Below are 144,179 nucleotides of genomic sequence, written 5' to 3'. Positions count from 1 at the left end.
GTAAAATCCAGGTCCCACTGAGACACATTCAGTTACATTGAGAAGGAAAAACAACAGCCTGCCAGAAAGCAGTTCCATCCTAAAGTGCTGGCTCTTTCTGAAAGCACATGACCAGCCAAAATGACCTGAGATGCACCTACACACCAATATTACAACTAAAAAAAATACACTTGCTGGTTCAGGAATTAAAATTTATATTGTAGAGTGAATTATTTTCAGTGTAAACAGTGTAATTTAGAAATAACAAAAAAAATCATAAAAATCACGACAGAATCCCTTTAAGATTTTCAAAAAAAAATAAAAAATCCTTGAGATAGTTTGAATTTTCATAAATCTCCCCTAAGATTTTAGTTTGGGTTTCAATTGGACTCCCATGATTCGGTCAATCCAAAACCTGCAGAAACATAACTTAGGACCGATTTATTGATCTTTTATACCAAAATAAAGTAAAAAAGTAAAAAAGATCTTTACTTGAAATTCAGCATTGTCAGACATCACAAAACTACACTATAATTTAATAAAAAGTATGGCTGTCATACCAAATAATACAATATAGAAAAATGTATTGAAATTGTATTTTTCACACCTTGATTAAGAAAAAAGTAACATTATTAAGAAGATAAATTAAGTAAGAGATTAAATGCACCTTTGTATCTCGCTGAAATGCTTCATTATCACGATCTCTACCACTAATGAATATTTTTGTTTATGTGCTATGGATAAACCGGTATAAACATCAATGCGTGTGCGTATAATGAGGAGCGAGATGCCATTTTTAGACTGACAGTTCAAAGCCTGCTGTATAATGATAGCTCCAAGCTATCTAGTTAAAGGGATACTGTCATGGGAAAAAAAATTTTTTTCTATATTAATCAGTTAACAGTGCTGCTCCAGCAGAATTCTGCACTGAAATCCATTTCTCAAAAGAGCAAACAGATTTTTTTATATTCAATTTTGAAATCTGACATGGGGCTAGACATTTTGTCAATTTCCCAGCTGCCCCATGTCATGTGACTTGGGCCTGCACTTCAGGAGAGAAATGCTTTCTGGCAGGCTGCTGTTTTTCCTTCTCAATGTAACTGAATGTGTCCCAGTGGGACATGGGTTTTTACTATTGAGTGTTGTTCTTAGATCTACCAGGCAGCTGTTATCTTGTGTTAGGGAGCTGTTATCTGGTTACCTTCCCATTGTTCCTTTGTTTGGCTGCTGGGGGGAAAGTGATATCACTCCAACTTGCAGTACAGCAGTAAAGAGTGATTGAAGTTTAGCAGAGCACAGGTCACATGACTTGGGGCAGCTGAGGAATTGACAAAATGTCTAGCCCCATGTCAGATTTCAAAATTGAATATAAAAAAATCTGTTTGCTCTTTTGAGAAATGGATTTCAGTGCAGAATTCTGCTGGAGCAGCACTATTAACTGATTCATTTTGAAAATTTTTTTTTTTCCCATGACAGTATCCCTTTAATCTCTCCTCTAAATGCTGGATCTATTAACAAGGAAGGAAAAAATATCATTCTGCCATCTGGGGAAAAAACTGAAAAAAAAAACCAACTTGGGGTGAAATGTCTTCCAACAGTTACCTGTAACTGACGTAGAGTTTTCATAAATCACAACCAGCAACGTAGTCATTAATTCCTGAATTGACTGCCAGAATTCAGTTCTTATTTATGGTTCCCAAAATAGTTTTCACATGAAGTAGAGGTTAATCTATCTACATCTACACTCCCCTTAAATGAAGCTTAGTTGTTCCACAGAGTTTAAGGTTGGGGTGGCTGATTATTCGCAGACATTACCCATTGAGTTAAACAGGTAATTTCTACACAGACATCTGAAAGGCTGCATTAAATTACAACTCACTTTGCATTACTCGTGAATGTCTGGTCGAGCAGATGCAAATATGTCAACTCTACTTACCACAGGCTCCAAAGTCTCCAAAGAGAGGAGCTTGATGGTTAAAAGTGCAGATGATAAGACACCGACACCTGTAAAGACAAGATAGATATGATAACCCATAATGGAGTCTTAGACTGGAACGTCGCCCGAGGCAAAGGTTTGTCCTGTTGACCTCTGATCTTTTTCTTGTGACCTATTCAATTTAGAAGATTAACTCCAAAGCGCTGGAGACCTGGAATACATTGGGTCTCTGAGGTCAGATATCAAAAAGTTGTTAACTTATCGTGCTTGGAATGGCAATAAACACTGGCAAACCAGTATTTTTTTCTTTTGTGAAAGCTGATTAGATGAGGATCCAATAAATCCTTGTTGGTACAATGGTACATTCCTCAGAAAAGATCTTGATTGATTGGATCAGGCAATGCAAAGGCCGCAGGTTATACAGCCCTCTACAGGGAGACGGAACTGGGGCTGGTGGCTGAACAAGTAGATCTGAGTTGTGTCTTTTGTGTCTACTCACATTTCAGTCCTCTGCTAATGCCCTGTACGCCTGCCATTAAATGTAACCATTGTTAAATGTGTATAAAAAAATTTATAACCACCACAAGAATCTAGGTATTGTCCCTCAACACTTCTATTTGGACCCTAGCACAGTAATACCCAACCAGTAGCTCATGAGCAACATGTTGCTCTCCAATCCCTTGAATGTTGCTCTCAGTGTCCTCAAAGCAGGTGATTATTATTGAATTCCAGGTTTGGAAGCAAGTTTTGGTTGCATAAAAACTAAGTATGATGCCAAGTAGAGTCTCCTGTAGACTTCCAGTTAACATAGGGGCTACCAAATAGCCAATCACAGCCCTTATTTGGCACCCCAAGGGACTAGTTCATGCTTGTGTTGCTCTCCAATTCTTTTTACATTTGTGGCTCATGGGTGAAAAAGGTTGGGGACCCCTGGCCTAGCAATTATAGATGGCCAAAGAAGTCTAAATTTCTGTAAGCCTAAAAATGCCAAGACACCCTATTTATTTCCCAATACCATCGGTCCCAATACCATTGGTCTACAAAATGCAAATGCTAATATAGGTATAAAGGAAGAGGCTATCTTTGATTTGGCATTGTGTGAAGAAGGCTTTCGACATTATTTTCTGCCACCTTGAGAATAAGACACAAAGGGGGTTATTTAATAAAAGGCACTAAGTTTGCCCAGGAGTCTGAGGTTTTAGCATAAGCATAGAGAAAATATACTGTCCCTCACGTCCCAAGGGTGTTGACATACAGGTATCACATGTTGGGAAAAGCTTGTTTGTTAGACATGTCACCTCCAGTTCCCTGGAGCAGTTCTTCTCACGCTTTTTTTATTTTCTCACCAAGGCCTGACAGTCAACACCCAGGCCAATCATAACTGATACATAAATATATCTGTATCCAGCGCTACTGAAATGCAAATGCCTATCTTTGAAATGCAAAAGAAAATTTTTGAATATTTTCTTTTCATTTAAAATCTTGAGTGGGGCTCTATTTTAAGAGGAGAACAGTATGTTAAAGATGGCCATACATGGGGAGATGTTTCTTCGTTCCCTTATCTGGCCAACCAAGAGGTGACTATTGACACTCTTGTGCAGATCAATCATCGATTGGTTGGGGGGCATTGTTTGGTTGTAAACTTGATCAAGAGTGGTTTGGTCACCACCTAACAATTGGCCACATACAGATAGAGTGACAGAAATGACTAGGTCACTATGTGATATAGTTAGCACCATTAAGGACATACATCAGCAACTGCTGCTGGGGGCGTGTAAGTGAGAGGAGCCTCACAATCCTCTTGCTGACAATATGGGAATGGCTGCAAGACAGAGAGGCAGATTCACTAACCGGCAAATTTTCGCCAGCGTCCGTTTCGTACCCAATACAACACTTTGCCAGGCGCAATTGCGATCAGACTACGCCAATTAACTAATATGCGGAGTTTCGTCCTTGGCTGGCGACTTTTCGCTAGCATTACTTTGACAGTGCGAGCATTTCAAAGGGAAGATGTTCGAGCATTCATTTCCGCCTAGCGAAAAGTCACTAGTGATCTTGCGCCCAGGTCAATTTACATAGGGCGGGAAATTTAAAGTTGGATGGACATCTTTATGTTAAATGTTGGTACAAATTCCACTTTTTAAAACACATGTCCAGGGAACCTTAATAAAGACTAGAGAGCTATTATAATGCCCTACACATGAGCCTACTGTAAAATGAATGTTCCATATGGACTTTTGCAGTCAATCACGCTGAAACAAGGAAAAGACGCCAGCATTTTTTGAACTTTGAGGCATTTTCGGCTCACAGGATATGATGTAAGTGACAGAAGATTGAGGAAGATCTAGCTGCTTTATAGAGCTTTGCCTGGTCTGAGGTGGTGAAGGCAACTCTTGCGAAAGAGGTAACGTTCAGTAAAATCTGCAGAGTAACGTCCGTTTGCCAGACCAAAAAGTTGGCTGGCAATAGAGTGCGAATGACCGATAGCGATGGTCTGTTTCACTAGAGAATTGGTGCCTGTTAGTAAATTGGCAATGTCCCTGTGCAGGTCTGGACTGAGAATTAAAATAGGCCCTGGCATTTCAGGGACACAGAGGCCCAATCAGCCCCTATCAGCCCACTTAATACTGACTTTCTATGGCACCTTATAGCAGCCCCTCTGGAATTTGCCAGAACCCACAGATTGCCAGTCTGGGCCTGGGCATGTGAGTGGCAACACTGGCAAAAAGTCACTAGCGTTAGCCAGTTCGCTCTTTAGTAAATCTGCCCCATAGACCTATGGTGCATCAGCATGGATTCAATGCATTAGTACTAGGGCTTGCTAGACAGATAGAAGAATAAAAAGTAGGATAAAAAACACACAGAAATTGCACAACGTTGTTGTATAGAGCTTAAAAGAGCTTTCAGTAAAGTCGGAGGAGAAGTCATTGTCAACGTAGCCTTGGAAACTTAGTTGATTAAAATGTTAATAAAATCCCCATCATTTCAACATTCTAAATACAAATATGAAAGTGGACAAACGGAATGGTTTTCTTTACACATCAAGGTGACCTCTACAAGTGGTGTTGTTTAAACAAGAAAGACGGCTTTTGCAGGAAAGTTGATCTCCAAGCGACCTTCTCAAAAATTCGAGATCGTTCCAAAAATGATTCCATTGCTAACCTGCTCCCATACCTGAATACCAAAAGGACTGGGCTTTACAAGGGCACACCCGTATTATACGTTACACAGATAGGGACCGATCCCATTTATTGTTGTACGGCATGCATCACAGATCGGGTCGTAAACCCCTAACGATGGACATGTGATGTGCTAAATGTCTTCACAGACTGTAACTGGCAACTTCTTTATGGAGATGATTAATGTTCCAGTGTCTGACTCTGAAGGCAAGGCTGAATAGCAGACATTCTGCTGACCCCTTGTTCAATTATCCTCTGGAGTAATTTGCCTAAAGATGTCCATCACTGAGTCCTGACACGGTTCACCTTTGTAGAAAGACAATGCTTTTTGCTTTGTTGTCACAAGTAGTCTTAGCTGAGACAGGTATCATCAGATTAATCCCATAAAAGAACATTGCTATATTGGTATGTAAATGACAGGAGAACCCGAGAAAAAAAGAAAACCAAATTAACATATAAAAAGCGTTTTTTTTTCTGTTGTTTTAAAAATAAGACCCCGGTGCAGTAAAACTTGCTTTTTTTTTGTAGTATTGTTGGCCAAAACTGGGCTTTCAAGATTTCCTGGACTATTTTGGAAACTTCCAGAGGAATAACAATGACAAAGCTTATTTGTGGTATCTGGCCTAATTTATAAACAGATTTATTTAACCTTTTGGCTAAATTCTTCAATTTTTAAAAAATAGTTTTTATCTTGAACGTATTTTTTTTTTTTTTTAGCAAGAATTGTGATTATATTCATGGGAAGCTGAAAAGCTGGAGCATTTGAAAGTTTGAATTTTATTACATTTGCTAATCTTTTTCCTTTTACTGAAATGTTGGAACAGTGTGTAGGTTTATCATCTACAAGCTTTTATTATCATTTTTCCAGCTTTCAGTGGTCCAATTCTATTATTTCCTGCACCTGAAATTTTGCAAATCTGACCAAAAATCTGTAAGGGCAGAGACACTCGCTCAGATTCGGGTGGAGATTAGTCGTCCAGTGACAAATCTCCTCTTCTTCTGGGCGACTAACCTCCCCGAACTGCCTCCCACTGGCTAGACTGTAAATCATCGGTGGGATGGCAATTGGTGCTCTTCGTTTTCCGAAGTTGCCTCACGAGGAAACTTTGGGCGACTTAGGAAAACAAAGCGCTCCGAATGCCATCCCCCCGGGAAGGCGGGAGGGAGTTCAGAGAGATTAGTCGCCCTGAAGAAGAGTCGAATTATCGCCGGGCGAATAAATCTCCCCGAATCTGAGCGTGTGTCTATGCCTTTTAGCGAACTGATTTGCAAAGTAATGGAAAAAAGAAAGAGCACTGCTTAAATTCTAAGGAAGTTCAAATCCTTCAGGTTTATATGAAAAACTGATTGACAATTTGACTTGCCAATCAAAGAACACTGGTAAGGAAGAGGTGACCACAATCGGTGCTCTTCATTTTCCGAAGTCGCCCGAAGTTGCCTCACGAGGAAACTTCGGGCGCCTTCAGAAAACGAAGCGCTCCGAGTGCCATCCCGTCGGCGATTTAGATTCTAGTAGGCGGGAGGCAGTTCAGGTAGATTAGACGTCCCCACGAAAAGGCGATTTATTGTCGGGCGACTAAATCTCCCCGAATCTGAGTGTGTGTCTCTGCCCTTAGGGAACCGATTTGCAAAGTAATGGAAAAAAGAAGGAGCACTGCTTAAATTCGAAGGAAATTCAAATCCTTCAGGTTTATATGACAATTTGACTTGCCAATGAAAGAAAGTAAGGCAGAGGTGACCACATCAAGTGGTTAATTTTTTTAATAATGTCATATGATGATGTCATATAAAAATTCATTAAAGCTTTTAAGCCAAATCCAGTCGACACCAGTCCAGCTGGACAACACTAGTATAAAGGTAATGGCATGTCACCAACATTCTACTACTTCCAGATACATTTCTTTTTGATATTCCAGTTTCCATTCCAAGTAATGCTTTCTAAACAGACAATTCTGTTTTTCTCAGGAAATTGTAAATACATTAAAATCTCAAACATCTCAAAAATATCAATCGAACATCACAAACATCCCAAAAACATCTATTAACAAAAATGGTCTCATTTGTAGAGTACGGTTTCTTTGACCATATCCCTCGGTTGTAATTTGAATGAATTTTTTAAATGTATATATTTTTTTTAAATATTTTTTAAATATATATATATATAAAAAAAGACTATTTTTGAAAGGGATTATTTGAAAGTGTAGAATCAAAGAGATAATTTTGCATTTAATTGGTCAAACAGACAGGACAATTAAATCAATTATGCACTACATCTAAAAAAAAAATGTTTTGGGCAAAAAAAAAAGGATTTTCTTAAATTTGCAGATTTCCATTTCCCATATATATGAATTTTGCTTCAGATCTGGAGCACATAACTAACTTTTAAAGGCATTTGTCAAGCTAATTTATAATCCTTCTATTAAGAACTCTATGGTGTAGATTTACTAAAGAGCGAAGTGGCTAACGCTAGCGACTTTTCATCAGCGTTGCCACCCGCAGGGACTTCGCCAATTTACTAAGAGGCGCAGACGCCAATTCAATAGCAAACGGGACCATCGCTAGCGGTCATTCACAGTCGGCTTTTCGTTACGTTACTCCATAAATTCGCTAAAATAAAAGTCTGACTTGAACTTTTTTTGGCTGACAAACTTTTTTTGGGTAATCGGTTTTCTCCAGACATTTCATAACATATGAAACATTAATTTTACAGTGGGCTCATCTGTAGGCACGGGACAAAACTTCACATTTCAGTGAATTCGCGTATTCGTAGAGCATTTGCGTCTGCCGGAGTGTTGCGATGTCTGTGAAGCAGTCACTGGCGACAATTCGCCCTTTAGTAAATCTGCCCCTATATTTTAGTATGCAGGGTATAGATATTATCTGTTTACAAATAAAATATTTTCATGTAAAAAATAGTTTGAGTGTTGTATAAACCTTTCTCTTACAGTTGAACCAAACGATTCATCATTGACGCTAGCGAGTAGAAATCTCGTGATGGAAGGCATGCTCAATAAAAAATAAAAAAAATAAGGAAGAGCAAAACATTTGTTTGGAAGTTGAAAGGCAACGCTTCTGTTTATTTACGGTTTGAAGACATGAATAATTTAAAATTCCACTGTCCGTTGTTCATTTGGTTGAAGTCACAAGAGAGTTGTTTTTTTCTACTTTGGTGGAACAATAGAGAATATAGCCATTCACAGATGGCTTTGTTTATTTTGAATTGCTCGGGGGACAGTTGAATGGTAAATCTTGCATACGTATTTCAAACAGAGGTCAGGAGTGGATGGGGCTATTATCTAGTCAAATTCCAAGTTATCACAAACATGTCATAGTCCTGACAAACAGACTGTATAATGGAGGTCCACTGGACAACTTATTAATAAAACTATCTTTAACAAAGAACAATTTGAATTGTTTTGAATTTGAGAAGACACAATAAGGACCACATGACCAGAACCACATGCACAGTTGTTGCCCCCAAGCACATGCACAGAAGATGAGTGGGCCATTAAATGTCTTTCTTTTTGTAAGAGGGGCCACCGTTTATAGAGTTTCGCCCCTAATCTCTGATTAAGATACAAGGAAACAGCCAGGTCCTAGATAATTAAGGTGAAGCCGTGGCATAACACAAAGAGGGTTATTTATTAAACTCCGAATGCAAAAATCACAAATTTTTTTTAATTTTTTTTATTTAAAATCTGACTTTTAAAAAATCACAATTTTTTTGGAATTTATTAAATCCCGAGGATGGAAAAGTCAGAATCAGAAAATCCGGCATCTCAGACCTGTCGAGGTTGCATATAAGTCAATGGGAGAAGTCCCAATGATTTTTTGATGTGCGCTGGGTTTCCTGCAATACCTCAACGTTTTTGGAGTTTTCGGGTGAAAAATCTGAAAAAATCGTGAAAATCGGATAATAAATTTTCTGAAAAATGTAATAATATATAAGTGTAAAAACCCAAGCGGATTTGATTGGAGTTTGTAGCAGAAAATATTGAGATAAATTCCGACTTTGATAAATAACCCCCATGATGTCATGGGTGAAAAGCCAAAATTTTATTTGGCTCTATTTAAAGGGAACTATCAGGAAAATGAGAATATAATATAAGTTTCATCATACTGAAATAAGAATCTTTCTAAATACAATCAATTCAAAATTCTGTACTGTTTCTGAAATAATCAAGTATATGTTCACTATTCCTCTCTCAGCATCTGTTTCTCTTCATTCTGTCTTCAGTTGAGTGTCAGATGAATGATCCAATATATCTTATAGGGGGGCTTCCTTTCCTTGCAGATGTATTAGAGCTCACTCAAATAACTTGATGACAAGACAAACAAAATCTAACAAAATAACTGCCTTTTGCACAAATTCTGCATATAGAGAGACATGATGTCTGGTGATTTTAATAGAGTGAACTCTAATACATCTTCTAGACAAAAGGAGCCCCTCTATAAGATATATTGGATCATTCATCTGACACCCAACTCCCGAACGAAGAAAGAATGAGGAGAAACAAATGCCGAGAGAGGAATAGTGAAGATAAACTTGATTATTTTAATTGATTACATTTTGAAAGTTTCTTATTTCAGTGTGCTGAAGCTTATATTACATTTTCATTTTCGCAATAGTTACCCTTTAAACCAGTAATAACCAACTCTGTCAAGTCTTATTCTGATCTATTTACATATGGCTATGTATCATAAGGAACAGAATTTTCAAAAATGGAGTTTCCAAATTTTCACGATTCAAGGAAAAACATGTTGAAAAAAACAAATGCAAATACTTACGCAAGTATTTTCCGAAATCTTGTAGTCTTGATTTATTTGAACATTCACCAAAAAGCGAGTAAAGTAAAAAGTGAGTAAAAGCTTGTGAGGATCTATAGAAATTAATGGGAATAGTCTCTAGACTATTTGGTTTGGGTTTGTAAGCTTGTGTTCAAGGAGAAAAAAATGAAAAACTAAATTTTTTTTCTTGTAAATCTGCCTCTAACTGTATGATGGCAAAATCTGAAAATCAATCATGTGTGTAAGCTTGTTATATTTCACTAAGTATTTCTAAATATTTGGTTTTTTTTTAATATATGTTTTATTTTTGTTTTTTTTGTTTTTTTAGGTTAAAAAAAGCAACTTTTTAATTAGTCTTCCTAATTGATTTTTTTCTTGTTGATATTGAACCATGGCAACCAGAAAACGCTTTGCGGCAGATTAATTACGATTCAAGTTTTTTTTTAGTATTCAATACTTTAAAATCTCCAATGGGAAATAATTAAAGATAGAATTTTAAATTGGAAGACTTGATTACATAAAAATAAACCATTTAGTGAAATCCTATTCATTTTCATTCAATCTTCATTTCAAATTAAACTCGAAAGCTCAAATTGAAAAAAAATCCTTGAAATCGGAAAAGAACTAATAGTGAGAATTTTTTTTCACTTATTATGGATTCACGGCAGCAACTGATTTATTTTTCAAATCTACGCTAGAATTTTATCATGTGTTTTGTTTGACTGGAAAAACCCAACTTTTATGGATTAGGCAAAAAAGCCGGAACAAATAACCATGGACTCCAATGCATTTGCGACAGAAGAAATTTGGGAAAAAATTCCCAATGGCTCTAATGCGTTTGGTGTCAGAAATAACGCTGCATTGTCTCCAACGCATTCTTGCAAAATTTCACCATTTCATGAATTTATTTACTATTTCCTTATTAAACTGTAAAAACGCAAATTTGAATATTGATTTATCTGCCCAGTAGCCCGGGAAGATTACATTTCATTACTCCCTTTTCTTTTCAAACCCTTTACTATTAATCTTCCTTTCTGATTTCTCAACTACTCTGTGGTTGCTACGGTGATTAAGACCTTGCAACCAAGTAGCAGTTGAAATACCAAAAAAAAACCTAGATATTTTTAAAACAAAGCAAAAAAAATATAAGATCAGTTACAAATTGTCTTAGAATACTGCTGTCTTTTTCATATTCAGGTTTTTTTTATTAAAGTCTGAATACTAAAAACTCAAAAATCATTTTTTTTGATAGAAAACATGATTTTTTAATGGAAAATACACTTGAATTTTTCGAGATTTATTATACCCCGAGGCTGAAACTTAAATCCGAATCTGAATATCCACCATGTCAGATCTGCTGAGGTTGAGTATAAGTCAATGGGAGAGGTCCTTATCCTATTTGGAAGTTTCTGTGGTCTGCGCTGAAATTAGCCTGAAATCTAGGATTTAGGATTTTAGGATTTTCAGGGGAAAATCTGACTATTTTAGGCTTTTCAGGGAAAAATCTGACTATTTTAGGCTTTTCAGGGAAAAATCTGACTATTGTAGGCTTTTCAGGGAAAAATATGACTATTTTAGGCTTTTTGGGAAAAAATCTGAGTATTTCAGACTTTTCAGGGAAAAATCAGACTATTTCCGGCTTTTCGTGGAAAATCTGAAAAAATCTGTCTTTTCAGGAAAAAGCCTCCAAAAATCTAGCGATTCGGAAAATAAAATCGAAAGAATCGTACGATTAGAGTTTTTGCTCGATTCTAGTTTGGTGGGACTTTTTTATGTTAAAAAAAAATCTGATCAATTCGGATTTGGATAAATAACCCCCTTAAAGTCAACAAAAAAAAGCAAATGACAAAAAAGTGACCCGGTTGAAGATGAATTAATCACTAGAATATAAAGATAAACATCCAAACAGAAGGGAAAGAACATGATCTCAAATTAATCTCAACTAATTCTTTAACTGGTCTCACATTGGTCTTACAGTAATAAAATATTTCATACAAATGAATGACCGATGATAAACAAGAAAAATATAAAAAGAATGATTTTTACTCTCCATAAAAAGGATGGGATTTCTGTTAAATAGAGATACGAGGGTTGTTCAATGCACTGTGTGTAACCCAAGCCAAGCTGCCAGATAACAATCAGGGATTTGTTGGTTACATTATCACCGGCTTCTCCTTAACAGCTCCGAGCAATTTGTAACTAAAACTCTCCCATTGTTGCACTGAGCATGGTGCAGAACTTTAATTTCATTACAAACCATTTATCCTGCATTTGCACACTATTAAAGGGAAGCCACAAGCTGAAGTATAAATTGTGCTTACAGGACAGATTATTTATTACAGCTTTTGTTTAGTAGTACAACTGATTTAACTGGGACACATTCAGCCCGGCCAGAAAGCCCAATCTGTGGCCAACAAGTCTACAACCAGGCCCAACTTGTAAATATTTGATCATTTAGCGGTTGGGGAGAAAGTGCAAAGTATGAAGCTGAAAAAGACATACACAAATACAGGTAATCTTCATACAAACCTTTGGTCAAAATATCCCAAGGAAATCTGACGATTTCTGGACTTTTCCAACCACTGTCCCCCAACCCTACATGCAACCCAACATCCCAGCATTTTTTGTCAGTAATGTCCTTATAATTAACAGTAGGGGGTAAAATATCTTTTATAGTACACAAGTGATATTTAGAGTTCCCTGTATAACTCAGCCTGCAGCCTTGTGCCTTTATATGGTCACAGAACCCCTGAGTGACTTCTAATATCCTTATCATTTACAGTAGGGGGTACATTATCCCCTATAATACATGAGTGATACTCAGAGTTCCCTGTATAACTCAGCCTGCAGCCTTGTGCTTTTATATGGTCACAGAACTCCTTAGTGACTTCTGATATCCTTATTATTTACAGTAGGGGGTACATTATCCCTTATAATACATGAGTGATACTCCGAGTTCCCTGTATAACTCAGCCTGCAGCCTTGTGCCTTTATAAGGTCACAGAATCCCTCAGTGACTTCTAATATCCTTATCATTTACAGTAGGGGGTACATTATCCCTTATAATACACAAGTGAAACCCAGGGTTCCCTGTAGCATTGTGGCTTAATATAGCCACAGAACCCTTCAATGATTCTAATATCCTTATAATTTACAGTAGGGGTTACATTATCCCTTAGAATACATGAGTGATACTCAGAGTTCCCTGTATAACTCAGCCTGTAGCCTTGTGCCTTTATATGGTCACAGAACAACCCCTCAGTGACTTCTAATATCCTTATAATTTACAGTAGGGGGTACATTATCCCTTATAATACACAAGTGATACTCATTGTTCTCTTTATAACTCAGTGACATCTAATATCCTTTTGTACCAGAGGGGTGCATTATTTCATATACACTTATTAACAAGAACCAAAAACAACTTTATAGTACAGTATTTCCACGTTCTCACTGTGCAAAATCGAGGGTTTCTTGATCCCTAGTGTCAAAGTTTCATGAATGTCTATGGAGAATATTTTATTTTTTCCCTGATAAAGGAATGTGTGTTGCGGTTCCTGCTCAATATCAATAAATAGAACTAATCTACCCATTACAACACAAGTCTAATAAATCCACGTGGACGAATTCCATAATCCACAGAATGATTCATCAGAAGATTTTGGTTTGGTTGTAGAAAAGAACAATGCGCTGGGGAGGGAATAGCTGGGGGGTGTCAGTAAGTCTGTAATTAGGGAGGATTGCTCTGAGTGCAGGAAACAATGGCAGGATGAGATGAAGGTGCTACAAATGATGTGCAGGAAAGTAACGTTCCATCACCAGAGTAACTGTATATAAACTTCAGCCAATGGATGAGTGGCTTGGTCCTCACTATTGTGCTGCCGATATATCACATTCCTGACTCTACGGGGAGACGTAAAACAGTTTTGCTGACCTTTAAAGTGAATATCCATATTTAAAGATCCTCAGGTTCCACCACCCAAAAAGTTTCTTTTTTTTGTGACAATGGGCAATGGGCCGGGGATAGTGAAGGCCTTCATAGGTCTTGGTGATACCATCTTTATCCATGCTCAGACCCTCAGCTGAGGAGAAAGTTATCCCTATAATAAAGATAGACGGACATATCATTGGGAAACTCCTGCTTTGCTCGGGGCAGTTCCTCTGATGTAATATAACCATATCCTTCCACCCATTATGGAAAAGCCAATGACAGAATGGAAGAGGATATTCTCAACTTGACTTGCTACTTTTCCACTCCCAATTCTCTACTCCATACTGTGTGACTTTCTAATAGAGAGGTCTCCAAAGGGTCTTCTAAGTTCACTGCTCTCTCTGCCCTATTTGGAGCATAAGAATCTAATGGTAATACAACATGCACTAAAGTGATGGAAGGTGGTCTCTTTGATTTTCAGATGGACCAAGTTGGCAGCTTTTATCCACCCGAGTATGATCACTTTTATAGGGAAATGTTACTGTACAGCAGGAGCACTGGGAATGTAGGAATCTGCAGAGAGACTAATGGAGTGAAATGTAGAGCAGGGATACTGGGGAGATGTAATATGTACGGCAGGGATACTGGGGAGATGTGGTATGTACAGCAGGGATACTGGGGAGATGTAATATGTACAGCAGGGATACTGGGGAGATGTAATATGTACAGCAGGGATACTGGGGGGATGTGGTATGTACAGCAGGGATACTGGGGAGATGTAATATGTATGGCAGGGATACTGGGGAGATGTAATATGTACGGCAGGGATACTGGGGGGATGTGGTATGTACAGCAGGGATACTGGGGAGATGTGATATTTACGGCAGGGATACTGGGGAGATGGAATATGTACAGCAGGGATACTGGGGAGATGTAATATGTACAGCAGGGATACTGGGGGATGTGGTATGTACAGCAGGGATACTGGGGAGATGTAATATGTATGGCAGGGATACTGGGGAGATGTAATATGTACGGCAGGGATACTGGGGGGATGTGGTATGTACAGCAGGGATACTGGGGAGATGTGATATTTACGGCAGGGATACTGGGGAGATGGAATATGTACAGCAAGGATACTGGGGAGATGTAATATTTACGGCAGGGATACTGGGGAGATGTGATATGTACAGCAGGGATACTGGGGAGATGTAATATGTATGGCAGGGATACTGGGGAGATGTGATATTTACGGCAGGGATACTGGGGAGATGTGGTATGTACAGCAGGGATACTGGGAAGATGTGATATTTACGGCAGGGATACTGGGGAGATGGAATATGTACAGCAGGGATACTGGGGAGATGTGATATTTACAGCAGGGATACTGGGATGAAGTGATATGTACAGCAGGGATACTGGGGAGATATAATATGTACAGCAGGGATACTGGGAAGATATAATATGTAAAAATGTACTGTAAGGAAACTTGGGACATGTGAATGTACAACAGAAGACAAAGGCAAATGGTCCTGTGCATTATCAATATATAATACACAAAAGCCATGAATATCTTGTAAATTATATGCTTATAAACAGTGAGTTCTGATGTCATTTCTGTCACATGACTCACTGAAACTTGTGTATTATAATAAATAAAGTACCCCCAGTTGCAAAATATGAGGATATTAGAAGTTACCTCGGAGTTCCATGACCTCTATAAAAACACTCGGCCTTCGGCCACGTTTATAACTGATGACATCAGAACTCACCGTTTATAAGGGTATAATTTACAGGATATTCATGGCTTTTGTGTATTATATCCTGATATTTCACAATAGGGGGTACTTTATTCACTATATTAAGGACATTGAAACATCCGTTAAGCTACTAAAAAATACCTTGCCCTTTAGGGTCAGGGCACACGCTCAGATTCGGGGAGATTAGTTGCCTGGCAACACATCTCCTCTTCTTTTTGGCGACTTAACCCCCCGAACTGACTCCCGCCGGCTAGAATGTAAATCACTGATGGGATGGCACTTTGTTTTCCGAAGTCGCCCGAAGTTGCCTCATGAGGAAACTTCGGGCGACTTTGGAAAACAAAGCCATCTGAGTGCCATCCCGCCAGCGATTTACATTCTAGACGGCGGGAGGCAGTTCGGGGAGATTAGTCTCCCCGATGAAGAGGAGATTCAATGTCCCTGAATCTGAGCGTGTGCCCTGACCCTTAAATAAATCAGGGATTGTTTGTTCATCTATTACAATATATTTAAGATGGCCAACTAAGTCAAAGTCATCCCTGGTCTGGTCAGTCCTACACTCACTTTAATCTGTACACGTAGAGATGATAAACAGCATGGGAATGGGATATACACGGGAATGGAGTGTAGTGCAGATATAATGGGAGAGCTGTAACCATTATTGATACAGATACATATGGAAAATTTGCCATCCTCAATATGACTAATAAAGGAACGTAAAAAGTCACTTATAACTAGAGAAAATGTTTCTCTTAAATGATAATAGACTCCAAATCCATTTATTACTTTTATACTTTAGCCCTTTCATTGAGTTCCCATTAAATACATCAGCTGTAGGCCTCACCTTTCCAGAGAGGGCCAATATAATATAACTAAAGGATCTATAAAAATACAGAGTATGTCTTATTTACAGGCTGCACTTATGAAATTATCACTGCTCACTAACAAAATTGCTCTCCCTTTTTTTATGATCCTCTTAATTTATACTCGGAAACTTTTTATTTCATACATTTTATATGACTCGTTCCATGGGAGCCTGGGAATATATCAGCATTCCTCTAATTTTATACAATGTTACATATAAACTTCCCTACTCACATTCTCATTGTAACTTGGCAACTTTTATAGACATATTTATTCTCTCTCGGCCCTTGCATCTTATGTCCCTGGGTTTAGATGTATAGGGATATATCCGGAAACCCGTTATCCATAAAACGTCTTATTACAGAAAGACTCCCGTAGCGTTTATTTTAAGTAGATAATCTTTCACAACAATTTTCTTTTTCTCTATAATAATAAAATACTACAGGTATGGTATCTGTTATCCAGAAACTCATCATCCAGAAAGCTCCATATTACGGAAAAAACGTCTCACATAATAGACTTTATTTTATCCAAATAATCCAAATTTTTAAAAATAATTTATTTTTCTCTGTAATAATAAAACAATACCTTTTACTTGATCCCAAATAAGATTTAATTAATCCTTATTAGAAGCAAAACCAGCCCATTGGGTTTATTTAATGTTTACATGATTTTCTAGTAGCCTTACGGTATAAAAATCCAAATTACTGTTATAAATATCTGTTATCCGGAAAAACCCCAGGTCCCGAGCATTCTGGATAACAGGTCCCATACCTGTGCCTTGTACTTGGTGGTGGCTAAGCTATATGGATCCATATTGGTGGAAAACAATCCTATATTTAATGTTTCAATTATTTCTAGTGTATGAAGTCACTCTCCAACTCTGCTGCAGCTAAATAATCCTCCAAATAGAATCCCAGTTTATCTGTTTAAATCTGGCTCTGTGATCTTTGTCCCTGCAGCTGGAGTTGGAAACAGTAAAGGGGATGTAAAGGCAAAAGTAAAATCCAATACAAATCTCTACACAGTTGGCGACTGCTCTACAGGGAAACAAACAAAGCTGCTTGAGTTCTGCATGGTTGGGAAGTAAGGTGAAGGCTCCCCCTGCTGTTCATAAGTATGATTGTTTCCCTGCAGAGCAGTTAGGGACCATCTGACAATTCCTACCACAGCAGTAAACATACAATCAGGTTTCTTAGAAAAACGGTACACATTTTTTAATCAAAGTATATTGGAGATAGGTTTCTTTTTCATTAAAGAAACTAAAAATGGGATTTTATTTTTTTGCCTTTACATGCCCTTTAAGTTAACTTTTAGTATGTTATAGAATGGTCAGTCCTAAGAAGCTTTTCAATTGGTCTTCAGTATTTATTATTATTATTATTATTATTATTTATAGTTTTTCCCTTCTTCTTCTGACTTTTTCCAGCTTTCAAATGGGGATCACTGGCTCCATCTTAAAAACAAATGCTCTGTAATGCTGTGAATGTATTGCTATTGCTACTTTTTATTACTCCTCTTTGTATTCAAGCCTCTCCTATTCATATTTCAGTCTCTTATTCAAATCAGTGCATGGTTGCTAGGGTAATGTGGAACCTAGCAACCAGATAGTTGAAACTGTAGAGCTGCTGAATAAAAAGCGAAATAACTCAAAAACCACAAATAATTAAAAATGAAAACCAATAAGAAGTTACACACGACGAGTTGAAATGTTGTTGCAAAGACAAACAGGTCTGTTTACAATGGATCATCGAGGAAAGCCTGGGGCCATAGGAGGATACAATTTATCTTTCTGGAGAAGGAGGCGGGTGCCGGGGTTAAAATGAATTTTGGAACACGGATAGCGTGAGCGGCTTCTAAACAATGGGAAGAATCAACATGAGACGTTAATATATTAGGAGCAAAACCGCACAGCTTCAACATGCCATAGTGACGCAGCGCCAAGCAGATGGCAGCCACGGGAAAAAGAAGAAGAATTCCTTTTGTTTGGAGCAGATTTATGTCTGCAATTATGAAACAAATAATGAAGGGAAAACACACGATATATAAATATATATATATATTTACTTATTTAACTGAGTAGTAAATGCTGCCTTATAATTAGCTGGTATGAATCACTGATGGGGGAAAGTGTAGAAGGCAATTTAAATTGTGACATCGCTTCATCTTGTGACATCAAATCTCCAACTATGGAAATGGAAACATGACAAGCGTCACCCTGGGGTAGCACAGCCAACAACCACCTCTGTACTCACAGCAAAGCTGCATATTTTTCAAACTGGCCATGCACACAGCACTTCAGAAAGGCACCCCTTATTAGAAATGGTGTCCTTCAGTTCTAGTGTTAATAAAAATTAATATTGTATTCTTTATAGGTCCACACAAGTCACTGTGCTCCCCACCACCCCTGTACTGTACTGTCTAAGGGAAACAATATGGAACCTCCTTCCCATATATATAAATACAAATATACAGAGAAGGAATGTTCTGGGCACACAATAAGCTATACCCTCATACTGTACTGTCTAAGGGAAACAATATGGCACCTCCTTCCCATATGTATAAATACAAATATACAGAGAGGGAATGTTCTGGGCACACAATAAGCTATACCCTCATACTGTACTGTCTAAGGGAAACAATATGGCACCTCCTTCCCATATGTATAAATACAAATATACAGAGAAGGAATGTTCTGGGCACACAATAAGCTATACCCTCATACTGTACTGTCTAAGGGAAACAATATGGCACCTCCTTCCCATATGTATAAATACAAATATAAAGAGAAGGAATGTTCTGGGAATGAGCTATACCCTCATACAATGAGCTATACCCTCATACTGTACTGTCTAAGAGAAACAATATGGCATCTCCTTCCCATATGTATAAATACAAATATACAGAGAAGGAATGTTCTGGGCACACAATAAGCTATACCCTCATACTGTACTGTCTAAGGGAAACAATATGGCACCTCCTTCCCATATGTATAAATACAAATATACAGAGAAGGAATGTTCTGGGCACACAATAAGCTATACCCTCATACTGTACTGTCTAAGGGAAACAATATGGCACCTCCTTCCCATATGTATAAATACAAATATACAGAGAAGGAATGTTCTGGGCACACAATGAGCTATACCTTCACACTGTATATATATATATATATATATATATATATATATATATATATATATATATATATATATATATATAAATATTGCTCTGTATTAGGATGGAAGGTGGTTAAGCCTCATGGAGTAACATTATATTATAATCAGAAAGTAAAGGGCACAGTATCCTGAAATAATAAATAAACCCACAGAAATATTCACCCATATGAGACTCCTTCCACCTCTGCTTCCCTCCCACAAGACTCTCACAAGTGGCATGCAACAGGTGAGGAAAGCGAAAATTAACACCAGCTTCTGAACCCTTGAGGCTTCTCATGGGCCCATTTAAAAGACATTATAATACAGGGGGGGAATTGTGAAACTGACAATAAAGTTAACAAGGGATAATGAGATTTTTCACGGTATAAAAAACAGAAAATCAGAAAGAACGCTGATGAGAAGCCTCTGTAGTTAGAGGCACAACTGCACCCTATGTAATTCAATGCACAACACAGATAGGTGACGGCTCAGTACTGGAAACACCACATATACTTTTAACTCCTGGCTTTAAGGGGGTCACAAGTTTCTGTTTCCCCTTTCCCCTTAGGAACTAACTGTGCAGGTTTGTTAGAATATGCAAAGCATCTGCCTGGGAATGTGTGCTCCTCACTAATGAATCTGTTCCTTATCCAGGTTCTGCTGCTTCACTACAAGTACAGGATGGAGCCAACGCTAAACAATCCAAGGGAGATCCGGGTTCTGGGTAACTCAGCTGATGGGAAAGTAATCAATATAGGGAGGAAGTATAGTTCTTAGTGTCTCCTTTGCCTGCTAATACTATATGTACTACTATCTAATTGTGCTTAGTACAGGGGAATACCTATGATGCCATAGTTTTATGGGATCTCTCTGTACAGACTATGAGTAAACTTAGGGGGCTGTTCCTGCTGAATTGTGCTTAATACAGGGGAATACCTATGCTGCCATAGTTTTATGGGATCTCTCGTTACAGACTATGAGCAAACTTAGGGGACTGTTCCTGCTGAATTGTGCTTAGTACAGGGAATACCTATGCTGCCATAGTTGTATGGTATCTCTCTGTACAGACTATGAGCAAACTTAGGGGACTGTTCCTGCTGAATTGTGCTTAGTACAGGGGAATACCTATGCTGCCATAGTTTTATGGGATCTCTCTGTACAGACTATGAGCAAACTTAGGGGACTGTTCCTGCTGAATTGTGCTTAGTACTGCTGAATTGTGCTTAGTACTGGGGAATACCTATGCTGCCATAGTTTTATGGTATCTCTTTTTACAGTCTATGAGCAAACTTAGGGGGCTGTTCCTTCTGAATTGCTCTTAGTACAGTGGTATACCTATGCTGCCATAGTGTTATGATACCGCTGGGGACTGTTCCTGCTGAATTTTGCTTGGTACAGGGGAATACCTATTCTGCCATAGATTTATGGGATCTCTCTGTACAGACTATGAGAAAATTTAGGGGGCTGTCCCTGCTGGATTGTGCTTAGTACAGGTGAAAACCTATGCTGCAATAGTTTTATGCTATGTCTATGTACAGGCTATGAGCTACATGTACCAATAACATTTTTTTTTCTATTTGACAGGATACAGGGACAAGTAAAAAGAAAGGGATCATTTAAGTCACACGTATGGACACTCATAAACAAAAGTTTAATTAGAATTTTTTTTTTAATAAAAGCTTCATAAACCTGGATTTGTCGAACAGTGAACAAGCAAAAGTGATCATTTGCTGCCACCTAGAGGGTATTTAATAGTTGTCTCTGAGCAATTGCTTTGTAGGGTTAGTAGGATCTAGACATTTGTTCTGGTCTTGTTTTTTTATTCCTTATTTTTCTATTCAGTCTCTCTCTCTTGTTCATCTCTTGTTCATCTTCCATCAATCTGCATCACACTGAAAGGTAAATGAAAGGGGAACACCTTTAAATGAAAAATTGACCCTATGAGAAAAAAACATGAAGGAAAAAACACATATTTATCCAAACTCTGACATTGCATCTGCCACAACTGGTGGTGGTGCCTCTTCTCTTTCCTGGGCTGAGCCCTGGGGCATTATAGATAGAATTATTGATTGATTGTATGTTGGAGACTTTCCCCATTTGGAATATCCTCTGTTGAAGTGAAGTGACCTCTAGTGGCCAAATTGCAAAATCACTGATAATAATCTACTGACTGTAAATGATCTAATATTAATGGCTGTTTAAAAACAATTGCATTATAATTTATTTATTTAAAAATCTATTGTTGATCCCTATACTGTGCTGTCTTGTATTTAGTTGCTATTGCTTGATGTTACAAATGGGGCACTGCTTGTGTAATAATGTACCCTAATCAACATTCTATATGTGTACACCAAGTCCTGTCACCTGAATAAATGCTACGTTATACAGGGAACTGATTATCACTCATGTATTATAAGGGATAATGTACCCCCTACTGTAAATGATAAGGATATTAGAAGTCACTGAGGGGTTGTTCTGTGACCATATAAAGGCACAAGGCTGCAGGCTGAGTTATACAGGGAACTCTGAGTATCACTCATGTATTATAAGGGATAATGTACCCCCTACTGTAAATGATAAGGATATTAGTAGTCACCGAGGGGTTCTGTGACCATATACAGGCACAAGGCTGCAGGCTGAGTTATACACGGAACTCTGAGTATCACTCATGTATTATTAGGGATAATGTACCTCCTACTGTAAATGATAAGGATATTAGAAGTCACTGAGGGGTTCTGTGACCATATTAAGGCACAAGGCTGCAGGCTGAGTTATACACGGAACTCTGAGTATCACTCATGTATTATAAGGGATAATGTTCCCCCTACTGTAAATGATAAGGATATTAGAAGTCACTGAGGGGTTGTTCTGTGACCATATAAAGGCACAAGGCTGCAGGCTGAGTTATACAGGGAACTCTGAGTATCACTCATGTATTATAAGGGATAATGTACCCCCTACTGTAAATGATAAGGATATTAGTAGTCACCGAGGGGTTCTGTGACCATATACAGGCACAAGGCTGCAGGCTGAGTTATACACGGAACTCTGAGTATCACTCATGTATTATTAGGGATAATGTACCTCCTACTGTAAATGATAAGGATATTAGAAGTCACTGAGGGGTTCTGTGACCATATTAAGGCACAAGGCTGCAGGCTGAGTTATACACGGAACTCTGAGTATCACTCATGTATTATAAGGGATAATGTTCCCCCTACTGTAAATGATAAGGATATTAGAAGTCACTGAGGGGTTGTTCTGTGACCATATAAAGGCACAAGGCTGCAGGCTGAGTTATACAGGGAACTCTGAGTATCACTCATGTATTATAAGGGATAATGTACCCCCTACTGTAAATGATAAGGATATTAGTAGTCACCGAGGGGTTCTGTGACCATATACAGGCACAAGGCTGCAGGCTGAGTTATACACGGAACTCTGAGTATCACTCATGTATTATTAGGGATAATGTACCTCCTACTGTAAATGATAAGGATATTAGAAGTCACTGAGGGGTTCTGTGACCATATTAAGGCACAAGGCTGCAGGCTGAGTTATACACGGAACTCTGAGTATCACTCATGTATTATAAGGGATAATGTTCCCCCTACTGTAAATGATAAGGATATTAGAAGTCACTGAGGGGTTGTTCTGTGACCATATAAAGGCACAAGGCTGCAGGCTGAGTTATACAGGGAACTCTGAGTATAACTCATGTATTATAAGGGATAATGTACCCCCTACTGTAAGTGATAAGGATATTAGAAGTCACTGAGGGGTTCTGTGACCATATAAAGGCACAAGGCTGCAGGCTGAGTTATACAGGGAACTCTTGAGTATCACTCATGTATTATAAGGGATAATGTTCCCCCTACTGTAAATGATAAGGATATTAGAAGTCACTGAGGGGTTGTTCTGTGACCATATAAAGGCACAAGGCTGCAGGCTGAGTTATACAGGGAACTCTGAGTATAACTCATGTATTATAAGGGATAATGTACCCCATACTGTAAATGATAAGGATATTAGAAGTCACTGAGGGGTTCTGTGACCATATAAAGACACAAGGCTGCAGGCTGAGTTATAAAGAGAACAGTGAGTATCACTCATGTATTATAAGGGATAATGTACCTCCTACTGTAAATGATAAGGATATTAGAAGTCACTGAGGGGTTGTTCTGTGACCATATAAAGGCACAAGGCTGCAGGCTGAGTTATACAGGGAACTCTGAGTATAACTCATGTATTATAAGGGATAATGTACCCCATACTGTAAATGATAAGGATATTAGAAGTCACTGAGGGGTTGTTCTGTGACCATATAAAGACACAAGGCTGCAGGCTGAGTTATAAAGAGAACAATGAGTATCACTCATGTATTATCAGGGATAATGTACCCCCTACTGTAAATTATGAGGATATTACAAGTCACTGAGGGGTTCTGTGACCATATAAAGGCACAAGGCATACGGGAGTTAATTGAAATTGAAATGTATTAACCCATTGCATGTACTTCAACAGTCAGATTCAGAATAAAATTATAAATATTTTTAAAAAAGTAATTCTGTGCATTTACACTCCACAAACTGCCAAAGTGACTTCTTATTAGCCATTTTATTAAGAGAAAAATGTATGGCCAGGATATTCTCCACTACAATAGAATACAAACATGTGGAAATAACAGTTGACATGGGGGGGCTCTTTAAAAATATCTAAATTCAAAACATCTGACGAAGCACCCAAAATCCTTACATTTAGATAAAATACAACTTCCTTTTTATAGTTACATAGTTAAATCAGGTTGAAAAAAGGCAAAGTCCATCAAGTTCAACCCCTCAAAATGAAACCTAGCATCCATACACACACCCCTCCCTACTTTCACATACATTCTATATACCCATATCTATACTAACTATAGAGTTTAGTATCACAATAGCCTTTGATATTATGTCTGTCTAAGAAATCATCCAAGCCTTTCTTATAGTCATTAACTGAATCAGCATCACAACATCACCCGGCAGTGCATTCCCCAACCTCACTGTCCTGACTGTGAAGAACCCCCTGCGTTGCTTCAAATGAAAGTTCTTTTCTTCTAGTCTGAAGGGGAGGCCTCTGGTACGGTGATCCACTTTATGGGTAAAAAGGTCCCCTGCCATTTGTCTATAATGTCCTCTAATGTACTTGTAAAGTGTAATCATGTCCCCTCGAAAGCGCCTTTTTTCCAGAGAAAACAACCCCAACCTTGACAGTCTACCCTCATAATTTAAGTCTTCCATCCCTCTAACCAGTTGCACTTAGTCTCCGCACTCTCTCCAGCTCATTTATATCCCTCTTAAGGACTGGAGTCCAAAACTGCACTGCATACTCCAGATGAGGCCTCACCAGGGACCTATAAAGAGGCAGAATTATGTTTTCATCCCTCGAGTTAATGCCCTTTTTAATACAAGACAGAACTTTATTTGCTTTAGTAGCCACAGAATGACACTGCCCAGAATTAGACAACTTGTTATCTACAAAAACCCCTAGATCCTTCTCATTTAAGGAAACTCCCAACACTCTGCCATTTAGTGTATAACTTGCATTTATATTATTTTTGCCAAAGTGCATAACCTGCATTTATCAACATTGAACCTCATTTTCCAGTTTGCTGCCCAGTTTTCCAATTTAGACAAATCACTTTGCAAAGTAGCAGCATCCTGCATGGAACCTATAGTTCTGCACAATTTAGTATCATCTGCAAAAATAGAAATAGTACTTTCAATGGCCAACTCCAGGTCATTAATAAACAAGCTGAAAAGCAAGGGACCTAGTACAGAGCCCTGCGACACTCCACTAACAACACTGGTCCAAATTAGAAAATGTTCCATTTACCACCACTCTTTGTAGTCTATCTTTTAGCCAGTTCTCTATCCAGGTACAAATACTATGTTCCAGGCCAACATTCCTTAATTCAACCAGTTACCTTCTGTGTGGCACTGTAGCAAATGCTTTAGCAAAGTCTAAGTAAATCACATCCACTGCCATCCCAGAATCAAGGTCTCTACTTACCTTCTCATAAAAAGAAATTAAGTTAGTCTGGCAACATCTATTACACATAAAACCATGCTGGCATAAACTCATAGTATTATGATTTGATATGAAGCCCAGTATCTTATCCTTTATTAACTTTTTGAAAAGCTTTCCTACCACTGATGTCAGACTAACTGGCCTATAGTTTTGAGAGAATGGGATCCTTTTTTGAATAGAGGCACCACATTAGCAATTCACCAGTCTCTCTGCACTATTCCAGACCTCAAAGAATCCTGAAAAATTGAGTAAAGAGGTTTGGCAATCACAGAGCTAAACTCGCTAAGGACCCTGGGATGAATACCATCTGGCCCCGGACCTTTGTTTATCTTAACATGTTCTAGTCTCTTTTGAATTTCATGTGTGAACAATGCATCATTAGATGTATTACTAGAATTGGGACTATCACTAAGGAAACCTTCATTAACTGGTTCCTCATTTGTGTAGACAGATGAAAAATATGAGTTCAGAATCTGAGCTTTTTCTTATTTTTCATCAACCAGCTGACCCCTCTGATATTAAAGATCCCACCCTTCCTGCTTAATTTCTTTACTATTTACATATTTAAAAAACAATTTGGATTCTTGTGCAATATCCTTTTCCATATCAATTTTAGTTTGCCTAATAGCTTTTTTGCATGATTTATTGGCCTCCTTGTACCTTATAAATGATTCGGCTGTCCCAGCTAACATGTAAACGAATTTCTGGATTACTAGAATATCCCTGTCCCTTTACTTTATATTAAGAAATATATTACCAGTACAAAAGTACTTACCTTCTCCTTGATCAGACCTCGAAACAGACTCAACTGCTATGGATTTTTTTTGCTTTCTAAAGAATTAAAAAATAAATAAAAAACAAAAATAAAACTCCTGGTCCCCAGTGAATTCCTCTACCCTTATAATTTACAGAATAGGGTATATTATGCCTTATAATACATGAGTGATACTCAGAGTTCCCTGTATAACTCAGCCTGCAGCCTTGTGCCTTTATATGGTCTCATAACCCCTCAGTGACTTCTAATATCCTTATCATTTACAGTAGGGGGTACATTACCCCTTAAAATACATGAGTGATACTCAGAGTTCCCTGTATAACTCAGCCTGCAGCCTTGTGCCTTTATATGGTCACAGAATACCTCAGTGACTTCTAACATCCTTATCATTTACAGTAGAGGGTACATTATCCCTTATTATACATGAGTGATACTCAGAGTCCCCTGTATAACTCAGCCTGCAGCCTTGTGCCTTTATATGGTCACAGAACAACCCCTCAGTGACTTCTAATATCCTTATCTTTTACAGTAGGGGGTACATTATCCCTTATAATACATGAGTGATACTCAGAGTTCCCTGTATAACTCAGCCTGCAGCCTTGTGCCTTTATATGGTCACAGAATCCCTCAGTGACTTCTAACATCCTTATCACTTACAGAGGGGGGGGGGGGGTACATTATTCCCTATAATACACGAGGGATACTTAAAGTTCACAGTAACTCAGTGTGCGCAATGATAACACTAATGATGAAATTCTACATATGGGAAAACTGAGATCAGACCTTTTAATATAAGGGCAGGGGCTCACAAAGCTACTGGGGGAGATTAGTCGCCCAGCGACAAATCGTTTCTTCTTCAGGCGATTAATCTCCCCAAACTGGCTCCCCGCCGACTACAATCTAATTCGATGGCGGGATGGCGGGGTGTTTCATTTACCGAAGTTGCCTTTAGTTGCTTCACAAGGAAACTTCGGGCGACTTTGGAAAACAAAGCGTTCCAAGTGCCATCCCACTGGGCGCCTAATCTCATCCAGTAGCTTTGTGTGCCCCTGCCCTTATGTGTACATCACTGACATATACTAAAGCATATTACATAGATATTATACATCATTCCCATCAGTTGCTTAGAGACAGGGCATAACAAAAAAGACATGGGAGACTGTTAAGATAACACACTGTCAGTCAACTCCCAATCATCTGCATCACTTTCTATAGCAGATTTCATCAGGCAGTCACAGCAGTTCAGCTCTCTGAGTCACATTCAGGAGTCTCCCATAAGGACATATGATCCCATGAGTCTGGAGACAGGGAGAGATTTGCTTGGAAATCAGCAGAGCCGGTTAATCTATAACTAGGTGCATGAGACGATGAAATCAGCCTGTTCTGCAGAGATGTGGGAAACGACATGTGCCACGATACTGTCTTCGGTTGTGCTAAATATAAAGGTAAGTGGAAATCACATACAGCCGGGATATAAGTTACAACAAATGCAGAGCAGCTTGTGGATTCACAGAATGTCATAGCATTTGTAAGAGGCAAATTTCACTTTAACGACAAAGCTAAATTGAAGAGAATAATAACTGTATTACATTTGTACAGCTTATGGTGTACCCAGAGCATTCCTTCTCTGTAAATTTGTATTTATACATATAGGAAGGAGGTGCCATATTGTTTCCCTTAGACAGTACAGTATGAGGGTATAGCTTATTGTGTGCCCAGAACATTCCTTCTCTGTATATTTTATTTATACATATGGGAAGGAGGTGCCATATTGTTTCCCTTAGACAGTACAGTATGAGGGTATAGCTTATTGTGTGCCCAGAACATTCCTTCTCTGTATATTTGTATTTATACATATGGGAAGGAGGTGCCATATTGATTCCCTTAGACAGTACAGTATGAGGGTATAGCTTATGGTGTGCCCAGAACATTCCTTCTCTGTATATTTGTATTTATACATATTGGTGGAAAAAGGCAAAGCTGACTCTAACATAATATTTAGCAATCCTGTACCTACTGTTTTTACAAATTTGGGTAGAAATAAAAAACAAAAAAAATCTTTTAACCCATTGCTGCTCTTTGGAACACTGCACTATAAACAACCCTGCAAAACAGCCGTGTTTGTTTTCTCCTATCAATAATTGGGCACCCTGGGACTCATTAAATGCATGAACCTGGAAAGCTGAAGTTGTGAAAGACAGAAGTGTCCGGCTCCATATTGATTTACTTGGTGTTTTCCAGTTGGTGGCACAGCAATTACCCACAAATGTTTAACTCTCTCCAGCCTGTCACCCGCAGGCCGGCCCCTACACAGCAACTCAACTAACAGCCTCAATCTAATTCGGGCACAGTGAGCAAATGGTTTTATATTGTTACTGCTGAGAGCTGCATGCAAGAGACATAATGCCATTATCTGTTCTCATGCTGGGGATTGTTATCCTGTCTTCAACATAGATGAAATTGTGCAGGAAAATAAAAGGGAGAGAGGAGTATAATGTATGCCGCTGGATCATTACTTAGCCGGGCCAAAGTTACACAATATTGCATGCAATTTCACATAACTTCTCCACTTTACTAGAATTACTGGATTAAGTTATTGGTCTGATCTTCTCTGCCCTGCTGGTTCCGAGTTTTAAAGAAGAAGGAAAGATTAAAATTAAGTAAGCTTTATCAGAAAGTTCTATATAAATACACTAGTAAACCCTCAAATTAATGCTGCTCAGAGTCCTCTGTCAAAAGAAACACCACATTTCTTTCCTTCTATTGTGTACACATGGGCCTTTGCATCAGACTTCCTGTTTTCAGCTCAAACCTCCATGGTTTTTGGCTTGAGCATGCTCAGTTTGCTCCTCCCTCCTCCCCTTCCTGCTGTAATCTGAGCTCAGAGCGATCAGGGAGAGACTCAGGCAGGAAGTGATGTCACACCAAGCTAATATGGCAGATGCTATCCTAATCAAACAGAAACAGTGTCTAGAGCTGTTTACTCAGGTATTGAAAAACATTCTAAAGAATATAAATGGCGTTCCAGCTTGCATTCTTGTGGCTAATCTATTGGCAATGAACTGCCTTGGTAGCTTTCCTTCTCCTTTAAAACAAGGCCTCTGAGAAACAGCGCAAGACTGTCTTTTTGGGTATGCATGAATGAAAAAATGTTCCATTATCTAAAAAAAATCATGTGACTTTGAGGCTTTGGATTCATACTTGACTCTGTTCAAATCCTGTAACATTTCCAAGATTGTGCTGACTTTGGAACCAAATAATGGGTTAGCTATCTCCGAACAGATACTTCTCCCACCTAATCCTATTTTTCTTCCCACTTTCCAGCTCAGACCAAGATGATGATGTGCAGGAAGAGTTTCCCACGGAGAAGAAAATGAGCAGGTGTTGCCTTTCCAGGTCGGGCTTTCTCCTATGCACATGTGTGTGTGTTTTCATCTTCCTTCTCCAAAATCTCTACAGTTCCGACTTCCGGGAAGGTTTCAGCCCTGAGATAAAGGAGTGTGGGTATTATCCAGGGGAGCTCTGCACTGCTCTTTTTAAAAGCAAACCTGCCGCACTGGGGATAGGAAACTTATGTCAAGTGGCCCTTCTTCCGTCTCGAGATCTAGGGTCCATGCGTTTCCGAACTCCCACCAACTGTTCTGCAATGATAAAAGAGTTACACTTTATAACAAGGCCGCTATCGGAAGAAGAGGCTGCCTTCCCATTGGCTTATATCCTGACAATTCACCACAAGCTGGACATGTTTGTGAAGCTCCTTTCGGCCATCTACGTGCCACAGAATATTTACTATATTCATATCGATCAAAAGTCACCGGAGGACTTCATCCGAGCAGTGCAGGAACTGGCCGGCTGCTTTGACAATATCTTTTTACCCTCAAGGCAAGAGAATGTGGTGTACGCTGGATTCTCCCGCCTGCAGGCCGATATTAACTGCATGAAAGACTTGATCCGTTCGGAGAATAAATGGAGGTACGTGATTAACCTCTGTGGACAGGATTTTCCCATTAAAACAAACAGGGAAATTATAAAGTACCTTAAAACTAGCTGGAGAGGCAGAAATCTGACACCTGGGGTGGTTCAGCCCCCGCATATGAAATACAGGACGAACGTAATTTATAAAGTGTTTCAGGATCAGGAGAAGTCTTACATTTATCCAACAGCGACTCTGAAATCCAGGCCGCCACATAACCTCACCTTGTACTTTGGGAGCGCTTACTACGCTCTGACGAGGAACTTTGTGCAATTTGTACTGTCCGATCACCGTGCAAAAGATCTTCTCGAATGGTCAAGAGATGCCTACAGCCCAGATGAGCACTACTGGGTCACTCTTAACCGGCTCAAAGGTAGGTGTCTCAGTGGGTCCCCATACAGACATTGGCCATGATACTCTTCGGCATTCAATTGATCACCGTACAAGCGGAAATATTTCAAATAAAGGAATGGGTGCGGCTCACCAAAAGTCTTTGTTGGTTTAATTCCACGGGTTATCCTGTGTTTGATATCCCAAATCAATGTATCAATAATGCAGTTGGTTGTGGAACAAACCCAAGGCAGCAAGTTGACTGCAATACTCTTTATTGGGAGGTAGAGTTACACTGTAACTCTACCTCCCAATAAAGAGTATTGCAGTCAACTTGCTGCCTTGGGTATGTTCCACAACCAACTGCATTATTGATACAAGCGGAAATACACAGTGGGCCACTTATCTTGCAGTAGAAGCCCTATTATATGTCTTTTCAGGGGACCAGAAAAAATTGTGTAAAATCCGGAAAACTTTAAAGGGCAGAGACGCACGCTCAGATTTGGGGAGATCAATTGCCCAGCTACAAATCTCCTCTTCTTTGGGGTGACTAATCTCCCCGAACTGCCTCCCGTCTGCGATTTAGATTGTAGCCGCCGGGAGGCAGTTCGGGGAGATTAGTCTCCCCGAAGAAGAAGCGATTTATCACCAGGCGACTAATCTTCCCGAATCTGAGCGTGTGTCTCTGACCTTATACATAATAAATAGGTGGGACCACAAAAACCTATAATCAGGGGATATAAAAATTGAGGTTTCACTGTATTCCATTATTTCAGGCAACGATAATAACAGCTGGAAATGAAGTGGATCTTCTCTTCCTCATCTTCCAATTAAAATTGGCAGATGAGAGTTTTAAACATGTCCCATAGACAAACCAGCAGAAATTCATAACACAGTGATATAAGTGGGGATGGCCAATCTCAACATAAACATATATGTGCGATGCGCTTCAGGCTCTTAAGAAGTCTACTGCCTATTGGTGCCATATGTGGAACCAATGTAAAGGCCCTCCTTGGTCCAGGTATTGGAATGGTAGCATAGAATTAAGTAATTAAAATAAACCCCGAATGAAACTGGTATACAACCAGTTGTAAAACCGCCACTCAGAATTAGCACCCATCTCTTCCCTCTTGCAAAGGACCTTTGCACAATTGCACCCAATTATCATGCACAACAAATGTATATGCACAATCTGACTTTTTGATAGCTTCACAACGAGCACCAAAGCTAGCAGTGCATTTTATTACACAGTGTTTTGCTGTGGAAGAAGAACCAGAGCTATACAACAGTATGAAAGGGCTAACTGGAGTGGTTGTACGGACACCTGGTAAACAATGAGAGGACTACACCAGCTTAATGCAGAAAGTGCTTTACAGGTGTTAGCAGTTTAAAGGGATACTGTCATGGGAAAACATGTTTTTTTCTAAATGCATCAGTTAATAGTGCTGCTCCAGTAAACTTCTGCACTGAAATCCGTTTTTCAAAAGAGCAAACAAATGTATTTATATTTAATTTTGAAATCCGGCAGGTGCCCCCAGTCATGTGACTCTGATAAACTTCAGTCATTCTTTACTACTACTGCACTGCAGCCCATTAATGGGAAGGTAACCAGATAACAGCTGACTGGTAGATATAAGAACAAAACTCAATAGTAAAATCCAGGTCCCAGATGCAACTACACACCAATATTACAACTAAAATGAAACACTTGTTGGTTCAGAAATGAAATGTTATATTGTAGAGTGAATTATTTGCATTGTACATGTAATTTAGAATTTGAATCAAAACTATACCATAAAAATCATGACAGAATCCCTTTAAAGTGTTTTGCCACCCCACCCCAAAACTTTGGTTTGGAAGTGTCCCATATGCAACTGCCCTAACCTGAGTTTTAATCTTCCAGATGCTCCAGGATCTACACCGGAGGCACAATGGGAAGGAAACATCCGGGCAGTAAAATGGAAGGATCAAGAAGGAAGTGTTCATTCTGGCTGCAATGGTACATTTGTATTCCCATAAAGGGTGGTGTTTGTTTTAGGGCTTATCTATTTTCAACTGGTACCAATCTCTTTCACTCCCAAGGTCACATGGGCTGCAAATGCTTATTCTTTTAGTGTGAAGGTGACAGAGATTAGCACGAGGAGTTCAGGCTGAACTGTAATGCATGGCATACTCTACGGTCAAGTCATAATTTCCTTTTTGGCAAATGGGCTCATTCATTGACTATGAAGATTTTCATTCATCCAGGTCATGGTATATCTAGTATAGGTAAATCTAAAAACAACTGGACTTGCTGAGTAATCAATGAAGACATTTCACTACTCATCTGAGCAACTTCTTCAGTTGAAGAACTGAAGAAGCTGCTAGGATGAGTAGTGAAACGTCTTCATTGATTACTCAGCAAGTCCAGTTGATTTTAGATTTACCGATACTAGATATAGGGGCATTCATTGCTTCCTTTATGACAAGGATTCTAGAAATACCTTTTGGAATCAGTGTCCCAAAAGAACAATGTAGGATTAATTACTATTAATTAACTGAAAAGCTTGCATACTGGTGACTCAAGATGCTTGTAGCTGTTGGTAATGAGAACAAACTAAAGCTGGCCACAGACGCAAAAAAACGTGCGAATCCTCAATTCGTACGATCAGATCTTTGCGTGTATGGCCAGCTTTAGAGGGGTGTTAAACATTTCTCCAATGGTTAAAAATGGGAGAATAGGAAGAAATATGTAGAGAAAGAAGGAATAGATACCCTTGATTACCTATAATAATTTTACCTACTTAATTACAGCAGAGGTCTGACCAACGTCGGTATGGATTGATTTAAAAAATAATTCTATAGAGAGGAAAAGTACCCCGCTTAACAAATTAGCAACTATGACTGATCACATAAAACCTAATTTCTCACCACTATTAAAAAACAACCAAACAGGTCTAGAAATTGGTAGATTATTTAACTGTGCAACACAATTTATGTTGAACCTAAATGGTAATATTTCTTGAGACTAGAGTATGTCTAAAGTGCAATGCAATAATTCCAGTTCATTCATTTAAATACATAACTAAATAGCTATTCTAATTAGAAAATCAATGAATTAAGAGAATTAATTATTCCAAGCATAAAGTGCATATATCAATTCATTCAAAATTTATCAACTGGCTTAATAAAGATCAATTAATCTAAAGTGCAGTGCAATAAATAGTAGTTAGATTCCAATCCCAAATTAATTGTAATTAATGAAATGAAATGATGTGCTTTGTGGTTTTTATTGGCTCATATCAATTAGACAAAAATGGCAACGTTTCGGGCCTCCGAGGGCCCTCTATCAAGCCTGTAATCATAACTCAGTGTTAAATAACAGTAAGTGAGGGAGGGGAAAGGTCAGAGGAAGTGCTGGTGGGAACATCAATCTCAACAAAGTTACATACATATAATATAAAGATTATCCAATTGTTACAAATCATCCCGTTCAAAACAAGTGTCCAATATTGTGTCCAAAAACAAAGAAAATAAAGAAAGAAAGCTTGTTAATTCCTCGTTGTAATGCTTAATCAGATAAAATCAGGTTGAGCAACCAAATTATTTGAATTAAAGATCGGGAAATTTAGGAAGATCTGAGATGCTTGTATTACCTTTCTTGCAACTTCTATTCCTATTTATTCCATGTTTCGCCAGCATTTGCTGAAGGGAATGTCAGCACTCAGAATTATCCGATTCCCAGACCTTTCTCAATACCCGGGAGTATAATCCCAATAATAATTTGATTGCTCAACCTGATTTCATCTGATTAAGCATTACAAAGAGGAATTAACAAACTTTCTTTCCTTATTTTTTTTTTTATGTCACTGAAACCAGTTAGATTGTATATAATGATCAATAGGGATGCACCGAATCCACTATTTTGGATTTGGACGAACCCCCGAATCCTTCTCGAAAGATTCCCACGAATACCGAACCAAATCCTAATTTGCATATTCAAATTAGGGGAGGGAAGGGGAAAACATTTTTTACTTTCTTGTTTTGTGACAAAAAGTCACGTGATTTCCCTCCCTGCCCCCAATTTGCATATGCAAATTAGGATTCGGATTCGGTTCCTGCTGAAAAAGGCTGAATCCTGGCCGAATAATGATCAATAACAATTTATACACATAATATCTTTGTGGACTCTTTTATCGAATTGATGGACTATGGAAACGCACAATATTGGACACTTGTTTGAAACGGGATGATTTGTTAACAATTGGATAATCTTTATATTATATGTATGATGATTGTAACTTTATTGAGATTGATGTTCCCGCCCAGCACTTCCTCTGACCTCGCTTACTGCTATTTAACACTGAGCGATGTATATGATTACAGGCTTGATAAAGGGCCCTTTGGGGCCCGAAACATTGCCATTTTTGTCTACTTGATATGAGCCAATAAAAATCACAAAGCACAGCATTTACAGTGTGCAGCGGTCTTATGGATATTGGATATTGCATTTACTAACCCATGGCAGATTGGGTAATTGACTGCTAAGCATCTGATCCCAAGGGATAAGGCACAGAGGTTGAGCACTTCACTATTGTGTGTAATATTTTCTATCCCTGAAAATTTTGGAGAAGGCATAGGAATTAATATCATGTGATTTTTACCCCCCTGGCAGGGCACTACGTGCGAGATATCTGTATTTATGGGCTCGGAGACTTACAGTGGCTGGCAAACTCACCACAGTTATTTGCCAACAAGTTTGACCCAGACACATACCCACTCGTCACCGACTGCTTGGAGAGGAGCTACAGGTCAAAGGTCCTCGAGGCAGCGGAAGTGCCCACAGAGCCTCACTGGTACTTCCAGGATGACTACGTTGCTACGTAAAGGCAGGATATCACATCATCACTGGGGAAACCTATCTACAGGTAGATCCAATATATCTTATAGGGGGGGCTTCCTATCCTAGCAGATGAATTAGAGCTCACTCAAATAACTGATTCCAGTACAAACAAAATCTAACAAAATAACTGCCTTTTGCAAAAATCCTGCATGTAGAGAGACGTGATGTCTGGTGATTTTAATAGTGAGCTCTAATACATCTTCTAGGCAAAATGAGCCCCCCTATAAGATATATAGGATCTAACTCTCAATAAATATGTGACACCCAACTGCTGCATGAAGAGAGAATGAAGAAACACAGTTGCCGAGACAGGGATAGTGAAGATGAGCTTAATTATTTCAGAAACATTACACAATTTTTAATTGATTGTATTTAGAAAGTTTTTTTTTTATTTCAGTATGCTGAAGCTGATATTAAATTATCATTTTCACGATAGTTCCCCTTCAACTAGGGTTGCCACCTGGCCGGTATTTTAATGATGGTTGATCCCGATGTTATTAAATAAGGGAAAAAGCTAAATATATAGGCAGGCCGGTATTTTTTTCCAGAAAAGGTGGCAACCCTACCTTCAACAAGCATAGAGTTCTACTATACAAGCCATGGAACGTACACAACTTTCAGTGGTTGTGCTTCAGATTAGCTGATGTTTATTTGATGCATGAAGTTAATAATAGGGTTATGAGTATAGCTGTGACAGTGGATAGAAGCAGCATTTAAGCACAGTGTTTAGAAGGGGAGGTAGGTTGTTGCATCTTATCCATATTGTGTCTGGCAAAGGTTTAGAGACACGGGTCCCTTGAGAAGCCCTAATGATCCGGAGAATATAAATACGAGCAACAGTCGGGAGAATCCTAGCAACAGTTCTTCTGGGTACAGCAAGTACTTAATGACTAAGCTGCTTCGCTAGTCCTGTAACATAATGAGGCTGAAGCACTGAGATAAGGACACGCTAGCAGAACATAAACAGGGCACCTGGGACTAATCTTCTGATTAGAAACGTAACTAAAGACTCTGGGTATTCATCATAAGCATTATTTCATTGCTGCACTACTAATATACACAACTACAGCAACTGCCATGTCCTTACTGTGTAATATGTTATGCACATACAGCCTAAGGGCTAGAGATGTGTGACTGCTCTGAATGTCACAACACTTATTTAATTGTGTATTGTGGGATGATAACCTTTACTGAATGGCATCAAAGTTACAGACATATGCTGCAATAGTCTTATGGTATCTGTACAGGCTATGAGTAAACTCAGGGGGCTGGTCCTGCTGAATTGTGCATAGTACAAGGGACTACCTATGCTGCAATAGTCTTATGGTATCTGCACAGGCTATGAGCAAACTTAGGGGGCTGTTCCTGCTGAATTATGCTAGTACAGGGGAATACCTGTGCTGCCATAGCTTTACTGTATCTCTCTGTACAGGCTATGAGCAAATTTAGGGGGCTGTTCCTGATGATTTGTGCTTAGTACAGGGGAATACGTATACTGTCATAGTTTCATGGTATCTCTCTGTACAGGCTATGAGAAAACTTAGGGGGCTGTTCCTGCTGAATTGTGCTTAGTACAAGGGAATACCTATGCTGCTATAGTTTTATGGGATCTATCTGTACAGACTATGAGCAAACTTAGGGGTCTGTTCCTGCTGTTCCCTATTATGATAAAGTCAGCAGTGGAGGTGAGACAGACTGTAAGAAGCACTGGCTTACTCATGTGAGCTGCTGGTGATGGACCATGGAGCTTCAAATTCAACCCAAATTCAAGCACTGGTTCTGTCTGGCACATATATTTGAACAAAAGTGTCCAATGCACATATTCTCAGGGTGCCAGGAGCCCACCAGAAAGCCCTGGACTACAAGTCTACTATTCATATTATCACTCTTCAGTCACCTTCTTTAATAACATTACATACATGTATCTGTCTTTCCCTCTGTATTACCCCCTTTCATACATGATCTCTTTCAGCGCCCGCTCGGAGTACACACAGCCTCAGTTTCACAGCATACAAAACCTGATCAAAAACTAAAGGTCAGCAGATTAGTAAAATACAATCAGTCCAAATAAAATAGGTCCAATAGTAGTCAATAGTGTTGACTTAATGCAAATAATGATGCTAGAACAACATATTAGATATTTCCAGTTTTACTGTTACTTAAATGTATCCAGTTTTAATTAAATTATGTATTTAAACATTATGTGTTTTGGTTTTCTCTTCTTCTACTTAGATTTCTTATCCAACCAACTATGTATGAGCTACATCAGATTGAGGGTGTGTGTGTGTGTGGGGATAACTCCACTGAATGGCATCAAAGTTACAGCCAATCTAAAATATGGAAGCTCCACTAGGGAAGAGACAAATGTAAAAAAAATAGTGTATAATATCTGTAAAGCATTGTGGAATATGACAGCACTATATAAACAATGGATAATAAAACTAACATTTTATCCATGCCTCAAGTCACAAGGTAAAAGCATGGGAAATGGTGGTACCAGGTGGAAGGACCAGGTCTGTACTAAAAGCTGATCCCATTGGCAGTCAGCCAGTTATTTTGAGAGCACAGCATAAAGAAGAAACCATCATGGAGTGAAAAGCTGGAAACTAACAAAGACTGCACTTCTTTCTACCAGCAGAGGGCACTATTTTACCACTTACATTTCCTAACATTGTTTTGGGGACATCAGCCCCCCATTTGGAAAGTACTGCTTTATATCGAAAGGTACAACACCATTAAAGTGGTACTGATGTTATTGACAAAAACGTCAGTATCAGTTTAAAACATTACCTCCACTATTTTTTCTATCGCATCTAAACCCTTTCCCCAGCCCCATGATATTTATTCATGCTACAGCATTCCTTAAATAAATAGAGACAGGGCTCCATGGAATCACCATGGATCAGGTGAGATGACAGTTACAGTGGACTTAAAGGTAAAGTAAACTTATTTCTAAGCAAGGGCATTTTCACATTAGGGAACAGTTAACTGTATACACAAATCATGATGTATCCCCCTCACTAATGTGGTCACAATCTGTTACAAATTGTAACAACTTCTCCACAGTTTACAGACAGCATGCAGGAACTACATAACCCACAATGTATTGCACTGTTATGTTCCTTTCCTTATTGAAATCACGTGTGCAGGGAATTGTGGGGTTTGGAGGATGCAGGCTGAGCACAGCTGTTGATAAAGTAACAGTAGCCAGACAGCTCAGCAAAGTAGTCAGACAGATCAGCAGGAGAGCAGGGGGCTAGGCTTAGGGAACTGTTCCAAACCATTGGAACCAAAATCATGAAAATTCTGCATATTTTCTAACTGATGTATATCGCAAAGTTGTTTGAAATTATGTTTACTTTTCAAAAAACGTAAGTTATATTTGTGTGAAGTTCCCCTTTAAAGATAAAGTAAACACATTTCTAAGCAGAGGCATTTTCCCATTAGGGAACAGTTTAAAGGGGAACTCCACAGGGGTCAAAAAATCAAATGGCGTGTAATGTCCAGCCCACGGCCTTCTATTTAGACATCCTGAATATAGATTATTGAATGACGGCTGAAACCCTCCTTCGATGCCTAGCATTTGACTAGGGTTCCTTTTAGTGCCACTTGTTGATCCAATTGCTGCCCAGGCAGGGCCTTATTTATATAGACCCCGAGGGCCTGTGCCTAGGGCGGCACGGTTTTTGGGGTGGCCCGCGGGTGCCTTTTTTTTTTTTAAAACCTCCCCACCCTCCCCCACAGTTTTCCATAGGAAATCTGGTGACAGAGCTGAGGAGGTGAGGGGTCGGAGGAAGAATGCGGAAGTTCCGTCACGTGCACGGCGCACTGATAGCTTTTCCGCTGAGAGCATCTACTGATATCAGCGTGCACGATGTAGGGGCATGTTTAGGTCTGATGCCTAGGACGGCATCAAACCTAAATACAGCCCTGTGCCCATGAGTGATTTATTAAACGTATGTAGGATATAAAATGGTAGTTTGAAACAAATATTTTGTAAACTGCCCTTCAGACTGGGTACCCAAGGTTAAAATTGGAGAATAAACCTAAGGACAGAAAAAGAAAATAGTGGAAAGCAAAAGAGAAAATGAAAGTAGAGAACAGTAGCAGATTGAGAATTTGTCAGAGAATTATATATACATGGTTGTACTGGCCCAGCGGGACACCAGAAACAAACCCAGTGGGACCTGCGGTAGAGTCCTGCAGCGGGTCGGGTACTCGCAAAAACCTGCGGTACCTTGCGGGTTGAGGGGAGAAGTGCTGGGTGTGGGTAAAGATGCGGGTTGGCGGTTCTGTGAGTTTGCGGGTCGGCCGCGGGTCTTGTCTCAGTTGCGATATTTACTCCTTTTTTCTGGTCACGGCTACTTCCAATGACGTCACGTCCTGTTTACAATGACAGCACTTCCTGATTCTTGATGGTCAGCTGGTCGAGGTTGCGGATAAGGTACTTGCGGGTAGGGTCGGGTAGCGGTTCCAAGCGGGTAAGAATGCGGGTTGCAGGTCTGAGTTGCGGATTGCGGGTACGGGTCCCAAAAATTGGACCCGTGCAGGACTCTACCCCGTGGGCCGTCTGCCCAGACACGATCCCCACAGCTGCACTTCTTGTAAGGGGGACAGAAAGAAATTTGCGAGGGCCCATAAGGGATTTGTGGCTTGATTTATGATACTCGACCCCAATGTTATTAGGGAAAAAATCTAAATATATAGGAAGGCCGGTATAAACCCTAGTGGGCCCAGACCCTCTCCTACAGTCCAACACTGCGTGTATGTATATACTGTATATATTTATTTATGTATGTAGGGGAGCTGTGTATACTTGTGTCTCCTCTGTGTTGTTCTGTGCATAGAGGGGGAGGAGTCTCCACCCCTGTGAGCTGACAGGAAGCAAGGCCTGCACAGGAAGTGCTTCTGTGTGAGAGAGAAGCAGCAGAAGGAAAGCAAGGTGCTACAAGCTCCCACATATTACTGTGTGTGAAAAGTCAGTAGGGAACCCCAGTGGCAGAAAAGTGCACTCTATTTAGGGTGTGGAAGAAAAGAGGGTCCTTGTCAGGGCTCTGAAGAACAAAGTGTGCTCTTCTCAGGGCACGGAAAGCCAAAGGGAGTCCTTCTCAGGATTCTGAAGAAACTGCCACATAAGTGGGAATCCCCCTCAGCAGCTCAGAGATAAAACGAAATTAAATATTATGTAAAGAGAGGGAAAGCAAGGTGCTACAAGCTCTCACATATTACTGTGTGTGGAAAGTCAGTAAGGAACCCCAGTGGCAGAAAAGTGCATTCTATTTAGGGTGTGGAAGGAAAGGGGGTCCTTGTCAGACAAATTGAATCTCGTCCATCGTTTTCTCACTGAATTGAATCTGGCCCTTTGAGTGAAAACAGAGTATTTTGTATCAATTCTGACCTGAGCACACACTTTTTAACAACCGCTCACATCATTTTAAAATGTGTGCACAGAAGAATGTTTTTGCACACATAGTCAAGAAGGAATTAGTGGGAACATCGCCCTCAGTGGCTCAGAGCTAAAACTAAATGAAATATTATGTAAAGTTGCTCCTGCCTGGCAGGCTGTATGTGTCACAGTTATTTAAAGGCACAGTGTCCTGCAAATAATCCCATCAACCTCTCCTCTGTGTGTGCGATTGCAGATCAAGGAAGTTCCCAGGGAGGAATATCACAGCCCAGTCTGTCCTGACCCTGAGTGGAGGCACCAAATCATAGTGTACCTGTTCTGGCCTGTAGCAGAGATGCGGGCCTCCTGTAGCGCCACAAGGAAGAAAATCAGTGCTAATTTCCTGCTTATTATATGTATAGCCATTGTTAGAGAAATCTCCAAATTACACCAACCACGAACTGATTTCAATAGGAGACTGGACTATGAAAAGCAGAGGCCTGAATAGAAAGAGTAGCAATAACAAAAAATGTGTAGCCATACAGAGCATTTGTTTTTATATGGGGTCAGTCACTAAAGGTGGCCGTACACTATTAGATCTGCTCATTTGGCGACCATAACCCACTATACACCCTAATGGCTTGTCGATATCAGGTGAATCCGAACGTTCGGCCATGGGTTCAAACGATCGGATTACAATGCTGTGAATGGGTGCCGACGAGTCGCAGGACCGCATCAACTAGCCGGTGCGGTCCTGGATCGCAGAAATAAATCAAACTTGCCTGATAGATATCTGGCAGATTTTTGCCTGATATAGATCGAGAGGACCCATCGGGAGCTCCCACACACGGGCAGATAAGCTGCTGAATTGGTCTAAATGACCGATTTTGGCAGTTTAATCTTTAATTAATTTTATTTAATTTTAATGAAATTTTTAATTTAATTAAATTTTTTCCTCGTGAGGCAACTTCAGGCGACTTCGGAAAACGAAGCACCGTGTGTGCTTAAGTGCAGGTGACTTTTCATTATAGTGGACAGGAAGACACGCAAAGGCAGTTCGGGAAGATTGTCGCCCAGAAGAGGCGACTAAATCTCCCCAAATCTGCCCGTGTGTCACAAGCCTTAGAGTGGGGACTAGGGGTTAAGAGATACTTATGCGCGGGATAGTCATTCATACCTCCCAACTGTCCCATTTTTAGAGGGACAGTCCCTCTTTTGACAGCTCAACCCGCAGTACCTCGTTTGTACTGGAAAGAAACAAAGTTTCTAGTTTGTCATGCCCCCAGTGCATGCGTTACTTCAACTTGCTGTGAGGAAATACTGGATGTTTCACCATTCTTCCACGTGGGGGCAGATTTTACCTACTAAAGAAAAATGTCTCAGAAGCCCAATGTATTTTATGCTGTAAAGTTTAAATTTGGGGGTTTGGCATGCTTGCGATTTTGGCAAAGTATTAATACAGGTATGGAATCCGTTATCTGGACACCAGTTATCCAGAAAGCTCCGAATTACAGAAAGGCCATCTCCCATAGACTCCATTATAATAAAATAATCCAAATTTTAAAAAATTATTTTTCTGTAATAATAAAACAGTAGCTTGTACTTGTTCCCAGTTTAGATATAATTAACTCTTATTGGAAGAAAATCCAGCCTATTGGGTTTATTTAATGTTCACATGATTTTCTAGTAGACTTAAGGGGTTGAGATCAAAATTACGGAAATATTTGTTATCTGGAAAACCCCAGGTCCTGAGCATGCTGGATACCAGGTCACGTACCTGTACAGAAATTGGCCCTTATATTATGTATTGAATCGGGGCCATTTCCATCAACTGCTTCATTCAGAGACCTAATGTTTTACCCCACCAGGACATAAATGTGTGTACCATACAGTTACTAACTCTGTTTTAAATGGAAAACCCATCACTGGATGGTATCCCGGGGAAAGAAAGTTTAGAAAATATATTACTACATAAGAATACCTTCTCTGCTGGAGAACCCCAAGGCTAGGGCCAGACAGGGCTGAAATCTACAGGCCAATTGCAGCCCCCCGCTAGCAGTGTCCTCTTCTTTTTTTTGCATCCAAAAGCCTTGTGTTGGCTCTGGCGCAAACTCACTAGATGGATTTTGGCGTTAAATTCAAAGTCTCTTGTTTATTTGAAGAAATCTGGCAGGTGTGTTCGCTCTGGAGTTTTTATTTTTGCTGGTCATTATTAGTGATGGGCAAATTTCTTCGGTTTCGCCATAAAAAAATTGACGCCCGTTTCACTTCGCTGAAAAAATTTTGACGCCTGCATTAAAGTCAATGGGAGTCCGAATAGTGTTGATGCGCAGCGATTTTGACAAGAGTGACTTTGGAGATTAGCAAATTTATTCGCCCATCACTAGTTATTATAAAGAGTTAGCACATGTGGTATTTTTAGTCCTCTCAGCAATCGAAATTCAATCAATCACCCTAAACAGGCTTCCTATTTAGTTGATCAAAAACTATCAGAGGTCCCATAGTTCCTTTCATAGCTTTACTGAGCCATTATGAGACTTTCTATCACTATAAGATAACAGTCTGTATAATTGCACTTTCCTAAGCAGCCGCTAACCCAGGGATCCCCAACCGTTTGAACCCTTGGGCAACATTCAGAAGTAAAAGGAGTTGGGGAGCAACACTAGCATGAAAACTGTTCTTGGGGTGCCAAATAAGTGCTGTGATTGGCCATTTGGTAGCCCCTATGTGGATTGTCAACCTACATTGAGACTGTTTGGCAGTAAACCTGGTTTTTATGCAACTAAAACTTGCCTCCAAGCCTGGAATTCAAAAATAAGCACCTGCTTTGAGGCCACTGGGAGCAACATCCAAGGGGTTCAAGCGCAACATGTTGCTCACAAGCTACTGGTTGGGGATCACTGCTCTAACCAGTCTGCTAAGCCTTGGCCAGTAATGTAGGGGTAAGTGCCCCTAAAACCTAGTCCAGGCCATAAAAGGAAGATGCCAAAAGGACAAACTGGCTTAAAGGGGACCTGTCACCCAAACATAAAAAGCTGAATGATTAAAGTCCTTTTCAAATTAAACATGAAACCAAAATTATTTTTTTTTATTAAAACATCCATACCTGTTATAAAGGTATTTAAAAATCTCAGCTGTCAATCATATATTGCCTGCCCCACCTCTATGCCTTAGAATAGAAGCGGGACAGGCAAATTACGTTCCATTCACTTCCTAGCAGGGTCGGACTGGGGGGCCCGGGGCCCACCGGGACTACTGTAAAGGGCCCCCTCCACCCCCCTACGATGACGCGCCGAGCATGCATGTGCGAAGGCGCTGCTCGGCGTGCATGTGTGTAGGCGCAGCTCGGCGAATCAGTGAATGGTGCCGTGCGCATGCGCAGATGCCGCTGTGCGTCACATAGAAAAATATCAGATACGATCAGGACAGGGGACTGGCCCGGCGGGGGCCCATTAAGGGTGGGGGGCATAGTACAGGTATGGGACCTATTATCCAGAATGCTCCGGACCTTTGGTTTTCCAGATAAGGGATCTTTCTGTATTTTGGAACTTCACACTGAAAGTCTATTAGAAAATCTTGTAAACATTAAATAAACCCAATAGGCTGGTTTTGCTTCCAATAAGGATTAATTATATCTTAGTTTGGATCAAGTACAAGCTACTGTTTTATTATTACACAGAAAAAGGAAATCATTTTCAAAAATCTGATTATTTGGATAAAATGGAGTCGGCCTTATAACGGGTTTCCGGATAACGGATCCTATACCTGTAAATGCCTCTTAAATGTGTTTCCTAGCACTGATCTGCTGCCTCTAATAAACAGTCTAAATATTAATTTCACAGCGCCGAACTACGTCTTTGGTGAATGGTATTTAACACATCTTTTCTAGCCGGCTACATATCCCAATGTTGCCATCCACATATTCTAATAAGATTCTGAAAATGATACAAGACTGTATTAAATATATTTTATCAAAATACACAAGTGGATAGAAAATCTGTACAAAATTCCACATAAAATTCATTTACAATAGAAAACTGTTCATAGCAGTGTACCCCCTGTCCCCCAACCCCAGCACTACAGATCATCCCAGCATTTAGAGCCTCTTAAAAATTGAATAAGGTTTTATCAAAAACCATCAACAACCTACGGGAAGCCTCTCATTTTCATATATTCATTCAATGTATTGGGGAAAAATTGTAAACGTCTGTCTTTTGAAAGATACCGAATTTCTCGGGCTGCCATTGGTGCAAGTAGGACAAGTAACACCAAGAAAAGTGGTTTGTTGATTAATAGCCTTTGGTGTTACCGGACATTTATCACAGACAGAATTCTGCAGGAACCTAAAGCAGTCAATCAGTTATTAGCTTATTGTGTAGTTAGAATAAAGAAAATGTTGGGTTGGTTACTGCTGTGGTGCCAATCAGAAGCAATGTTGGTGGAACAGGACTATGATTTTCTCCTGGGTGAAAATTACAAATAAAAATAAATGTGAAATAAGTTTTAAGAAAAAAAATAAACGTAAAAGGTTGAAATGATGATTACCCAATAATTTCTCCCCCAAATACTACCGTAAGTAATACTGTAATGGTGGCTCAGCAACATGTAACAATCACTTTCTCACTCCCCTATAACAGGGAACCCCAACCTTTTGAACCCATGAGTAATATTCAGAAGAAAAAGAAGTTGGGGAGCAACACAAGCATGAAAAATGTTCTTTGAGTGCCACATGAGTGCTGTGATCGGACAATTGGTAGCCCCTATGTGGATTATCAACCTACATTGAGGCTCTGTTTGGCAGTGCTCCTGGGTTTTATACAACCAAAACTTGCCTCCAAACATGTAATTCAAAAATAAGCACCTGCTTTGAGGCCACTGGGAACAACATCCAAGGGGTTGGAGAGCAACATGTTGCTCATGAGCTACTGGCTGGGGATCACTGCCCTATAAGTTAGTATAAAGTTGTACTTCCCTATTAGCAACGGAGTGCAATCTAATGTATGACGGAAGGTGAAATACAAAGGCAAATTTTCAAACTGAGGATTCAGTCCTAAGGTTTGTAGGCATTGCCCACTTGACTGTCCATATGCACTTGATTAAAAGGCACCTACATGGCTACATGGCTACAGTCCTGTGTGCCACCTAAACACCTTCAAAGAACTCTTGAACAGCTAGCAGGGCAACCTGACCCCATCACTATTTAGTAATGAAGAGGTCCACTTTATTTATCTTGATTCCTCAACTCAGTGCATGTATTATCTCCAAAGAAGCACAATATTAGGAAGACACTAAGTCCGGAAATGGGCGACATCATCATTCTGCCATTGCCCTGAATATCTGTGTATGTTTTAATAGCTGGTCCATCCTCATCTCCATGTCCCGCAGGGCGGCTGGATTGGGATATTGAATGGCGGCTGTCTTGGTGGCCAGGGCCAAGTTCTTCAGTAGGCCACAAAGCTCGCTGCTCTTGAACAGAACATCATTACGGACTTCACTAGTCTTTACGTCTTGGCATACACTGTCTACTAGTTTCTGCCCCACCATAATGATGAGCTTGCCGTGAGTGATAAAGATCTCGGGGGGCTGGTTGTTGTTAAGACTGTTGTTGAAAACCCCAATGGCTTTTTGAAGGGCCCCAAAGTAGAGGCAGGAGTGCTCAGAGAGGTTGAATTTCTTGGGTGATTCTGGGGAATGTGAAGTGTCTTGTTTTGGTGTCAGGGTGGAAGGCTCCTAGAAAGCAAAATAAGATAAATGAAAATCAGTTATTTAGAAAGCATGGACTGTATCATTATACTGGACTGATATTGAGTAACAGCATGGACCTTAATATATTGGGCGCTAGTATGTACCTTAAGAATGTCTCATAAAGTACTACTTCTGGTATGTGCCCAAAGAGCAGACCTAAAGACCACATGCCTCTGCTACACTTCTAACTTCTAACTGGCAGTTGTTGTCCCTTAGTCTCCCACCATAACTGGTTGTATTACCACATACAAATGGAAACTAGAGTTCCGGTTTCACAATTTCAGTAGGTACCTGTGATATGCCTGCATTAAGCTGTTGTACAAATCTATAGATTCAGCAGCATGCACAATGACAAATGCTTACTTTCCTATAGTGCATGTGAATCAGGACACCCAAAAGTCAAGAGGCCCAGAGCACTTGTCATAAAGCGGGACTGATCCGACACTGTGTACCATGTATTATATAATAATATCACTTGCCTTTGTTGTGAGTAATTTATCCTTCTTTTCCTGCTTCTCACTCCCGGAAATCAACCTCTCTGGTTTAATCCAACCTTTCCTCTGCAATAAACCATAAATCATATTTATTTTCAAATAAGATTAATTGTTTCAGGGTAGATGTAGTCAGGAATAGCAGTACAAAGAATAGCAACAAACAGACAGATACTGATTTTAACAGCAATAAAATTACCAAATTCTTACTTGCACTAGGGACTATGCCATTCTTAACCTATAAGCTCTAACTGCAGACCCAATGCTATTTGCTATCACTGATGATGAGGATTGAGGAACAACTGTTTTTTCTTTCATTATGACAGTACCCTTTAACAACTCATTTTAAACCTATTCTCCTTTCTATAAAGCGTCTAAGATCAGATCAGAACTAGGTCAGGAAGATATGGTATTGAGGTTAATAAGCCTATCTTGTACTTTGCACTAAATCTATCAAATTTAGCCGAGGCTTCTTGCTCAAAGCCCCAGTTGCTTATACCATGTGGGTGTGACTCATCCTCTGTGGTTTTTGTTCACTTCCTTAAAGGGGGTGGGGGGTAACCTAAATGACTCTGTTCTTTTCAAAAGCCTTTATCTATGGCTGGCAGGTCCTTCATGTTAAAAGAAAGTATTCTTAACCAGGCAAGGCAAGAGTATCTGTATTCTCTAAATTGTCTGGCACCTCCTTCCCATATGTATAAATACAAATATACAGAGAAGGAATGTTCTGGGCACACAATAAGCTATACCCTCATACTGTACTGTCTAAGGGAAACAATATGGCACCTCCTTCCCATATGTATAAATACAAATATACAGAGAAGGAATGTTCTGGGTACACAATAAGCTATACCCTCATACTGTACTGTATAAGGGAAACAATATGGCACCTCCTTCCCATATGTATAAATACAAATATACAGAGAAGGAATGTTCTGGGCACACAATAAGCTATACCCTCATACTGTACTGTCTAAGGGAAACAATATGGCACCTCCTTCCCATATGTATAAATACAAATATACAGAGAAGGAATGTTCTGGGCACACAATAAGCTATACCCTGATTCTGTACGATAAGGCAGCTCCCATCCATTTTTATATCATAGACAATATAAAATTCAAGGAATAATCACCTTTTCCTCAGTTTTTGTTGTATTTTCAAGCTGCTGATGTGAAAAGATAGATTTCGCCCTCTCAAATTCTTCTTTCTTCTGCAATGAAATGGACAAAAAGAAGAAGAAAATATTAGTCACTTATTAAAAATTGCCTTTATTTTATACTATAGTATATGATTGAGCTGAGTTCCCTTAGACTAAATTGAGCTGAAAGTTTGTTAGGCAGAAAGACTGAACTGTTGTACTGCAGCCCATTCAGTGTTTCGGGTGCAGCCCTTACCTAATTGCAGCCTTTACTGTGAAATGGATCCATTTAAAGGAGACATATACCCAGCCAAACAACTTGATATAAAATTGCTTTTTTAGAAACATTTGAAATCTACAGTAGTTTTTTTCTTTTAGAGTCAATTATATTATCAGTTTTACATTCTTTATATCACGAGTTGGCAAGTAGTGCCCCTTGCTGAGGTATAGCTAGATGGAAAGCCAAAATCTTAGGTTACTGATGCAGGCCGAATCTTGAACCGAATCCTGGATTCAGTGCATCCCTGATAAAAACAAAATAAATCACAGAATTTTCTCTAGAACTACTGACCTGCAAGTGGACATAATCACTGTCTTCAATAGTTTTTTGCCTTGGGAGTGGGTGTTTTCTTTGCCTTGCATTCTCTGCTTTGTTAACACATGCCGATTGCTGGCCTACGTCAGTTTCTTTTTGTGGCAGAACCTGAGGCTTCGGCAGCATTATTTCCTCCTTCAGCTTGATTTGCTCCTCGCGCTTTCGGAAAAGGAGCTTCCCATTAGCTATGATGATCGAAACAAATCGCTTGATGTCATCGGGAATCGTTCGGGCCACCATAACAAACCGATCCAGGTCATCAGGAGTTGTATGAGGCTTGTCGATCACGAGTGCTTGCATTGACCAGTTACACCGGTCAATAGCTTCCTGGTTATGAGAGAGCATCTGAAAAGAGTCTGTAAGAGTCTGTAATTGTGTCTTAATTCTTAACTGAATGTTACTGTCTTTAAGCTGAGAAGCATTGGCCCTTATTCTCTGTGCAAAGTCAAGAAATGCTTTCAAGGAGGCTATGATGCTGTCAACTGCTTTGTGGATGTCTTCCAGGTTGGCCACCATATGCTCTTGTAATCTCCATTTACTGCTAACAAAGATCATGAGGCTTGCTATTGAGCTGGACAACCGATCCTGCAGTTGGGTGATCTCTTTTATGGCCTCGTCAAGTTCTAGAGTCTCCTGTTTGATTGATACCTCTAGTGATGACATGGTGAAGGATTCATCAGAAGCAGATGATGAAGAAGACAACGTACTGGTACAGCTTTCCGAGCTTGATATAGATAACCTATCAATTTCGGCTGAGATTAGGGATGCATTCCTATACCTGGGCAGCGGTGGAGGAACTTCATAGATAGGCTTATCACTAGCAGGACTGGCCAATTCAGTCTTTGACAAGGAAGCTCCTGTAGATCCTCTTGGAATGTCATAGACATTTTCCTTGGAATCGAGTTTCTCGACTCTCTGTTTCCAAATGTTTGAAGTGTTTTTTTTCATACTCCCATATCCCAAGTCGAGAGAAGGAGGGATATTATAAACAGGCTGACAGGCCACCGGTGATGTTTTTTGCAAGGGAGGAACGTTGTATATCTGGCTTGTTACACAGGTGTCTTCTGAATTGGTCTGCAGTGTTCCGTACCGCGTCGGTGGAACATCATAGACCATTTGTCTGTCTAGAGATATCTTACGGCAAGTTTTTATATCTTTTTTCTCCGGAGACATGGGGACATCATAAATCCAGTCTGATTTGCGGGGTGGCGGCAAAGTGTTGTAATAGCAACCTTTGAGTGAAGCCTCTTTTTTGTCCTGCAGAGCTTTCCCACTTGGTGGAATATCATAAATCTAAATGGAGATAAGGGATATTGCTTAGAATACGTCATTAAAATGAACTCTTCTCCAATTAATGTGCTGACATGTCTAGTGTAACATGGCACCGTTATTCATTTCTTCAATGCTCCTTCTATTGGGATATCTGCTAAAAGGATCTGTCCCTCCCCCCTCTTGTAAGCTCCCGTCAGAGTGCTCTAGTCCCACCCACTGATTGAGTCACAGACTCCCTGCCAATACCTATTGTATTTCTTTTACCACTTGGTTAGCAAGATTGATGTTGCTTTCGCAAAAGAGTATAAAATAGGTCTTGTCTTATACCTCTGTGAGACCTCGTCGCCCTGGAGTGTCTGTGCTGGCCGGGATGTCGTAGATCTGCTGCTGTGTTTGCTCAGGTGATGTTGAAAATGGAGAATGGAGGCCAACAGGAGATGGAGCTGCAGAGCTCTAAAATGAAAGTATTTGTTTTTAAAAAAACAATTGTAGCTCAAAGAAAATATTTTATTTGTGTGATGCTTCCTCTTAGTGAAGGCAAAGTAAAGTTATAGGGGAGGGGGCATAATATTACCTGGTGGCTGGGAGGTGTGCTGTGTACTGAAGGAGGAACATCATACACCTCTGCTTGTGCTACAGAAGCTGGGTTTGAGACTCGGGAGGCCCGTGGGAGAGTAAATAAATGCTAAGAAAATAAACAAAACATACACATTAAAAACAAATTGTCATCAACGTAAAAAGTGCCGACTTTTTACATTAAAATTCTTAGTAATGTTATGTAAGGTTTACAGGCATTGGGGTGACTGATTATTTGTGCCCTCGGTACCTCTGGAACTATAGCAGGGTGACTGTTACCCCAATGTTTCTATATATCTGTAACCTTGTTATGAGCTAATGGGGCCCAGTCTGAAGGCCAGTAAGGGGAAGATTTGGGGTGAGTGCTTATTTCTGCCCTGTGTACCTCTGGAACTATAGCAGGGTAACTGTTACCCCAATGTTTCTATATATCTGTAACCTTGTTATGAGCTAAGGGGGCCCAGCCTGAAGGCCAGTTATGGGGAGATTAGGGGTTAGTGCAGGTGCTGATTTAGCTGTGAGGGTTCCTTTATAGATGTTATTCTACTTTCAGTGTTCTCTTCACTAATGAAAGGACCAACACATAGCAGGGCTCTGACGTACAAGTCACTTTACTATTAATACTGTATTTTGCTGACTGACAAAGAGAGTGGATTCCTCCGGTGAAGCAGCGAGTGTGTGGGGATCATGATAAGTGGTGACGAGGGTCTGGTCCCTTTTTTTGGCTCCTGTATGGACAGTAACCAGCTGCTCAGGAACAGCTGACCATGTTAAGAGCCAAAACAGTTGTTTAGCAGCGAGTCCCAGAGAGTGATTTAAAGTGAGGGATCAGTAGGGGGGGAAACTCTGCTTTTTGTTTATTCCTGTTATCAGAATCTGTAAATACACAGAACCACTAAATTCTTTCACATGCTATTAACCCACTTTTGTTCTCCTTCTTTACTTAGATTTCCTGCTCTCATAAAATGACATATTTTAAAACTACTATTGTGGTTTGGTTCCGTCTTCCTGCACAATAACAAGAATAACCAATTATGGCTCTAAAAATTAAAGTGAGATTAACCTTCTTCTTCCTGTTATTTTATTATTGTTATATTTATTATGTCCTTTATTTATCTTGTACTATATTCTGCAGTAATTCCAATCAGTTCCTGCCCCAGTAGAGCTTACAATCTAAAGTACTAATCACAGTCACACACAGTGGAGCAAGTGAACCTGCCTGTATGTTTTTGGCAGAGCCAGGCAAGGCCAGGCAGGCGCCCTAGGCAACCTGGTCGGTCACGGCGCCAGCTGGAATCATGCAAATTGGCGCGCATGCGCGGGAATTGACGCTGGTGCGCTTTTGAGAATGACCTCTCACGCACATGCGCAAATCGCTGCAAGCACAAATGGACGGAGAGAGGACCAGACTAGGGGCAGGCGGCAGAGAAGGTACATGCCAGACGCCCCCTCCAGCTTTGTGCCCTTAGCACGTGCCTACTCTGCCTACCCCTAGTTCTGGCCCTGGTTTTTGGAGTGTGGGAGGAAACTGGTGTAACTGCAGAAAACCCATACAGACACGGGTTGGAACATACCAACCCCTTGCAAGTACAAAATGCCAGTTCGGAAGCCAGTTGGCTGCAACTTGCAGCTAATGCATCACAACAGATGCAATTGCATTTGTGTTTAGATGCAAAAGTCGCAACTCCCCTGCATCAATTGGTGCAGTTTTGTAGGATGGATGCATTGGCACCACATAGAAGTGCAAAAGCATGTTAGGACACAAAAACTCCTCATTGCATCATAGCACCCACATGTGTGGGTGTGTTTGTTAATGACGCCTTATATAGATAGATAGATAGATATATATATATATATATATATATATATATATATATATATATATATATATATATATATATTTGGCAAACTGTGTATAAGGTGCAACAATGGTCAAAGTTTGAAAACATTCTTATTATTTAAACATTTTTTATTTAGAAAACTATATGTATAAAACTTCGATGGAGTTCCGTACACCTCCGACCATTCATTTGGGCAAAATGAGAGGTCAGTGATGTCCTACTGCCCAAGGATAATAAAGTGCTTCCTATTAATAAAATCACATTACTACAATTGCCACAACACCCCTCCAGCTTCAGCAGAAACATTTGAAGGTTTATAAATCTTCAGTGACATCAATGGAAATAATTAGAAACAATGATTCAGAATGAATGATTACTCACCTGGCTGGTGGTGCTGTTGGCTTTCTCATAGTATATCTGCGCTGGTGAGGAAACAGGAGTCTGGTAGAGATCACCAGATTTTGGACTCAGTGGCACAATATAAACACTATCCATCTGCTCATATGTTGGCAGATTTGTGATTTTGGGTGCTGAGGGCACCTGGTAGATGTTCTGTTGGGATTGTTGCCTTCCAAGTGTGCCATAGTGGGTCTGGGCAGATGAAGCATCATTCTTTGTAATAGTAAAAAGTTGAAGGCGGTTGGCGGGGACAAGGCCCTGACGACCATGAAGGTAACATCGCCACCAACCTTCGCTGCCAGGGATATTTTGTTCCAGTACAGTTAGGATGTCCCCTTTACGGAAGGTCAGTTCATCTGGGCTGTCTGCCTTGTTGTCAAATTGAGCTTTGGCCAACATGTTCTGCAGGAAAGAAGACACAGTGGGATTATGGAACGTTCAGGTAGGGGTGTTTTGGTAAGTCAACCACAGCAACCATTCAGCAGTTAGCATTTTGGTCTACAGCATTTAGAACAATAAGGGATACTAATAATGGACTAATGCACCAGGGCAACATTTCTACCTATGTATAATATAATTTATATGGATTACCTAGGGTTCAGGCATTTGGGTGGTGTAGAAGTAAAAAAAGGTAGGAGCTAAAGAAAAGAAAAATGGGGGGAGACAACAAGGTGAAGGAGGCAAAACTGAATTCAGAACTGGGGAAAGTGGAATTTAAAGGTGCGTAAACCTTACATAGCAGTGTTTGTTTACCCAACTGGACTACATCTCCCAGCAATCTTCAAGGCTGAAGAATGATGGGATGTGTGGTCCAGCAGTTCTATATCCATCCTTCTGAAATTTGAATGCAGTTCAATATTGGCAAGTAAAATTGCACAGTAATTTCAATATGTTAGAGATGGTCCTAGAAGGGATGATTCTGTTTGGATAATGCTGTTTCATGTGTTACATGCATTGGAGCTGGGGGTCACAGAATAGTCAATCCTTTAGAACAGACATCAGGAAACTTAGATAAAAGTACAGAGGAAATGTTATTAGGGGAGAGATAAGAAAGGAGAGGCTTAAAATGAGAAATAAATGAATGGAACAAGAGAGATGTACAAATGGCTCAGTTTAATTATGTGGCAACCGGTGGGTGTTATGTTGGGATCCCAACTGTGCTTACATAAATATGATGGAATGCAATAAGAAATGGTCATGACCTAGAAAGAAGATGGTGGTGGGCAGAGGTAGGTTAGTTCCTATAAAAGGGATCAGTGTGGCTTTTGGATCTCCAGTTGGACAGTCCTTTCCAAAGGTGGCCACACATGAGCAGATATTGTCCTCTTGCCAAAGCTCGCTCTGTATTTATGTGAAAATGGGTCTGAAACATTCACCTTCCTGATCGATATCAATTCAGAATGCATTCAGATTTTGTCAGATCATGAATGCAGTCTGCGGCCAACAACTCCCCCCACCCAATCTTATGTGATTCTTTGCTTGTGGGAAAATACTCAGATCAGGACAACTGGTGGCAAATGGGCCAAAAGTAATATGCATTTATATATTTCACACTTCTTCCAGTATAGATGTGAATATTTGCCTTATTTGCACTACACACACAGAATGCCTGAGAATTTCTTTAATCCACAGTTGGGTTGACTCTGCTGAGGAATTTCTCTCATGAGCCACTGACCTTTGCAACATTGGAAATGTAGCTCTTCTTGCCAATAAACATTGCTAGAGGATATTGAGAAAGCTGCAGTTTCTGACACTTCATTTTAAAGGGCCATGTTACTAGAAAGTAGGGGTTTTTAGGCAGTTCACTTTAAAGTCAGACAAAAGATGGGCAACTGGGCATACTCTATAAGATCGACCCATTTTGTGAGATCGCCAGGGAAAGGATCAATGTTTAATCTTAATCAGAGTGGACAGACCATAAGGATTTGCTTGAACTTGCTTGGAAAGATTTTCAGATTGTTTTTGGAGAGCTGGGGAAATATTTGTATTTAGTGTTCTAAGCTCATTAAACAGATAAGGACTTAATGCAAGTGTACAAAGTTGCTCAGCCCAACTCACCCCCCTCCATAAAAATTGCAAGTTGTTTTTAAATACTCCAATAGGTAACACAAAACCTCCATATTTTTATCTATAACATTTGCTATGAAGAGCAGCTGGTTTAAAGGGAAAACCATAATATCATCTCAGCTGATAACACGGCCTGTTCCTGGTAATGCACCCGGTGCTGAGGAGTGGGTTTTAAACAATAGGCCTTTTATACAAGGCATGAATCCTTCAGCGAGTCCTCGGACCAACAGCTGTCACACAACACACACAGACAGCAACACTCCGCCCTAACCCTTTGCCTGTCGTGTTGTGTTACTTCTATGTTTACTTGTCCAGCCCAAAGTCCTAAAGGTGCACAATTTCTATAGAATTTATACATGTTATTTCAAAGACATAAAAGGAAATTTACATTTGAAAATCAAATGGTAAAAAAAGAATTATGTTATTATTTCTTGTTGGTTTAAAATAAATTTTAGTTTGCTACTATATGGGTGCTGTAATCCTAGAAAATTATATCTGCCAATATTTTGGCTTGTGAAGGGGGGATTGATAGGGCAGTTTTGGCAGGAGATATAACGAGGAAGCCTCATTTAGGCACCCATGGCCAGCAGAAGATATGGTAGCAAATGTTGCAAGAGGAGGAGTTGTTGGGGCAGGTTGGGGGGGAGATATGGAAAGGAAGATGCCTAACAAGATGAGGAACACATTCTAAAGCTGCCCATAGACGCAAAGATCTGATCGTTTGAATCGAGGATTCATACGATTTTCAGACCGTGTGTGGAGAGTCCCGACATTTTTCATCCGGAGGAGATCGGTCGTTTGGTCGATCGGACAGGTTAAAAGTTTTCTGTCGGCTGCGGGTAATATCTGTGCATGTATTGCCGATCGTACGATTTTCAGAGGGAGACTGTCACCAGCTTTGGTCAGGCCCGGATTTGTGGAAAGGCCACCTAGGCCCGGGCCTAGGGCGGCAGGATTTTAGGGGGGTGGCATGCTGCCCAACCACACCCACATTGGTCCAAAAACACTGGAATGTGCTGGATTTTTAAACTCATTTTTAACCTTCCCATGCACCAATCCCCATTGATGAAAATTTGCACGAATAAAGGGAAGGCGACAGGGGCGACGAACGGCAGTGGGCCTAGGGGTGCCCATTATGTAAATCCGGCCCTGGCTTTGGTCGGACATAACTTTCGTATGATTGCTGTCAGGGGCAGAACATCGTTTGATCTGTTCTTTTGTACTTTATTTGATCTGAATGGTTAGTGGCAGGTCGGGAGATGGGGAAGTCCGATCGTATGATGATTCGAACGATCAGACCTTTGCGTCTATTGCCAGCTTTAGGGGATGTTGCAATGGAAGTCTCAGGGGAGGGTATCTCCAGCTAGGGGCTACAGCAGGGGAAATACCGCAACTATGATGTTACATTTTCTTCCATAAACGTCTTAGTAAACCTAAAAAATGTACCTGTAGACTACTTACAACTCTCAAAATATATCTTATCACTCATGATGTATATATTACCTTTAATTCACTTATAATCTTCTGTTCAGAAGTAGCAGAAAAGTCAACACACAGAGCTTGTAGAAACTCTTTCCAAACCCCAGTCCTTACAGGCTCTATATATCTCCCATCACCTAGGATGTAACAAAACCCAACATAATCCTGATGAGTGTAAACAGAGCAGAGAAAGAGAGAACGTTGTCCTAGAGAGGTGCTTCCTGCTTCCAACCAACCCTATAAATCTTCCCTAAATAAAACACAAGCAGACAGCACTACAAAGGAGAAATGGAAGGAGGGGGCAGTTAATCTTGAGAAAGGGCCTCTAGCTGAGAAGATGGCTGTGATCTCCCAGAAGCCTCCGCTGCCTAAATTCTCTGGTTTGTTCTTGCCAATCTTTTGAGTAAGGTCTCAGAGTGTGACTTCAGTATAATGTGTTGATGAGATGGTTCATGTTTTGAGAAAATACATTGAGGTTACAGAAGGGTTTTTATTTTATGGGGCCCTGTATATCTTGCCAAACCCACAGCTTTCTGGCCAAATAGCATTAACCAGCATTATCAAGCACTTCTATAACAGCTAATTGACCTCAACTCATAGAAGCCAGGGAAAACCGGAAGGAAAACCCCAAAATAAACGTTATTCTTTCTTTAAGACTGAAGTAGCCCCTTTTTATTTGGATAGCATTTTAGCAGTTCATTTGGCAACTGTTTGACAGAATATGGGTTAAGATTATCAGAATTCTATAATGGATATAAATAACCAGGGGTTGTGTTTATATTACATACTCATCAAAGCCCATTGTAAGGAGCTTGAATCTCAGAGAAAACATCTGTGCCCTGTTTGTATAAATATCCTGATGAATTTGTGGACGACAGAGCCCAGAAAACTCCCAGGGATTGGGGAAAAATCCCATGAGCAAGCTCAGCACAGAATATAGCTGGTGTTTCATCCTGTGTAGCATGAGCAAAGACATTTAGTTTGCTGTCCACTAATTGAAGGAAGCTCTCATCCCAGCAGAAACTTTGTTTGTAGATCGGTAGACATGCATAGTTTTCCAAAAGCAACTTCTTCGGAATACGTTTCTGAAAACACTCAAGAACAACCAGGTAGTTTGAAACTTTTCATCAAACCACCAATGAAATATTAATAAATATCTCTTTGAAATTAAGTTTGGGTTGTCCAAGAAGACACGTGTGGGTCAGATCTTCACAGACCTTTAGAGCGGTAATTAACCCAAGGCACTAAAATATTATAAGAAATACTGTGATAGACTTTGGAGTGCCTTGAGCAAGTAAGATAGATGTCAAGGAATACGCAGATGGGCGTGTAACTACAGGACATTGGTGGGACATTTATTTTGTTTTGAATGTCTTCACGCGTAATCTGTTGGCCAAAAAAAAACAAACTTTGCTTTGTCTACTAAACAACAACCTTTTAGCAGTTGCAAAGGTGATGGAGTCGCTGACAAACGTGTCGCCTGGTAATCTAATTGTCAGATAGAATTAGCGGAGACAGTTTTGTTTCAACACCTTGGGATCAACAGGCCTTGCACCTCCAGAGGCCAGGGGATTAATGGCTGGGTGATTGTCACTAAGAACTCATTAAATCCAAAGCCCCTGACTTTTTTGTTAATTCACAGCTCTCCACACAACACCTAATTATAAAGCTTTGTTCCTTATTAATTATCACCCATGAGGAAATGTAATCCTATTGTTATGCAGAATGTTTCTCTTATAACATAATTGTAGCCAGGAGCATTTGGGTGGCCATGCGCAGTAAGATTTTGTGCTGCCAAATGACTGATTTCAGAAAAATCCTATAAGATTGTGCAATGATTAAAAAAAAGATGTACAAACAAGCATAAATATATATCAGCCAAACAACATTGTCTTGAAAATTAATATTTTGGTTGGGAGACAATGAAATGTGTTGAAAAGAATGGAAGGTGAAAGCCCTCAAGAGTGAAGGGGTTGGGATAACACACAAAAAAAATTAGATTTCCTCCTGCTGAGCTCATTTCATTGCCAGTATATTATCCACATGGATTGACATAAAATGTATTCTTATAACAGATTAGGTGCTGAATATAAAAAAAGTCCATTGATAGATAGGCGTGTGAACTGGTCACATGTTGATCGGAAATTCATCAGCCCATGAGGCCTGGGTGGGACACCATGACCTAGGACTAATGACCTAGGACTAGTCTTCAATGATTACTCAGCAAGTCCAGTTGCTCTAGAAGTACGTATACTAGATAGAAGACTGATGATCTTCAGACCCTATGACCTTCACAATGTTATATTTAAAAATTGATCTCACACTCATTATTTATCACTTCTTGACCCATTTGTGAATCATCTGCTAATATGCAAGTTCTGCGGGGAGAATATTTCCTCCACCACTGATAGAGATGCTGACCAATATCCACATGTCTCACTTTGGTGCTCACTGTGCCTTCCTTAGTCAGAACATAGGTGGGTAAACACCAAAACTTTCTGATCAAATAAATAAAGCCACAGACTCAGAATGTTGTGCAAGAAAGTACTTTTGCTTAATTGGATTGAGTCGGCCGCTGACTCATTGGCTGGGATTCACTAACTGGCACAGTTCTAGTCGTGTCCCACCACATCAGAGATAAGTTGGTGCTACCCAGTGTAAAACTGACTCCTCATTTAGCTTCCAAAGCCCCAGCTGTATATATTTATAATATATGTTCTGTTGATGATGCCTTAGGCTCCTGCTCATCTATCAAATGGAGATTCAGATGTCAAGATTCTATGATCAGTCACAGAAGGAAATATACAAGAGACAGGTTATCCACTTACAGCTGCCAGGACCACCCCCTCATTGTTATCTCTTGCTCATATCTCTACCTTCATGTTTGAAGTTAGCCCTCCTTGATTACAGCTGTGCATACAATGCTTGTACTCTGGGGCCCTCGCCTCCTGAATCACCTTATTATTTCCCTGGCCCTTAGTAATAAAACTGGAATTATAAGTAAGGGGGGCGGCTAATCCATCTGAACTGTAGGTACAATGCTTGTCTGTCCCTCTGACGAGGCAATAGAGAATGCCGCATTGTGTAACATCACACACATTTGTGTTTGCATGGCCAATCATGAGGTCACGAACCTGCCGCTACTGTAAATTCCAAGCCATAAGAAACACAATGATATTATCAGGAAATCAGTCATCCAGAAAGAACAATTGCTTGGTGCTCCTCACTGCATTGTTCAAACACATTAGCCATTACAGTATGGTTAAAATCGCACAATTTGGGCACTTTTGCCAAAACTGTTTTATGTCTCAGAATGACTACACATTGTAACCGCAAATGATGCCCAATGGAAAAGATTCCGGCATATTGGGAAATCCTTTCAGTAGACAGTTATTTTGGTCACAATGCTAAGTTGTCGGGCAAACAAACTCAAGGCTCTGGTTGTGAAGGCAACTGCTGAAATATAAACAATTTGTGCACTTACTGTTGGTGTAGGCAAGTCTACCTTTAAGAAAAATCACCTCTAGGCACAAAAATGTGGGGCAATGAAAACCAGAGTAATAGGATAAAGCCGTCTTTTTGGGTACAGGGGCTGACCACATGAACCCTATGTTCAAACACATTTTCCACCTCTAAAATTCTTCCTGCATCTCTGGTTCTTAACTTCTGTTTTTAGAGCACCCTTAACATCTAACCCAAGCTAGACAGCATGGAAACCCATTTTTGGATACCAACCTAGAAATTTAAATCTCTACTTATGTACTGGCATGGGACCCAACCTAGACAGATTAAAAAACCCTTTTTGGACCCCAGCCCATAGGTTAAAAATCTTTACTCATGCATTGGCCCAGAAAGTACCACCTTATACAGAACAACAGAAGAGGCATGAAAAAGTTAATCCTAATTATTCAGAAGAGAGAGAGAAACATTTGCAGGGGAAGTTATTATGAATGGAACTGTTTCTCACTGAAAGGTTACTTGTGTCTAGGAACATCTGTGTTTGAGATGGTAATCACTTACAACACCTACATAAAGCTCCCCTGCAGAGCTGGACAAAGCCAGTTCTTACAGTGACGGCAAATTCAGAAATTGTCCATTTGCCTTTGAATGAGAGAATGGAGAACACTGCCCTTATTGACCTTCTGCAGAAGAGACAGGGATAGAAGTCTAGCAAGAGTAAAAACACATGGAGGCCACAAAGCTTTTTGCGATGGCGGATACTTTTGGCAGTAACAGGGATTTAGTTGCAAAGCAGAATGTATGTGTCTCTTAGAGAGAGGGAGGAAGTGGAAGGATGGGGCCCCAAATTGCTAATCTGACTAAAGGCTCATGTCTTGGTAAATCTGAGGCAGTATCACTGATTCCATGCATCATACCACTTCTTCTAGCTTGGCGATTGACTCAGTAGAGCAGCAGAGCAAATGGCTACATCCAATCTGGTTCAAATATAAGAATGCTTTTATTTTTAAGGTGGCTCATCAAAAGAACCAGAGTAGTGGATTCAGGCTGTCGGTGGGGACCAATAGATACATATGCATTGCTTCATCTGAAATACAAGAACTACAATAATAATGTATGTGTAGGGGTTACTGTCCCTGAACTAGTCCCAGTACATGATGAATACAGAAGGAAGGGGGATGACTATGTTCCTGGAAGATTTTCACAAAAGCTCTGATTCTCTGTGAGTATTTCCCACTGGTACCACTGGGAACAGAGAACAGTTAATTGGAACCAGATGTCGAGCACAATGAATGGAGAAATGGTGATTCCCAACCTCATTGGCTGTGTGCAGAGGCAGATGGGGACACTGTATTTCCCCTGTGGGGTGTACAGGAGGGCAATCAAACTGCACATGTTCACCAGTGCTGAGGCTGAAGTGACTGGTATGGGCAGTAATAAATGTCCAGTCCCACAGATTCCTACTACAATAATTCACATCAGCATCAACATTATAAATGTCAAGCTACTACTAATTTTAGAAGCAGAACCTAGAGCATCATTTTTCTGTGGTATATGCACAAGTTGCTGTTGAAGGGGTCGTAAGAGGGGTGACTACTTAGGGAGAAAAGCCAAACTAAGCACTATGTAGCAGCAGTTATAGATAGAATGGGTGGTGGATATCACAAATAGTAGGTCATGAAGATGACATGTTGATGGACAAGGTGACAAAAATGGTGACAGTAGGGGCATGATGAGGACATTTGGGCAAGATCGGGACAGTAGGGCAAGATGAGGACGTTAGGACAAGATTGAGACAGTAGGGGAAGATCAGGACAGTAGTGCAAGATGAGGACATTGGGATAAGATTAGAACAGTAGAGCATGATGAGGACATTAGGACAAAATGTAGACAATTAAACACTATGAAGGACAAGATGGGGATATTAAAATATTATGAAGATAGCAGGACAAGAAGAGGACATTAAAACATTATGAAGATAACAGGACAAGACGAGTACATTATGGAGACAGCAGGACAAGATAGAAGCAGTGTGGCAAGAGGAACACAGTAGATGACCGGTTGAAAACTGTTACTTTTTACATTAGTGTTGCCCAACCTGCAGCTATTTGGTTAGTATTGAAGTATAAGTCCCAGCCCAAGGGGGTGCTGGGAGTACACAGGCAGTAATACACACTTAGCAAGCCTCCTTAACCTTGCAACACATTTTAGCAACCTCCCCCCCTGACTTACAAAACATTTTACAGCCTGGTTGTTAAATCCAGCTGAAATGATTCAAGTCTTTTTGCCTGGAAGTGGAATCTTGCCCCCTCCCTTTTTCCCCAAACTGGCCAAGACTAGCACTAGCCACCTGAGCCACCCTCCCTCGGCCCCCACTGACAGCACAAGTCACTAAGAAAATAAGGATCGAGTGACAGCGTCTTTCACACAGTTGTTTTGTCATCATTAACAAGTCATGGGTGACGCATGAAAACAAGCTTTCTTTTTGACCCAGGGCAGGGACCGATGCCCTTTCATTAGGAGCGAGGCTTTTTAAAGGCATATCATCTTGATTGTTATATTTTTGGGGCTGCTGCTCCCTGGGTCACCACAACACATGTGCACATGGACAGTGTCCTAGTAGAAGGAGAATTGGATCATGGGAAGCACAATGGGGGCTGCAAATTTAGTGCTAAAAAAACTACTGGCCATGGGAAGAAAATAGCAGCCTTCTATCCTATTACTATTAAAGAGTGGGAGCCCAAGGTCTTGTTGGTCCAAACTACGGGAAATAACTTTATGAAGTCTACTAAAAATGTGAAACATTTTATGTTCCTTTTGCCTTGCTAAGCATTTGTCTACCAAGAAGCCAACAGCAAATGCTTCTATATTCAACCCTAAGGCTAATGCCATATGGGGCATTTTGGAGAAAACCACAGAACCACATGCCAATGTCTCTGCTGAAGACCCTTTGCAGCAAATCTATTTTACATGTGACAAATGCCCTTTTTTCTACTAATTAACTGCTAATTACTTTGTTCCTTGTTATTGGCCCTATAAAATGTAAGTGCACCCTGCGACAAAGTCTGAGTCCCTGAGATCTAACGCTGTGCTGTAATAGTGCCTCGAAGGCACCGACTACAACAAAAAAAAAATAGTTAAAAGGCAGAAGAGAAAGGAAGGAGGGGTGCAAAGGGCCTTTCACCCTATTATAAATGGAAAAATATATTCATTGAAAAGAAAGGGAAGGTGTCATGCTGTGAATATAATAAAGACTTCTGGGGCAAGAGGTTGTTGTGTCCGGAAAGAGAGGGTCTTATCTACAAAACGTTTCCTAGCAGAAGGGGTAGAGGCTAAAGGCAAAGATTCTGCCATGGGATGATAATCCCAAAGGGTCTGGATAAAACTAATGGCTATGGGAAAATGGCACAATTGGGAATGTAAGCACTATGGGCCACCATAAGTGTCAATAAAGCAGATAACCAAAAGAGCTTACCATCTAAAAGAACTGACATATCCATTGTGAACAATAGTAGCTAGCACTATTATAGAATACCTGTGAAACTGTCTGAATTATTAGGTGACAGTTGCACAGCCATGCCCTTCTTGTGCATTTTAATTATCCATAATGGGAAATCAATACAGAGGATTCCACTTATTTGCTCTCCACGACTTACAAGGCTTACAATCTACAGGTGACCCAGGAATGGGGGAGTAAAGGGAATGTGGCCAATGGAGTTGATCAAGGAATCATAACCCCACTCTCCTTGTTCATTCTTTTACGACCATTGTACAGTGACAAGTTTTACCATGTCACATTCCGCGACCTAGAGGCTTGGGTTTATCAAAGGGAGATATCAAAAGGTTCAGCAGGGTTTAACAGAGCTTTAACGCCCAAGTGCTGGAGCGAGAGATAAAGTTTGATATATCCAAGTATTCTTTGATAAACCTAAGTCCTCGCCCACTTCAAAGCCTCAGCTTCATCCTTTTTCTTTCTGTGTGGCCCTGGGGCGAGTCATCCTACCTCTCCAGTTCCCCAGGTACCATAACTATGAATCACCCTCCAACAAGAAGCATCAGAGCTTTAAGCAAATAAATCATCACTTTTTGATTGCCGGCCCTGTAATATCAGGTCGCCCCTTGTAACCGATACCCCAGTTCACATCCGCAAATCCTGGGAAAGTGGGATTTTTTTTTCTTCTTTCTCTTTTTTTTTTTTAACGAACGACCCAATAATAGATTCCAGCTGTGTATAGTTCCTCTGGCCCGTGATTGGATGAGGAGGGGTAGTGACATCATCCCACGTGGATGTAAGGCATTTAAACATGACAGCTGGGTGCCTGTGGCACATGTGATTTAGCCCCAATAGCCACAGCCCCCAAGTCTGCTTCTTTCTCTCAGCTACTCCATATACATTATTATATCTACGGAGATTTTATAACATAACTCCCCTCCCTCCAAAAAACATAACATTTAAGGCTATAAAAGTATGTTACCCCTTTAAGCACCCACAGATGGTCCTTCAAGGATCTTTGCCTACTACCATGGGGCATTTTGTTTAACAGAAAACAGCAAAGGACACAGCACCCCTATTCATCTTTTATAGGGTGCCAATAGGGTGCTTTCTAGTGATAGGCGAATAAATTCGCCAGGCGCAAATTAATGGCGAATTTCCTCATTTTGCTGCCGGCAAATTCATTCACGGAAATTCATCGGTATCAAAAACATTTGAAAACGCACCAGAATAGTCAATCGCGTCAGAACTGTCGTGCATCAACATTACTTGGATGCTGATTAAATTTAACAAAATTGGCGTGAGCGTCAAAATTGGCGTTTCGCGTGGGACAAATTTGTCCATCACTGGTGCTTTTCATTCAATAGTATGAGGAGCAATGGCTAATATAACGCGGTTTACATACATATCTGGATTTTAATGGGATCTGGTGGCAGCAGTATCTGCTTGTCGGACAGAATATGGAAGCAGTATTATTAGCAGTTTTAAATGTGCACCTATAGGCCCCCCTGTCAGGGGGCTGCTGAGCTGACAATCAAATGCAGCAGTTAGGTATATACAGATGCCCATGTACACTATCCTAAATTGCTGTAGCTGTGCAACTATAGTACCTACCCACCCAAGTACAGTATGTGTTCCCCTACATATGATGAATTGTAAGCTCCTTGTACTAAAGGTGAAGAAAAGAACCCTTTCTATTCTTATATGGATTTTCTAGGCTGGATATAACATTAGACAATTTGAGAAGAAAACAAATGATCAATGTTTCTGAACTACATTTCCCCTACCAAAAGCTGCTGCTAAAAAAAAACACAATTCAGTGGTAAGGTTAAAATAAACGTACCTTAAACCGGTTATTTTGCCGAAAATAATGGCATATCTACAATATAAATGTATCTTTTATTCTGTAATAAGGAAAGGATCCTGGTGATTTAACTTCACATGAACCATGAAAAACATAAGGAAACAAATACTGAACCAGGGATACAAACGATACTAAATGAGAAGTAATTTGTACTTACTGTAACCTTCATTTTCCTCAGCCTGGTCCCTTGAATTAATATCCCATGCCAGGAGGTGGGTGTGTAGAAGCCACAGAAACAGAGAAAGTTTGTCAGTCAGTCTGAGACCCTGGGAAGCTTGTGCCAGTGTTATTACCCTGCCTGTCTCCCCTCTGAATGAGCATTACTTAGGGATGAATGGAATGGAATGCCGGCAGCCCCTCCCTTTCCCCTTTCCTATTGGCTGCGGCTTTTATCATGGAAATGAAGGGGTTTGACTGGGGGGTTAATCAGGGGGTCCAGCAGTCAAAGCAAGTGACAAATAGCTGACTTAATGGCATTATCTAACAAGGAGACCAATATACAAGTGTCTGTGTTTTTCTTTTCTTAAAATTTGTGTATTTAGCCCTGTCTCCACCAATTCAATTCTTCAGCTTTTTGCAGAATACATGTTTTTTATTCTTCCCTTTGATATATTTTACTATTTTTATTTAAAGTAGATGTGCTACATATTATTATTATTGTGTATTGATTGTCCTTATTATCCCTTATTTTCTGTCTCCACCAATTCAATTCTTCAGCTTTTTGCAGAATACATGTTTTTTATTCTTCCCTTTGATATATTTTACTATTTTTATTTAAAGTAGATGTGCTACATATTATTATTATTGTGTATTGATTGTCCTTATTATCCCTTATTTTCTGTCTCCACCAATTCAATTCTTCAGCTTTCTGCAGAATACATGTTTTTTTTATTTTTCCCGTTGATATATTTTACTATTTATATTTAAAGTAGATGTGCTATATATTATTAATGTATATTGATTGTCCTCATTATCCTTTATTTTCTGTCTCCACCAATTCAATTCTGCAGAATACATATTTATTATTCTTCTCTTTTATATATTTTATTATTAGCATTTAAAGTAGATGTGCTATATATTATTATTATTATTGTATATTGATTGTCCTTATTATCCTTTATTTTCTATGTCTCCGCCAATTCAATTTTTCAGCTTTCTGCAGAATACATATTTTGTTTTATTCTTCCCTTTGATATATTTTATTATTTTTATTTAAAGTAGAGGTGCAATATATTATTATTATTGATTGTCCTTATTATCCTTTATTTTCTGTCTGCACCAATCCAATTCTTCAGCTTTCTGCAGAATACATGGTTTTTTTATTCTTCCCTTTGATATATTTTATTATTCGCATTTAAAGTAGATGTGCTCTATATGATTATTTTTATTATAATTATTGTATATTGATTGTTCTTATCCTTTATTTTCTGTCTCCACCAATTAAATTCTATGGCTTTCTGCAGAATACATGTTTTTTATTTTTCCCTTTGATATATTTTATTATTTTTATTTAAAGTAGATGTGCTATACATTATTACCGTATTATTATTGTGGTGGTATATCGATTGTCCTTATTATCCTTTATTTTCTATGTGAATAAGTGTATAACATATATTATTATATATGTATTCTCAGTGGTGCAAGTAGAAGGCTGAAGAATCATTTTGGGGCCCCTCACCTTCGGTAAGTGCCCAACAAAGTGCCCTATGCCTACTGCCCCTCCCCCAAGCCATTTGCAGCAGAATGGTAAGCAACACGGGCACATGCCAAGGATACACAGGTGGGGGCAGGGGGAGCGTGGGTGTATATCAGGCCCTGCCAACTTAACTGGTAAAATCCCCAGCATCACTGGCAGGGGGAGCGTGCCAGTGATGGTGGGGATTTTACCAGTTAAGTTGGCAGGGCCTGATATACACGATCTAGTAGTGGTGAGTCTCAAGCAACCAACTTGACACACAGACCACTATCTCCTGGTTTGCAGCCCCCAGACTCTTCTTGTACCTTCAACCTTTTCTGGGATTTTTTTCTTTTCATAAAGCTAATAAGTTAATATAAAACTGGTCTCACTAAACGGGTAAAAAAAAGAGTCTGTTTACACCTCGTATTTCTTTTCTACCATCTCTGTGGCCCTCTTTTGTTACGCAGTGTCCCTTTTTCAGTTTAAGTTCAACATTTTATTTGAGTCTGACATTCCTGCGCTACAGACTCACCACTACTAGACGCTCTAGGCAGGAAGACTGGGTAGGTAGGTAGCGGGGGCTATGCCTGTTTTGAATCCCAGCCCAGACCTGGTCACCAAATAAGGACTGTGATTGGCTATTTTGTAACCCCTTAGTGGACTAGCAGCCTATAGGAGACTCTGTTTGGCAGTACACCTGGTTTTATGCAACCAAAACTTGGCAGGAATTTAGAAATAAGCACCTTCTTTGAGGCCACTGGGAGCAACATTCAAAGGATTGGAGAGCAACATGAGCCACTGGTTGGGTATCATTCACTGCATTAGGGTATGGTGCCAATTATAGAACAAAATAGAGATAGTAGTTCAAGAGAAGGAAGAGCAAGATGAAGGCAGTAGGGGAAGATGGAGAATGGAGGGCATAATGGAAACCTTAGGGTATGTTGGCAATTATAGGACTAGTTGGTAACAGCGAGGCAAGATGGTGGCTTTAGAGAAAATGGAGACAGATGGAATGTTCTTTGTTGACATATGGCTAACCAGTTAATGACCTCATGAGGAAACTTCGGACGACTTCGGAAAGCCAAAGTGATCCCAGGGCTGGATTTTGCGACACAGCGACCCTAGCCCACATGGTCCCAGCGCCGGGCACCTTTTTTCGCGCTAACCCTCCTCCTCCCGGTGACGCTTGGTCCTAGCACCGGCTCCATAGCTCACGCATCCTCCCCGCGCGCGAGAGCGTGCTCTCAATCAAAGGAGCACTGGGGAGATTTGAGTCCTCAGTGCTCCTTAGTCATGCGACTGGGCGGCATGCCGCCCCTAAAATATTGCTGCCCTAGGCCTTTGTGGCTTCACCACAAATCCGGGCCTGAACAATTTGAGTGCCATCCTGACGGCGATTTACATTCTAGCCGGCGGGAAGGCAGTTCGGGGAGATTAGTCGCCCGAAGAAGCGATTTGTCGATGGGCGACTAATTTCATGAAATAGCAGCGTGTCTCTGCCCTAAGAGTCTAATAACAGTCTTATCACTGATAAAAGCATTGATATGTGTGCCAGTATACCCACATGATACGCACCCACGGATGGAAAAAAATGCCACTATCATAGTTGCCCGCACCTCATTGTACATGCAAAAGTGCATGTACAATGAGTAAAATTAGCCATTAAAGGAGTGGCCCACTCCCCAAATGTAGGTCCAGTACCTTGTGCCTATGAACCTTTATAAAATAAACCTTTTTGTCCTCTGATCAGAACAATTTTATTCTTTATCCAACACACCCGGTATTAATTGGGTAAAAATATATAGACTAACTGTAAGTGGTTAATAAATCAGCAATTCATGCAGCTGCCTAGGGCCAGTAAATGCTGCAGTGGTTATGGCCTCCCTGAATATTTATGGGTCTCAGCCGAGCTGGATAAAGTTCTCTTTTACCCCCCTGTACATGGTGAGACAGAGGGCAGCTCCCGCATGCTGTAAATTACAGTAAGAAATACAAACAGCCAGTAGAGATGTATGGGAGCCCTTGGATAATCATCCCAAACAATAGCAGCTTCCAGTGCACTGAATGATATTGAGTAACTCTGCCCTGAGTGTGCTTGAATAAAGTACTTTTGTAAATGAATCCATTATGTACATATAGCCAGGGCAATTTATTGCACAATTGGCCAATCCGCAGGGGACGAGGAAGACACTAATAAATCCATTCTGGCTGTTTAATACTGACTTTTGGTTCCAGTTCTTCCCTCCCAGAGCTTATAATGGGATTGAAATGCTCTGCCACAAAGTGAAGCTGATTTATGTGCCCCAGAACAAAGGTAATACATTATGCTGTATTTTCACTATGGAAACTCAAGGGGCAATTGTTCCATCTGCTCCTGGACACAGTGGGGGCCTTTCATGGATTCACCATCGCAGCCTGGACTGTTTATATTTCTGGGACACAATGATGGATCATAGGTGCTGGGAGTCTAAAAGGTTTATGGGAGTCATATTATATACACAGTGCAAGGCAAGGGTAGGGGCGATATAAGTAGATATAAGTGGTCATATATCAAATTCTCATATTGAATGTCTTATTTAGATCTATCTGTTCCCCCCAAGGTAGTTTTTATCCCAATTTCTGAAAGCGCGTTCCGTAATTCATTATTAAATAAATGCAGCACAATCTGCCGACTTCAGCATAAAATCAACCCTCTTTTTGCTTATGTCAGCATTCCAGGCTGGGAGCTTATGCTAGACAAAATAAACCCCCAATTGAGACCAAAATAAATTTAAAAAAAAAGCTATAATATTTACTTATGTTTTTTATTTGGGTTTAGTTTGCCTTGCAAAAGGTCCTAGTGCCGAGACCTGAACTGTTGCTCTTGGGTCTAGATTTCCAGACTGTGGCGCTGTTCTCTTGTCGCCCTATGGACAAAATAGACTGGAGGCTGAATTTGGTGAAAAGGTGCTACTGCAACTAATATTATTTAAACCTATGTTTGAATACATTTTAATCTCTCATCAGTCACATTTCTCTGGGTGGAACGAGTTGATCACATTGGTCAATGTCCTCAGCTGCTGCATCTTTTTGGAATTTCAAATCCACAATACTCCCTATAGACTACAAATGTATTGTTATTGCTACTTTTTATTACTCCTCTTACTACTCAGGCCTCTCCTATTCATATTCCAGTCTCTTATTCAAATCAGTGCATGGCTGCTAGGGTCATTTGGACCCTAGCAACCAGATTGCCCGAATTGCAAAACAGAGAGCTGCTGAATAAAAAGCTAAATAACTCAAAAAATTGAAATAAAAGAAAATGAAAACCAATTGCAAATTGTCTCAGAATATAACTCTCTACATCATACTAAAATTTAATTTAAAGGTGAACAACCCTGACTATTCATCGCCCTTAAAAACTGCTGTTTAGTACCTTCAGAGCAAATGGACAGTTCATTGGGCCAAATAGGGGGCACAGACTTGGGATATCATGAGTTAGGTCTCCGTAGGTCCCCATTATGATCTGATTGTTGAGGATTGTTGATCTAGGGGCCCAAATAAAGGCATCAGACCAATTTGGCCAAGTCGGTTTGCCAGATTGGGGTATGATCTGCTCTGCATCTCTAAACCAGCATATCTCAAAGTCTTTGCCCAGGTTAACCTGACTGATCCACAATCTCCCTGGCACCAGACCAAGGGTATGGGGACCTTATGTTTTAATACAGGTAATTTGTACTCCTTCCTATTTAACCATGGGAGCAGCTCCCAGTCCCACAACCAATTAAAGCTGGCCATACATACAGAGATCTGCTCAGGCCCGGATTTGCGGCAAGGCCTCATAGGCCCGGGCCTAGGGCGGCAAAAAAATAGGGGCGGCATGCCGCCCAGCCGCATTATGGGGACGTGTGCGTCCCCATTCAATTACAGCAGCTGCGCCAGCGTTTTTTCGCCAGCGAGCTGGGAAGGGGAGGTGAGGTGGCCGCTAGGACTGCGCGGCCGCCTGGTCGGACCGCGCGGCCTAGGGGCGGCTGTCAATGAAATCCGGCGCTGGATCAGCTTGTTTGGCAAGGTCATGGATCTCTCCCTGATATGCCTACCTTGAGGTGGGCGATATCAGGCTGACCCGATCAGTGGGCCCTGGAGAATACAGGCAGTCGGATCGAGGACCGCATAAACGAACTGATGCGGTCCTCAATCCGACAGGATTTTTAAACCTGCCCTATCGACATTTAGCCAGATTTCGATTGAGGAACCCCTATACACTGCCCAATAAGCTGCCAAATTAATATTTTTCCAGCTTTTATCTGCTTATTTATGGGGACCTTTAAGGGCAGAGACACACACTCAGATTCAGGGAGATTAGTCGCCCAGCAACTAATCTCCCCGAACTGCTTCCCCTGCCTTCCCGCTGGCTAGAATGTAAATCGCCGGAGGGATGGCAATGGGTGCACTTCATTTTCAAAAGTCGCTTGAAGTTGCCTCTGAGTGTGTGTCTCTGCCCTAATAAAAAAAATATTGTCATATTTCAGGAGTCTAAGGTCCAGGCATACAATCCATTCCATACAACACACAAAGGGTTATCTCATTTCCTTAACAATTGCCGCGCTGACATTACACTAAACCGGCTGTCTGACTCTCTAAATTGTCCCCAATAAACAAGCAGCAGCTTCTGGGAGCTTCCAAAAGGGGAGAACACAAATGCAATTTACTACCCTCCCCTGTAGAGGCTTTACAGAGGATTAGGGAGAGGGGACAGGGTGCCATTAACCCTTTAGTGAGTCAAACACAAAGCCTGTGTATTGCCAGGGAGAAGCTGCACCCATTTGTATATGAATGTCCTGCCTTGTAAAGTGGGGAGACAAGCAGACAAGTAAATAGTACAATAACCAATTACAGAGCCCAGCAATAGATCTAGGGGGGAATAACAAGCACACTTAATAGAGGTTGGGGTCACTGTTTATTTGTCGTTTGTGGAGCTATTGATTATTAAGTTTATTTAGTGCACTAACGTCTCAATTTAAGGGCAGAGACACACATGGAGATTCGGTGAGATTAATCACCCGGCGACACATCGCCTTTTCTTCAGGCGACTCATCTCCCCGAACTGCCTTCCCGTCTGCGATTTAGATTGTAGCCGATGAGAAGGCAGTTCGGGGAGATTAGTCGCCCGAAGAAAAGGTGATTTGTTGCCGGGCGACTAATCTCACTGAATCTCCACGTGTGTCTCTGCCCTTAAATTGAGACACTAGTGCACTAAATAAGCTTAATAATCATAATTAATAGCACTCGGATGCTTCATTTTCTGAAGTCGCCCGAATTTGCCTCATGATTCCAACAGGGTTTGACACTCGGCCTACTGAAATACACAGCCAATATCAATTTGCTTCAATATCCCAATATGCCGCACCGGGGCCGACATGATAAATCCACGTGCAGGCAAGGTAAGGGGCTGATTCTACCCCAGCGCTTTGTGGCATTATCCTTATTCATGAATCATTTCTTCTGTTCCAGGTATATACACTGTATATAGATTATATTCCATAAACAGATTCATAAATTGCCTTTTGTCTTCCAAAAACTAGTATCTGGGTGCGAGTGCTACTGCTACAATTTATTTTTCTGTGTATTTAAACATGAGGCGCTTGTTTATATATCTGGGGGGTCTAAAAGATTTTACTGAGGGGGAGAGTTGTTCAATATTAACTACACAACTGCTGGGAGTTACTGTATTACTCTGAAAGTCTTGGATCTCCTAATATTCTCCAGTAAAAGATTTGATATGGATAGGCTTGCCACCTGGGCAGTAAAAATGATGGTTGATTCCAAAGTTATTAATAGGGAAAAGGATAAATATTTAGGAAGGCCGGTATTTCTTTCAAGAAAATGTGGCAACCCTAGATATGGGAGGTTGTTCCACCAATAAGGAGAATGGGGCTCCAATTAGGAAAAAGGGCCCTGATCACACATGGTCACATTCCTGATCTACGATGGCCTGTCCAAGATCTGCCCAAATCCCTCTCACTCCCTGCATCCCACTACTACCAATGTATACAAAGGATTGGTATATATTTAAGTTCACCTTTAAATTAACTTTTAGTAGGATGTAGACAGTGATATTCTGAGACAATTTGCAATTGCTTTTAATTTTTTATTATTTGTGGTTTTTGAGTTATTTAGCTTTTTATTCAGCAGCTCTCCAGTTTGTAGTTTTCGCCAATCTGGTTGCTAGGGTCCAAAGTAGTCCAGCAACCAAGCATTGATATGAATGAGACTGGAATATGACTAGAAGGAGGTCTAAATAGAAAAATGAGTACTAAAAAGTAGCAAATACATAAATTTGTAGTGTTACAGATCATTTAGATGAAGTCAGCGACCCCCATTTAAAAGCTGGAAAAGAGTCAGAAAAAGGCAAATAATTAAAGAAACTATAAAAAATAGAAAAGTTGCTTAGAATGAGCCATTCTATAGCATACAAAAAGTTATCTTAACGTGAAGCACCCCTTTAATTTTGCTCTAGAATTATCTAAAAACACAGATTCTTTGGAGGAAACACAACTTCCTCTCCTGGTGTCAATCACAAAGCAAGAAAGTGGCCCCTGAATTATTGCAATCTGAAACACAATGGGCACAGATAATATGGTGTAATTAGCCTATCACATGGTCCTCTGTCTCCTAACGTAAGTATTATTAGCAGTGGTTTCCCCTTTGATGTTACAGCACCAAAATATATCATATCATTATCTTGATAACAATTGTCTCTATTCATTTTATCTGCCTGGGGACTTGAGGTTAGACACATCTCAGCATTACCAGCAGTCTCCTCTGATGCCAGCCTCTTACTGTTTTTGTTTCTTATTTACAGGTTTTGCCTATCCAAAACAATGTAGCAGAAGTCAGATATCCTAAAACTGCTGGTGTTCTCTGCTACATTGTTTCAGGAGTCAGAACAAGCATTGCAGAGCGGGGAAACCCTTGTGGTTTGTTGGGTCATAGTAAATGCACACTATGGGTTTTTTTGGGATGGAGGAGCTTCCCCCAAATGTACCTGATCGGCGAAATATGTTGGCGCTATATAAATACATGTAGCATGCATTCAGTATGACCCCATGAACCACAGGGATTTTCCTGCTGACTGTCAGTTCTAAAGCAACAGGCAGATTTAGCCAGGACGGCTGGCCATGCTTGTGGCACACCGTTATATAAAGCTTAGTCATACTGTTTTCACTAAGAGGTGCACAGCAGCACCCCACTCAGAAAGCAATGACACACAAAGCAGCTGGGCACCAATATCAAAGGACAGAATTCTGGAATGTGAGGAATGTCAGGTTGTTGTAGCCTAAAGTCGACTTCCAGGAATCCCTCTGAGCCATGTGCTACGTCACTGAGCCCGGGAGTCGCTCCATTCACTTAGAGACGGAAGTGTTGTTAGTGTGAGAGCTGACAACAAACGTGAAAGGGGATACATTCCAGGCAATAGGAACCATTACAGTAATATCGGCCAAGATTATAAGGTGCGAGCAAGGCACCCAATGCCTAGTATTTCCAGTAACCATTCGTGCTCAGTAACACAGTAACCCTTCCAACACTTTCCCTTGTCTATGTCCTTATATATTAGGTACCTATCTAGTGTTACCAATCCCTATTTCTGTAGGGAAATAAGAACAGAGCAGACAGTAACCCTTCCAAGACTTTCCTATTGTCTCTGTCCTTATATATTAGGCACCTATCTAGTGTTACCAATCCCTATTTCTGTAGGGAAATAAGAGCAGAGCAGGTAGTAACCCTTCCAACACTTTCCTCTTGTCTCTGTCCTTATATATTAGGTACCTATCTAGTGCTACCAATCCCTATTTCTGTAGGGAAATGAGAGAGAGCAGACAGTAACCCTTCCAACACTTTCCTCTTGTCTCTCCTTATATATTAGGTACCTATCTAGTGCTACCAATCCCTATTTCTGTAGGGAAATGAGAGAGAGCAGACAGTAACCCTTCCAACACTTTCCTCTTGTCTCTCCTTATATATTAGGCACCTATCTAGTGCTACCAATCCCTATTTCTGTAGGGAAATGAGAGCAGAGCAGACAGTAACCCTTCCAACACTTTCCTCTTGTCTCTGTCCCTATGAATTAGATACCTATTGAGCAGAATAGCCCTGTGGGCATTCTAATGCTCTAATTAACCACAGGTTGGTTTAACCCTGATCATGTATAAACGAATGTGATTTAATGTGTCATTAAACACTGAAAGGCTTGCAACATAGAGCTGAGTTTGACCCTCAATCCACAATTCTGTTTATTTGCAATTAATTGGAGATTATTGTGGTTGCTCAGCGTAAGATTATTTCTTTGTGCATGCATCTCAGTTAAGCTTTTTTGCCTTTAGGGCTAAATAGCTAAAAGAAGAAGATATAAGACATCTGCGTGTTTGACTTATCAGCACCTACATTTTGGGTTTCCTGACCACTAGCCACAAGTCTTCAGTAAACACCCACAGCGTATTTATTTTTTGGATGTTTTAATGGTTTAGCACCTTGGCACGACACTAAAAGGATACAGATTCTCTTGGTGGAAAATCAGCAGAACTAAATACTAATAATAAATGCAAGAAAGGAAGGGGTAACATTGCTGCAATATTCCTCTATTCTAACAAAGGGCTTATGATGCTGTGGCAATGGGAAGCATTTGATCAGTATGGGCACTCAGGGAAACAGATGATTAATGTTTTTGTTCATTTTGTGCCTCTCTTTGTGCTTATATAAGTGTGCAGACTAGAAAGAAACTGCTGCAGCACCTATTTGTTGCAAAAGGTGAAAAATTGACTTTATTAGGTCAGACAACCAGGCAACATTTCGGGCTTAGTCTCACCCTTTCTCAAGGCTCGAGAACAGTCAGACAGAGCCATTGTCGATTTTTATGGAAGGATAAATACAATTGGCCACACCATAAACTCCCTAGGAGCAGCAAATCACCTGTCTACCCAAAGATCAATTTGGAATAAGGGTGAAGACACACAGAGCTAGAAGCTATTTGTCATGGCTACAAATAGATAATACTGATGATTGGCTTTGCTGAGATACTACATGTGGTTTAGCAGATGCAATTCTGAGTATTGTCTACGGCATGTAGTGGCCATGTAGTGTCTTAACAAAACCAGTTATCACTATTTTGTAGCCGTGACATGTAGCTGCTACTAGTAGCTTTGTGTGTCTTCACCCTAAAATTGCATGTCTTTAGGGGCCCTTAAAGAACCATTTTAGTGCCATGCAAAAACAACCTCTTCATCTTACAGTCTCAAAAATCAGAGTCAGTTGAGTGTGTAGAAGGTAAGAGGTGCACTGTGTTGCTATTTATAGTGCTACCAATCCCTATTTCTGTAGGGAAATGAGAGCAGAGCAGGCAGTAACCCTTCCAACACTTTCCTCGTCTCTGTCCTTATATATTAGGTACCTATCTAGTGCTACCAATCCCTATTTCTGTAGGGAATGAGAGCAGAGCAGACAGTAACCCTTCCAACACTTTCCTCTTGTCTCTCTCCTTATATGTTAGGTACCTATCTAGTGCTACCAATCCCTATTTCTGTAGGTAAATGAGAGCAGAGCAGACAGTAACCCTTCCAACACTTTCCTCTTGTCTCTCTCCTTATATGTTAGGTACCTATCTAGTGCTACCAATCCCTATTTCTGTAGGGAAATGAGAGCAGATCAGAATGTTCTTGGCACACAATATAAGCTCAATATATCCTCATACTGTACTGTTTAAGAGAAACAATATGGCACCTCCTTCCCATATGTATAAATCCAAATATACAGAGAAGGAATGTTCTGGGCACACAATAAGCTATACCCTCATACTGTACTGTCTAAGGGAAACAATATGGCACCTCCTTCCCATATGTATAAATACAAATATACAGAGAAGGCATGTTCTGGGCACACAATAAGCTATACCCTTATACTGTACTATCTAAGGGAAACAATATGGCACCTCCTTCCCATATGTATAAATACAAATATACAGAGAAGGAATGTTCTGGGCACATAATAAGCTATACCCTCATACTGTACTGTCTAAGGGAAACAATATGGCACCTCCTTCCCATATGTATAAATACAAATATACAGAGAAGGAATGTTCTGGGCACACAATAATCTATACCCTCATACTGTACTGTCTAAGGGAAACAATATGGCACCTCCTTCCCATATGTATAAATACAAATATACAGAGAAGGAATGTTCTGGGCACACAATAAGCTATACCCTCATACTGTACTGTCTAAGGGAAACAATATGGCACCTCCCTCCCATATGTATAAATACAAATATACAAAGAATTCAAGGTAATAATGTCTTGAAATGATGTATCCCAACACAGTACATGAAAATGATATATATATACAGTATATATATATATACACACACACACACACACTCACACATATAGTCTTTTGCCCAAGAAGTAAGTGGGTAGAGGGGTAGAGTAGGAAAATGCGTATACTGATAATTCATTATTAATGACTCTTCCACTTCCCCTCCATGGAGCAGAGATGCTGCCTACAGATAGACCAACGTTTCCTGTGTGTCTATGATGGGAAAGGACACATTTCAAAGTCACTGAGTTTGTTATGCATTTCCTGTTTCTGGCTTTAATAGTGGGGGGGGGGGGGCAAGGAAATGAACTTTGGGGGTGTCACTGTTTATATAAAGTAGGACTTTCTAAAATATGGCCCTTCAGCAGTTGTTGAGCTACAACTCCAAAGCCTGTAAGGGTGCTGGGTGTTGTACAACTGTCAAGCTGCTCAATGTTGTGTCTCCGGCTTACCCCACTGTTTCCATCTTGCCCTATTGTCCTAATCTCGTTCTACTTTTGCATCTTGCCTGCTCTCTCAGTCTTGCTTTACCATCTCCAGCTAGTCCTAATGTCTCCATCCTGTTCTACTGTCTCAAACTTGTTCTTCTGTCTCCAGCTTGCCCTACTATCTCCATCTTGTTCTACTGTCTCCCGCTTGCCCTACTGCTTCCATCTTGTTCTACTGTCTCCCGCTTGCCCTACTGCCTCCATCTTCTTCTACTGTCTCTAGCTTGCCCTACTGTCCCCTGCTTGCCCTACTGCTTCCATCTTGTTCTACTGTCTCCCGCTTGCCCTACTGCCTCAATCTTCTTCTACTGTCTCTAGCTTGAACTACTGTCTCTAGCTTGAACTACTGTCTCCCGCTTGCCCTACTGCTTCCATCTTGTTCTACTGTCTCCCGCTTGCCCTACTGCCTTCATCTTGTTCTACTGTCTCCATCTTGCTCTACTGTCTCTAGCTTGCCCTACTGTCTCCTGCTTGCCCTACTGTCTCCATCTTGTTCTACTGTCTCCATCTTGTTCTACTTGCCCTACTGTCTCCTGCTTGCCCTACTGTCTCCCCATTGCCCTACTACCTCCCGCTTGCCCTACTACCTCCATCTTGTTCTACTGTCTCCATCTTGTTCTACTATCTCCATACTTTCCTGCTGTTATTGGTAGACTGTCCAGACTATCAAAAAAAAAACAGAACAAAAATGTATGGTCTCACTCTACCATGGAGGTCTCACAATTCTCCCTCCCCCCCCGCTTATACCTCTGGTGGCACAGTCCAGGAAGGGGGATTGCTGGACATACTGGACCCCCATGCAGCTATGAGGTCTGCTCCCTCTAGTGACACATGGCAATAATCATATATAATTCCATTTAATTCCCAGAGGCAAGAATTGTGAATATTTTGGGATTTGGGGCATTTTCACTCTTTGCTTCTATCATGGACAAAAGACTTAGAGGACAAAATGCCCCAGAACTAGTGCATATGCCCAATGCTTTAGTCTGCTCTTCTACTGACTTCTCAACTCAGTGATGACAGAAATGGTTAACAGGGCTGTAAAAAAAACTTCTGTGCCAGTGGTACCTATACTCTGGACCAGACCTAATCTTGTGTCTAATGAGAACATCAAAGCCTATTTGCCAATCTCTAAAACCACCCGCTGTCCACACTATCTTGGAATGTGTCAGTCAACTGGATTACACAGATCAATCAAACCCTGATCAACCCCCACCCATGCATTGATTCAAGTCCAAGAGTGTCTGGAATAATCCCAACACTATGAATGTGTCAATATAAGGCAACAGAATTTGCTAGAAAGAACCTAAAATGCACCATGTTCTCATATTTACCTTTAAGAAATACTATTTATCTTACCAGGGCAGAAAAACGTGCTCCGGCTCTGTAATGGAGGCAAGTGCAGGGAAGGGGGGCAGCATCAGGTCAGGAGCTCCAATGCCCACTCACATATCTAATTAGTCAAACATTTCCCAGCAATGCTGTAAATCTAAATGTGGGGTTACAGATACATAGAAACATTGGGGTCACCCTGCTATAGTTCCAGGGGTACCCAGGGCACAGGAAAGCACTCACCCCAAATCTCACCCTAAAGGTGGCCATACACAGAGAGATCCACTCGTTTGGCAATGTAGCCAAACGAGCGGACCCCTCCCCGATATACCCACCTTGAGGTGGGCAATATCGGGCTGATCCAATCGTGGCAGATATCGATCGGAGAAGCCTGTCGCAGGGCCCCATACATGGGCCAATAAGCTGCCGACTCGGTCTGTCTGCAGCTTTTACCGGCCCATGCAGGTCCGGACTGAGAATTAAAATAGGCCCTGGTATTTCAGGTACACAGAGGCCCAATCAGCCCACACAGAGGCCCAAACAGCCCCCACCAGCCCACTAAATACTGACTTTCTATGGCACCTTATAGCAGCCCCTCTGGCATTTGCCAGACCCCACAGATTGCCAGTCCGGGCCTGGGCCCATGTATGGCCACCTTAACTGGCCTTCAGGCTGGGCCCCCATAGCTCATAACAAGGTTACAGATATATAGAAACATTAGGGGTAACAGTCACCCTGCTATAATTTCAGGGGTACCCAGGGCACAAATAAGCACTCACCCCAAATCTCCCCACTAACTGGCCTTCAGGCTGGGTCTCCTTAGCTCATAATGCGTTTACAGATATATAGAAACATTGGGGAAACAGTCACTCTGCTATAGTTCCAGGGGTACCCAGGGCACAAATAAGCACTCACCCGAAATCTAATGTTAACTGGCCTTCAGGCTGGGTCCCCTTTGCTCATAATAAGGTTACAGATAAATAAAACCATTGGGGTAACAGTCACCCTGCTATAGTTCCAGGGGTACCCAGGGCACAAATAAGCACTCACCCCAAATCTCCCCCTAACTGGCCTTCAGACTGGGCCCCCTTAGCTCATAACAAGGTTACAGATATATAGAAACATTGGGGTAACAGTCACCCTGCTATAATTCTAAGGGTGCACAAGGCAGGACTCGTGTGGTTGGTATAAATATTAATTGATGTTATTGTTCCCCTACATTAATGGGTAGGCGGGTCAGAGCCATAGTTTGAGAATAAAGGGTAACGAATGCTGTCTTGTGTTCAGAACCTGTCTTTGTTTAGAATCCCTGCCATAAAGCAAAACAAAACTGCTTTTTTTTTTGGCAGAAAGGAAGCAAAGACCTGGATATGGCTTATAACTTTGCAACTGGTGTTACTGTGTTTTTGAGCTGAAAAGGACCAGTTCCAGCACTGTAATGCATTTACAGATTTGTGTGCCAATATCCTCATCTGCTACTTTCGAGCAGTTTAGCAGACAAATCCATAAAAGATAACTGAACAAATCAATGGCTGCAGTTCATCCATTGTTCCATTGTCTTTTTATTTCCAGTTTATTATCTCAGGGATATGGGGGGGTTCACCTTACTGATATATTCAGATCCATAAACAGCCTCCCCCCAATCTGACTGCCTATCAGCGGCCATTGATCTAACGCTTGGCTATATTTCCCTATGCACCGCATTCCTGAGTTCTGACTCCTGAGGATTCCAAGCAATCTCCCTGCAGATTGGGAACTTTCAAGTCAATGTTTAAAATGTGTCTGATAAGACTCTCTATCCCTGGGCCGTGCTGGGAAGGATTAAGGAATCTCTGGAATGGGCAGGAGGGAGGGGAACAGCGGCCACCCTTTCTCCAGTTAAAGCAAATACAGGTTGGGCCATAGAGAGAGAGAGACCCCTGCTTGTTATTACTAAACCCCCCCCCCATTCTCACCCCTGTCTACTCCCACACACAGACAGGGAGCAAGTCCTTATCATGGGAAAGTCTGGGGTCAGTTGGCCTTTCATGTGCTTCTGGGTAATGGAAGAATAACAGGCATTCTGAAATGGGGCATTTAAAGGAGAACTAAACCCTAAATATGAATGTGGCTAAAAATGCCATATTTTATATACTGAAGGTATTGCACCAGCCTAAAGTTTCAGCTTGTCAATAGCAGCAATGATCCAGGACTTCAAACTTGTCACAGGGGGTCACCATCTTGGAAAGTGTCTGTGACACTCACATGCTCAGTGGGCTCTGAGCAGCTGTTGAGAAGCTAAGCTTAGGGCTCGTCACTAATTATCCAGTGGAAAATGAGGTTGGTCTGTAATATAAGCTGATGCTACAGGGCTGATTATTAAATTCTGATGTTAATTACACTGGTTTCTGTGCTGCCATGTAGTTATTATGTGTATTAATTACTAATCAGCCTTATATTGTTACATTTCTATTCTATGTGTACTGTATATTGTGAGTGGGTCCCTAAGCTCAGTAAGTGACAGCAGCACAGAGCATGTGCAGTGAATCAGCAGAAAAGAAGATGGGGAGCTACTGGGGCATCTTTGGAGACACAGATCTTTACTGCTAAAAGACTGTGGTTGCCTTGGGCTGGTACAGAAGCACAAAACATCATGTACAACATTTCTAGCTACTTCTTTAGTTAGGCTTTAGTTTAAATCACCGCTGGCACCTGCATCTTCCTCTTGAGGCAACTTTGGTTGACTTTGGAAAACAAATAGATTCTTGCCGGGGGGAAGGCATTTCAGGGAGATTAGTCGCCTGAAGAAGAGGAGATTTGTCCCTGAATCTGAACATGTGCCACCACCCTAAGGCTACTAGAAAATTATTTAAACATTAAATAAACCCAATCCCTCCTTCCCATATGTATAAATACAAATATACAGAGAAGGAATGTTCTGGGCACACAATAAGCTATACCCTCATACTGTACTGTCTAAGGGAAACAATATGGCACCTCCTTCCCATATGTATAAATACAAATATACAGAGAAGGAATGTTCTGGGCACACAATAAGCTATACCCTCATACTGTACTGTCTAAGGGAAACAATATGGCACCTCCTTCCCATATGTATAAATACAAATATACAGAGAAGGAATGTTCTGGGCACACAATAAGCTGTAGCCTCATACTGTACTGTCTATGGGAAACAATATGGCACCTCCTTCCCATATGTATAAATACAAATATACAGAGAAGGAATGTTCTGGGCACACAATAAGCTATACCCTCATACTGGACTGTCTAAGGGAAACAATATGGCACCTCCTTCCCATATGTATAAATACAAATATACAGAGAAGGAATGTTCTGGGCACACAATAAGCTGTACCCTCATACTGGACTGTCTAAGGCAAGGGTCCCAAACCTTTTCTACCCGTGAGACACAATCAAATGTAAATTAATGTTGGAGAGCAACATAAGAATGCAGAGAGTTCCGGGGGGGGGGGGGTGCCTATTAAGGGCTTTGATTGGCTATTGGTATCCTCTATGTGGAATGGCAGCCTACAGGAGGTTCTGTTTGGTAGTAAACATGTTTTTTAAGCAAGTAAAACTTGCCTTCAAGCCTGGAATTCAAAAATAAGCACCTGCTTTGAGGTCACAGAGAGCAAAATCCAAGGGGTCGGAGAGCAACATGTTACTCATGAGCTACTGGTTGGGGATCACTGCTCTAAGGGAAGCAATATGGCACCTCCTTCCCATATTTATAAATAAAAATATATTCCAGTACAGAGGGATTATGGGTAATTTAAACAGACATAAGCAGCAAAGACAAACAAGCGGTAGCAGAATTTAATGAAAAGATTAGTGGGGGGCAGAAATGCATGTAATCAGATTAAACCCCTGCCCTTGGTTGAGCTGAGGCAGCACAAAGCCTTGGAAACCTGAGAGGCAGAGTTCAGATTCTCCCCAACGACTTGATGTGTCCTTGGGCAACAAATGCCAAGAGATTCCCATTCAGTATTCCCATTCATGCATCATTAGGCAGTCTGGCTGTGAGGGGAGGAATCAGGCACACATAGCACGTAACCCTGCTTTGTGCTTATGGTATGGGAATCTGGGTCCCACACACCAAGTCATAAAGGCCTTTCATCTACCAACTGGACTGCATGGAAACAACTAACAACTTACCTCTCACTAAATACTGCAAAGCTGTGTATCTGAGTCTTGTATAACACAGAACCTCACACAGCAGCAGTTTCAAAGATTACATTAAAAATAAAATCAGTGGTATAGGAGGGAAAGATGGAGACAGTAGAACAGGATGGAGACAGTAGGACAAGATGGAGACAGTAGGGTAAGATGGAGACAGTATGACAAGATGGAGGCAGTAGGGTAAGATGGAGACAGTATGACAAGATGGAGGCAGTAGGGCAAGATTGAGACAGTGGTGCAAGATAGAGACAGCAGGGCAAGTAGGAGACAGTAGGGTAAGATGGAGACCGTAGACTAAGATGTAGTTGGTAGAGCAGGAAGGAGACAGTAGGAAAGATGGAGACAGTATGACAAGATGGAGACAGTATGACAAGATGGAGACAGTAGGGTAAAATGTAGACAGTAGAACAGGATGGAAACAATAGGGCAAGATGGAGACAGGAGGAGAAAATGGAGACAATAGGGTAATGTGGAGAAAGTGGAGAATATGGAGATAGAGACAGCAGGGCAAGTGGGAGTCAGTAGGGTAAGATGGAGACGGTAGAGTAAGATATAGTTGGTAGAGCAGGATGGAGACTGTAGGAAAGATGGAGACAGTATAACAAGATGCAGACAGTAGGGTAAAATGTAGACAGTAGAACAGGATGAAGACAGTAGGACAAGATTAAGACAAGAGGAGGAAATGAAGACAGTTGGTTGAGATGGAGAAGTAAGGCCAGATGGAGACAGAGCAAGATGGAGACAGTAGGGTAAGATGGAGACAGTAGCACAAGATGGAGACAGTAGGGTAAGATATAGATAGTAAAGAATATTGTGATAGTAGGTCAAGTTGGAGACAGTAGGAGAAAATAGAAACAATAGGACAAGATGAAGCCTGCAGGACAAGATAGAGCTAGGAATGCAATTTGGAGAAAGTAGGGTAAGATGGGAGACATAGTTGAACATTGAGGCAGTAGGACAAAACCAAGGCAGAATGGACTTTATAGCAGTGATGGCCAACACACAGATCCTCTAGTTGTTTTAAAGTACAACTCCCAGCACCCTCTGAAGCCTGTCTAGAGTGTTGTAATTCTAGAGCAGCGAAAAAACAAATGCCCTCCCCTAAAGATTGTCCCAACATTTATCTTCTGTTGCCCAGAGACTGGGGGACTGAAGTGTCAGAACATGAGTCCAGGAGGCCACAGTCCATTTGTGACTCTTGTGATATTTGCGAGGTACAGGAAGGGGAAGTGGTGAGGTTTTGTGAAGAGGTGGTGCCCGAATGAAACGAAAACACACATTTGTTGCTGTCCTCCTTCCAAGCACTGCTTTAACTGTTCAAACCTTCAGCCTTAGCTCTCTGGTTACTATGGTCTCTGAGCCGATTCACCAGCTGCACATGATCGCCATGTTTTTTTAGCAAGAGTTGGGAAGCAGCACATGCAACAATCCGCTTTTTTCAATAAATATTAAATGTTGTGCACCAGCCAGGGGTCGGAGGTTAGCATTTAGGTGGGTGCCTAACAAACTGCCTCCCACCAATAAATTAACCTGTCCTTTAATTACAGATTGTTTTTGGGTGCAAAAAAAAAAAAAAAAAAACACTTCTAAAAAAAGGAAAACACGTTTTTTAAGATATTTTGCCAGCAGAGGCCAAGTAGGTTTGTTTCCTATAAGGGTTATGGAGCATACAGGGAGATTTATCTCGTGAGGAATCTTCGGGCGACTTAGGAAAAACAAAAATCCTTGCCCACCAGCATTTTCAGAACAAATGTCTCCGTGTCTGGGCCCTTCTTTCACACACCTATCCTGCACCCTCTTTCACCCGGCATCAAAGGCAGAGGCGCAGGGGATGTGGGGCGAATACTTGGACCTGGCAATAATAAATCCTAATTTATAACTGCACCACATGGTATTGTCAAATGATAAAGCTGCTGCTGGGCTAACGTGGTTCCTGTGGCCAAACACAATGGAATTTGTGGTGGTTCACATTTAAGTTAACTTATAATATATTATATAATGGCCAATTTTAAGCAATTTTTCAATTAGTCTTCATTGTTTATTTTTTTTTTAATTATGTGCCACCTTCTTCTGACTCTTCCCAACTTTTAAAAAGGGGGGTCACTGACCCTCATCTAAAAAGCAAAGGTTCTGTAAAGCTACACATGTATTGTTCTTGCTACTTTTGATTACTCCTCTTTCTATTCAGTCCCTCTCCTCTTCCTGTTCCATTCTCTTATTCAAATCAATGCATGGTTGCTACGGTAATTTGGACCCTAGCAACCCGATTGCAGGAACTGCAAACTGCAGGGCTGCTGAATAAAAAGCGAAATAACTCAAAAACTGCAAAGAATTAAAAATTAAAACCAATTGCAAATTGTCTCAGAATATTACTCCCTACATCATACTAAAAGTTAACTCAAAGGAGAACAACAAGAAAAATAGCCAAAACTTGCAGTCCCTGGTTGTGGTTAAACTCTCTGGCATACTAGTGAGCAAACCTCCAAGGCATCAGGTACAGGTAGTTATTGACTGCTATGCAATGATTCACAGCCAACCTATCAATACAAGTCTGTGATAATGAGAGGACACTTTTAGCCCCTTCTTCCCAAAAAAAACAATGCGGGTCAAAAGAAACTTTCTTTTCTTTGTATAAATCTGCTGTCTGTGACCCTACCATGTAACGACCTGAAAGTAGTCACCCCTGCTAGCCCCACCCATAGCCACCACAGCTCTACCTATTTGCAGTGCACCTTACCTCTTATTTTTGCAGGAATTTGAAGATGCTGCTTGATGCTCGGTCCCCACCTTCGCTTTCTCTGCTCTTGAGCGCAAGTGTGAATTCACAATCAAGAGTTCAGCTGCCGCACAGCTGGCACAGTCGTGACTTCAGGAAGTTCTGGGGAAGATTGAAGACTCTGAATATTCTTATTTCTTCCTGCAACCGGCAGCATGTACAGAGTCTCAGGCAATCTGCATTGAATGGAGTTTCAGTTAAAAAAGATAGACAGAGATAGAAAAAGATAGATAGATATATGATAGATTATAGATAGAGAGAGACGATAGAGAGAAAGATGATAGATAAATGATAGATAGATGATAGACAGAGAGATGATAGAGAGAGATGATAGAGAGAGATGATAGATAGATAGACATAAAGATAGATGATAGAGAGATGATAGCTAGATAGATAAATGATAGATATACAGATAGATGATTGATAGATAGACAGATAGAGAGATGATAGAGAGAGATGATAGACAGATAGATAGATGATTGATAGATGATAGATAGACAGATAGAGAGATGATAGAGAGAGATGATAGACAGATAGATGATATATAGATGATTGATAGCTAGATGATTGATAGCTAGAGATGATAGATAGATGATATATAGATAGAGAGATGATGGAGAGAGATAGATACATGATAGATAGACAGATAGATAGATAAAGAGAGATGATAGATAGAGATGATAGAGAAAGAGAGATGATATATAAATGATAGACAGACAGATGATAGAGAGAGATGATAGATGAAAAATAGATGATCGATAGATGATTGATAGCTAGAGATGATAGATGAAATATAAATAGAGAGATGATGGAGAGAGAGATAGATACTTGAGACAGATAGATAAAGAGAGATGATAGATAGAGATGATAAAGAGAGATGATATATAAATGACAGATAGATAGATAGATAGATGATAGATAGATGATGGAGAGAGAGAGAGATAAATGATAGACAGATAGATGATAGATAAAGAGAGATGATAGATAGAGATGATAGAGAAAGAGATAGAATATTCTGCATAACTAACCTTTCAGGTCAAGCTGCTGTGTTTGGCAGATGCTATACGCTGTATAAGTATTTCCCAAGCCATACAAGGCTAAAACCCTGTTTTCTAATGAATTCTAGAGGTGTTTTCTGACTGGTTTGGCCCTGAGCCCTAGTTCCCGTTCCTCTTGCTCTCAGGGAAATTACTAAACCACACTGCAAAAGTTCAGATGTAGGACTTTACTACGGAAGCAGGCAGGTGAGACGGGGCAGACGGAATCATAAGCTGATAAAAGGAAATAAAACTGCTGCATTTTTCCTCTTCTCATTCACAAATAAGGAAATAGGTCTATGGTATATTCAAATGGGCAGCAGCCTGGTCTGAGATTCTAGCTATCTGTATAACAGAGCATTCTGTTCCAGTGGCTGCACAGATCCTATCTGATCCCCATTGTAAGCAGCAGTCTTGTCCTGCTTTATGGCAGCTGAGATTCTAGCTATCTGTATAACAGAACATTCTGTCCCAGTGGCTGCACAGATTCTATCTGATCCCCATTGTAAGTAACAGTCCTGTCCTGCTTTATGGCTGAGATTCTAGCTATCTGTATAACAGAGCATTCTGTCCAAGTGGCTGCACAGATCATATCTGATCCCCATTGTAAGCAGCAGTCCTGTCCTGCTTTATGGTAGCTGAGATTCTAGCTATCTGTATAACAGAGCATTCTGTCCCAGTGACTGCACAGATCCAATCTGATCCCCATTGTAAGCAGCAGTCCTGCCCTGCTTTATGGTAGCTGAGATTCTAGCTATCTGTATCCCAGTGGCACAGATCCTGTCTGATATTCTTTAGAACCTTTCATTATAATTCAGTCAAAAAGCCCCTAATTGCAAATAGACTCTCCTCTTGGCTGGGATGTGGACCAAAGGCTATTAGCTCTTTATGTAGGTAAGCCAGAAGTGCCTCAGGTAGCATGTGTAGTGATAAATACATGAATTGATATTTTTTGTTCTTCAGAAAAGCCCTTTTGATTGGCTATTCCAGCCCCACACCCCCTCCTGAGAACAAAGGCAAATGTGGGCAGTTAAGTTCCCTATGCCTCTAAAAATAAACCTACAAGAAAAGAGGAAAAAAATAAAAATTTTCGGCAGCATTTTGCAGGATATGTGTCATTTCCTGTGGCCATTTAAGTTCATGTTAATTCTTGAGGTTCTGCCTTAAAGGAAAACTATACCCCCAAAATGAATACTTAAGCAACAGATAGTTTATATCATATTAAGAGGCATATTAAAGAATCTTACCAAACTGGAATATATATTTAAGTAAATATTGCCCTTTTACATCTCTTGCCTTGAACCACCATTTCGTGATGGTCTATGTGCTGCCTCAGAGATCACCTGACCAGAAATACTACAACACTAACTGTAACAGGAAGAAGTGAGGAAACAAAAGGCAGAACTCTGTCCGTTAATTGGCTCATGTGACCTTACATGTGGTTTGTATGTGTGCACAGTGAATCTTACGATCTCAGGGGGCGGCCCTTATTTTTTAAAATGGCAATTTTCTATTTATGATTACCCAATGGCACATACTACTAGAAACAGGCCTGGACTGAGAATTAAAATAGGCCCTGGCATTTCAGGTACACAGAGGCCCAATCAGCCAACACAGAGGCCCAACCAGCCCCAACCAGCCCACTAAATACTGACTTTCTATGGCACCTTATAGCAGCCCCTCTGGCATTTGCCAGAACCCACAGATTGCCAGTCCGGGCCTGACTAGAAAAGTATATTATTATGAAAATGGTTCATTTACATGAAGCAGGATTTTACATATGAGCTGTTTCATGCAATATCTTTTTATAGAGACCTACATTGTTTGGGGGGTATAGTTTTCCGTTAAACGAGCAACATCATCAATGTATGGAATGCTTTATATACGGATACGAACAATTGTTTTAGAGTTTGCTGGTTTCATTTCCATAAATAAAATGTCAGGGATTCCCCACTTACTCCATCGCTGATGGGACCTATCACAGGGCCAGTTACATACAGTAACCTATAACAACAAATTGCTTATATTATTCTAACTGCAAAATGAACTGCTCATTGGTGGCTAAGGGTTGCTGAGCCAGGTGAGATACACTTACATATACAGTATATATTTGTTTATAAAGTCAATAACAAATTGAATATGGCCACGTTGTAGAATGGCCTAGCAACTTTTCAATTGGTCTTCATTTTTATAGTAGTTTTGGCTGTGTCTTTCAAGCTTTCAACTGGAGGTCATACTAAATATTATTACTCCATGCACTGGGTTATGTATCTCTATAATAAACATTTGAGCAATAAGCATGGTAGATATAAATATATATATATTTATCAGTGATTATCTAACCAAAACTTGAGAAATAGTTTCGGATTCGGTGATCAAAATGATGAACTGTAAAATCTGTCCAGACAGTATCTGCTTTCACTTATCTTTTTCTACTGAGCCTTCAGGCCAAGGATCTGGAGCAACAGCCCCCCAGCCATCTGTTATAAGGCTGTTGGGGGGGGGGTTAAAGGGCCTTTATTTTTTAGAAGTCATCATAATCTGTGGCGCTCCAGGCAGTTCTGAATAACAGTAATTCTGCATGACAATACCTATACCAGGATAGTTTTATATCTCTCTGTACAGACTATGAGCAAACGTAGGGGCTGTTCCTGCTGAATTGTGCTTAGTACAGGGGAATGCCTACACTGCCATAGTTTTATGGTATCTCTCTGTACAGACTATGAGCAAATTTAGGGGCTGTTCCTGCTGAATTGTGCTTAGTACAGGGGAATACCTACACTGCCATAGTTTTATGGTATCTCTGTACAGACTATGAGCAAATTTAGGGGCTGTTCCTGCTGAATTGTGCTTAGTACAGGGGAATGCCTACACTGCCATAGTTTTATGGCATCTCTCTGTACAGACTATGAGCAAACTTAGGGGCTGTTCCTGCTGAATTGTGCTTAGTACAGGGAATACCTATGCTGCCATAGTTTTATGGGATCTCTCTGTACAGACTATGAGCAAACTTAGGGGGCTGTTCCTGCGGAATTGTGCTTAGTACAGGGGAATACCTATGCTGTTAATTGACCTTTTTGCTAATCCACAACGTTTTAAGGACAAAATATTTTTAGCATATTATAACACAACAGGAAGGCAATGGGGAAGATGAGACAGTGACAGTTTAAGCAGAACCCATAACAGCTTCCTAGAAGCAAAACAGAATACCTGTTATTATTGTTATTGGAAAAAAACAAAAACAAAGAAAAGGACTTTTAAATAAAATAAAAGTTCATTTTTTCTAATGTTTTATTATCTACAGATTTGAATTCAATTCATCCCATAAAACTTTCAGTCTCTGCTCTGGGCAGTGTCTGTATAAAGGTGCCACACAGAACGATAAAAGCTGGCAGCTTATTGGTCCGTGTATGGGGGCCCCAAATCCTGACCTTAAATCATCTAGATATCGGACTGGTTGAAAAATCTGTATACTGTCATTGTGATCCAACTGGATCAGACCAATATCGCTTCACCTCAAGGTGTGCATATTGGGGAACGATCCCCTTGTTTGGTGACCTTGGATCTTTAAATGTGCGGCCAGCTTAAGGAAACTGCAGGGGGTTGGCAATCAGTCTGTAGTTGACCTGCGGTACCAAAACCGGGCCCGAAAATCGTCGCTGCAGGTCATAAAGCCGGGATTAGTTGGAGAATGAACAATGCAGCGCACTATGTTGTTGTGTCCCAAGGAGAGAAGATTCCGCCGTTCTGCTGTCCTGGAATCCCAGCAGCACAGGCTTATGGTCCGTTCGTCTGGAAGCAGGACATAGTCTTCTGTGTGGTTGAATACGGCTTGTGTTCTGTGTACTTGTCTCCCGCTGAGTCCGGCTCCTGGGCAGGGGATGGTGGTTAACACGTGTTAAATGAGGAACGAGAATGAGAAAAGTCCCCAAAAATAGAAGTGGTTGTTTTGGGTAGAAAACTGGCTAAAAGTGAAGTCTGACTTGAACTCATTGAGACAGTCCAAAGATATTAGCTACACAGTTAAAGGACCAGTAACATAAATTTTTTTTTCTTTTAAATTTATTAGTATAGAACGGAAAAAAAAAAAAAAAAAGACAAATTCAACTTTTCAATTGCTAATTCTTTATTAAGAAATAACTTACAGAAACTCCGCTTGGGCTCCTCTTCAGGAAAGGCAATCCATCGTGCGGCACTCGATTTCTCCTCCCTTCCTTCCTTATAGGAGATAGCCAGGGAGCATAAATCGAGCGCCACACGATGGATCGTCGCCTTTTTTGAAGAGGAGGGGAAACGTAGTTTCAATAAGTTATTTTTTAATAAAGACTTTGCGATTTTAAAGGAGAATTCAACCTGCAATTAAACCCCCCCCCCCCGGGGAAATGCCCCTAATTTGTTACTCACCCCTCCGTGCAGATTCTGGCCTCGGAGTTCACGGGCGCCATCTTCGGTCTTTGTTGTAAGTTTCGGCGCATGCGCAGAGGTTTCGGGACCGTAAATTTACTACAACTGCGCATGCGCCGAAACTTCCGAAAAAGACAGAAGATTGGGCCCTGAACTCCGAGGCCAGAATCTTCATGTAGGGGTGAGTAAGGGAAGGTAGGCTGGGGAGGAGGATTTTTCTTTTTATTACTGGTTAAATTCTCCTTTAAAATTACAAAGCCTTTATTAAAAAATAACTTACTGAAACACCTCTTCCGCTCGTCTTCAAAAAAAAGGCAACAGAGTGACGATCCATCGTGCAGCCCTCAATTTATCCTCCCTGGCCATCTCCTATAAGGAAGGCGGGGGGGGGGAGAAATTGAGTGCCGCACGATGGATCGACGGAGTTTCAGTAAGTTATTTCTTAATAAAGACTTAGCAATTTAAAAGATTAATTTGTCTTTGTGTTTTTTTTCGTTCTATACGAACGAATTAATAAAAAAAAATTGTTACTGGTCCTTTAATTTGGGTTCAAAAAGACAACTTCCCATCAAGTTCAGCCCTTCAGTGTATCCCGCAGCATCACTGACCCAAACAGCATTGCACCAGTAGCAACCTGGAGAGGCATTTAATTAAGGCTTCAGAATGCAGCGTGTTTATTACCAGGTTGCCCGTTTGTCTCTAGACATATGGATGAAATTCTGCCCCCTGCTGGCAATACGTAGTAACTACCTGAGGCAATTTAAATATAGTAAAGTGTGTCCTGTCATCAAAAAATGTTTCTTTAAAGAGACTCACAGCGTATATGAGGAGGCCCAGGTGCTCTGACCCGAGCCAGGCCTGGACTGGCAATCTGTGGGTTCAGACAAATGCCAGAGGGACTGCTGTAAGTTGCCATAGACAGTCACCATTTATTGGGCTGTGGGGGCTGTTTGGGCTGCTGTGTGGCCTGTTTGGGCCTATGTGTACCTGAAATGCCAGGGCCTACTTTGAATCTCAGTCCAGACCTGCCCGGAGCCTTTGGCTTGAGGGGACGGACGGCCTTATGCGTTTTGTGTTCTCAACACTTAATCATAGGCTCGTAATTAAATGTTGTGAGAACATGAAACGCGTAAGCCTGTAATCCATGCTTAAATAAATACTTTTTTAACTACAACTGCCTGGAGGATTGCTCTTTGAGTGCCTACCCTACAAACAATACGGTAAAGTATGTCGTGTGTCTGTAAATAAAATTCTATTCAAGTTCACAGAGAAGCTGAGCAAGTGATTATCCTACAATGTCTGCAGCCTCAGTAGAACCACAAAGGAATACCTGCCACTGTTTTCGGCTGTATCGTGGCAGTCAATTGAAGGCCTGGAGGAATGCTGATACCTGTCCAGATCATATATGCTTATTTATAGGCTAAACAGTAACCCTAATAATGTTCAAAAAGGGGCAGAAGATGTTCCTGCATGCCCCTGCACACATGATGCTGCATCCAATCAAAATGTGGTACAGCCAATCACATTACAATCACATTACATGTTTGGCTGACTAACTATATTAGAAACATTTTTTATTTTGGACAGCCTATTTACTCAGAGACTGGGCAAGGCAAGGAAACAAAGCTGCAGTGATCAGTGCATTAAAGCATGCAGGGTACATGGGGTGGCTAAATACACATCTTTAAGCTGGTTATAACTTGTATGTGCAAAATAAAAAATGTTTCTAATATAGTTAGTTAGGCAAAAATGTAATGTATAAAGGCTGGAATGACTGGATGTCTAACATAATAGCCAGAACATTACTTCCTGCTTTTCAGCTCTCTAACGCCGAGTTAGTCAGTGACTCTAAGGGGGGCCACATGGGACATAACTCTTCAGTTAGTTTGTAATTGATCCTCAGCATTCAGCTCAGATTCACAAGCAACAGTTATGGCTCAAGTCACTGATTGGTAACTGCCTGTTAACCAATCAGTGGAAACAAGAGAGCTGAAAAGCAGTAAGTAGTGTTCTGGCTATTATGTTACACATCGAGTCACTCCAGCCTTTATACATTACATGTTTGGCTAACTAACTATATTAGAAACATTTTTTATTTTGGACAGCCTATCTATTTACCCAGTTTTTATTTCTACCATGAACAATTCCTTTAAAGAGGGCCTTACCTGTGTATTTTACCAACATTCGGCCCGTTGAGATCTCCCATAATCTAGCCACCGAGTCTTTACCGCTGGACAGGATATACTTGGAATTCTTAGAGAATATGGCAGAACACACTTCGGCACCATCATGGGCCTTCTCATACGTGGTAACGCATCGGTTGGAGACTCCGTCCCACAGCTTGATGCTGCCGTCCTTGCTGCAGGTGACATACGTGTTGGCAGTTGGGTTATAGCTGACCGAGCAGATGGCGTCCGTGTGCTGATCCTGGGGGTTGCAGGACACGAAGCATTGGAAGGTGTTGATATCGTAGAGGCGCAGCGTGGGGTGCTGGGTACCGACTATAATGAAGTCTCCAGACGGGTGGAACGAGATAGAGCGCAGCATTTCCGCTTCCTAGTTAATAAATAGATATATATATGCTGTATAAATATATGCACAGATAACGCTGTGAGAGGCCTCTGCCCTACAGATAAGCAAACAAGACAATCACAGACATAAAGGGCCAGGGAAAGTTCATAATGAGAGAGCACATAATCAGGGAGGGAATCACGGACGCATCACTCCTGAAGGAGCCTATGTCCTAACCTCCTGAGGACACAACTAAAACTGAGCTGGCTCCACCTGGGAGCTGGGGTATAGCAGGAGGAGGAGGGATTAGTTCTTTTTTTGTTGTGTCCTGCCTCCTAGTGGTGTTAGCTATACCCCATTGTTCCTGTGTCCCCCAAGCAGACCAAGGAGAAATATAATATGGGGGTATAAATACAGCTCCTATCCTTATGACAACATACGAACGGGTGATTTTTCGCCAGCGTCAGCTTCGCACAGCTCGCCAGGTGCAAATGCGCTACAACTACGCCAATTCACTAATATGTGGAGTTTCGTCCTGGGCACCGAACGCTGCCGACTTTTTGCTAGTGTTACTTTGGCATTGCAAGCATTTCTCAGCGAAGAATTCGCTACTGATCTTGCGCTTAGGTCAATTTGCATAGGGCGGGTAATTTAAAGTTGTATGGAGGTCTTTAATATAAATGTTGGTGCAAATGCTTGAAGTTACCACTTTTTATTACAAATGCCCAGTGAACCTTAATAAAGACAAGAGAGTTAATATAATGCCCTGCACATGAGCCCACTGTAAAATGAATGTTCTATTTGTGATGACTTTTGCAGGCAAAAAAAAGTCGCCAGTGTTTTTGAACTTTAATGCATTTTTGGCACACAGGATATGATGTAAGTGATGGAGGAAGATCTAGCTTCTTTTAAGCACTTCGCCTGGTCTGAGGCGGTAAAGTCAAATCGGCAAAAGAGTCAACGTTCAGTAAAATTTACTGAATTTGCGGAGTAACAACCTTTCGCTGACCACATAGTCAACTGGCGATAGAGTGCGAATGAACGCTAGTGACGGTCTCTTTCGCTAGCGAATTGACGCCTGCGTCTGTTAGTAAATTGGCCTGCGGATGGTAACGCTGGCGAATTGTTGCTAGCATTAGCCACTTCGTCCTTTAGTGAATCTGCCCCATGGGCTGAACCAAAGGCTAATCATCAACCACATAGACAAGATGGTTTCAACTGTTTAACCCTTCAACTGCCAGAATGTTTGCATTTCATTGCTGGCAGTTTAAAGGGTAAAGGATATTGAAGCCATCCATTTAAATATTTCCATATCACAATATTCCCTTCTGCATTTAATCAGTTATACCCCGACCTCTTAACCACACTTACGCTTGTTTAGCCTAGCTCTCTATCCACTCTCTGATACACATTTAGTGACAGCCACCGGGTCTAACACACAAACCCACATTTGGTACTTGTGTGACTACTAGTGATGTGTGGGTGGGCCCGATACCCGCGGGTCGAGTGGGTTCGGGCCGACCTTGCACTCTTCATTGCAGAGGCGGGCCGCTAGAGCAAGAGAAGAGCTCAATCTGCACTGTCAAATGCCGACTTCTGGGTTCTTCTTTTATAGACGATGCGCCTGCTCGCCCCTTTTGTGGCATCGTCAAGGTGGGTCGGAGTGGGCCTATAAAAGGAACCCCGAAGTCAGGCTCAGGCGGGCGATTGGGTGGCGTGCTGGTGCCCAACACACTCCCACCTGCCCACGTTTAATGAATGTGTCTTTTTCTGTCTGTATCACAGTCTGCCTCTGAATGCAAAAGTATGATGTATAAATCCCTCACCTATTGCTAAGAAGTGGGTGCTCATGGCTTGGAATCATAGTTTGTACTGCAGCTGCTTTGCTATGGAACCCTTCAGTGGGATAATCAATGCAAGGCAAAACATCTGTTCCATTGGCTTTGTGTTTGATACAATAAATCCTTCCATCTCGAGTGCAGAGTCATGCCAAGGACGTCCGATATTGACACAAAGGCGAATAGATTATACATAGGCATTGGCCATGTGTTGGAAAGTGAATAGCGTGGAGCTTACATGATGGGGCATATCAAAAGAGAAATGGAAACAGGTCGTCTGGCAGATTGACTTGCAACTGCAGGAGGATTGAGTACATCGCTTGCTTGTATGGGAAGAGCAAAATTCATTCTCTCTCCCAGGCTAAAGTGGAATCAGAATAATGTTAGCGAAAAAAGGGCCTGCGCTCCAAATAAATAGATAGACCAAGTGGTATTTGAATAGTCATATATTTATATATTTAAAAAGAAGTACATGCATAACACAGGGCTGTATTATGCATGTACTTCTTGCCCTGTATTATGCATGTACTTTTTAAATATATAAATATATGACTATTCAAATACCACTTGGTCTATCTATTTATTTGGAGTGCAGGCCCTTTTTTCCCTAACATTATTCTGTGTTTGGCCTTATATGGGGGCTTCTTTTGGGCTTTATGTGCACCCATAAGTTAATAATATTGCATATACTTTATATTAGAGTGCCCTCCATCTGAAAATATTTTCTAAAGTGGAATCAGAGGCATTTAGTCGAATAAACTTTCACCTTAAGGGAAACTGACCCTTCAAAGCCCTATTGCTCTGTGAGGCTACAATTTCATATAGCTGGAAAAGAAATCTACTGCCCACCCAATCCCCAATACTTCTGTATGAGTCAAATGCAGGGTGGAAGGGGGTTGGTGCAAGACTAGGGGCTCTATTCCTTTAAGATAGAAGCCAAATTCATACCTGAATGTGTTTAAATGCTCTTTTGGCAGAGGGTTTGGAATAGTCAAAGAGTTTGAGGGTGTAATCTTTGGAGCCGGACGCCAGGATCTGTTCAGTAGGGTGGAACGCCAGACAGGTGACCTCATCGACGTGATCATAGAGAGTGCGAATGACTGGATGGTTCTCCATATTCTGCTGTGCAGTCTCGTTCATCATTACCTATTGGCAACAAGGGAGGCTGTTAAACGTAAATTAAAATAATAAACTGAACAATGAGCCTGATATCACAACAAATCAGGGAAAGGAAACAGGAACCGCAGCTGAAATGGTGAGTTTTCTCCAAAAAAGTAATAGTCAAAAAGGAATTAAAAAATGTAAGACATTTATTAGGACATACAGATGAAAAGCTGACGCGTTTCGTGCCTATAGGAAACGGGAAACAAAGCATCACTGCATGCAGAAAACACTTCATTTCAACACTAGCCCAATCAGGCAAAGGTGGAAGTGACTGCTACCTTTACGCTAAACATTGGATGAGATCTAAAAATACCTGCCGTAAAGCAAGATAAGGCTACTGTAAATTTTCCAGATAGAAAGTTGACATGAGTACTGCTTGTGATTTTTCTCAATGGTTATATCTCAGAGCTTTGATTTGCTACAGGATAAGCTGGGTTTACTTATTAGGATTTATTATGAACTTTTTGTTCCCCTTAAACACAAAAGCAAGCTCTGCCACAGATTTACCTCAATCGGCATTGCACTTTTTGCCAGCATTCTCTCTGTATCGAGGATCTTGATAGAAGCATCTGCTGAGCCAGTGGCGATGAGCTGCCCATCTCTGCTGTACGTGGCCACCCGGCAAGGACCTTTATGGGATGTCACGTAGCAGGTCTCGTACTCGGAGGCTTCAGGAGACATGGTTTGTACGTCTGCGTCAAATTCCAAATCGATTCCTGTGCCTGGGGCTACCGTATCAGAGCGTCCAATGGCGTACTGCACCGCGCTGTCATCATTCTCCATACCTAGGAACATCACATCTTATTGTGTGCCCAGAACATTCCTTCTCTGTATATTTGTATTTATACATATGGGAAGGAGGTGCCACATTGTTTCCCTTAGACAGTACAGTATGAGGGTATAGCTTATTGTGTGCCCAGAACATTCCTTCTCTGTATATTTGTATTTATACATATGGGAAGGAGGTGCCATATTGATTCCCTTAGACAGTACAGTATGAGGGTATAGCTTATTGTGTGCCCAGAACATTCCTTCTCTGTATATTTGTATTTATACATATGGGAAGGAGGGTCCATATTTTTTTTGCTTAGGCAGTACAGTATGAGGATATATCTTATTGTGTGCCCAGAACATTCCTTCTCTGTATATTTGTGTATATATATATATATATATATATATATATATATATATATATATATATATATATATATATATATATATATATATATATATATATATATATATATATATGGGAAGGAGGTGCCATATTGTTTCCCTTAGACAGTACAGTATTAGGGTATAGCTTATTGTGTGCCCAGAACATTCCTTGTCTGTATATTTGTATTTTTATATATATGGTAAGGTGGTGCCATATTGTTTGCCTTAGACAGTACAGTATGAGGATATAGCTTATTGTGTGCCCAGAACATTCCTTCTCAGTATATTTGTATTAATACATATGGGAAGGAGGTGCCATATTGTTTCCATTAGACAGTACAGTATGAGAGTATAGCTTATTGTGTAATATCAGTTACCTGGAAACTGAAAACTATTTATAAATGGATTATGCTTCCCCTTTAGTAGCACTGTTATGTAGAGTACATGCAGGGGAATGCATGTACGTGATGCTACTTTGGCCCTTTCTTATCAGAGGCTGATCCTTACCCACTTTAATGAGATGGAGCAGCTGCTCAGACGGGGCGCACACAGAATGGATCTTGAGTTCATTGATGAGGCCGTTGGCAAGGTTGATGTAGCCATCGTAGAGCATCTGGCTGATGATCAGTTTGTACAGCTGCTGCCGATCTTTAAGGGTTATCTTGTAGCGGTACATGGCTGCCACCAGGTTAGGGGCCTCAATCTGCAGTTACAACAATAAAAAAAAAAAAGTGATCTAGAAAGATGTGTCTTCCTATCTCTGGTTTTGACTCCTGATACAATGCAGGAGTCAGAATTAGCGACCACAGTACTAGGTATTGCTGACTCCTCCATCTTTGTGGTGTCCCATAGATAGCAAATGAGTGAAGAGTTTCTTGGAACAATTCCACCATCTATAAATTTCATTTTCTTAACTCTTCAATGAATTGAGCTGTAGGAGACGGGAATTTAAGTGATTTATTAAGGATTCATTTATTAACACAAGTCACTTTAGAATGAAGTATTTAATCCCAACGGATTATTAATGTATTGAAGCACATGCATTTTAGATATCTCAATTAATCGAAGGAGGTTAATTAATTGCACTAATTCATTGTGGATCATTCATTTTCAATAGCACCAGCTACTATTTAATTTAGGGACGCACAGAATCCAGGATTCTGCCTTTTTCACCATTATTCGACCGAACTGAATCCGAATTTGCATATGCAAATTAGGGACGGTCAGGGAAATCGCATGATTTTTTTTTGTCACAAACAAGGAAGTAAAAAATGTTTTCCCCTTTCCACCCCTAAATTGCATAAGCAAATTAGGATTCGGACGAATCTTTTACAAAGGACTCGGTGCATCCCTAATTTAATTAAAGGGAACCGGTCATCGGAAAACATGTTTTTTTCAAAACACATCAATTAATAGTGCTACCCCAGCAGAATTCTGCATTGAAATCCATTTCTCAAAAGAGCAAACAGATTTTTTTATATTCAATTTTGAAATCTGACATGGGGCTAGACATTTTGTCAATTTCCAAGCTGCCCCTGGTCATGTGACTTGTGCCTGCACTTTAGGAGAGAAATGCTTTCTGGCAGGCTGCTGTTTTTCCTTTTCAATGTAACTGAATGTGTCTCAGTGAGACATGGGTTTTTACTATTGAGTGTTGTTCTTAGATCTACCAGGCAGCTGTTATCTTGTGTTAGGGAGCTGCTATCTGGTTACCTTCCCATTGTTCTTTTGTTTGGCTGCTGGGGGGAAAAGGGGAGGGGGTGATATCACTATAACTTGCAGTACAGCAGTAAAGAGTGATTGAAGTTTATCAGAGCACAAGTCACATGACTTGGGACAGCTGGGAAATTGACAAAATGTCTAGCCCCATGTCAGATTTCAAAATTGAATATAAAAAAATCTGTTTGCTCTTTTGAGAAATGGATTTCAGTGCAGAATTCTGCTGGAGCAGCACTATTAACTGATTCAATTTGAAAAAAATTTTTTTCCCATGACAGTATCCCTTTAATATAAAAATCTTATTGGCAGCGACGCTCGTCAGACCCTGGTTTTGATCAAGAGTTTAGAAAGTAGTTATTGCGAGCGGATCTAAATTGCACCAAGATTTACACAGAACTATAAAGCCAGTGAGAATGAGGAATGAATGAATGTTGCCTTATTGCTGAATTATATTATATTTGCTTCCAGTAGGTAAAAGACAGTTTTGGGTTGAGCTCCCTTTTAGAAATAAACAGCAAACCCAATGACTGAGGCCAGTGCAGGGACACAGAATATTGTAGAACATTGCAACCCAAGAGGTTCTACAGCAGCTGCCAAATGTTTATAAAACACAAGTCTGCCTGCAGGGAAGACATAGAAGGACCAGGTTGGATACTTACCAAACAAGGTAAGGGAAAAGTGGACAGATTCAGGTCTGTGGAGGATGCTGGGAGTTGTAGATCAGCCACAGCCGGCAGGTTAACTAGTGAGCGCCTCTGATACAGCTCAGGCCCGGTATGTGCTCACAAATACCTAGTTAAAGCACAGCACAGGACCACAGCATTGACAGCCGTCATCAACATGCGCCAGGCCAGTGCCTAAAACGTCACAAACCAACGCGCCCAGTCCGACCCACTACGTGACGCTTCAGTCGCACGGATACCAAACGGATTTCCTTTCTACCAATCAAAGCGAGGCAGCCTGCCGGCTTCAGCCAATCAGCGCTCCTAGCGGGATAAAGGCATTTAAAAGCGGCCAGTTTGAATCTAGCTGGGCTGTGGCGGTTGGAGAAGGAAGGAAGTAAGTGGCTGAGCTGCTGGGGGGGAAGACAGAGGTGCGTTCCAGTCGTGTGGGAAGAGGGAGCCTCAGGTTTTTGCGTCTGCAGCTAACCTTGCCTTGCCTTGCCTCGCCTGGAACCTAACTATCTGACAGTTGCTACAGACTCGGCCTGCACATTTAGCTGCCAGGTGCGTGATGGGCTCAGATCTTCTCTTCATGTTGTGATTGTGGCCCCCCCCCCTGTGTTGTGATTGTGGCCCCCCCCCCTGTGTTGTGATTGTGGCCCCCCCCCCTGTGTTGTGATTGTGGCCCCCCCTGTGTTGTGATTGTGGCCCCCCCTGTGTTGCTGTTACTAAGTTTTTACACTTTTTGGGGCCCCTGAAAGTGTGGTATCTAGTGCAGCTGCTTATTTTGTTCTATATTCATTTGCTCTCCAGATTGTAATTTCAGCAATCTGTTTACTAGGGTCCAAATTACACTGGAATATGTAAAAGAGAGGAACTGAATGGAAAGAGAATAAAAAGTAGCAATAACTACATTAGTAGCTTTTACAGTCTTTGGTTTTTGTTTTTTTTTTTAGATGGGGGGGGTTCAGTGACCCCCATTTGAAAGCTGGGGCCCCAGAAAGTGTGGTACCTCGCACAGTGCACCCTCTGGGCTTCATGCATTTGTTTTCTCATGGAACTGCAGCTCCCACTGTCACTAACTCATCTGAGCCCCATAAAGGCCAATACCAGGGGTGTCCAAACTTTTTCCACCAAGGGCCATATGCGGTAAAATACACAAACAGCCGGGCCACTCACTCGAGGTGAAGTACATACGCCGTGCAGATCCTCTCCATTGAATATACAATGAGCATATATCTGCAGAGGGAAACACAAGCGCAGCTCCCAGTTTATACCAAATTTCTGTTGTCGTTATTCTGCCTTCTCACCCCTGTCAAGCAGAAATGTATATGAAAGGCGAAAAAAATTAAAGCAGGATTTAAATATCTTGTGCCAAACGCTGCGCATATTTTAATTCTTGATAAACTCTCACAACCCTCTCTGTTGGTAACAATCCACTTAGTTTAGGAGGATGGCTACACATTTGACATAACTTTCGACTCATGACGCGCTGTGCAAAATCTATCAGGGAGTGTAGTTTCAAGCGAGAATCAACAAACTTGTTTTCAGTGCCCACTGCGTAGATTTGGCGTCCTTACTTTACGCAAATTGCCTACCACCGCCTCAACCTCCAAGTTCAGTAGCGGCCTTTCCTGTAGCCTATTCGTGGCACAACAGACTCGCCAAACTTTCAGGCGCATGCGCAGTAGCATCTTACTGGCAAATGCCTCTACTGCGCATGCGCAGCTGAATCCAACTGCAGGCCAATTAAAAATGGATATTGGGCCGCATTTGGCCCGTGGGCTGTAGTTTGGACACCCCTTCTCTATACACTGGCAACCTGCATCCCAAATCCCTTCCAAGCTTTAGTCATGCCCCCCCCAGTCAGTCCCTTGTGCCATTGCACATATATTTTAGGTATGCACCGAATCCAGTATTTTGGATTCAGCCAAAAGGATTTGATTCGGCCGGGCAGAAGGATCCTGCTGAAAGGCCGAATCCTGGATTCGGTGCATCCCTAATCTGCTTCACATGAACTGATGGCTCCCTAGCTGTCGCTGAACCACAACTCTCAACTTTCTGTGACTGAGTTGGTGGCTTGTGGGACTTAGTATTTAGAGCCCCAGTTTAAAGATGATTGCTGGCAGTTACTCTCACCCCTGATGGCACCCCTGCAGGACAAGAGGAGGCAGTGAGGGGCAAATTTACTCTCCTCCGATTTTGCACCAGCGTTGCCTTCGCTGCACTTCGCCAGGCGTAGATTTGCAGGGCTGCGTAAATTCACAAAGTTCTGAAGTTGCACGCAAGTTATCGTTCGTTTGCGAAGTTGCGCTAGTGATGTTACGATCAGCGGTGCAAAGTTACGCTAGCGATCAGAATTTTGCATACATCGCGAAATAGAAGTTTGAATGGACGTGTATGCTGCAGCAAATAAATACACTAAACAAGCCCGGGGAAACTTAATAAAATTATATAGAAGTGTTTTAATGCTCTACACATGTGCCCACAGTATAGTCTAGTTGCCGTATATTATCAAATGTAGGGGGGGAAGGTGGGCACCCTACAAAAAAAAAATTGCTATCACCCTTTAAAAAGTAACCCAAAAGACAGCGGTTTTTGGGGACTTAGAAAAATGTTCAACTTTTTTTTTTTCAAACTCCTATCTATTCTATTGCACTTTGCTTGGTCTGACCTGGCGAAGTAAACTCTGGCGAAAGGGGTAACGTTCAGATAAAAAAAAAACGTAGTAAATTTGCGTAGTTTCACCCCTTCGCCAGAGTGCAACTTCGACAGGCTTTAGGGTGCGAAGTTGCGCTAGTCTTATCTACTTCACTAGTGAATTTTCACCAGGGACACTGTTAGTAAATTGTAGCAAAATGACGTCATGCTGGCGAATTTTCGCTAGCGTTAGCCACCTCGCCCTTTAGTAAATTTGCCCCTGTATCTGTAAACTGTGAAAGTGGGGTATTCCCCCCCCAGTATGTATTCAAGGTACATTCACATGAGTCTAGTTTGTTTTGAGTTAACTTTAAGTGTGGTGTATCTGAGACCATTTGCTATTTGTTTCATTTTATGGTATTTGAGTTATTTAGCTATTTATTCTTTTTTGCCTTCCTCTAGCACAGGGGTGCCCAAAAGTTACATCAGGATCTACCAGTAGACCTTTTAGTTGGTGATCAATAGATCTCAAGACACTGTCAGCTTGACTAAATTACCCTTCTGTTTTATTCTTTCTATTCAGATATTTATTCTGTTGAGGTTACATAAAAAAATAGCTTTTTTCTGAAATATAGTAATATAAATTCCCTTTGAAATCAATGTAATATTTTCAATGGAACAGAATGCTATTAGAGTGATATTATGGGTGTAGATCATAATGGGACAACATCACTAAAAGTAGACCCCGCATTAGTAAAGTATAGGCACTCCTGAACTAGCAGTTAAAATAGTTAAATGCTTGAACTTTTTTTTTTTTTTTTAAACTTATGTATTCCGCAGCTCTCCAGTTTGCAATTTCAGTAATCTGGTTGCTAGGGTCCCAAATTACCCTAGCAACCATGCATTCATTTGAATAAGAGACTGGAATATGAAAAGACCCTGAATAGAAAGATGAGTAAGTAGTAACTATATATTTGTATCCTAGCAGAGCACATGTTTTTTATGAGGTCAGTGACCCCCATTTGAAAGTCAGAAGAAGGCAAATAATCAACGCTGAAATATAAATGTAGACCAATTGAAAAGCTGCTTACAACTGAAACGTACTAAAAGTTAATTCAAAGGTGAACCATCACTTTAAAAGAAGTGTTTCAAAAATGAGGTTCATTATTCTGCACTGAAGAGTTCCTCTGCTCAGAACAGAATTACTAAAAGGGGTGGTTCACCTTTTGATTAACTTTTTAGCATGTTATAGAATTCTAAGTAACTTTTCAACTTGCCTTCTTTGTGTTTTTTTTATTTGCTGCCTTTTTCTGGCACTTTCCATCGTCCAAAACGGGGGTCGCTGACCCCATCTAAAAAAAACAAATGCTCTCTAAGGCTACATGTTTATTATTGTTTCTTTTTATTACTCCTCTTTCTAATGCAAACTATAGCAACCAGATTGCTGTAATTGCAAACTGGAGAGCTGCTGAATATAAAACTAAATAACTCTGGGGGGGACCCCGAATTTCTTACAAGATGGAGATGTTGCAATATTTACTTCCTTGTTCCTGCTGACCTGAATATTTTGTTGCCAGGCATTCATAATGGAGCGGGCTGTTAAGGAGAACCACAAGCCTTCTAATGTGAAGGTAAGTTACCAAGCACTTGGGGGAACAACTTTATGTCTCTCAAATGTCCTCTGCCTCTCAATCCGTGATCTTGTAGTGCTAATCACTGAGATTTGTGGTTAAATGATTGTTTTCACTGGAAGGCAGGGATATCTGTAGAAACAAGTCAAATTGCTGTTATTTTTCCTTGATGTTTCACCAGACATCCAACTGGCTTTGTCAATTTCTCAACCGTTCTTCTGAATTGAGAGAGCCAGTCGGATGACGTCTTCAAGGAAAAAAACACCGCAAGATTTGATTGATTTCTACAGTTATATAATATGACCTGGATGAATGAGAAACTTCACAAACATATAGAAGGCAGGCAATGTGCAATCCATAAATAATGAAAAGGGGAATCATATTTTCTCAATGGTATCTCTCTCCCTCTCTCCCAAACCTGATCCATAATTATATTATATCCCTAATTTCTCTAAATATTTCACCTGCTATGCATGTCGTAATACTAGGGATGCACCGAACCCAGGATTCGGTTCGGGATTCTTCCTTTTTCAGCAGGATTCGGCTGAATCCTTCTGTCCAGCCAAATCCAGATTTTTTTTTTTTTTTTTTTTGACACAAAACAAGGAAGTAAAAAATGGTACCCTTCCCATCCATAATTTGCATACCTTTCGCAAAATATTTGGGGGTTCGGCCGCATCGGCGCATCCCTACATAATACGGATCCATGTTGTTCTTGTGGTTGGGCAGGCAGTGCCGGCAACACCACATTCCTATGCCTGCGGCACAAAGATTAACTGCAGTTTCATAAATGAACAAATAATCTTGAATCTGCTGGATTTACATCTTAATGCTGTTCAGTTCCCTGTTATTGAAGACCTGGTGACCGTCACCCTGTGAGGAAGAAACTCCCGGCATTCTGAGCTGCCCGGATGTTTCCCAAAGATCTTTTTGGTATTGGTGGATTACCTGCTACTACGATTTTCTTCAATCCTTTTTTTTACTTTAAATATTTTAAAGGGGACCTGTCACCCAGACATAAAAAGCTGTATAATAAGTCCTTTTCAAATTAAACATGGAATCAATTTTTTTTTTTTTTACATTCATATTTAACTCGTTTTAAAAATCTTAGCTGTCAATCAAATATAGCCTGCCCCTCGTGTATGTCTTAGTCATAGGGGCGGGACAGACAATTACTTTCACCTTTCATTCAGCACTTGTTAGCTGTCACTGCTCTCCACACATTCCCCCTGCTCTCTTCAGCATTTAATTGTGTAGCCAGTTCCTGGTAATATACTTGTGCACAAACAAGATTTTGAGATGCAAGACTTGTGAATAAGTGTCCACAAAATGGCTCCTGCTTGCTATAATTGAGTTCCCACACCAAAGAAAACAATATTCAAATGTATATAGTGTCATTTGACTAATGCAATGAAACAGGATTTGGAATAGTTTTTTCAGGTGACGGGTCCCCTTTAAGAGTGAGATTTCTTTCTCGTTACTGTAGATTTTTCACCCCATGACTGAGGGAGCTAAACGTATCCCAGTTAACCAGCCGCAGAGCACTCAGTTTAGGCCTCCTGGGACTGCAGTCTCTGCCCAGAGGATATTGGGTCCCTCTAATGTGCCGCAGCGAGTGTTGGCTCAGGCTCAGAAACCTATTCTGTCCAGTCAGAAGCCAACGACTCAGATCCCCCTGCGGCCAGCAACTCAAGGGCATCAGTCCAGCAAACCACAGGGACCAAATGAGAATCGCAATCCACAGCAGACAAGCCATTCCTCCAGTAAGTACCTCAATAGACAAGCTTATGGCTAACCCTTCCTATATGTGACTAGTTGTAGCTTAGAGATGTATCACTCAATGTCTCAATCTTAAACTCTATTTTCCTCAGCTCCAAATGTGGAAAAGAAAGGAAGCACCGATCAAGGAAAAACTTCAGCTGTTCCCAAAGAGGAGGGCAAAAAGTAGGTTGGGTACCTGCTCCCCAAAAGCAGAAGCAAGGCCACACCAATTACACCATAAATGATTCCCATTCATGAAGACACGTGTAAATCAATGGATAGAATAAGCTTTCTCCTTCCTGGCAGAGACCACAGCATTTTTACTTAGTTTTATAACATTTTTAGGTTGCTTCTCCATTCAATATCACTTGTTTGTGGAGCATTGTAGTACCTGCCTAAATATGCAGCAACACAATAAACCCTTTAACCTCCTGTCGGTGTCCCTCCCTACTAGTGCAGGTTGTCCACTTGCCTTGTGCCTGTCCTAACCTTGCTGAAGCCAATCTACTCTTCCAGCTTGTGATTCTGTTGCTGAACTACAGTTTCTTGGTGTTAAATTATCATTACTGCATTCTTTCATACATTTACCTGCTTAGATCTTATTGGTTCTAATCAGTTCAAAAAACAAAGCAGGTAAGCCTATGAAAGAAGGCAGTAATGACTGTAGCTCAGCAACCAAATCTGAGTGAATGTTCTATTGTTGGGGAAGCAAAATCCCTTAGGATAAAGAATCCTTTAACTATTACTTGCCACAATGCTGCTTGTACTAAAGCCGTTCTTATCCCCTATAATATTAAGTTGCTGTTCTCCTGCTCCAAGAAGCTTTAATATTTAAATGCAAGGCAAATCCCAGAATAAAAAACAAGCTTGTCCACTTGTATGCCTGTGTGTTGCTTCTATCTTTATTACAGCTCCCCTATCTGTTTTAGGGTCCACCTGAATTTTCTGGGCTGTAACATCTGCTCTTTAATGAGAAGCTTCTGTTCCCACAGGAAACAATGGTGCCTGGAAGACTTTGAAATAGGGCGGCCCCTGGGCAAAGGGAAGTTTGGAAATGTTTATCTGGCACGCGAGCGGGAGAGTAAATTCATCCTGGCGCTGAAAGTCCTGTTTAAATCCCAGCTAGAGAAGGCGGGCGTAGAGCACCAGCTACGGCGGGAGGTGGAAATTCAGTCCCATCTCAGGTAATGATGGTATCTTCTGGAATCTATTGGGCTTGAGGTTCCCCGTCACCTTGTTGCCTTGCTGATCCCAAAAACGGGTTCTACCATAAGTCATCACTTTGACAATCTCATTTCCAGGCACCCCAATATTCTCCGGCTCTATGGCTATTTCCACGATGCTTCCAGAGTCTACCTAATCCTGGATTATGCCCCTGGTGGGGAGTTGTTCAGAGAGCTGCAGAAATGCACAAGATTTGATGATCAGAGAAGTGCCATGGTATGTCTCCTCTGGGCATCTCTGCCTGCTACTGAAAAGGCAACTGCAGAAGTCAGTCTGGGCAGGCCTTTAGTTGTCTAAGCACGCAGTGCATGCTGGAAGTTGTAGTTCTTAAGTCTACTGTGGTAGGATCCTTGATGAATGGTGATCCAATCAAAGCTTTAGAATCTTGTTTTGGTGGTGTGCTGTATTATGCAGGGCATGGGCCTATGTATCCCCACCACTAGGAATATTATGTTAAAAGTGATCTCTAGGAATAGTATTTTTGAAACAAACATCTGACGAGCAGAAGACTGACTCTTGATACAATACCCCAATGTCTGGATTTATGGGTCACTAGAAGATTTTGACTCTTGATACCATACCCCAATAGCTAGATTTATGGGTCACTAGACAAATAGAAGACTTTGACTCTTGATTAGGGATGCACCGAATCTGGCCTTTTTCAGCAAGATTCGGCCGAATCCTTCTGCCAGGCCGAACCGAATCCTAATTTGCATATGTAAATTAGGCACAGGGAGGTAAATCGAGTGACTTGTCACAAAACAAGGAAGTAAAAAATGTTTTCCTCTTCCCACCCCTGATTTGCATATGCAAATTATGGTTCGGTATTCGGCCAAATCTTTCCCCAAGGATTCGGCTGAATCCAAAAAAGTCGATTTGGTGCATCCCTACTCTTGATACCATACCCCAATAGCTGGATTTATAGGTCACTAGACCAACTGAAGACTTCAAAGCTTAATTCCATACCCCAATAGCTGGATTTAGGTACTTGACTGCACCAGTGATACTGCCCTTACCAACCAACCCCATCTTTGAAAATGAAGGCAAATCTGTTTAATGAATCTGTTCCTATAATTAGTGGAAGGTTTATACGCGCAATTTGTTTTCCCTCCCCCAGTACATCAAACAGCTGGCAGAAGCCCTCCTGTACTGTCACTCCAAGAAGGTGATACACAGGGACATCAAGCCAGAGAACTTGCTGCTTGGCTCCAATGGAGAACTGAAGATCGCCGACTTTGGCTGGTCTGTGCATGCTCCATCCTCCAGGTACAGGAATTTGTATAGAAATTCTGCTGCATCCGGGTGTCCTTCCGACTAAAACATCCTCCCAGTACACCTTGCAAGAGTTTATTGTGACGTAGGCAACTTGCACTTGGGTGCTTTTTGCATAAAGTAGTCTTAAAGGTGTAGTTCCCCTTTACAAAACCTGTTTTCAAATAGTTTTTTATACTTAATAGCTACATTATCCACCAATAACCACTGGGTTTCTGTCTAAATTGTTAAATTGGCACATTATTTGTTTCTAATCTTTCCAATGAACAAATTGAGGGATTTTTCCACTTAATATTTAAGGGTTTAATGCTGTGATCTGCAGCCTGAATGTCAGTTAGGGGGAGATTTGGGGTGAGTGCCCTGGGTACCCCTGGAACTATCAGGGTGACTGTTACCCCAATGTTTCTATATATCTGTAACCTTGTTATGAGCTAAGGGGGCCCAGTCTGAAGGCCAGTTAGGGGGAGATTTGGGGTGAGTGCTTATTTGTGCCCTGGGTACCCCTGGAACTATAGCAGGGTGACTGTTACCCCAATGTTTCTAAATATCTGTAACCTTGTTATGAGCTAAGGGGCCAGAGTCTGAAGGCCAGTTAGGGGGAGATTTGGAGTTGAGGTGTTTAGCTGTCCCAGATATCCTTCAAACTTATCAAAATGCAAAACTTCCTCAGTGCTAAGTGGAATTTTTTTTTTTCTAGTATTACTTTCTTCCTAGTGAAACTTAACATACGTATGTAGCTTTTTTGCTAGCCAACTGTCTGATTCACCTTTTAGTAAATTGGCGATGTCCCTGTAAATTGTCATTTTGTCGAATTTTCGCTAAAAAGCCAACTTCACCATTTAGTAAATCTGCCCCTAAATGTAGGACTGCCAAAGGTGGGATAAATTGAAATGTCTCGGCTTTAGGTACTTTGGAGCAATTAGCAATTAAATTGGAACAATTTAGTGTAAATTCAGAATTTGAGAGGCTAGCGATAGGTACTTGGTTATGATATATAATATGCTGACTGTACAGTGCAACCTGGAATCCCTTTTGCAACTTGTTTCTCTTCAGGAGGACCACTCTGTGTGGAACACTGGACTATCTACCTCCTGAGATGATCGAGGGCAGAATGCATGATGAGACGGTGGACTTGTGGAGTCTGGGAGTTCTCTGTTACGAATTCCTCGTAGGGAAACCTCCGTTTGAGACTGACACCCACCAGGAAACCTACAGACGTATTTCAAAGGTATCTTTCTAAATCATCCATAGTACTTTGCATTGCTCATTCTAGTCACTGCAGACTTGGCTGTTCAGGTGTGACTTAGGGATGCACAGGATTCGGATCAGGATTCGGCTTTTTTCAGCAGGATTTGGCCGTATTCTTTTGCCTGGCTGATCCAAATCCTAATTTACATATGCAAATTAGGGGCAGGGAGGGAAATCTCGTGCCTTGTCACAAAACAAGTAAAAGGAAGTAAAAAAAAAAAAATTATTTTCCTCTTCCTGTGCCTAATATGCATATGCAAATTAGGATTCAGTATTCGACCCAAATCTTTCGCAAAGGGTTCGGCCGAATCCAAAAAGATGCATCCCTAGTGTGAATACCAATATGAATGTCGTATGAGCGTATCACTTGAAGATCTTTAGGCCTTTATACCAAAAATAAGACCATTAAAGCCAGGTTGGCTCAGCACTTTACCCACCTTGTCCTCTTGCCAACTAGACTGGTCATGGGATACCTGGTGTTGACTCCTAAATATCTGCAGAGTCCATATAAATGGGATTAGGGGGTGCAAGTACAATATTTTATGGTGTTGCACCAAATCCAGCACTCTAGGAGTATTAGCTAAGCATTGATTTCCAGGTTTATATTGCAAGTATGGGATCCGTTATCCAAAAATCTCTGAATTATAGAAAGGCAGTTTCCCATAGACTCCATTTTATCCAAATTTTTAAATGTCAACAGTACCTTGTACTTGATCCCAACTAAGATATAATTAATCCTTATTGGAGGCAAAACCAGCCTATTGGGTTTATTTAATGTTTTCCAGTAGACTTAAAGGGGTTGTTCACCTTTAAAGTAACTTTTAGTGTGTTGTACAATGACCAATTCTAAGCAACTTTTCATGATTTATTTTTAGGGATGCACCGAATCCAGGAGTCTGTTCTGGATTCAGCCTTTTTTCAGCAGGATTCGGATTCGAATCCTTTTGCCAGGCCGAACAGAATCCAAATTTGTATATGCAAGTTCAGGGCGAGGAGGGAAATCTCATGACTTTTTGTTGAAACCCAAGGAAGTAAAAAAAAAAAAAAGTTTCCCCCTACAACCCCTAATTTGCAGGTGCAAATTCTGTTCAGTGTTCGGCCGAATCTTTCACAAAGGGTTTGGCCGAATCAAAAATAGTGGATTCGGTGCACCCCTATTTATTTTTTATAGTTATTTTCTTCTGACTCTTTGCAGATTTCAAATGGACATTGCTGACGCCATCTAAAAAACAAATGCGTCCGGCTACAAATGTATTGTTATTGCTAATTTTTTATTGCTCGCTTTCTATTAAAGCGTCTCCGATTCATATTCCAGTCTCCTTAAATATCAATGCATGGTTGCTAGAATAATTAGGACCCTAGCAACCAGACTGTTTAAAATGCAAATTGAAGAGCTGTTGAATAAAAAGCTAAACTCAAACACAAATGATCAATTGTCTCAAAATATCCCTCTCTGCATCATACTAAAAGTTCTCAAAGGTGAACAAACCCTTTAAGGTTTGGACATCCAAATTATGGAAAGATCAGTTATCTGGAAATCTCTAGGTCCTCAGCATTCTGGATAACCGCCTGTATAATTTGTATTCAATGCTTTGCTTCATAAACCTTCCCGGCATGACCCCCTAACTTTTTTTTTTATATATTTTCTCAGGTTGAATTTCAATATCCGCCATATGTATCGGAAGAGGCAAGAGATCTTGTCTCAAAGCTGTTAAAGCACAACCCAAACCACAGGCTGCCACTGAAAGGGGTTCTCGAACATCCATGGATCATAAAAAATTCTCAACTCAAGAAGAAAGACGAGCCCCTTCCAGGCGCCCAATAGGAAATCTCCTGAGGCTCCGACTCTCTTCCCAAATGTGAGAAGGCATAACCGTTTGCACCTGCTAGATAACGCCTCTTATTTTTAATTGGGAGGTGGCTAATCCTTCCAAAAGTGAGGGGTGATCATGATCTGGCAACTCATTGCTCAGTATTTGCTTATTGACTCAAACACAAGGCAATGTACCACGGAACACTCAGTCTTATGTGGCTTCTGTGAAAAGGACTGATCTAGATTTGGAACAACGGGTACTTGCAAGGCCTGGTGCTTAATTTCCACAACCACTGCTCTGCTGTTGGCACAGGTTCTCTTTATATCTTGAAGGATATTTTTACACAGACCCGGCAGTCTGTATATGCACTGAGAACTGTAAAATCTGCTATTTCCGACTGCTACAACAAGCAAGTTATTCTCTACTGAATGCTGTAATATACGGAGATTCTGAGGTGCAATAGCGATATGAATACCTGGGTATATTTATTAGGCTGCTAATATGGCTGTCACCGTACAACGCTACTTGAATACTGAGTGAATGTAAATACATATTCTGTATTAATCTCGTATGTCCTTTTATATGTAACACTTTTTAAAAAGGCAAAAAATCTGTTCTAAGATGTTCCTTTTTTTTTTTTTTTCTTCTTCTGTTTAAATGTTTTAAAATAAAGCTTTGATTAAAAAGAAATTGCTGTCAGTGTCTCTCACTGCTAGGGAATGGATGGTCTAAATGGGACTGTAATCCAGAATCCACACCACCAAATAGGGGACGTAAGCCTGTTTCTATATATCTGTAACCTTCTTATGAGCTAAGGGGACCCAGCCTGAAGGTCGAGATTTGGGGTGAGTGTTTATTTGTGCCCTGGCTACCCCTGGATCTATAGCAGGGTGACTGTTACCCCAATGTTTCTATATATCTGTAACCTTGTTATGAGCTAAGGGGCCCAGTCTGAAGGCCAGTTAGGGTGAGATTTGGGGTGAGTGTTTATTTGTGCCCTGGGTACCCCTGGATCTATAGCAGGGTGACTGTTACCCCAATGTTTCTATATATCTGTAACCTTGTTATGAGCTAAGAGGGCCCAGTCTGAAGGACGCTTAGGTTGCTGGTTATATGAACAATTGGGAGAATCTTGGCTTCCTGCCACAGTCTTCAGGGTGGTTCACCTTTTAAATATCCTTTGCTATGTTCTAGAATGGCTAAATCTGTGCATTTTTTTTCATTAGTTTCTGAATTATTTGCTCTAAGGCTACAAATGTATTATTGCTAGTTTGTATTGCTCCTCTTTCTATTCAGGCTTTGCCTATTAATATTCCAGTCTCATTCAAATCAATGCATGGTTGCTAGGATGATTTGGACCCTAGCAACCAGATTGCAGAAATTGCAAACTGGGGAGCTGCTGACTAACTCCAACCACATAATAAACTAAAACCAATCGCAAATAGTCTCCAAATGTCACCTTAAATCATACGAAGGGTCTGGCCACATGAGCAGATTCGGGGAGATTAGTCACCCCAGCGACAAATCTACTTCAGGGCAACCATCTCCCCGAACTGCCTTTGAAAATCGAAGAGTTCAGGCGACTTCGGAAAGCGAGAAGCGCAGCGTGTGCATTGCCGCAAGTGATTTTCATTTTAGCCAGCAGAGGGCAGGGGAAAGGCAGTTCAGGGAGATTGTCACCCTGAAGAAGGAGATTTGTCACTGGGGCGACTAATCTCTCCGAATCTGCTTGGATGGCCAGACCTTAAAAGTTAATTTAAAGGTGAACACCTCACTTGGCTACTATAATCTTCTGGGATTAAAGCCAAACTTTGTAATTTCGGAGTGATCAAATGGGGAACTGGTGGCATAATTTGTTATAATAGGCTGCTGTAATAACCCCCACCAACAAATAGGTGGAATCCCTGCTCCAAAGTGCTCTTGGGAGCTCAAGGTTTCCCAGCTGGGGGTCTGTAGGTCAGATGGGATTTGTAAGGCTGTTGATCTCAGTGACTGCATTAGCCACAGACATATGGTGTTAGAGATAAGGGCTGCTATATTCAGTAATGACCTGAGCAAAGCAGAGGATCAGCAATGGTTAAACCTCCATTTATCTTGTATACATACCCCATGTCTTTGCTTTTATTAAAGGCCTGGATGCTGGTTTGATATCATAGAAGCAACACCATGAAACATCGGAAAATTGTAAAAATAATTTATTCAAATTTTTTTGTTCGCATTTTCGGTGGTTATTCTGGTTGATTTGCCCAAAGCCCTGGTTGCTGGCTGCTCATATCAGCGCCATGAATTGGGTTTCTATCAACCAAACAAGTGAATTTCAAGTAAAGGTCAGGTAGAAAAAAGCCAAAAAACGAGCAAAAAAAATGTCACTTTGACTAATAGGCTTTTGCTTCTAACGGATCTGGGTCGGAGGCTTAAAGAGACCGACCTTCCTGAGATATCGGACAATGAAAGGGACAGAGACTAAGGTGATGCTGATCCGGGCGGGGGCAAACAGTTTATGGATGGCATATGCCAACACAAAGGTGCTGGTTCCAGCTGCTAACTTGGACTGGACCACCGCTTCACTGAATCCAACTTTTGAGAGAAGTGATGTAATATCTACTCCGCTGTAAAGAAAGGGAGAAATAAAAATAAGAGAAAAAGGGCAAATCAACAATTGCCCTTTTTTATTACATATATATATTATTTTGTTCACTCAGGAATTTCAGCAGCTATCTAGTTGCTAGGGTTCGTTTTTAACCTAGCAACCAGGCAGCGGTTAGAATGAGAGACTGGAATATAAATAGGAGAGGGGCTGATACGAAAAATAAGGAATAAAAGTAACAATAACAATTAGGGATGCTTCTGAATCCACTATTTTGGATTCGGCCGAACTCCCGAATACTTCGCAAAAGATTCGGCCGAATACCAAACCCTAATTTGCATATGCAAATTAGGGATGGGAAGCAAAAAAACACCCATTTTACTTCCTTGTTTTGTGACAAAAAGTCACGCATATGCAAATTAGGATTCAGATTTGGTTCGGCCGGGCAGAAGGATTTGCCAAATCCTGCTGGAAAAAGCTGAATCTCGAACTGAATCGTGGATTCGGTGCATCCCTAATAACAATAAAATTGTAGCTTCACATTCCAATAGTTTCTTGACTGCTAGGGTCAGTGACCCCCACCATATGAAAGCTGGAAAGAGGCAGAAGAGGAAGTGAAATAAATGAAGACCAATCGAAAGGTTGCTAAGAACTTAATAATAAGAAGAATTAATGTGGGAGAACAGGAAAGCGCTATAGTATCAGATGTTTCCTACAGTGCTGCCTGAGCTCTCAGCCATAATAATGGATGCAGCAAATCCAGGATTTGGCCTTTTTCAGCAGGATTCGGATTTCGGCTGAATCTTTGTTCCTAGCCGAACCAAATCCTACTTTGCATATTGTGGGCGGGGTGTGATCTCACGTGACTTTTTGTCACAAAACAAGGAAGTAAACCAATTTTTTCCCACTTCTTCCTTTCCTGCCCCTAATTTGCATATGCAAATTAGGATTCAATACGGAATCTTCCTCGAAGGATTCCAAAATAGTGGATTCGGTGCATCCCTAAATAGTACAGACCCCCCCCCGATACTCCTCACCTGGAGACAATGACGTAAAATATGCCGAGGGAAACCAATGAGATGGCCACGTGGAAGGACACCGCCACCGCCCCGTACTCCTTAAACACTTTCTTCAGCTGTTTCATCTTGTTGGGTTTCTCCTCATTGTCACTGCTGCGGCCACTGGCCTCTCCACTGGTGGGAACCTGTGGGACCTTTTTAAGAGAGTAAATCAGTGTATTATCCCACATCCAGACAATTATATGGTGGCACCCATGCACTGAAGGGTGCTGTCTCAGCGCTGGGTGCTACAGGGGCCAGGCCTTTCTGTTGGGGTTTGCAGGAGGGAGGGGTAGAGGGAAGGAGGGAGGGTCAGGGTAGGAGGAAGGGGTCAGTGAAGGATGGAGGTGTCAGGGCAGATGGCAGGGGCTGGTATCTCTCAGGGCTCCAGGGTGAGAAAAGGGGCTACAGAACTAAAGTCAGAGCTTATATGGCAGCACATGGCATTAGTGTTAGTCCTGGCACATAGGGTTAACCCCTGTACGGTTTTGACCCGGACAGTTAATTTATTCGCTCAGGTCTTGACTTTCTGTTCGGTTTTCATCCTTGTGAATCCCGAACAATAATCTGACCAATAAATGAAAAACATTTAAATACTAAGCTACTCACCTCAACATGGCTTAGTTATCACTTATCAAGTGCAGTTCATTTCTTAGTATTACAGAAACAAAAATCAATCAAAAATAGATTGTTTTTCTAAATTGGCATTGCTGTATTCAGAGCTTTCTGGATAACGGATTTCTCATACCTGTAATTACTCATCAGGCAGGATAGACATAGGGTTGCCACCCATGTGGTTTTGAACTGGACATCTCAGTTATTGAACGGCTGTCTGTCTAACCATCTGTCCCTAAATGGGACAAAAATCTGGCCAGTTGAGTCTAAGGGGTTTAATCACACCACCCTGCATCATAACTCTACTGACATCATTGTGCAGCCTCTGATGTCATCATGAGCACCTCAACATCACTGCCCCACCCCCAATGCAATCTGCCCCACCCACTTTGTTTGTGTTTAGCCTCAGACAAAGGTGGCAACCCTACTGGCAAAGCTGCACCCAGTTACAGAGTATATTTGTCCCTTTTTGTCTACATGACACAGCTGTCCTTCTAGTGCTCATATTCATGTATCTTAAACACCGTCCTTGAATAACAGGATATGAAGCACACCATCCTCAGGCTTTGCCTTTAAATCATTTTATTCCAGCGGAAAATTCACACATTCTTAAACACTGTTGCCAGGTCGGCGGTTTTCCAGCCAAACTGGGCTACTAATTTAAAGCCCAGGTGGGTTTTGAAAGTACAAACTAGCCAAGGTACAGATTTGGGCTACTTTTTGTGCCTTTGGAAACCAGCCAAAGTTTGTTTTCTTGCCCTGAAGCCTGCGTCTCCCAGTGCATGTTGGGTAATGTAGTTTCTGTGTAACAATTTGCCAACTGTCAAGTTGAATGTAAGACTCCAATACCCAGCATGCAATGAGGCTGACTTGTGTAGAAGTCGGGAGTTACCAGATCTTTCACTTTTTCCGGCGACTTTCCTCAATTTCGGGGCAAAAATCTGCTGTTTTGTCAGTATTTATTGAAATTGTATATGAATTAAGGCTTATGGGCCCCTATACCTCCCGGGCCCCCTCTGTAGTTACCCCCCTGGTGAATCTGTCCCATTTTGCTTCATGGAAAAATATTCAAATCAGCGAAAATTTGAAATAGGTGCGTTTTCACATATATTCATTCATTTTTTTAGACTTTTTTGTCGCTGCACATATTGGGCTGTTTTTGGGCTACTTTTCAAGTGACTCTGGGCTACTTTTGGGCTGGTTTTGAAAATTACACCTGACAAGTCTGGTCTTAAACTTTATTGCGCCTCTTTACACCCCAACTGCACCCACAGTCTCTCACTGCTCATTCCCCATCATTCCCTTCTACTGCTGCACCCTCCAAATACCCCGCCCACAAATGTCACCTGGACCCCGCCCCCATACACAACCCCACCCCCAGGTACAAACCATGCCTCGTACCCACCTGTCCAGGTCCGGAACCCGCAGCGCTTGCCCACAACATGATCCCGCTGTCAGGGGAGAAGGTTCGGATTGGAAGGGAGAGCCGCACAGTCCCGGGCTGATGACACAACAACCAGTCAGGCCGCACTCCCGCCCCGTGGCGTCCGATTATAGTCCTCGGCAGCCTCGGCACTGAGCGGCGGAGCCACAGCCTGGAGAGCAGCGCCGCCTGCATCACAACACGGGAATCCGCACTAGAATGGAAAGATCGCACTTCCTGGAACTACAACGAACGGTCACTGGGTAATGATTACATTCCCCCTCCTCTGATAATGTAACAGCTCACACTGACACACGCCCCCTGCCGGTATATCATAGAACTCTCACCTGTTGCGTAACAGCACGCTCACCTCACACTCACGCACGCCCCCTGCTGGTACAGCGCGTCATTGTCACTCACTGTCAGTGCGGACACGCCCCCTGCTGGTGGATCATATTCCACTCACTGTCCTACCTGCGCCTGTACTCTCTCTATACACTGACACGTGATGTGCCAGACTGACCCAGTTGCCTCTCAGCAGAACATTAGGGGCAGGAGAACATGTTATACTTGTGTTACCACTTCCTTTTGTTGCTCCTGGCACACTGGGGGTTAAAATGAAAACCAGTAAGTCCCCCATGTCCTTTCTTACTGCACTACAATAAACTGTATAGCCATGATCTGAGATTTGCTCTCAACTTTCCCTTCTCCCTTTGTTAAAGGGATACTGTCATGGGAAAAAAAAAATATTTTCAAAATGAATCAGTTAATAGTGCTGCTCCAGCAGAATTCTGCACTGAAATCCATTTCTCAAAAGAGCAAACAGATTTTTTTATATTCAATTTTGAAATCTGACATGGGGCTAGACATATTGTCAATTTCCCAGCTGCCCCAAGTCATGTGACTTGTGCTCTGATAAACTTCAATCAGTCTTTACTGCTGTACTGCAAGTTGGAGTGATATCACCCCCTCCCTTCCCCCCCAGCAGCCAAACAACAGAACAATGGGAAGGTAACCAGATAGCAGCTCCCTAACACAAGATAACAGCTGCCTGGTAGATCTAAGAACAACACTCAATAGTAAAAGCCCATGTCTCACTGAGGCACATTCAGTTACAATGAGAAGGAAAAACAGCAGCCTGCCAGAAAGCATTTCTCTCCTAAAGTGCAGGCACAAGTCACATGATCTGGGGCAGCTGGGAAATTGACAAAATGTCTAGCCCCATGTCAGATTTCAAAATTGAATATAAAAAAATCTGTTTTGCTCTTTTGAGAAATGGATTTCAGTGCAGAATTCTGCTGGAGCAGCACTATTAACTGATGTGTTTTGAAAAAAAACATGTTTTTCGATGACAGGATCGCTTTAAGCTGGCCATAGATGTTGAGATTTTTAAAAGATCTGATCCTTATCGTGAGACCACGATTTTCTAGTAACGATCGTACGAATTGTCCATCAACTAAAAAGACCAATTTGCCAGGAAAACAAAGGGGATTTGCTTGGCCCTGCAAACATAGATAGATTGCACTGGGACCGACAGGATTTTTTAACCTGGCCTATCAATTTCCTGACAGATGTCGGCCAAAAAATCGTAAGATGTTCGATCGTTTGAATCCCACTAACCGCACGATGATTTCGAAGGATTGGTTGGACTTCCCTAAAATCGGTCGTTCGGCAAGAAGAATCGGTGTCTCTATAGGGATCTTTACTCTCATCTCTCGTTTCCCTCTCCAGCTGACACCCACAGCATCGGACTCAAGGGTCCAGCCCCCTCCTGAACTGTCACCTCAGGACTCCAGGTCTGGACTGAGGATCAACAAAGGCCCTGACATTTCAGGATCACAGAGGCCCAATCTGCCCCACATGGGGTTGCCACTTTTTCTGGAAAAATTTCTATTTATTTATCTTTTGTCCCTATTCATAACAATGGGATCAACCATCATTTTTACCGCCTAGGTGGCAACCCTAGCCCCACACAGAGGCCCAAACAGCCCCACGCAGAGGCCCAAACAGCCCCACGCAGAGGCCCAAACAGCCCCACGCAGAGGCCCAAACAGCCCCCTAGCAGAGGCCCAAACAGCCCCCTAGCAGAGGCCCAAATCAGCCCCACACAGAGGCCCAATCAGCCCCATGCAGAGGCCCAATCAGCCCACTATATACTGACTTTCTATGGCTCCATATTGCAGCACCTCTGGCATTTGCCAGAACCCTCAGATGTGCCCTACACCCACTGGGCCCCTGCCCCAGTAGTCCTGCAAGGAATACAAAATGCCACATGCCCCCCCTCCTCCGTCACATGTACTATTTAATCTCCACAATTGGGAGGGGGTATCAGAAGGGTCTGGGTCAATGGGACCCACTGGGTTTTTTCCCTGTGTCCTGCTGGCCCAGTCCAGTGCTGGACACTCATAGTCCTGTTTGGTTGGCACATGATTCCTGTGTCCGCTCCCATGTTTGCAGTCGGTCATCACCAGGATTCAAATTCATTTGACATGGGATTAGACAGGAATGCTGTGGCCAGTAGCAGATAATCTATGGCCGGTCTGGACTGGGAATCAAAATAGGCCCTGGCATTCCATGTACACTGAGGCCCAAACAACCCCCCACCAGCCGAATAAATAGTGAGTAAATAGTCTATTGCATCTTACAGTAGCCCCTGGGTGCCTGATCTGTGGGTGCTGAAGCCTCACTGTATAGAGTGGCAGCCCCAAATAACACTGGGTGTGAGTGGGCAGTAAATCATACCCGGTGGCATTTATCATCAAGCAGCACCATAACAGGTATTTCTGGGCCCCACCACCACCCAGTGCATGACCAATGCTTGGTAGTATTGGGGTGCAGTTGGGCAGGTCATAGGACCTTACCGACCCCCAACTGTGAAAGTCTGTACTCTGCTGCTTCCCCCTATAGTTCCAGTCCTGCAGGTAACAAGTAATTCCCAGGGGACAGGATATTCCATGGTGATTAATGAACTTGACCGTCTCATATGTAAATGGGAAGTATAAGTCCCGCTGCATATTATGTGTGATGTACAGGAGCGGGGAACATGGACTGAATGATAATAGCCTAGGAGAACTAAATCAGGTTTAAATGACCCATCCACAAAATGCTTACAAAGTGGAATTTGATTCCCGGAAGCAATGGGGCCCATCCAATTAGAGCCATAGCCACTGATGAGCGAATCTCATGCGGAGCCACATGTACGGAATGCAAATGAAATAGCGTAAGTTCCCCAGTCTCCTGCATGGTGTGCCCTCAGCTCTTGGGCACTAATAAGAAGGGCGGCTGAATTGTACCTAATAGTCAGGGCTAATCCCGGACCATATGTTAGTAGTTAGGGCCATAAATGAAATAAAATGAGGAAGGATATTGAAACACTGTCAGTAGAGCACATAATATCTTCATTAATTTGGTTGCTACGTCTCCTAAATTAATTTTATTTATCCTTTTTAGGGATGTCGCGGACTGTTCACCTGCGAACTAATTCGCGCGAACATCGACTGTTCGCGTCCGCCGAATGTTCGCGAACGTCGCGCGACGTTCGCCAATTTGGGTTCGCCTTAGCTGGCGCTTATTTTTGACCTCTCACCCCAGACCAGCAGATACATGGCAGCCAATCAGGAAGCTCTCCCTCCTGGACCACCCCTACACCCCCTGGACCACTCTCCTTCCATATATAAACTGAAGCCCTGCAGCGTTTTTTCATTCTGCCTGTGTGTGCTTGGAAGAGCTAGTGTAGGGAGAGAGCTGTTGAGTGATTTGAGGGACAGTTGATAGTAACTTTGCTGGCTAGTAATCTACTTGATACTGCTCTGTATTGTAGGGACAGAACTCTGCAGGGATTTGAGGGACATTTTAGGTTAGGTAGCTTTGCTGGCTAGTAATCTACCTTCTACTGCAGTGCTCTGTATGTAGCTGCTGTGGGCAGCTGTCCTGCTGCTGATCTCTCATCTGCTGACTGCTGCCTGTAACCCAATAGTCCTTGTAAGGACTGCTTTTATTTTCTTTTTGTTTTTTTACTTTGCTACTATAAGAGCCCAGTGCTATTAGTCTAGCTGTGTTGGGGAGTGGGACTGGTGTGCTGCTCCTCCTAGTAGTTCACCACTACCAGCACCAACCAGAGTCAAAATTGTTACAAAGTATCTTATTTGCACCTGTTAGCTGTTCTGAGCTCTTTGCCAAAAGCTAATTAAGTTAGCTGTTCAGTTCAGAGAAAAGAGGGACTTTCCAGTACAAAAGAGGGACAGGGGGTTGAGTGGTCAAAAGAGGGACAGTTGGGAGGTATGCAAGTGCCACCTAGCTGTGTGAGCTTTTTCACATTCTGTCTAAATAACAATAATAATTCTGTGTCCGTAAACATCACCTGAGTGATACAGCAGCAATAATATATTCCGTATCCACTACTGTATACGTTGCCCTTGCAGGCATTGTTTGCCCAGTCTTTAACCAAGTGCCACCTAGCTGTGTGAGCTTTTTCACATTCCGTGTCCAGAAACATCACCTGAGTGACGTAGTGTGATTTCTGCCCTTTACAGCACAAAACGCAGCGCTGTGTCAACAATGTATTTTTCAGATACATTTTTGCCCTTGATCCCCCTCTGGCATGCCACTGTCCAGGTCGTTGCACCCTTTAAACAACTTTAAAATCATTTTTCTGGCCAGAAATGTCTTTTCTAGCTTTTAAAATTCGCCTTCCAATTGAAGTCTATGGGGTTCGCGACGTTCGCGAACCGTTCGCATTTTTGACGCAAGTTCGCGAATATGTTCGCGAACATTTTTTCCGCCGTTCGCTACATCCCTAATCCTTTTCTGTATATTTGTATTTATATGTATGGGAAGGAGGTGCCATATTGTTTCCCTTAGACAGTACAGTATGAGGGTATAGCTTATTGTGTGCCCAGAACATTCCTTCTCTGTATATTTGTATTTATACGTATGGGAAGGAGGTGCCATATTGTTTCCCTTAGACAGTACAGTATGAGGATATAGCTTATTGTGTGCCCAGAACATTCCTTCTCTGTATATTTGTATTTATACGTATGGGAAGGAGGTGCCATATTGTTTCCCTTAGACAGTACAGTATGAGGGTATAGCTTATTGTGTGCCCAGAACATTCCTTCTCTGTATATTTGTATTTATACATATGGGAAGGAGGTGTCATATTGTTTCCCTTAGACAGTACAGTATGAGGGTATAGCTTATTGTGTGCCCAGAACATTCCTTCTCTGTATATTTGTATTTATACATATGGGAAGGAGGTGCCATATTGTTTCCCTTAGACAGTACAGTACGAGGGTATAGCTTATTGTGTGCCCAGAACATTCCTTCTCTGTATATTTGTATTTATACATATGGGAAGGAGGTGCCATATTGTTTCCCTTAGACAGTACAGTATGAGGGTATAGCTTCTTCTGTATACATCTCTAGTTAATACATATGGATAGTATATAAGGTACTCAACGGATGATTATCTCTAAAGAGGAAGCACGTTACAGTCCCATTGTTTAGATCTTTCTCTGACCTTCAGTGTGACAGTGACTGGAAATCGACTTGAGAACTGGGAATAACAGCACTAATAATATGGTAAGTATATTTAATTGCACCCAGTTAGCATTGCAAATACTTTCCGAGCCCATAAGGAACAGACGCTAGCCCATGAATATGTATGTATATATGAAGGGCAGAGTGTCTCAGCACAAATACAATCAATGGGATGGGAACGGCCAGAAGGCGGAATTCTGCTGATGACGGATAATCAGTTACTGTCTGATCTTGTTTCATCAGTCCCCCCCAGCAGGAATCAAGCTCCCCCAAAAATGTAAAATGTGATTAAAATGCAAATGAATTATCATTGTGATTATGGATTGAGTTTTTGGTGTTAGAGTTCAGTGAACTCTAACATAACATAGAACATACTGGTGTCTGCTGAAAGGAAACACATTGGGGTGAACTGATACATTGAGCTGCAGCCTGTCTGTTTACATTGTCTGCACTGCTGGTTATGACTCTTGACAATGAATGAAGCAGGAGCCCTGAGGGGGGAGGACTGACATATTTTCCTTGAAATAAGGAAGATCAATGGGCAGCAGAGATATGAGTCCTGTCTCCTTAATAGTAGCTCCCTCCCAGGCGTCTCTTCCCTTGGCACTGAAATAGGGACCCTACTTGCTTTTCCCGTCACGCAGTGGGACGCCTATAAGATTCATTTAATAAGAAGCCGTAATAATATTAAGATGTGCTTAATGAGCCGGCGTCGCCTAATGACTAACGGCTGCGCTAAATGAACAGGGGACATTAAGAACCTCATCAGAAATATCTCAGAGTCGGATAATTAGAGAGGCGTTCGGAATACTCTCAGAATGAGGAATATTTCGGGGGGTGGAACAAAAAGACGGATTGTGTTGTGCCAGCAGTGACGGAACTGGTTGCTACTTGGCCCCACAGCAAATTCCTAAAATTAAAGAACACGAAATACATTGGGAAACTGTCAGAGCAAATGCACTACAGGTATGGGATCTGTTATCTGGAAACCCGCTATCCAGAAAGCTCCAAATTACCAAAAGGCCGTCTCCCTTAGACTCCATTTTATCCAAATAATCCAAATATTTAAAAATGATTTCCCTTTTCTCTGTAATAATAAAACAGTAGCTTGTACTTGATCCCAACTAATATAATACAATTAATCTTTATTGGAAGCAAAACCAGCCTATTGGGTTTATTTAATGTTTACATGATTTTCTAGTAGAATTAAGGTATAAAGATCCGTTATCCGGAAACCCCCCTGGACCCAAGCATTCTGGATAACAGGTCCCCTGCCTGCATATGCCCCACAAGTATTCTGCACATGGAGCTTGTATGTATATGTTCTTACCAGCAGAAGCTGCCATGTTAGCTCTAATGAAATAACCTCATATACTGTCTCTGATAGATAGTGCCACCATTATGGGAAATATGGTAGATCTGTTGCTTCTTTTTTCCAAACAAACCCCCATATGTAATAAAAGGCAGTAAGTTTGCCCCGGAGCAGTAACACATAGCAACCAATTAGATGTTTTGCTTTAAAACAGGTGACCAGATACTACACTTGGGCAAACGTAATGTTTTTTATTGCATAACCCCAAATATCTATCTCCTTATAATACACAAGAGCCACGAATATCCTGTAAATTCTATCCTTATAAACGGTGTTTAGTGATGTCATCGGTTATAATCGGAGCTAAGTGATGTCATTTCTGTCACATGACTCACTGAAACTTGTGTATTATAATAAAGTATTATAACACATATACAGGTATGGGATCCGTTATCCAGAAAGGCCGTCTCCCATAGACTTCATTTTATCCAAATAATCCAAATTTTTAAAAATGATTTCCTTTTTCTCTGTAATAATAAAACAGTAACTTGTACTTGTTCCCAACTAAGATATAAGATATAAAACCAGCCTATTGGGTTCATTTAATGTTTTCATGATTTCCTAGTAGACTTAAGGTATGAAGATCCAAATTACAGAAAGATTAATTGTCGGGAAACCCCCTGGTCCCGAGCATTCTGGATAACTGGTCCCCTACCTTTTTTTTATATGGTAATGGAACTCCTCCATAACTTATAATATCCTTATATTTTACAAGAGGGGGTACTTTATTCTCTATATAACGTCCCTTAACATTGCCTCGGCCAAAAGAGACAGTACACTTGCAGCTTGTCTTTAAAGGGTTAAACTGGGGTTTATTTGGAGTAACAGGGAAGTAAACACATAAAAGCCCTGCCCCAGGGGTTGTTCACACTACTAAAAATGACAGTGACCTTTTATTTCACCATTTGTCAATTCCTTTTAAATCATCCGCAACATTTGAAATTAGCCACGTGTCTCTCAGTGACATTTTACCGAGCTGCTGACCTTCATTTCCACGCGCTGCATCTTAAAGACTCTCAGATAAACCAAATAATACACCTTTGCTCCATCACATTGCACTCACAAAGGGCCCCTGTTTGGAGTCAGACTCCGGTAGATTCAGTTCTAATTGCTCATTAACTATTGATCACAAGATAACTGGACACAGGGCCGGTCATGACTAGAGAGTCTTTGTAATTATTCTTATATAAAAATATATTTTTAACTATTAACCCTTCCAACACGTTCCTCTTGTCTCTGTCCTTATATATTAGGTACCTATCTAGTGCTACCAATCCCTATTTCTGTAGGGAAATGAGAGCAGAGCAGTCAGTAACCCTTCCAACATTTTCCTCTTGTCTCTCCTTATATATTAGGTACCTATCTAGTGCTACCAATCCCTATTTCTGTAGGGAAATGAGAACAGAGCTGGCAGTAACCCTTCCAACACTTTCCTCTTGTCTCTCTCCTTATATATTAGGTACCTATCTAGTGCTACCAATCCCTATTTCTGTAGGGAAATGAGAACAGAGCAGGCAGTAACCCTTCCAACACTTTCCTCTTGTCCCTGTCCTTATATATTAGGTACCTATCTAGTGCTACCAATCCCTATTTCTGTAGGGAAATAAGAACAGAGCAGACAGTAACCATTCCAACACTTTCCTCTTGTCTCTATCCTTATATATTAGGCAACTATCTAGTGTTACCAATCCCTATTTCTGTAGGGAAATGAAAGCAGAGCAGACAGTAACCCTTCCAACACTTTCCTCTTGTCTCTATCCTTATATATTAGGTACCTATCTAGTGCTACCAATCCCTATTTCTGTAGGGAAATGAGAGAGAGCAGACAGTAACCCTTCCAACACTTTCCTCTTGTCTCTCTCCTTATATATTAGGCACCTATCTAGTGCTACCAATCCCTATTTCTGTAGGGAAATGAGAACAGAGCAGACAGTAACCCTTCCTCTGTTCCTTGCTTTTCTATGATTGTTTAATTGCCTCTCTCCCTACACCAGACCCTTCTTCATCCTGTGTATTCCATGCTTCACTGATAGGTGGCTCTCAATACTAATTATATGTTGTTTTGCACTGAAAACAGAAGACAGAATTCCGTTTTAATACAATTTTATTGATATGTGATAATATAAAAAAAAGTACAATACATAGTGGGATTATAGATAGGTATTAGATCAGTTTGTTTTGTACAGTATAATAGAATAGAATAGCGTTAGACATTTGAAAGCATAATGAAAGACATTTGAAGGTACATTTTTCTACATTAATATTATAAAGTCAAATAAGGATTAGCATAATAAGAGAATATTTTTTCAATAGTGAGATAAAAACACACCAGAGGTTTGTTAGATAAACAATAGGCATACTCTATACTTATAAGATACATAATTACATGTGTATATATATATATATATATATATATATATATATATATATATATATATATATATATATATATATATATATATATATATATATATAAATGTGTGTGTGAGTTAGAACATTCATTTTAGAAGTGATAAATAGTGATGGGCGGATAAATTTGCCAGGCACAGACTTGCAGAAAATTTCCATGTTTTGCCGCCGCTGAATAAATTATCGAAACTTCTGCGAAATTTCGCTGGCGTCAAAAAATTTTGGAGGTGCGGCGGATTTGTCGATCGCGCCAAAACCGTTGTGTGTCAGTTTTATTCAGACGCCCATTGACTGTAACGCCGGCTTCAAAATTGACGTTTTGCACATTTATGACCGTTTTGCAAATTTTGCTGGAAATTCTAATTTTTTGGCGGATCGGGACAAATTCACCCATCACTAGTGATAAAGATGGATTCCTTGTAGTTGCATTGTTAAAGGGGTTCTTCACTTTCAAATTAACTTTTAGTATGATGTTGAGAGTGATATTCTGAGATAATTGCCATTTGGTTTTCATTTTTTTATTATTATTTGTGGTTGTTGAGTTATTTAGCTCTTTATTCAGCAGCTCCCCTGTAGTTTCAGGAGTCTGGTTACTATGGTCCAAACTACCCTAGCAACCATGCACTGATTTGAATAAGAGACTGGAATATGAAATAGGGGCAGATTTATCAAGGGTTGAATTTCGAATTTGAAAAACGTAGAAAAGACCAAAGTTTTTTTATTTGGCCGAATAGGTCAGTTTTTTGATCGAATTCAAATCGTACGACTCGAATTCCTTCTTAAAAAAAAAAAAAAACTTCGATTTTCAAAGTCCACCAACACCAAATAGGTTCTAGGAGGTCCCCCATAGGCTAAAACAGAATTTGGCAGGTTTTAGATGGCGAATGGTCATAATTTAATTTTTAAAGAGACAGTACATGATTCATTTCAAATTCGAATTTGGATTATTCCCTAGTCGAAGTACACAAAAATTAGCTCAAAATTCGATTTTTTTAAATATGACTTTTCACTTCGACCTTTGATAAATCTGCCCCTTACAGTTAACTTAAAGGCTAACCCCCCTTTGATAAGAAAACTCTAATTGATAGCACTATAGGCTAAACTGTAAGAAACTGTAGACTGTATTAGATAAAATGCAGAATATGAGTACAGGTATGGGACATGTTATGCAGAATGCTCAGTACCTGGGGTTTTCCAAATAACGGATCTTTCCGTAATTTGGGTCTTCATGCCTTATGTCTACTAGAAATTCATTTAAACATTAAATAACCCCAATAGGCTGGTTTTGCTTCCAATAAGGATTAATTATATTTTAGTTGGGATCAAGTACAAGCGACTGTTTTATTATTACAGAGAAAAAGGAAATCATTTTTAAAAATTTGGATTATTTGGATAAAATGGAGTCTATGGGAGACAGCCATTCTGTAATTCGGAGCTTTCTGGATATCGGGTTTTCGGATAAGGGATCCTATAAGGCATCCTATACCTGTACTATAATCAATAAGAGGGTTAGGATATTATATTACAATGGCACCCACACTGTATAGTCCCAGTCAGACTGATTACTTGATACCATAACAAGTAGTGATGGGCGAATTTGCGCGAGAAAAATTCACGAAACGGTGCCGGCGTCTCGTTTTTGACGCCGGCGTCCATTTTTTTTTACGCCTGCGTCCGTTTTTTTGTCGAAAATGCGTCGGCGTCCAAAAAATGGATGAATTTTCGTGGCTGTTTGGCGAATCGCACAAATTCGCCGCAAATTCGCGCCTGGCGAATTAATTCACCCATCACTAATAACAAGTTCTATAAGTTTTGTGAGAAAATGTTCTATATAGAATGTATGAATAAGATAATACAAATAAGAACAAGGATTTGACTGATAAGGTACTGTATTTATTAGATGGAGTTTAGAGAACTAATATAATCTTTATTATATAATATTTAATTTTGATGATGCAGAGAGAACAATGAAGCACAAAAAGAAATCTGATTCTGATTTGGACAAGTCTGTTGACCAAGAAAATTTTTTCAATCTGTTAATTTTTCTGTTTCTATTCGCGGTTGTAATAACTTGATGGGGACGATGGGCTCTATACCAGCGAATGGTTGAAACAGAGAAGACAATGAAGCTCCTTGACCTTCAGAAGAAGAAAACGGAGGAGAAAATAAGAGCAGTTGAGGCAAATGTGGCAGCAATTCAAACAAAGAATTGCCGAATCCCAATCAAAGATACCAGTAAAACAGTTGCCGAAATGACTGAGAAATTGAAAGAGGCAAGAAAACCAACTCCGTCATTTCCGTCTTTATCAGAGATCCTCTGTCATTTCTTCTGCCCCGAGTAAACTGTATATAGATATTCCTCCATGATAAAGACTGGCCAACATATATAAATTGCCCAGTGAAAAATACAAGCCTGTATATTTGACTTATCTATTACATCTGATCAATTGAACTTCTGACTTTGTACCTTAAATCTATATTAATAAATTTGTATTAAAATTGAATTCTGGACTACTGTCTTCTGCTATTAGGGCTGTACAATGTAAACATATTTAGTATATATCTGTAACCTTGTTATAAGCTAATCGGGCCCAGCCTGAAGGCCAGTTAGGGGGAGATTTGGGGTGAGTGCTTATTTGTGTCCTGGGTACCCCTGGAACTATAGCAGGGTGACTGTTACCCCAATGTTTCTATATATCTTTAACCTTGTTATGAGCTAAGGGAGCCCAGCCTGAAGGTCAGTTAGGGGGAGATTTGGGGTGAGTGTTTATTTATACCCTGGGTACCCCTGGAACTATAGCAGGGTGACTGTTACCCCAATGTTTCTATATACTGTATCTGTAACTTTGTTATGAGCTAAGGGGACACAGCCTGAAGGCCAGTTAGGGGGAGATTTGGGGTGAGTGTTTATTTATACCCTGGGTACCCCTGGAACTATAGCAGGGTGACTGTTACCCCAATGTTTCTATATACTGTATCTGTAACTTTGTTATGAACTAAGGGGGCCCAGTCTGAAGGCCAGTTAGGGTGAGATTTGGGGTGAGTGTTTATTTGTGCCCTGGGTACCCCTGGAACTATAGCAGGGTGACTGTTACCCCAATGTTTCTATAAATCTGTAACCTTGTTATAAGCTAATCGGGCCCAGCCTGAAGGTCAGTTAGGGGGAGATTTGGGGTGAGTGCTTATTTGTGCCCTGGGTACCCCTGGAACTATAGTAGGGTGACTGTTACCCCAATGTTTCTATATATCTGTAACCTTGTTATGAGCTAAGGGGGCCCAGTCTGAAGGCCAGTTAGGGGGAGATTTGGGGTGAGTGCTTATTTGTGCCCTGGGTACCCCTGGAACTAAGGGGGCCCAGTCTGAAGGCCAGTCTCTGGAGTATATCATCAGTGACACTGTATTTCATTTAGAAAATGACTTACTTTGATTGAACCTGTCTGTTTACCTCCAGTTGTATAGTTCTCCTTTATATTCACCCACAAAAGAGTCGGTGGTCCTTTTCTTCTCTAATATAAGGTATCATCTGGATAATTTATGTGGACAAGTTAAAAGAAACAAAGAATAATATATCAATATGGTATCATTTCATTTCTCTTTTAGGGCAGTGACCGATGGGGAGATTTGTAGATTTTCATGAGCGACTACGGGCCATAAAATACCTCTCCAATCCAATCCCTATTTTCTGTTCCTGTGCTTGCATTGCATTTCCACTAGAGGGCCACAGTCGCCCATAGCTGCTGATGGCAACTGCTTATATAATGTTATATTTGTTTGTCAGAGGAGTAATATATTGCTAATGCAGTTCAGTAACAGAGTAGGGTGTCCCTGGCAGCACTTAAGGACACTTGAAGAATGTAAATTAGACGTATGTGTTTAGCGTTTGCAGAAATCTATTGTGTGCCCGTTGCATGTTTCTTTAAAATGGAACTGCAGGGTCGAGCATTAAACAGCCCGGCATTCACTGGCAAATTAACAGTCTGAGAAAAATCTTAATAAAGGTATTACTCAGCGTACAAGCTTGGCATTCTCTCATGTGCCAGGGTAGTCTCTATTCATTATATTGTTTGTTTCCTTAATCCACAATAACTTTGTTGTCTCTTCCTATATCGATGAGATTGATCTTCGATTATGTAAAAATAAAGTATAAAAGGGGAACTAAGGAAGAACATGACTAGAAATTATGTATTTTATATACTGTTGTATATTTAGGTCCTCCGCAGCTCCCCATCTTGGATCTTGTTAGCCCATTATTTGTGTGTCAGTGGCACTGCACATGCTCAGTGAGCTCAGGGCTGCTGCTGAGAACCATGTTGGTTTCCATGCTGCCATGTAACGTGACTCTGATTTAATTACTAATCAGCCTTGTCCTTTAAGTAGGGATGGATCAAATCCACTATTTTGGATTCGGCCAAACCCCTTGAATCCTTCACCAAAGATTCAGCTGAATACCGAACCAAATCCGAGTTCTAATTTGCATATGCAAATTAGGGGTGGGAAGGGAAAACATTTTTGACTTCCTTTTTTTGTGACAAAAAGTCACGCGATTTCCCTCCCTGTCCCTAATTTGCATATGCAAATTTTGATTCGGTTCGGCCGGGTAGAAGGATTCGCCCGAATCTGAATCCTGTTGAAAAAGCTGAATCCTGGATTTGGTGCATCCCTACCTTAAGGGAACACTATTGCCCTTTTTTTTTTAAGAATAGTGTCCTACAGACAAAGATTTCCACAGTCACCGCTCTGATCCCAAATGTGTTTCTGAAATGCCTGCCATAAAGTAAGGCAGTGCTGCTGTTTGATAGTCAAAAAGGAAGTAAAGAAATATATCCCCCCCCCCCCCCCGCGCAAGCTCAGAGGTAAACCATAACTAGTTTTGGAGGCAGAAGTGAAATGTTTTTTTATTCCAGATGGAAATAGTTTCTATGTAACTTTAGGCACTGTAATTAATGCAGAATAAATGTTAAATGATATAAATGTAAAGGATGATGTAAAATGAATGGACAACACTGAAGGCAAAATATCACGGCTTCCAAAACACCCTATAATTATATGAATGTGCAAGGCAGAAATAAACGGAAACAGGTAGGCAGATGTGTCCTCTCTTCTTTCATTAGCACAGGCCTACTGAGTACAGTATGTTCCGGAGATCAGGGAACATTGTTATTACTGGCTCATAGTCTTCTTCTTAAAGGAACATCATCAGTTATGGATGGGAAAAGCCAAAAAGGAACATCATCAGTCATGGATGGGAAAAGCCAAAAAGGAACATCATCAGTTATGGATGGGAAAAGCCAAAAAGGAACATCATCAGTTATGGATGGGAAAAGCCAAAAAGGAACATCATCAGTTATGGATGGGAAAAGCCAAAAAGGAACATCATCAGTTATGGATGGGAAAAGCCAAAAAGGAACATCATCAGTTATGGATGGGAAAATCCAAAAAGAAAAATCATTAGTTATGGATGGGAAAAGCCAAAAAGAAACATTATTAGCTATGGATAGGAAAAGCCAAAAAGAAACATCATCAGTTATGGATGGGAAAAGCCAAAAAGGAACATCATCAGTTATGGATGGGAAAAGCCAAAAAGGAACATCATCAGTTATGGATGGGAAAAGCCAAAACGGAACATCATCAGTTATGGAAGGGAAAAGCCAAAACGGAACATCATCAGTTAAGGATGGGAAAGCTAAAAAGGAACATCATCAGTTATGGATGGGAAAAGCCGTAAAAGAAATGTGCAACCTATTCTGTCTAAGAATAAACAGGTTGGCTTTGGGCAGATCAGTATTACACAGGTTGGATATTGATCATTACGGGACTCTTGGTGAGACTGTTCAGTTCCCTGAGGAATATATCAAGTTCTATTGGGCTGTTTTTTAAGGAGAACTAAACCCCCTTTCTAATAAAAAGCCCTACCCTCCATAGTCCCTGCTCCCCCTTACACAGGAGTTAACACAAGTAAATACCCCTAAGCCGGTAATTACTCCTTGTTGCAGATTTATCGCAGCGGAGCTCACGGGGGCCATGTTTAGCCGCTTCGGTAATCGCAGTAAGGAAGCTACATATCTGCGCATGCGCAGTAGGAGCATTTTCCGCATTCGCTACAACTGCACATGCGACGAAAGTGACGAAAATTACAGAAGCGCCGGAAGAATAAATAAATAATACAGAAGCTGATAAAGATGTCCCCCATGAGCTCTGCCGAGCTGACTCTGCAACAAGGGGGGGGGGGAGCAGGGAGGGGGGACCATAGGGGGTAGGGGTTTTTATTAGAAAAGGTGTTTAGTTCTCCTTTAATGGATAAGTCTAACTGAGTTGCATTATTGCAGTGGTGTAAATATAGGGAGAGTCGTAGTTGCAACTGCAGGGGGCCCAGTAAGAACAAACAGGGCAGAGGTAATTGACAGTTGCACTGCACGAAGTGGGGTCTCCTAAAAATTTTACTGGGGGTCCAAGCCTGTGAAGATATGCATCTTTTTATGCATTTTTGTTATTGCAATTTTATAATTATTGTCTGAAGCATAAAAGGTTTATAATACAGGGATGGGGTTGCCATTAGGGTGCCTTTAAAATGAAAGGGTACCATACTACTCTATTAGCAGATAATTTCACCCAACAGGCAGTTAGCCCAACTCCTGCCAGGGTCAGACTGGGGTGTGCGAGGCCCACCAAGGCTGCTACCCCAGGGGCCCCCACACCCCCTCTGGGGCTCCTGAAGCCTCTGTTCTGTCTCCTACAGAACTGTATCCCACAAACAAACATGTTATCATGCTAAAATTCATATTTGCTGTAGTCTAGCACCCATAGAAATGGATTCTTAAAAGGATACTGTCATGGGAAAAAAAGTTTTTTTTTCAAAATGAATCAGTTAATAGTGCTGCTCCAACAGAATTCTGCACTGAAATCTATTTCTCAAAAGAGCAAACAGATTTTTTTATATTCAATTTTGAAATCTGACATGGGACTAGACATATTGTCAATTTCCCAGCTGCCCCAAGTCATGTGACTTGTGCTCTGATAAACTTCAATCACTCTTTACTGCTGTACTGCAAGTTGGAGTGATATCACCCCCCTCCCTTTTCCCCCCAGCAGCCTAACAAAAGAACAATGGGAAGGTAACCAGATAGCAGCTCCCTAACACAAGATAACAGCTCCCTGTTAGATCTAAGAACAGCACTCAATAGTAAAATCCCATGTCTCACTGAGACACATTCAGTTACATTGAGAAGGAAAAACAGCAGCCTGCCAGAAAGCATTTCTCTCCTAAAGTGCAGGCACAAGTCACATGACTGGGGGCAGCTGGGAAATTGACAAAATGTCTAGCCCCATGTCAGATTTCAAAATTGAATATAAAAAAAATCTGTTTGCTCTTTTGAGAAATGGATTCCAGTGCAGAATTCTGCTGGAGCAGCACTATTAACTGATTCATTTTGACAGTATCCCTTTAAAGCAACAGTGCACAATAAAGCCTTATATCTAGTACTCCAGGGCCTGTGTCCTGCCTGCACTGCTGAAACATAGACTCTTTTATCTTGGTTTCATACGAAATAGTAGGAAATCGCTGTTAGAGATAACAGAAGACGGCTGATGTAGTGCTGGAAGGGATAATTGTCATTCAAAAATCCCGTTGAGCATGTAATTGGGTTTGGGGACCCTATATATGAGATGTGGGGGCACAATAGAGATAATTTTTGCCCCCTTTAATTGGATACGTTTTATCACTCGTTATGAAGTCTATCTCTCCCCCCAAGCATCAGCTTCAGTCTTTTTCCAAATGTTCATATCTGTTTAATTCCTTTGCAGCAATGTTATAGCAGAACGCGAGGCTGCTGATCACTCTGCACCGGGGCATATGCTTTCTGCTTGTTGCTATATGCAGCCTCATTCATTATCCGCCTCTTATTGCTACGCTTTCCACTGACGCACAGTCGCTAATTAGGGATTGTTATATATTGTGCAGAAAATCATTTCTCATTTCAGATGAAACGCTTTCTTTTGATGACTTTCGACTTCACATAGGCACAGGCTCCTATACATACACAGAATGATAGAGGGAGATGAACTGAAAGATGGCTAAATAAATAAATGATAAACACAGATAGAGAGATTGATAAATCAATAATGTTATATTATTATTATTAGCTTTTTATTTATACACAGCAGCACTGACAGTTTCTGCCGTTTTTTTATCATTCGTTTCATCAATAGACAAATACAGAGATGGAAAGAGATTGACATCTTGATGATAGAAAGTAAGACAAATACTTAAAGATAGAAAGACAGACACAGAGAAACAGACAGAAAAATACCCAGTGACCCCCGGCCCTACTGCGCCTCACCTATTGCCCCAGACCCGCTCTCTGCCTGAACATATTGCCCCAGACCTTCCTACCTGGCCCTGAGAATATAAATAGGTACTTCAGGGAGTCACAGAGGGGGTTGAGCGTGAAGCAGTCCGACACTGCACAGATAGATAGATAGATAGATAGATAGATAGATAGATAGATGTTTGGATAGAGTTAGATAGCTATCTAGATAGAGAGAGAGATAATAGATAGATAGATTGATATTTAGATAGATAAAGACATTTGGGGGCAAATTCACTAATGGACGAAGCGCCTAACGCTAGTGTTAATTCGCTAGCGTAGCGCATTTTAATTCGTCGATTCACTAACGGACGCTGGCGTAAATTCGCTAGTGTTACTTCGCACCCTTACACCTGGCGAATTTGCGCAACGGACGTAACTACGCAAATTCGCTGACGCGCAAATTTTTCTGAACGCTACCTTTTACGCCAGACTTCCTTTGCCACCTCAGACCAGACGAAATGCAATAGAGTAGATAGAGATTGCTTCAAAAAATGTTAAAATTTTTCTAAGTCCTAAAAACCCTGGCGTTTTTTCTTTTTTTATGGGTGATAGGCTGAAAAATCTTTTTGGGGCTACCCTCCTTCCCCCCTACATTTCCTAACTCATGGCACCTTAACTATACAGTGGGCACATGTGTAGGGCAAAATAAAATTTTTATTTGCTGTTTTGAAGGTTTCCCAGGCTTGTGTAGTGCTGCTACATATACCTCCATTGTAACTTCAATTTGGCGCTGTATGCAAATTAAGCATCGCTAGCGTAACTTTGCTTTGCGAATTAATCCTAGCGCAACTTCACAACCTTACGCTTCCCCTGAGCGCAACTTCGGATTTTAGTGAATTTAGTGCGGTGAAGCAGACGCTGGAGCAACTATGAATCTTAGTGAATTTGCCCCATAGAGAGATGATAGATAGAAGATAGATATTTAGATGGATAGCTAGATAGAAGACTTTCAGAGTTTCTCCCCTTAGGTTGGCACTGTTTATCTTTGTACAGAAATAACATCTTTAAGTAGAGATATGCTGTGCAAAATGGGAACAGTTTAGTTTTCTGCCGCAGAGCCTTTCATGGGAGTTATACTCAAACCGGGGAGAGGGTGAGTCAGACCTTGATGCACTAAGTCAACCTTTACTGCCGTTACATTGGGGGTTATGTTGTAAAGGTAGACAGTTCTGCAGGGGTTAACTATAGATTTTCTTCCCCAGTGCTTATAGTAAATGGGGGATGTGGGAGGGGGGAGCACAGATTGTACATTATCCCTTATAATACATTAGTGAAACTCAGAGTTCCCTGTATAACTCAGCCTGCAGCCTTGTGCCTTTATATGGTCACATAACCCCTCAGTGACTTCTAATATCCTTATCATTTACAGTAGGGGGTACATTATCCCTTATAATACATGAGTGATACTCAGAGTTCCCTGTGTAACTCAGTCTGCAGCCTTGTGCCTTTATATGGTCACAGAACCCCTCAGTGACTTCTAATATCCTTATCATTTACAGTAGGGGGTTTATTATCTCTTATAATACTTGAATGATACTCGGAGTTCCCTGTATAACTCAGCCTTGTGCCTTGTGCCTCTATATGGTCACAGAACAACCCCTCAGTGACTTCTAATATCCTTATCATTTACAGTAGGGGGTTCATTATCCCTTATAATACATGAGTGATACTCAGAGTTCCCTGTATAACTCAGCCTGCAGCCTTGTGCCTTTATATGGTCACAGAACAACCCCTCAGTGACTTCTAATATCCTTATCATTTACAGTAGGGGGTACATTATCCCTTATAATACATGAGTGATACTCAGAGTTCCCTGTATAACTCAGCCTGCAGCCTTGTGCCTTTATATGGTCACAGAACCCCTCAGTGACTTCTAATATCCTTATCATTTACAGTAGGGGGTACATTATCCCTTATAATACATGAGTGATACTCAGAGTTCCCTGTATAACCACAGCCTTGATAATTTAGTTAATTAAATTGCCCATTAGTCTTATTACTATACAGTATAAAGAAGTCTAATACAGGACACCCATTATTAAGACACAAAAGAGGGTGGAAACAAAACAAAATTACCAGTTTTTTTATGAAACTTATGTTTTTATAACAAAGTATAAAAAAATGACAGTTGAGAAAAGTCCTGACTTACTGTACTCTCTCTGCTAACAATAAATTCAGTGCCCCTTTAATTACACATTCTATACTTTGTTTTTATAATAGGAGCGCAGTGCAGACACTTTTCATTTAACTCAGACAGCTAACTAGTTTATGTGGGTGGCAATATAATACAATTTGAACAAAAATCTCTAATGTACCTTTTCTTCCTCTAATTGCACACATTTTTATCTTTTCCATGATGACGGGTCTTTTTTTTTTGTTAAATCAGAATATTACCCACAGAAAGTATGTGAGACAAACAAAAACAAGACATTGGCAAGTTTTAAAGCTCTCTGCTTCTTTTGTCAGTGGAATAACTTTATGGGCCTGCGCTGCCAGCCTTCTGCACAAAATATTGGGCCCCCGTGTGGCCCCCCTTGTGTAGTTGGAGCTATGGGGTTACACCAATGTCTCTTGTGTTGTAGTTTTTATAAAAATGCTACATCCCTATTTCTGTAGGCAAATGAGAGCAGGCAGTAACCCTTCCAACACTTTCCTCTTGTCTCTGTCCTTATATATTAGGTACCTATCTAGTACTACCAATCCCTATTTCTGTAGGAAAATGAGAGCAGAGCAGACAGTAACCCTTCCAACACTTTCCTCTTGTCTCTGTTATTATACTGTATATTAGGTACCTATCTAGTGCTACCAATCCCTATTTCTGTAGGGAAATGAGAGCAGAGCAGACAGTAACCCTTCCAACACTTTCCTCTTGTCTCTGTTATTATACTGTATATTAGGTACCTATCTAGTGCTACCAATCCCTATTTCTGTAGGGAAATGAGAGCAGAGCAGGCAGTAACCCTTCCAACACTTTCCTCTTGTCTCTGTCCTTATATATTAGGTACCTATCTAGTGCTACCAATCCCTATTTCTGTAGGGAAATGAGAACAGAGCAGGCAGTAACCCTTCCAACACTTTCCTCTTGTCTCTCTCCTTATATATTAGGTACCTATCTAGTGCTACCAATCCCTATTTCTGTAGGGAAATAAGAGCAGAGCAGACAGTAACCCTTCCAACACTTTCCTCTTGTCTCTATCCTTAAATATTAGGCACCTATCTAGTGCTACCAATCCCTATTTCTGTAGGGAAATGAGAGCAGAGCAGGCAGTAACCCTTCCAACACTTTCCCCTGGTGCCTGGGGCAATGTCTATGTTTATAGACCAGTATATTCTGAGCGCACAATAAGTTATACCCTCAAACATCTAAAGGAAGTAATATGGCAGCTCTCACCCATATTTAAATCAACAACTATACAGATAAGCAATGCTATGTGCAAACAACAATCTTGTCTTTATATTTAAGGAGGGATAAATATAATATGAATTCTAGGGTATGCATTTCTTTTGACTCTGTATTGTGATTACAATTTCCATTAGTTCCTACAGGTTAGAGAAATTGGATTTCCTTGAGATGACCAGCTAACAGCATAAAAGCCCCTTCTCTCACATTACGGATATGGAGCAACGAATGCACCCACACAAGTAGCTTCTTGCATCTCTGTGCAAACAACTAAATGGAAAAGATGTTTTTGCTGTGCCCTGAAGATGCACAAATGCTTTTATCTGCTGAAGGATTTCTCTGAAGTCTGGACACACTCTGATTCTGTCTATGAAATACAGAGAGAGAGGGAAGGGAGCCGCTGGATGCAGGGAGGAGATAGAAGGATTCTGATTTGAAGCCAGCAAGCAAATTAATTCTAAAATTAGTATATTAAACTAGAGACTAAAACCCACCAACTGTAGTGGAGCCCTTAATTAATTCTGCTGTTTATATAGCATTTAATATTATTAATAGAATGAAGAAAACACATTTATTTTGTACTGGAAAGTTTCTTAGAATGATCATTTTCATTCATTGGGCACAAAAATCCCCAAAAACAAATATCTTGTGGGAGGCGAGCCGGTCAGTATCCAGAATAGTTTATATAATTCTGGATAATGGGTTTCCTGAATAATAGATCCCATACTTGTACTGAGCTTAACTTGGTTTCTATCTCCCTAATAAGTATCCTTCTTTATCAAAGAGTCTAGTCGAGGAGAGAAGAACACTACTTACTACTCGGAGCTCTTCGTTTTCTGAAGTCGCCTGAAGTTTCTGCAGATGACTTCTGAAAACGGAGCACTCTGAGTACCATCTCGCCGGGCGACTAAATCTTCCCGAATATTCTCGTCTCTGCCCTGAATGGCTGCCCCCGTGGCTACATAGCAGCTTATTTATATAAACAATAGTTTCTGAAGCAAACACACCAGTTTTACCACTGCAGGGGCAACACTGCATTATATTTATATTACGTTAAAACAATTCCATTTTTTGATGTTACTGTTCCTTTAACCACATACTGTAAGAACATCATCAAAGCCTGTTTACAAATTATTGTTAATTTGCTTATGGGATCGAAATTTGTATTAATGTAAACCAGGCCATCCTCTGGTTCCCTTCTCCGTTCATTCTCCAAAACCCTCAGGTTTGTTGATAATTTAAAGCGCGGAGCAGATTTGATGTTGGCACAACACATTAAGGCACTTCTCAACTGAAACTCCTCTCAACACTTCTCAACACAAGGATCTCCTCAAGTAAAACCAAGGTGGAGCATGCTAAGGTTCAAGCATTCAGCATACATGCTCCTGGTTGGAAATGTAAGCGGTGGAAGGTCTGAGGAAGATGTGAGAAGATGCAATATGGTCAGCCATGGCCCCTTGCTGCACAAGTCTACACAAGTCCCAGCTATGGGGGAGAAGACTTTTCTGGAAGTCTGGTGGAGCTGTTGGGGAGGGCAGTTTGGTGGCCCTCTTGTGTAAAATGGGGTTTACTTTTGCATAGCCAGTAATGTCTCCTCTGTTTTTTTCCAGTAAATCTATTTCTATTTACTTTGGTTGGTCAGATCTCTATTGGAAAGCTTTAAAAGTCTCTTTGAGTGAGGACCACATTGGCTCATTGAGCTTGTCCTTCCCTGTTGGACCTGCATAAGTGTTTATTATGATCTCATCATTGGCTTGGGGGCCACAACTCCCACAATATGACAGCAAACCAGCTCGATCCATCACATGTGTCTACTCGTTCAGTAAAGTGAACACCGGGGATGCCCAAACCTCTATTACAACATCCAGATGTGAAAAGAGTTGGGGAGCAACACAAGCATGAAAAAGTTCCTAGGGGTGCCAAATAAGAAGTTTGATTGGCCATTTGGTGGACAGGCAGCCTACAGGAGACGGTACACCTAGCTTTTATGCAACTAAAACTTGCCTTCAAACCAGGAATTCAAAAATAAGCACCTGCTTTGGGGCCACTGGGAGCAACATCCAAGGGGTTTGGGGGGCCACTTGTATATACAGTAGGACAAAGCAGAACTCACATCTCTCCAGCCATTTGGAATTGGTAATGCTGAGCAAATTCGTCTCATTTTTGATTACGACTTGTGTAGAAAAAGCAGCATCCTTGATTTCATCATACTGTATCTTACTGAGCTCATCACACCCACCCTATACATGCAGCATGGAACCCTGGGGCAGTTTCAGTGATAATACAGCAGTTTACAAGGGTAAAAACATGAAATGATGGTGTCAAAGGGTACGTTTCTCATAAAATATTCCTCTAAACTAATCTGGCTCTATTGCTTCTTCACTGATCCCCTCGGGTTTTAACTGGGAGCGTTGCCTGACGTTGCTATAGATACTCTTTGTAAATACTGTGGTTATTTGTATTGAAAGGAAAATACCATTGTTCTGACACTCTTTGTACAGAGAGAAATTAAATTTTATCGGCTCTGAATTCAAATTTGAGGAAATTGTGGGTTCAGCATGACTCAGATCATCTATGTACAACTATATATATTTCTCTTCTAAACTTTTGGGCTCTGATCAAACAGAAACCTAGAATGTGCCCTGCAGGAATATACCTGATCTTATAGCGATTCTTTTATCTTACATTAAAAAGATACGACAATGTAGAATTATGATTGACTACAGGCTATGGGCACCTTTGGGGGCTGTTCCTGCTGCCATAGTTTTATGGTATCTCTCTGTACAGGATATAAGCTAACTTAGGGGCTGTTCCTGCTGAATTATGCTTAGTACAGGGGAATACCTATGCTGCCATAGTTTTATGGCATCTCTCTGTACAGACTATGAGCTGACTTAGGGGCTGTTGCTGCTGAATTGTGCTTAGTACAGAGGAATACCTATGCTGCCATGGTTTTATGGGATCTCTCTGTACAGACTATGAGCTGACTTAGGGGCTGTTGCTGCTGAATTGTGCTTAGTACTGGGGAATACCTATGCTGCCATGGTTTTATGGGATCTCTCTGTACAGACTATGAACAGACTTAGGGGCTGTTCCTGCTGAATTGTGCTTAGTAGAGGGGAATACCTATGCTGCCATAGTTTTATGGTAGCTCTCTGTACAGGCTATGAGCAAACTTAGGGGGCTGTTCCTGCTGAATTGTGCTTAGTACAGAGGAATACCTATGCTGCCATGGTTTTATGGGATCTCTCTGTACAGACTATGAACAGACTTAGGGGCTGTTCCTGCTGAATTGTACTTAGTAGAGGGGAATACCTATGCTGCCATAGTTTTATGGCATCTCTCTGTACAGACTATGAGCAAGCCTAGGGGGCTGTTTCAACTGGAAAAATAAAACAGATGTACATTTGGATTTTAGTTTTCCATTACAGCAACACCTTCATTGTCATGTTCCATCCGGTTCAATGTGACATTAAATATAAGAAACCATGTTGCAAGTCAGCAGGACGGTATAATTAAATTACATGGAGTCTCTATGTTTCCTTTGCAAGTGTCTGTGCTGGAATTTAATATTTCTCTGGAGAAAGAGCAAGAAAAAAATCATTCTCCAGCGGAACTATAACTTGTCACTGTGACCCCAACCTTGTCATGCCGACCCAGTGCCGTTACCCCTCCGCGCTCTACTAATCGAAGCTCTAAATGTTGTTACCAAGCAGCAAGTAATCGAACAAATGAACAAAGGGCTTTCCACGAAAAAGCTAAATACATCTTGATTTAACAGAGAAAAAAAACAAGTGCAACCAAATAAGAACAGTTTTTTTTTTTTTAAAGGTTAAGTGAATACAGTTACTGCTTTGATACACTGGCTGATTCCTTTAAGGGGTGGTGCACCTTTAAGTTAACGTTTAGTATCTTAGAGACTTTCAATCGGCCTTCATTATTTATTTATTTTTACAGGTTTTTAATTATTTGCCGCCGCCTTGTGGCACTTACCAGTTTTCAAATGGGGGTCACTGACCCCATCTTAAAAACAAATGCTCTGTAAGGCTACACATGGGGAGGCAGATTTATTAAGGGTCGAATTTCGAATTTACGTGAGTTTTTTTTTAATTGAAATTTATTCGATTTTACTCGAAATTCAATTGGAGGGTTATTAATTTAAAAAAATCGAGTATCTAAAACTCGGACTAATTTTACCGACCCGTAAACTCAAATCGAATTCGGCCAAACTCGTATCAAGTTTTTTCTCCGAAAAAAACTTTAATGTCAGGAAGGCTGTTAACATCTGCAAAATGGTAGTCGAATAGTCGAATTCAAATTCTTAAAGGGCCAGAGTTTGATAAATCTCAAAAATCGATTTTTTTAAAAAAATCTGAATCGAGTTTGGATAATTCACTAGTCGAATCTGACCATAAAAAGTGAAAATTCGAATTCGACCCTAAATAAATCTGCCCCTTGTTATTGCTACTTTTTATTACTCCTCTTTCTATTCAGGCCCCTCCTTTTCATATTCCAGTCTCTCGTTCAAATCAATGCATGGTTGTTAGGGTAATCTGGACCCTAGCAACCAGATTGCTGAAACTAGAGAGCTGCTGAATAAAAAGCTAAATAACTCAAAAACCACAAATAATAAAAAATGCAACCCAATTGCAAATGGTCTTGGAATATCCCTCTCTACATCATACTAAAAATTAATTTAAAGGTAAACAAGCCTGAAGCCACAAGGTGGCAAAGTTCACCAAAAGAACTGTCCGACAGCAAGCAGGAGGGGGCACAGCGTGAGGCACAGTCTCTGACAGCAGCTGTCAACCCCTTTTATATTCCCACCAGCTGTGTCTGTGACATTCATCCGTGTAGACCCCTAGGTGGACCCTGATAAACACAACGGGACATCAAACATATGAAAGAAATCGGGCAGAGTCAGGACCAGGCCTCATGTCAATAGTTTCACCATACCGCAACTGCGAACGGCAGATGTATCTTTCTCTGTCAATCTTCATAACTATCCATCAGACACTGTCAATGGGTTTCATGGTCTGATGAGATAGATCAGGTGGAGATAATTAATTTGCCTGCTGTGATGGTAATTTGTAA

The 144,179-nt window shown here is 41.0% G+C and overlaps 5 protein-coding genes across 8 annotated transcripts; 2 read left to right on the top strand and 3 right to left on the bottom strand.

The window, feature by feature from the left end:
- The first annotated feature begins 27,685 nt into the window (after nt 1-27,685).
- Nucleotides 27,686-35,725, top strand: LOC108700913 (beta-1,3-galactosyl-O-glycosyl-glycoprotein beta-1,6-N-acetylglucosaminyltransferase 7). The gene is made up of 4 exons (XM_018234953.2): nt 27,686-27,884; nt 29,764-30,785; nt 32,646-32,741; nt 35,397-35,725. The coding sequence occupies exons 2-4, from the start codon at nt 29,813-29,815 to the stop codon at nt 35,606-35,608; spliced, it is 1,281 nt and encodes a 426-aa protein (XP_018090442.1). The 5' UTR covers nt 27,686-27,884; nt 29,764-29,812; the 3' UTR covers nt 35,609-35,725.
- Nucleotides 35,726-44,963: 9,238 nt separating this feature from the next.
- cass4.L (Cas scaffold protein family member 4 L homeolog) lies at nt 44,964-86,312 on the bottom strand. Of its 3 annotated transcripts, XM_018234218.2 has the most exons (9): nt 65,590-66,147; nt 56,641-56,753; nt 53,053-53,472; nt 50,829-50,939; nt 50,582-50,707; nt 48,959-50,275; nt 48,382-48,459; nt 47,235-47,315; nt 44,964-46,740 (listed from the first exon to the last, which is right to left on the bottom strand). In XM_018234218.2, the coding sequence occupies exons 3-9, from the start codon at nt 53,467-53,469 to the stop codon at nt 46,324-46,326; spliced, it is 2,547 nt and encodes an 848-aa protein (XP_018089707.1). In that variant the 5' UTR covers nt 53,470-53,472; nt 56,641-56,753; nt 65,590-66,147; the 3' UTR covers nt 44,964-46,323.
- A 4,236-nt stretch (nt 86,313-90,548) lies between these two features.
- Nucleotides 90,549-100,880, bottom strand: cstf1.L (cleavage stimulation factor, 3' pre-RNA, subunit 1, 50kDa). The gene is given in 6 exon segments (NM_001094455.1): nt 90,549-91,141; nt 93,841-94,231; nt 96,973-97,170; nt 97,696-97,973; nt 98,854-99,049; nt 100,725-100,880. Coding segments are annotated over 5 exon segments (1,296 nt in total). The 5' UTR covers nt 99,023-99,049; nt 100,725-100,880; the 3' UTR covers nt 90,549-90,881.
- Nucleotides 100,881-101,023: 143 nt separating this feature from the next.
- On the top strand, nt 101,024-113,007 carry aurka.L (aurora kinase A L homeolog). 2 transcript variants are annotated; one of them, XM_018234143.2, is made up of 9 exons: nt 101,024-101,124; nt 104,945-104,998; nt 106,485-106,761; nt 106,870-106,942; nt 107,752-107,943; nt 108,061-108,199; nt 109,101-109,249; nt 110,309-110,483; nt 112,155-112,859. In XM_018234143.2, the coding sequence occupies exons 2-9, from the start codon at nt 104,954-104,956 to the stop codon at nt 112,326-112,328; spliced, it is 1,224 nt and encodes a 407-aa protein (XP_018089632.1). In that variant the 5' UTR covers nt 101,024-101,124; nt 104,945-104,953; the 3' UTR covers nt 112,329-112,859.
- Nucleotides 113,008-114,494: 1,487 nt separating this feature from the next.
- On the bottom strand, nt 114,495-118,328 carry fam210b.L (family with sequence similarity 210 member B L homeolog). Its single transcript, XM_018234952.2, has 3 exons — nt 117,983-118,328; nt 115,942-116,117; nt 114,495-114,926 (listed from the first exon to the last, which is right to left on the bottom strand). The coding sequence occupies exons 1-3, from the start codon at nt 118,193-118,195 to the stop codon at nt 114,710-114,712; spliced, it is 606 nt and encodes a 201-aa protein (XP_018090441.1). The 5' UTR covers nt 118,196-118,328; the 3' UTR covers nt 114,495-114,709.
- Nucleotides 118,329-144,179: the final 25,851 nt, after the last annotated feature.

Source organism: Xenopus laevis, chromosome 9_10L, assembly GCF_017654675.1.
Source record: "Xenopus laevis strain J_2021 chromosome 9_10L, Xenopus_laevis_v10.1, whole genome shotgun sequence".
In the NCBI taxonomy this organism is placed as follows: Eukaryota; Metazoa; Chordata; class Amphibia; order Anura; family Pipidae; genus Xenopus; species Xenopus laevis.
Note: the sequence above shows the minus strand (reverse complement) of the source record. Positions and strands in the feature narration are given on the sequence as shown.

What these genes read in the sequence shown, in the direction of transcription:
- LOC108700913 (XM_018234953.2), top strand. Translation starts at nt 29,813, where the DNA reads ATGAGCAGGTGTTGCCTTTCCAGGTCGGGCTTTCTCCTATGCACATGT. An exon ending in CACTCTTAACCGGCTCAAAG is followed by an intron (nt 30,786 to 32,645) that starts GTAGGTGTCTCA and finishes TTAATCTTCCAG; the next exon opens with ATGCTCCAGGATCTACACCG. An exon ending in TGTTCATTCTGGCTGCAATG is followed by an intron (nt 32,742 to 35,396) that starts GTACATTTGTAT and finishes CCCCCCTGGCAG; the next exon opens with GGCACTACGTGCGAGATATC.
- cass4.L (XM_041575562.1), bottom strand. Translation starts at nt 53,469, where the DNA reads ATGTTGGCCAAAGCTCAATTTGACAACAAGGCAGACAGCCCAGATGAA. An exon ending in GGCGACGAGGTCTCACAGAG is followed by an intron (nt 50,276 to 50,581) that starts GTATAAGACAAG and finishes ATCTCCATTTAG; the next exon opens with ATTTATGATATTCCACCAAG. An exon ending in CAACAAAAACTGAGGAAAAG is followed by an intron (nt 47,316 to 48,381) that starts GTGATTATTCCT and finishes GGTTTATTGCAG; the next exon opens with AGGAAAGGTTGGATTAAACC.
- aurka.L (XM_018234143.2), top strand. Translation starts at nt 104,954, where the DNA reads ATGGAGCGGGCTGTTAAGGAGAACCACAAGCCTTCTAATGTGAAG. An exon ending in ACAAGCCTTCTAATGTGAAG is followed by an intron (nt 104,999 to 106,484) that starts GTAAGTTACCAA and finishes TCGTTACTGTAG; the next exon opens with ATTTTTCACCCCATGACTGA. An exon ending in CCTACAGACGTATTTCAAAG is followed by an intron (nt 110,484 to 112,154) that starts GTATCTTTCTAA and finishes ATATTTTCTCAG; the next exon opens with GTTGAATTTCAATATCCGCC.
- fam210b.L (XM_018234952.2), bottom strand. Translation starts at nt 118,195, where the DNA reads ATGCAGGCGGCGCTGCTCTCCAGGCTGTGGCTCCGCCGCTCAGTGCCG. An exon ending in CGGGTTCCGGACCTGGACAG is followed by an intron (nt 116,118 to 117,982) that starts GTGGGTACGAGG and finishes TCTCTTAAAAAG; the next exon opens with GTCCCACAGGTTCCCACCAG. An exon ending in TTTTACGTCATTGTCTCCAG is followed by an intron (nt 114,927 to 115,941) that starts GTGAGGAGTATC and finishes CTTTCTTTACAG; the next exon opens with CGGAGTAGATATTACATCAC.